Genomic DNA, 144,179 nt, shown 5'->3' with positions numbered 1-144,179 from the left:
TTTAGTATGTAGGGGGTTTCGGGGGCGATAAATCGATCTAGCTAGGAATCATTTTTAGAAAAAGTAATTTTATTCGTGTTTTATCGAATTACCGAGTAAAGCTCGGTTAAATAGCTAGTTAGTAACTGTAATGATTATTAGACGAACGGCGTACCGCAGGTGTCCTTTTTAAAATAAATAAATCAAATTGTAAGCCATAGACATATCTTGAGAATTTTTGCCTTTGAAATTTATAAAACAAATAGTTTAGCTTTTAGTGCAGCTTCCATGTTTTTATCCTTCTGCGGCACGAGCAGTGTTGTCATGTCTTTCAGCAATTTCCACGACAACTCCAGTTTATTGCCAAAGTTATTCTTTTGTTTCATATGCCCTCTAATTATAGCAGTGCTATATATTTTTCTTTCCAAGTTTTTTTAAACGTATTATTCTTTGTTCTTTGAGTTAATTAGGCTTGTTACTTTAAAGAAGTACTTAAGATTGTTTCTTGACCTTGCGTCTTTGTGAGCGGGCGGCCGTAGCCCGTAGTTTGATATAGAATTATTTTTCTCTCGTATTTTAAGACAACATTCCATTTACTTGTATTATTTTTATATCTCAATGCAGAGAAAATTACATTTATTATTTTTAAAACTTAATATATTGCGGAGACCTACCAATATCTCTTGTTTTTGCTGAAGATCGTTAAGTAAAACATTTCAAGGGTATTTTACAACCATCTTCAAAATATTATGCACTAGACTATTTATTTTATCTATAGGTTTTTGTGTGAGGCTATTATGTATAGTACCAAGCTACATGAGTTAATGATGTATTAAAATTCTCCCACCCAGTCACACTTCTTATTGTAGTATACAAAGTTACAATGTATTTATGTAAAAATATCATTTAAATAAAAAAATAGAAAATGTACTTTGTTGTGCTGAAACTTGAAAGATTTGTAGTTGGTTGTATTTTGTATGGATTGTATCAACTAGCTAGATAGTACCTGCACTAGCTTAGCATTTTCTCAAAAGAAACGCGACAGAAATACTGACAGACTTTAGGGACAGAATAGCGTTCCTTTATCAATTTCTCTCCTTGTCTAATTCTTCCATAGAAAGAAGATATTTCTATTAGTGCGTGCTGTAAAAATCCTACAAGTATTTTCTAGACTAAATCATGTCCACATGAGGACCACCTCAAGTTTGAAAATCGAATTTTTGTGGCGCGTCTCAGTTCGTCTGGGGGTAGTCTACAAATCTACGGTAGTAATTGTAGTATAAACTCACTGGGGAGGACAGACACGTTCGGAATTCAAAAGTATCCGGTGAGTAAGTGAATATTTGATCTGCTTTGACCGCTTCATTGCACCTGATTTTTTTATTTGAGGATTTCCTTAATTCTTAATGGCCACGGCCATGGATACTGTTATTCTTTTATTACCGCTGGGATAATGGTTAAATGAAAGTATATAGAAGAGGAATAGACGTTCTTCGCGATACATAAAATCCTCCTCCATCCTATCCTAATCCAATCTCTCTCCGTAGGGCTGCGGGAAGAGATTTCTATTAGGAATAACTATAAGCAAGGGATCCTTTGTGTCGTCTTACTGTGCGTAAATATTATTTGTAAGTAAATGTTTCTTGTGCACAATAAATGATTAAATAAATAAATAAAATCCTACAGAAATGTTCCGGATTTCCGGGATAGAAAGGAGCCTATCTTCTTAGTCCTTATACAGAATGTAACAAAACTAAATGATAATACTTTGGGGTGTGTATGGGTCCTCTGGATAGAGTGTGCTGTGGATGTGGTAGCGCTGAATGATTTTATTTTTTTTGGGATTTGTATGCGTGGGGCGCTTGAATGGCGTCATGAATTTTCCTATCCAAAAGTATAAAAAGAAGCTCTCTCCTGCTATTTTGACAGTGAATAATTATTATTCTATACCCATAGGCCATACACACCCTTAAGTATGTAATACTTTTGGATTATCACTTGTTTTGTTGCACCTTGTATAAGAACAGATATTTTAATTTTTTTATTTAACCAATATTTAGTTTTTACCAATACATACTATTGGTATATCACAAATACATAGCTTTCTGACATGCAATTTCAATATCATACTCTAGAATCCAAATTCTAAGTTATTGCATGATGAAATTAATTTAGTTTAGTGTGTAAAATCACGTTCAGTGTTACCCAACGTAGCGCAAGTCACACAAAACTTATTATAATTAAGAAATGTCCAGTACAAAAGCACACCAACTCAGTTTAACGTGAAATTATTCCCCACTATCTACCGTAGAAAACACTCTAGAGAGTTGGTGTTATCTTTGCCGGCATAATTTCAAACACCTTGCATATTATTTTAAGAGCTGCAATAAGATTTTTTACGAAATAAAATACTAAAATGATGGAAAACTAGTTACTACGAAGAACTCATATAATTCCTATATAATGGAAGAAACCTTTAAAAATCAAATTATTTATCAGGTACACGGCAAAGCGGCAAAACAAGTGTCTATTATTATATTATTGTAAAAGTAACCATGGGTCTCGGAAAAAGACTAAGGGCCTATTTCATCACTTTCGATAACTGCCGGATAGGCTATCAACAACTTATCTAAAAGATAGAGTATGGAGCTTTTTCCTGGAAAAATGTTCGGTTCCCGTGCGTTCAACGGAATTAATTACGTTGCTACTAAATTTCTTATTTTCTTTATTTATCGATTCTCTCATTTAAGAATTAACTTAGGGCCTGTTTCACCACTTCCTGATAAGGCTATCCACCAATTAACTTGACGGATCAAGTATGGAGAATCTGTCAAAAAATTGTGAATAGCCTATTAGGCACTTTATCAGAAAGTGGTGAAACAGGCCCATAATGAACGATTAACTTTACATTTGTGAAATTAGCACAACAGTTAACTAGTGCATCTGACACTCGATTCTAGGCGGAGGCATCATGTTACCAGGTGTCGAGTTCTATGCACTATTTATAAAGCCTACCGTATTGCTTACAATATCGTATTATTGGATATACGTAGGAAACGTACTGTCAAATAGAAAATTCAATTTATACGTGAATAAGCTCAGGCGCTGAACTGTTTGTCATAATGTAAATGGCATTCAGTAGAGATCTTTGGTTTTGGTTTTGGAGTTTTCTAAAATCACACTTACTACGTAATAAAGAGAAATAATATTACGACTAGATATATATTACACCTATAACCTACTCACATAAATAAAAACTTTATTAATATAACTTTCTTTTTCTATCTTTTCCATTTTGACTGTTCTCTCTGTCATTTGATTTAAACCATCTATGTATAAAGGAAATAGACGCCGCATGTAGATTTTTTTTCTATCTATGCGGATCTTTTATTAAATACAGCATAACAAAGATAGGAAAAAAAAGTTTGCGATGTAGAGCATAAATTATGCTTTACTTTCGACTGAAATAAAATTCCAAAACACCGTAGTTTTACTTTTTTTTATAAATATTAGCGAGATTACTGCGTAGGTAATTTCTTAGAAAACGTTGTTGGTGTGAAGTTAATTACATAAGGAGCTAATAGGGAAAGCCTTGTGATAATAACTCTCTAATTAACGACAGACAGACGTCGTTAATCGATGTTACCGCCACGTGACGTTAAGTAATTACTTTATACACACTAGCTTTTGCTCACTACTGTATGTGGAAGTATTATACAGGGTGTAACAAAACTATGTGATAATACTTTAGGGTGTGTACGTGTTCCTCGTAGAGAGTTCACTGTGAAAGTAGCAGCGCTAAAAGACCAAAATTGTTTTCCTCTTTTGTATGGGCAAGGGCCCGAGCGTCACGAGTTTCCCCATCCTAAAGTATTATCACTTATTTTTGTTACACACTGTATAAAAGTGAAAAAAAACTTGGTCTATCAACGCTGCTACTTTCACAGTGAACTCTCTACAATGAACACAGGAACAGTTTTCTTATACCCTGTATATTTATTAACAGACTTAAAAAAAGGAGGCGGTTTTATATTTAACCGTATACGAGTATACAGGGTGTAACAAAACTAAGTGATAATCCTTTAGGGTGTGTATGGGTCCCCTATATAGAGTTTGCTGTAAAAGAAGCAGCGCTGAAAGAGTAACTTTTTTTATTTTTGTACGAGAAAATTCATGACTCTGGGGCGCTTGCCCATACAAATAAAAAAGAGTTTTTTGATCGCTGCTGAAAGAGTATTTTTTCACCGCTACTTTTTTGTATGTTCAACGATTACTCCGTTGTTTGTAGGCCGATTTCCAAAATTCTCTTTTTGTTGTAAAGACTTCACTTTAAAATTGGTCCTGTTGTCGCTAAAATCAAGTCGTCTAACGGCCGTTCCCAATATTCAATCTATCTCTGGTTTGACATACAACCGATAGCAGCTAACATTGAATTGACATAAAATATATGTCTCTAATGCCTAATGTGAGTTATTCCTATCTCTAGTAGGGCAAAACCAGAGATAGATCAAATATTGGGAACGGCCATAAGGCATTACATAATCAGAAGACCACGTCTTTAGACTGCATTATCTATTTATTTATTCATCTAAGCTTCTATCAGCATTACGACTTTTTGGGCTCTTCTCTAGAATTTATTTACACAAAAACAAAGCTGAAAGGGCATTTTCGCGGTTAAACGGCAGACAATTCCTCTCAATTCCCTTTTGTTACATTTTTTCGACGAGATCCTGTCCAATCCGCCTTAAGTATTGTGAGGTCGTTTGTTTCATCTTGTCTTTTCGGAAATCATTATTTTCTATTGGAGTTGTAGCTTGGGATACAAAAGATATATTCATATTGTAAAGAATGTATATTGTATAGTATAGGTCTACAAGAATCTGATGACAAAAAGTGAGAAAGTAAATTGACTCTATCAATACCGGGGTAATTGGAATAAAACATTCTGATCTTTATTTTTCTTATAGCGGCTGATTCTGTGTGTGAAACATGCAAATATATAAAGGGGTATGAAGATTTTTATATGGAGCCTGGTCGACCTACTGTCCGCCATTGTGTTTTTCCGCGTTTAGCTTTGGCAGCTCAAATGTTCAAAACACAATATGTGTGTAACAACACTTTACGCTGTTTTGTCAAAGATTATTAATTTTTGTTTGTATTAATGTTATCTACCTATTTTTGAAAAAAATATTCGTGAACGCGAAAAAACATAATAGCGGACAGTAGGTCGGCCAAAATCTTCATACCCCTTTATCCAGGATATTTTTTGAACATCTGCTGTCTAAATTTGCCATCAGATTCTGGTAGACCTATATCTATCTAACTGTCTTATTAATGTCATATAGTATAGGTGACGCCTGCAACTCCGTTGCGCCAAAATTAGTTTATCCCACGGGGACCGTATATTTTTCCGGGATAACAAGTATCCTGGGTCTTTTCCCGGGACTTAAAGTAAGTATCTTCATACCGAATTTCAGCAAAATCGATTCAGTGGTTTGGGCGTGAAGAGGACGTAACAGACATTCACACACTTTCGCATTTAAAATATTAAAATGAAAATGAAAAAAAGGTTTATTCAATAAACAGTTACAGCTATCATACATTTTTTTATCTGCCAAATTGTACAACAGTTTGTAGTCAGATTTCGCTCACAACAATTAATTATATGTAGCTATTACATTTATTTACATATTAGTACATATTAGTATTACTTTACGTATGGATAAGATAAATTATTACAGGTTCACTTTTTCTTAAAAATTCTGTAACTATAATGGTACATATTATCTATTATGTTCGCTAGATTAAATAAGTCGTCTAAACTTTAATTCAAACTAACGACATCGCGGATAAAAGCAAACTAAAATAATTGTTATTTCCAAAGTCACATTTCTTCGTGTCACCCCATCGATCGTGGAATAACGAGACACAATAGCTTATCTATTGTTATCGCGGCCGGATGCGGCCGCTTAGGGCTTCATGAATTAATTAATGGGTTAAGAAAGTTCTAGAGAATAGAGAGACAAATAAGTAATCACATGAATGTAATATTATTTAATGTTTAAGGGACTGTAATTTTACATCGATTTTTCATTGTTTTTATGATTTCTTATTCAATGACAAGCTAAAAATCAAATCGCATTTTTTATTTTCTAGAACGAATAACTAATAACTTAATAAATGACTAGACCTACCATGTAACTTGTAAGCGAAGACGAAATAGAGAAACAAGCTAACTAAAATCTCATTAGGCATCGAAGCCGATAAAAATAAGATTACCTTGACCGAAAAACCTGCCCCTAATTTGCAGAAAATAAAAATAATTTAACTCCAAATCAAAGGGAACGAATCTCCGGAATCCAATTACATTATTGACTCGAGCGATGGAAAGGGGAATATTCTGTCGGAATTCTGAACCCCTCCTAATTTTAGTTCTTGACTCTAATGCCTTTATTACACCTACCGAGTAGTCGCGAGACAGTGGCGAGATAGTGCCCTCGGCCAAGCACTCTGTGCTCTCGGCAATTTGAGCACTATCTCGGTAGGTGACAGGTAATCAAGGCATGATTGGCTGACAGCACTATCTCGCCACTGTCTCGCGAGTCGCGACTCTACTCGGTAGATGTAACAAGGCCCTTTGCGCTGTCTCGCGACTCTACTCGGTAGGTGTAACAAGGCCCTTTGCACTGTCTCGCGACTCTACTCGGTAGGTGTAACAAGGCCCTTTGCACTGTCTCGCGACTCTACTCGGTAGGTGTAACAAGGCCCTTTGCAATCTCTCGCCACTCGACTGGGTAGGTGTAACAAAGCCCTTTGCACTATCTCAATCTCTCACCACTACTCGGTAGGTTTAACAATGCCCTTTTCACTGTCTCGCTACTCTACTAGGTAGGTAGGTGTAACAAGGCCCTTTGCACTCTCTCGCCACTCGACTTGGTAGGTGGAACAAGGCCCTTTGCACTGTAGTCACTCTACTCGGTAGGTGTAACAAGGCCCTTTTCACTGTCTCGCCACTCTACTAGGTAGATAGGTGTAACAAGGCCCTTTGCACTCTCTCGCCACTCGACTTGGTAGGTATAACAAGGCCCTTTGCACTGTCTCAACTCTCATCGCTCTACTCGGTAGGTGTAACAAGGCCCTTTGCACTGTTATAGCCACTCTACTCGGTAGGTGTAACAAGGCCCTTTGCACTGTTTAGCCAATCTACTCGGTAGGTGTAACAAGGCCCTGTGCACAGTCTAGCCAATCTACTCGGTAGGTGTAACAAGGCCCTTTGCACTGTCTAGCCAATCTACTCGGTAGGTGTAACAAGGCCCTGTGTACAGTCTAGCCAATCTACTCGGTAGGTGTAACAAGGCCCTTTTCACTGTCTCACCCCTCTACTCGGTAGTCGGTAGGTGTAGCAGGCCCAAACAGACGCCAGGTGGACATGGCGGTATTCGATAACAATGGTACCACTCGGTGAATATCATTTATCTCCGCCTCTGAAATTACTGTGGGCACTTAATTACTGAGCTAAGAATCTCCCGGAGAATTTTATCACAAAGTTTTCCACTTGAATATTCATCTCGGGCTTAAATTTTTGGCGTCTATTTTGTTGAATAGCGTCACGGATAAATCTATCTCGGGAGAAATTTAATATGACTTTGTAGTTAGTACAATGAGGACGATAAGCCCGTAATTTTGTGATACTTAGGGCCTGTTTCACCAGTACCGGATAGGCTATCCATTACTTAAATGACAGATACTCTGTCATATTTACTGATTATTATTATTTTATGTATCTTGATAAGTGTCATAATAACTTGATAGGTAACTTATAATATTAGTCTTACTAGCTATTTGACCGAGCTTTGCTCGTTAAGAATTGCTCGTTTATTTAAACGTAACAAACATTGAATTCTACTTTAAATAAAATGAACTTTTAGTTCATCATCATCATAATATCAGCCTATAGTCGTCTGCTGGACATAGGACTTTATTCACACGTAAGACAAAAAGTATTACCTAATGTATTAGACAATCTCGTTTCATGTTATATTAGGTATTTTTATCACGTTTTTGCCGGAAGTAGGTCAAAATAAGTAGTAAGCCGATAATCTCCTTTAACTTCGCTGAAGGTGTTTTATCCTTGCTTCAGAGAATTCCACCTTGTGTCTGCAAGTGTGAATAAACTCTGTTATAGGTAAGGCAATCTAATACTAGCTAAAAGCCGAGCTTTGTGAGGGCTCGCGTGGTTTTTCTGGTAATAATTTTTAAGACAGTTTTTTTTTATATTTTAATAGTAACCAAACCTTGACTTACCGATGATAACACATCTACATACAGGCTGCAATTAAAGCTTCCAGCCAAATTTTTTCCAGGGCTTAGGTATCATTAGGAGAGTCCATTTGACGAAAAAAAATTGGGTGTTATTTTTTTTGATGATATATTTTATCCCATTTAAAATCGTTGCAGAACGGTATATCGTGGCGGTGGGTATGATCGGGGGTGACGTGGGGGGAGGCGCGCGCGCGGTAGCACGTGAACGCGCGGGCGACGAGTAGTGTCCATTAATTGTAGTATTTTTTAGGATAACTTTCAGAAGCTATTTTTCAACATTTAGTACTGAGTGCTTATAAAAGAAAAAATACGTGTATTTTTATTTTTTACAAGGATCAATATATTAAAATTTGGCAGGAAGGCTTAATTGCACCCTGTATAAATAAAAATTACTATGTTAAAGCACAATATATTATGTACTTTCGCTCGCCCTGATAATAATAATATTATTTTTGTGCCTAAAGTGACTTAAATATACCTACATACTTTATAATTATTTGCAATCCTGATATTATAGGAATAGGCAAAGTGAAATTAATAATTCAACTAATAAACGCTTTAAGAAAACGTATATTGTTATAACTTCACTTCTTACTTTCTTCCATAATAATTTTGAAAATCGTTTGGCGAAATGAAAAATGGCGAAGACTTTAAACCCATATTTAGCATTCAATTTTATTCAGAACATGACCCGTCGGCCATTACTCGTCATTTGGGGCCATTTCACGAGTCTCGACGAGTTGGGTTAGCGTGATGGATTTTCCTAAAGAGATAGTTGACACGAGATGGCAATCTTTTATTGCCATCTCAGTCGCATAAAAAAGAGACTTTTTCATAGCATTTTAAAGATTATGTCGATGTAATTTAATTAATAACGGCCCTAAAGACCTCTTCACATTGAGTAATGAATAAAATAGAGCTACGCCTTGATAATTTGGCTGTAGCGATATCGATTTTTCTCAGCAATGACTAAAGCTAAGAAATTAAAGCTTAAATCAGATGCCGCGAATGTTGACTGGAGTCCACTTATAACTGCTACCTGCATCGATGATAAAGTCCAAGTTTTTAACAATATCATTCATGCTCTTTATAACGTCCATGCACCTATTAGGAAAGTTAAAATAAAAAGCGCTCCAGCGCCTTGGTTGACTGCCGAAATAAAAGTAGCGATGAGACTTAGGGACTGTGCCTTTCGTAAGTTTAGAAGGAACCGAAGTGATAGTAATTGGATGGAATTTAAAACAGCCAGGAACCGATGTAATCAAATGGTCAGAAATGCTAAACGTCGACATATTTTTCTTAACATAAGTAATTCATCATCATCAGCTAACCTATGGAAGTTTCTAGGTACCATAGGCGTAGGTAAATCTCATCACGCGGAACTGCCGAGTACTATTAGTTTGAATGACTTCAACGCCCATTTCTCTTCTATCACAACACTAGACGCAAGCACTAAGTCTTCAACTATTACTTATGTCAATGGATTATCACGTGCTAGTCAACATTTGTTTCAGTTTGAACCGGTTTCTTCAGACGAGATCAAAACGATTATAAAATCTTTGAGCTCCAAGGCTGTTGGCTGCGACGAAATCAGTCGTCAAATGATTATCGCCATTGTTGATAGTCTTTTGCCAGCAATCGAACATATTATTAATTTTTCCCTCGTATCCTCTACCTATCCCGATCTTTGGCGTAAGGCCTACGTCTGTCCCATACCAAAAGTTAAAAATCCCGCACAACCCTCCCACTACCGTCCCATTTCAATACTTCCTTTCATCTCCAAAGTAATCGAGGCGTGTGTTCACAAACAATTGTCTAGGTTTGTATTCGACAACAATCTTCTCTCTCCACTACAGTCTGGTTTCAAGCCTGGACATAGTACCACCACGGCCTTATTAAAAATTATCAGTGACATTAGGGTAGGCATGGAGGAATCAAAAGTTACTGTGCTAGTGCTGATTGATTTTTCAAATGCTTTTAACAACGTGAACCACGATATCCTCTTGTCCATCCTATCCCACCTCAATATCTCGCCTGAAGTAATAAACTGGTTTTCTTCCTACCTTAAGGGGCGCCAGCAACGCGTACGTGCCGACGGGTCCTTCTCTGACTGGGTCCTTCTTGAGGATGGGGTCCCTCAAGGTGGTATACTATCTCCCCTTTTATTTTCAATATTTATTAATTTATTAGTTTATGTAATAAGCAGTGTGCATCATTTATATGCTGACGACTTTCAGCTCTATAGACAGGAAACAATTGAAAATCTCTCCACTGCCATCGATGCTGTGAACCGGGATCTTGATGCAATAAACACCTGGTCTGCTAATTTCGGACTGTCAGTAAATGCGGCTAAGTGTCAGGCCATTTTAATAGGAAGTCCGAGAATTCTAAGAAGAGTCGACACTAGATCTATTCCGCCTTTACTGTTTGACGGCAGTATTATACCCTATAGCTCTTGTGTTAAAGATCTCGGTTTACACATCGACGCTAACTTAGATTGGCACGCGCAAATTGCTAGCGTTAGTAGTAAAGTCACATATTCCTTGCGAACGTTATACCGACTCAAAAATTTCTTACCATCTAATATAAAACTAATGCTAGTTCAGACTCTCATTCTCCCAATAATTGATTACTGTGACATTTGCTATCTTGACCTTAACGCAGACCTCCTTAACAAACTAGATCGGCTTCTTAATAGCTGCATAAGATTCGTTTTCGGCCTCCGCAAGTACGATCACGTCTCTTCCTACCGCTCAAAATTACGCTGGCTCCCAGTTCGCCAACGCCGATCCCAGCGGGCAGTGTGCACGCTCTACTCCATACTTTACTCCCCCACCGCTCCCAGCTATCTAACTCCTCATTTCAACTATCTATGCAGTAATCATGACAGAAATCTCCGTTCCACCAATAATTTGCGCCTCCAATGTCCTCCCCATAGTTCCACTCTCGTCCACTCTTCCTTTCATGTTCAATCAATTCTCCTTTGGAATTCACTGCCAAAAGAAATTAGGATGTCCGAGACCAAACAATTGTTCAAACGCAAAGTTCATGAACACTATCTCAAATCGTTGACTAAATGAGACAACAAAATTTATAATAATTAGTTATTTTATCTATATAGTATTATGTAATATGTACCTATATATTTATTTTATATTAATTATTACTTATATAATATGTAATATTGTATATAATATATGTATATTATATTGTATATAATGTGTTTATTTTACTTTGAATTGTATATATGATTATGAATATATATCTATAATTGTATTATTAATTTTAAGGTATTTTTAATCACTTGTCCTCTAAGGGTTTGCATCTACCTCACATTCTCTGCAACACCCTAAGGTTTGGCTGGAAGATAATGCCACGAGGCATTAAGCCCGCCTTTGTACAGAAACGTGCAAAAGTTTTAAATAAAAAAAAAAAAAAAAAATTGTCAACGTGCGGCACGTGCCGACCGGACGTCAAAAAAAGAGTGCTGCTGTCATGTATCACACTTTTACCACGCAGTGATACTGATAGTGACATATCTCTTGCTCAGGCCTTTGTTTCTCTATTCCGCTAGGTATATTAACTTTATGAGTAAACCGAACGATTATGAACGCATTGTGGGACGGACATATTTGTCAATTTTTTCGCCGTAAATAGGGGACTTTTTGTTTACTGCCTATGCTGATACTGCATTCTTGAGACGCCGGCCCGGCCTCTCAAGAAAACAAGCAATCTAAAACATATCCAACACGGTTTTTTACTTTAACGCGGCGTCACCTTTACCATGGTTGTACTGCTTTCTACATTATTACGTACCTACAATATTACTGCAATGTTTTCACGCTAGATGCAGTATCAGCATAGGCAGTAAACAAAAAGTCCCCTATTTACGGCGAAAAAATTGACAAATATGTCCGTCCCACAATGCGTTCATAATCGTTCGGTTTACTCATAAAGTTAATATACCTAGCGGAATAGAGAAACAAAGGCCTGAGCAAGAGAGATGTCACTATCAGTATCACTGCGTGGTAAAAGTGTGATACATGACAGCAGCACTCTTTTTTTGACGTCCGGTCGGCACGTGCCGCACGTTGACAATTTAATCTCATAGAAATCAATAAAACGTAGTGATTATATTTTCTTTGATAGAAATCATGTTCAATCATCCTTGTGTGTATACGTACACATATTTTTCACACAGATGAAACCAATTTCGGTTTCGTATGACAGCTCGAGATTGTTGCTCTATTCCGGTAGGTATATTAACTTTATGGTTTTACTATCATGGATCAACGTGAGGAGGTCACTAAATATAATAAATACTAATATCTATATCCATACCTCCATATTATATAATATGCGAAAGTGTGTCTATCTGTCTGTCTGTTACCTCTTCACGTCCAAACCGCTGAAACGATATTGTTGAAAATTGGTAAGTATAGAGATACTTTCGGTCCCGGGGAAGGCTACTTTTTGTCCCGGAAAAATATACGGTTCCCGCGCGATAAACGAGCTTTGGTGCAACGGAGTTGCTGGGGTCGACATCTAGTATTATTAAGCTGAAGAGTTTGTTTGAACGCGCTGTTCTCAGTTAACTAAAAGAAAATATAAGTACATCACAAACATTACTTTCCAACTTATTTACAAAACATTACGTAATAACATTCAAAAACATAAAGCGACAGAAACGAGAGCTATAAAGGGTAACTAACTTGCATATTTTACTTACTTGTACTTTCACGAGGGTTTTCACTTTAAATTCTCACAAACGGCCACGGAATGACCACGGCGTTCCCAGAGCTGAAACTGTACATTGACGCAGTGGCGGATTTACTTCAGTAGGTTACTCAATTTTTGCCACCCCAGAACCCAGAAGGAACATACCTATGAAATACGCTAGTTTAGTTTACGATCATACATTTGTTAAAAATAATAATATGGATTTTATGTATAGCCAGATGATGAAGAAGGTAAGTTACAGGGTTTGTTCAAATTATAAGGAAGAAAATAGTTGTCCTTATGTTAAAAAATGTATAGTTAGCCATATCATCCACTTACGTCTTCAATAGGCTTGATGACTATTTTTTTTTTCTTATTGGTAATTAAAAGACCCTTAAAAAATAAAAGAAATCGCTGAAAGAATGACTCTGATAGCTTAAAAATTCACCAAGATATGACAATTCAAACATCTCATAAAATAGAGCTGCCCGAAACGCTCCATACAAAATGCTACGGAAGATTGACGTCACTCTTTCGTAGTTTGTATGCATCAGGAGAGAACTTTGTTCAATAGGTATATTAAATATTGCGTTTATGAAAGTCGTTTCATAACAAAAGTTGCTTTTAATTGCATAAGTTATCGATTGGTATACAAACATTAAGACATTTAATTGAAAAAAAAATCGACTTGATTGTCTAACTTTGAAGAGGCATAACAAAAAAAATAAAAATGCTATCGAGCTGTAATTTTGCGAACACTTATTTTTCACCGTTATTTCTTTATTTTATTAACAAAATTCGCTAATCTTTGACCTTGCCATCATCCCTGTTGTTTTTTTTTCTGTAAGGTAAAATAATGGGCAAAATTTTGCCGCCACTAAAATCTACCGCTCTAGGCTCCTAAGTTCGGAGCCTACTCAGTACTCACCCTTTTGGTAAATCCGTCACTGTATTGACGCCATCTTGAAATTTAAATAATATTCGGGTTTTTTTAATCTGATAAAGCAACCCGTTTGAGGGGTCGAAAATTGAAAGGGGCTAGGGTCGCCAATGTTCCCAATAGATTGAATAGTAATGAGGGAATGTCGTCAGTTCGCCGTAATTATTATTTTAGCCGAAAATATTATTTTGGCCGAAAATATTATTTTGGCCGGAATTATTATTTTAGGTTGATAAATGATATAGCTACGGAACGGTAAATTCATGTCGTATGAAAGTTGAAACACAAAATAAACGTGTCATTATTCTTATACAAATTATAGGGACAAAAGTTGTTCTATGTGCTTTACCAGAAAAAAGTATATTCATGCCAAATTTTATCAAAATCGGCGCAGCGGTTTACGCGTGAAGAAATAGACTTTGACCAGGATAAAACTGTCCATCATTTTCTGGGACACACAGTATACCAATTATTATCAAATCAGGCCATTTAGCCGAAACTTTTCGTTTTCGCTTCGTTATAGAAAATCGCCGATCAAAATGTATGGAATGGACATAAGACGAGTCGAACGTCAAAGTCATATTATCGAACGCTTATGTCAATTCCATACATTTTCATCGGCGATTCTATAACGAAGCGAAAACGAAAAGATTTTGGCTCACCCCCCAGTTTACCTAAGCGATGAGGAGGTAAAAGATAAACACTTTCGCATTTATAATGTTAGTGCACAATATACATAACTACCAGTACGACTGCAAAGAAACGGACAGGTTTCAATATCTGTCAAATTCGTCGGGTTTCACTAGGATTATGAACGGAATGTGCCTCGCGCTGGCTGATATAATTTATTTTTAAATATTTAAAATAAAGACTCCAAAGTTGGATTATGACAATTTTAACCGCATGTGCCAAAACACAAACAACAATACGACCAAAGAGGAACACGTCCATCAAATATGTCATAGTTTTAAATTCGTAGGTAACAAGTTAACAACCCTAGCGACGACTTTGTCATAATACGTCAAATTTAAAAATTTCAACATCAGTTTTAAGTCGGTATACTCTATAATTCTGTCTACTCTGGTTAGTGTAGGTAAAAACCTAGTTAAATATCTACCTTTTTAACATAAACAGAAACATTCAGCATAGTGTTAAGTAGGTAAGTGTGAACTTTCCAACCCCTATCGACTTACGAACGCACACCCCGTAAATGCATACAGTTGTAAACGTGTACAGTAATATAGTCACTATTCTCTTGAAATACGGGTTATTTTGGGTTGTAACATTATGCACGCGTTAGCCAGTGTGTGACCCAGTAAAATAGGCCTGCAATATTATAAGAACACTCGTATTTACACATAAATTACTAACCAGCGTTTATGTTCGAGTTATGCTAATCTAGCGTCGTGGAGCCGGCCCGACGGCGGTCGTTACATTTTTTATAATGTTTTACTGTTTGTTTTAATAGTACAATACTTTTTTATGACTAATCATTTTAATGTGACGCTACATCTATAGATACTACAACAATAAGTAGGTAGGTACTGGCCACTGGCTATAGCCCGTTTACCGAACACGAAGAAATTCGGCCATTGATCTATCACTACTTGTGTTTTAGGGTGCCGTACCCAAAGGGTAAAAACGGGAACCTATTAAGTACTAAGACTTCAATGTCTGTCCGTCTGTCGTTAACTACCCTGTTCATATAAGTAGACAGGGACAACGACAAGTCAGCGAGTAAAAGAAAAGAAACTGTCCAAATTATTACATGTTAGGCCACAGAATATATATTAGTAGTACCAAGTTAGGCTAGCTTTTTGCGATACAACATATTAAAAGAATGACAGAGTTTTCTTTATCTTAAACAGAGCCATTTATTCATTCAAGAGAATAACAATAATTAAAATACACACATAAATAAATAATAATAATAATCAATACAATGTAGTGTAGTGGAAAATTACCGTGCCGAAGAATTGAGTCTTGTTTATAATTTCTTGTCCTTGTCAATCTGTAAAAGAAAGAAATAATAGATAAAAACTTATTGGTTATATTACAAATCTTAGGGCTCACTATTATTATATTATAAAATTAAAAAGTTTGTTTCAACGCGCTAATCTCACGTACTACTGGACCGATTTTAATGAAATTTGTTACATATCATGTAGAGACCACGGAGATAGACATAGTATGTTACTTTTTGCGGGAAAATATACTGTTTCCGCAGCATTCTTATTTACACTGGCGCCCGGAAACTCTTGTAGTATTTACTATAATACATTTCATAGTGAACAACGCAGAATACGCTTTACCCAAACAACTATAATGCTTATTTATAGTTCGGAAATAAATTCTATACAAACGATGTCGCGCGCTGCGCTAGTGGTGAATAAAAATAGCACGTTACGACACAAGCTCTTAGCTCGATAAAATGTTTTTATTAAAACGAGTACGGGCCGTTCGGATTTATTTTACCTCGACGTTAACTTTAATGCCAGCGGCATAGGGTTTAAATTTCAAACTAAACTCTTGGTGGAAACTCCGAGGTAAGCGGAACATACAGCCGTTTAGGTACTCTATCTATTTTTCAACATCACGATCTTGGAAAATCAGAGGTTCATGTGAATTTGTATATTGAGTATTGACCCACCACCACGCTGTTTCAAGGGGCGCAAATTTCCCACTAAAGTGATAGAACCCGTCATTATTGGTAATAGACGATAGCTCATTCAGAGGACCTACGGCACCACCAAATTTTCACAAGGTTTTTTAACCGACTTATAAAAAGGTTGAGGCGTTATGGTAAGTAATAAACTGCGTGAAAATTTAATAGTTGTTTTCCCGCAGTAAAATGATTCAATCTTAGTGTTACAATAGATTTGTGAAGTTATTTTTATTCATATCTATATAATATATAAAACTCAAAGGTGACTGACTGATTGACATAGTGATCTATCAACGCACAGCCCAAACTGGACAGATAGGGCTGGAATTTGGCCTGCAGGTAGATGTTATAACGTAGGCATCCGCTAAGAAAGGATTTTGATAAATTCCAACCCCAAGAGGTTCAAATAGGGGATGAAAGTTTGTATATAATAATACTTCTTAACGCGAGCGAAGCCGCGGGCAAAAGCTCGTCAAATAAAATCGGCATAAAGTTGGCATACAGTCAGTCCGGGTAACTTTGATCCACTAGGGTAACATTATACCACATTCTAAAAAAATTTTACCTTTTTTTTTTCTTAACGACCATACCCCCTAAACAATATGTTAAACGTTAGGTCTAAAACGCCAAGAGTACAAGCCAAAAAAAAAACAAATGTCATATTACAAGCTGACATCTGTCAAACAAAAAAATAAATTTGCTTGTGGTACCGCACTGTGCGCGCGTAAGAGTGGTGTTTTCAATTTAACATTAAACAGTGTCTAAAAGTGGTAATCAAGTAAGTAATATGAATTTTTGTTATTTTGCATTCTTTTCTTACTGATAACAGTTGATTTCAAGTGATTTTCTCATAAATTCAAGTGTAATAGATGCAAAATAAAATTTGACTCCACTAAATGTGGATTCCTGGGGTAACTTTGAGCCGGTCAAAGTTACCCAATATTTTTAATTAGCCATCGATTTAAAGCAGGTTAACATTGTTCCATGTAGGCAGCATAAAGTGATTTACATTTGGGGGCACGGCAGTGCCCCCAGCCAAGTCTATACATATTTCTACTTCAAGCTTTTACTCCCTATATAATGTTTATGTATATGTCGTAGGATAATAGGAAAGTTAGAATCTTTGTGATAATCCTATTTTAAACAATTAATTGTAATTTAGTTTTGATTTGTTTCAGTACTATTATGAGCACATGCGCAAAATGCCTCGAAAATCAAAAGTGAAAAAGCCTGGAGTACGAAGGTATGGCACCTTATCTAATTATTCTTCTGAAAAGTTGGAAGAAGTCTTAGAAAAAATTAAATCTGGTGCATTAACCCAAAGGGAAGCAGCCAAAACTTACAAGATTCCAAGAAGTACTCTACGCAATAAACTCAACAAGAAGCATGTTAAACCCATTGGACGACCTACATGTCTAACAATGGAAGTAGAAATTACTTTTAGAGATCATTTGCTTGCCTTGAGCGATGCCGGTATACCAGTGGGTTTAAACGACTTGAAAATTCTTGTCAAACGTTACTTGGATTCCATCAATAAAGTTCAGCCAGTGTTCACCGACAACACCCCGGGTTACGAGTGGGCCAAGCTCTATCTAGAGAGACATCCAGCTTTGAAAGAGAAAATAGCTCATAACATTTCCCGGAAGAGAGCTCAGGTAAACAGAGAGATGTTCAATGAGTTTTTTGACCATTTTACATCTGAAGCTGATGGTGTATGTCCAGAAAACATATACAACATGGATGAATCCGGCTTCCACGACGATCCTGGAAAACAGAAGCTCTTGTTCCGGCGTGCTAATCGTCATCCAGACATCATCAGAAATGCTACAAAATCGTGCTTTACTGTTGTTTTTTGTGGAAATGCCATAGGGGAACTTATTCCCTTCTTTATTCTTTATATTCAAAGGAAAACACTGCTGGTCTGACTGGTTGCACAATGCTCCAAAGCTTTCTAAAATGGCTGTGTCAAAATCTGGATGGATTGACACAGATATTTTTGAAGAATGGCTGGAAAAGCATTTTATTCCAATAGTGGACAAAAAAGAAGGGAAGAAGATTCTTCTTTGTGATAATCTTAGTTCTCATATAAGTGTTAAGGCACTAAAGCTTTGCGAGGAGCATCATATAAAATTTATATGCCTTGTACCAAACTCGACACATCTTTTGCAGCCCTTGGATGTGGGGTACTTTGCCTCTCTTAAAACAGCCTGGAGGTCAGTGTTGAGAAAGTGGCGGCAAACTCAAAGAGGACGGAAAGCCATTTCTTTGCCAAAGAATCTTTTCGCTCAGCTAGTAAAACTAGCCTTGGAACAATCCCAATCAACTGCAGGACTAAATCTGATGACTGGATTCCGCAAATGTGGATTATATCCACTTTCACGCACAGAAGTTCTTCAAACCTTACCTGAATATGCAACTACAGATGTTCAGGCAGCTGTCAGTGAGACCTTCAAGGAATATTTAAATAGTATCAGGGAATCTGACCTAAATATCAAGACAACTAGAAAATTTCAGTTACCTGTTGTAGCGGGGAAGGCAATATCAGCGGAAGAAGTTGAAATGTTTCAAAAAAATAAAGAAGATGGACAAAAAAAGAAAAAACAGTCTGTAAAGAGAGGCAGGCCAAAAGGGTCAAAAAACGTAACGGCAAAAAGAAGAAAAACAGCAGAAAAGGAAAATGATAAGCCTACAGAAGAAAATGATCTGACGATACCAGAATATGTAAACAGTGACAAAGAAAGTGGTGTAGAACTGACGCACGATAGCCCAAAAACCAAAGAAACTGTGCTTGATAGCACAGAAAAACATAAGTCTTATATTGACAAAGATTATCAATCAGACGCAGAGGATCCAATCATTTCTACAGAGGCAGTGAGTGTACATTCGCCTAAGAAGAAAAAATCACAAAATAAAACTTTACCACAAAGAAAGAAAAATGCGAAAACCTTTGAAGGAACAAAAAATAAAGAAATCGTTTCTTCTTTTTCTTTGCTGCGGAATGAAGTAGACGCGGCCTGCATTGAAAACCCGGAATTAGAAAAAGGTAAAATGCTAAATGATGAAACTGAACCTATTTTAGACATTACTATTGAACCCGAAAAGGCATTGGAGGATTTAGTTGGTTACGAAGAAGATATCACAGGTGAATTCTTAGTCGCTGATCATGGAGAAGAACTTGTGCAAATACACGAACAAGAAGAAGTATTTGAGGTAAACAAGTTTTGTGTATTCAAAGATGAAGGCACCTTATTCCCTGGTCGAATAATAAATATCAGTGGATCTCCGCCTATTATACATGTAAGCTGTCTGACTAAGAACTTTGGTGGAGGGTGGATGTGGCCAGATAAGGCAGATGTTACTGTAATCTCGGATTTGACAATGATTATTAAAGTGTTGAGAGACAACAAAATATCTAAAAAAGGCAAGATCATCTATATTGATGACCCTTTCTTGTACATGGAGTGGGGAGAATAGATGCAAAGCAGTGAAGCCTTACTAATAGTGTGTGAATAATAAAACAACGCATGTTCGTACCTAAGTGTAACAAACAAAATTATCTCATAAGTAAATTTTCAAGATTTTTAATGCATACTCTTGTTTTATTTCAATCTCATTTTCAGTATAAATTCATACATACGTAAATATGTAATAAAATCGTTTTTAAATTGCGATAAACCTTACTTACTGTGAAAATATGTGTAATGGGAAGACATATTTTTTACTATCTACCTGTATTTTACTCATTACTGTTTGAAACTAATCAAAAAAAAAGGTATGTAACGAAAGCTAAGAAAACGTATTATTTTATTGTATTTAGTTTTTAAGTATTATTTAACAACTAAATATATAAAAAAACATCTAAATCCCAAAAATCTGATTCTAACCTACATACATGCTGTGACTTGGCGCTTTTTTTCTTAATGCGTTTTGTTTTACCTGAACAATGCATGGTACAATGAATGCATTGAACGACGTTTTTTTTAATTTAATGTGGTGCAATGTTACCATGTGCCTCTAAAATAACGTAAAACATCAATTTTCTTCAAAAAATGCATGATGGCTTAAAGTTACCCCAAAGTCAATGTAACATTGAACCACCCAGAAATCAGCCATTATTCGGGCGTTCTCTGTAGATTTTTTAAATTCTTTAATTTGATTTATGTTGACGAACTAGACAGATCACAGAAGAAACTGTTTAGTAATCCATTTAACTAGGCTCCTTACAGGTTATAACAGAAAATATTCAAAAAGTGGCCCAAAGTTACCCGGACTGACTGTAGTGCGTCATACAAAATATTTTTTATTTTCAAAAAATAACTTGGATGATTCAATAGTACGGTACTACTAATAGGTAAATCGTGCTGCGGGAAAACAACCACTTAAATGTCACGTTGTATATAGTTTTTAATAGCAGAAGTAGCAATTGTATAAAACTCTACATTTAAGTACTGAGTATGAAAAGCCAAGCGTCTCCTACTCCAAGCTACTTTCTCTTTATACTTTAACTAATCATAACAGGCGAGTGTTTCTGAAGTTGTGTGAGCGAGCTTATTATAACAGATTTCATTAAAGATAGCTCACCTTGGGGATGAAGTGGACCCGAGAAGCCAGCAAAGAACCTTCATTACTTTAATCATAACTTATTGCTTTTGTAAAAAATCTTTTGAAAAAAAAGAGTTTATAATATCTAACAGCGCAAAAAGCGTGCAAAGATCTGGCAGGTAGAGGAATGTAGATGATAAAGCTCTAAGGTAGAGGAATGTAGTTGATAAAATAATACCAAAAATTTAACTAAATTTATGCGATAACACCAAACTGATTCAGCCGTTAAGCTTAGAGTTCTCATTCAATGCAAAGACAAAAACAAGTGATATCAAAAGGGGTCAGTTAGCACAGAAGCGTAGCGTGTCTTGGCGGGGCCCCGTATAAAATAATTTTTGGAGCTCCTTAGGAAAGTTAAAACTTCTCACAAAAGAAAAAAAATCGCATAGGGTCGCCAACTTTTGATCTCACGCTTTACGCGGGTAAGAAAGGAATTGTTTTTTTTTTTAACTTTGTCATTTTTCATTAAAAATATTTGGAAAGGTTATAATAATTTTTGCGTGCGCATGTTGGGGGCCTTAAACGCCCCGTATAATAGATACGGCAGATACGGCGATAGCTACGCCACTGGGTCGGCATCTATTTAGTGTTAGAACTTTCGCTACATAGTGTTTTCACTCAATTTTGGTAGCTGACAGTCAGTTTGGTGTAAACGCAGCCTTAAGTTTAAAAATCTAACGGCCTGTTTCACCACTTCCTGATAAGTGACGAATAGGCTATCCACCAATTATCTTGACAGATCAAGTATGGAGAATCTGTCAAAAAGTTGTGAATAGCCTATACGGAACTTTATCAGGAAGTGGTGAAATAGGCCCTTATTATAATTTAACCGTAGTCAATGAATGTAAATTCATAAAATTAACTGTATGTAAATTATCATCTGAATACAGAGGCTAATAATAATAATTTATAATTATAGTAGTCATGGTATTGGGCGGATTGAGGCAACGACTTTACGAGTTTCACTGGATATAGGACCTACGACAGCTTTACGACATGTTTGCGAATTTCGGATAACCGCACCATATCCCCGGATATAAATTCATATTTATTTTATGCCAATGTTAACCATTGGTGCCATTAAATACAATTTACGACTTGTTTCGTATCTTAAAATGTATAAACAAAATAAACGGTTTAAGAAGCTGTAGGAGTAGTCTAGTAGAGGTTAGCTTTTTTTTTTTTGATGCGCAGGGGAAAGAAGAGGTTAGCTAAGCTATACAAGTAGTACTCGTAGACTTTGTAGAGACTTGTACAGAATGTAACAAAACTAAGTGATAATACTTTAGGGTGTGTACGTGTTCCTTGTAGAGAGTCCACTGTGAAAGTAGCAGCGCTGAAAGACCAAATTTTTTTTCACTTTTGTATGGGGAAACTCGTGAGTCGTGACGCTAAGGCGCTTGCCCATACAAAAGTGAAAAAAAATTTGGTCCTTTAGCGCTGCTACTTTTACAGTGCACTCTCTACAAGGAACACATACACACCCTAAAGTATTATCACTTAGCTTTGTTACACTCTGCATAGAAGTAGAGTGGCGAGACATCAGACAGTGCTCTCGCCCAAGTTGATTGGTCGAGAGCACTCTCTCGCCAGTCGCCACTCTACTCGCTAGGTGTAACAAGGCCCTTACTAGAGTCACTAGAGATGTAGGGCCTTACAGCGGATACTGCCAAATCAGATACACTTAGGGCCTGGTTCACCACTTCCTGATAAGTGTTAGATAGGCTATCAATAACCCAAAACTCATTTTTTTTTTTATTCAGAATAAATTGTTGCAAATATTCTCTGAACGTCGCGTCTACACGCACTGGTGCCTACCACCGGTTCGGGAACTAACCCGGCGAAAAGAACCGTCGCGTCGTAAGATCCTATCAAAAACTCAAAACTCAAAATTTGAAACTCAAAAGTCTTCAAACAAAACTCTTTAAACAAAACAAAACAAAACTCTTCAAACTCAAAACTCAATTTTTTTTATGCAGAATAATTTTTTGCAAAATATATTCTCTGAACGTCGCGTCTACACGCACTGGTGCCTACCACCGGTTCGGGAACTAACCCGGCGAGAAGAACCGGCGTAAGATCAACAACTTCACAGAATATAGAGTATAGAGTATCTGTCAAATAAGTTGTGGAAAGCCTATCTCTATCCGACACTTTATCAGGAAGTGGTGAAACAGGCCCTTAGAATTTCAAACTTTGTACTCTTTCGAATGCAACTTAAATAAAGGCCCAAGGCCTTGCGACTTACTAGTCTGGTAGTGGAAATTAGAAATTTAAAAATGTACTTACTTATCGTTAACAATCTCGACAAACGTGTCTTGATTGGTTATAGATAACCAATAATCTTGGGTAACAGATATTAAGGTACGGGTACCCAAATATAATGTATATCTAACTAAGATTTATTTCGTCCTAGACCCTAGTCATAATACGTAATTTTATGACCCTAGTCATAACAGTTGCCATGAGTTTTATCGTTCCTGACCCAAGCGGGTACTGGAAGTCGATGGGGTTTTAGTGTACCCACTAAAACCCCATCGTGTTCGTCTCTACATGGTGAAGGCATACCTGCCTGGAAAGAACATATTATATCCCCGGCCGATTGAGAACATCAGCCGGAGATGCGCAAAATCCCCATGAAAAAAGCACATGATAACAAATAAGTGCGGGGACTCAAATGATAAGATGCGCAGTTGTATATAAATAGATATGCAATTGTTGAATCGATTCCAATCGACAATTATTATCGGTCGAGGCTACCAGTTATTTGCTTATTCAACTCAATGTTATTTTAATTACACTTTGACACTGTTTGTAGTCGCAAAACTGTGGTCATTTCAATATGTTTTGCCACATTTTTGTATTAGCTACCTCATAAGAGTGCATAAAAGCGTTTTAAGTGAATGAAGCAAAGAAAACAGTGAATTTAAAAACAAATTTCAGTTGCAATTAAATAATTTTTATTCTTCTGAATGTAGTAATTATTAACTATTATAATTATATTTGATTGGTAAGAAATATCGTGAAAACAATCAAGAAATATCTATTAGATTTTTGTAATGAGTAAAATTGATTTTCATTTTCAACATTGTTTTATTTTGCAATCATGGTCACTCAGCACCCTATAACTTAAGTAGGAGTACAATGCGGCTAAACGTGGGCCGCATTATTGAAGAACGTATCGAAATTAACAATCCGGCTAAACGTCGACACGCCGCATTACAAAACGGCGCCGTTTTTTAAAACAGCTAGCCGTAATGTAATACGGCTAAATATACCATCCGCCTGCGACATCTATACGACGTATGAATCATCTTTCTTAAGGACATAGGGTGAAATGACCAGTGATTGGACAGTTAATCTGTACTAGTCATTGTACAGAGCACAAAAACACAATATTAAATAAATTTACTTTAAAAACTACCTGTTTTTCTGTAAAATCAGGTGTTCTATTAATTTAAAAACAGGTCGTTTTTAAAGCAACCTAAAATATATTGTGTTTTAGTGCTTTTTCCAATGACTGGTACTGTCCAATCACTAGTCATTTACCTTACTTTGAGTTCCGTAGAAGGTTATAGGATACAAGAAAAATATAACAAGATAAACGATTATTTCAATGCAAGTCGCGAGCAAAACCTAGTCACGAATAAATCGCGAATACACTACGAATGATTATTTTAAAGCGGTTAAAAGTGAAATATCACAGTGACATCGAAAATTTTAATTCGTGAAGGACCGCCTGAAGAATACTTTATAAACATTTTTCCATTTCAGCGCACGTAGCGAGCGCGCCGAGCAAAAAGAGCGAAACTGAAAATTCGCACGTAGTAGTTGCTACGCCGCTTTTTGTATGCGTTAAAGGTAGTTACGATGTGACGAGCAACGATCAATTTTTTTTAACACAGTCCAGAATAAAAAAATTATGATCAGTTCTATAAATAATTTATTATGCTTGAAAAAATCATGATGAAAGTCTACAAAGTTATTATTTTGTAGACCTTCTGAGTTCTGACATAGAATTTATCGTTTCATTTTTGAAATTTATTAGTATTTTAAAAGGTAGCTTTTTTAAGTCAGAAAGCAGATATTAATATATTATCTCCTAATAATGAGCAGCAAGCTTTTTGAAGGCGTTCATAAATCTGCTAAAAACGAAACTTACTACACCATTGTAATATAATGTAACCACACGTAATAAGTAAAATTCACACGTAGATCCCCTCAATACTATTTACCGATAACAGGTTTTTCATTACACCTTTTAAGTATTATTTAATAGTTCAGTTCGTCTGAAAACTTTGCGAAAGACGCTTTGACCGGTAACCCTTTTTTGGACCTTCTCATTAAACTCTCTTATAATACGTTCACATCCATACAAACTTACCATAGGTCCATAACACGGGTTATTTCACTCTTACAATTCGTGATGAGATCTGTAAGTAACAAGTTACGATAACTTTTTATGTAGTAACCTAAATAGAACTGAATAGTTAAAACTTAAAGTACATAATGTTACACTCATAGCTTCGTATTCTAAGTACATAATTATTGTTGTTTCCTGTAATAAAATCTCTGCATAGCTGTAACACAACTTATTGATAACACTTAAGGGCTTAGGCTTTAGGCCTTAGGGTATGTCATACAATGTGTCACTTTTATAGAGTTCACTGTGAAAGTGCAGCGCTGAAAAATCCATTTTTTGTGATTTGTATGGGCTTAAAATTCATGACCCGGCGTCATGAATTTTCCCATACAAAAGTTTAAAAAATACTCTTTCAGGGCTGCTAATTTCACAGCGAAGTCAATGCAGGGGATCTATTCACACCCTATGACAAAGTAATTATTATCACTTAGTTTTGTTACACCCTATATTATATTATATTGTAGCCTATTCATGGATTAACGCATTATTGACTATTACAAGCGATTACGAATGTGCATTCGCTTGATAGTCCTTGCTCGACGCCATAATAATATTAATTATTATGTGTCAGTATAGTTTCAGCTCAGCACTGCCGCAGAAGTCACGTCCAAATTGGTTCTGGAATGCATTGAGACGTTAAACATGCTGGGAAGGAACAACAAAATCCGCCTAGTGGGTCCCGGGCCACAGTAACCTCCCCGGCAATGAAACCGCTGACGAACTGGCTAGGCTTGGTGCCGAGGGTCTCATATATGGCCAAGAACCGGTCTGTGGTATACCTCCCAGTACCACAAAGCAAGTGCTCAAGGAATGGGGTCAAAGACTAAGCAGGAAGCAATGGGCTGAGACCCCTGGCCCTGAACACTCCAAGGCACTAATTCCTGGCTTCAACAAGAAACTATCAGAATAAGTGCTCCAAGGTGAGCACTAATTCTGATAGTTTCTTATTTGTTTCTTAGTTATCTTGTAGGAACCAGTTAAGAATCCTTACCAGAAGCCTAACTGGGCACTGCAAGCTCATCAAACACCTAAGCAGGATGGGTTTTTGTAGCATAACGACTTGCAGATATTGCAGACGCCTATTTACCTTCTCCTCGACTGTCCTGCTCTACTACAGAGCAGGAACAGGCACCTTGGGTCGCTACGAATACTCATCCACAGAAGAAATTCGTGGATGAGTATTCGTAGCGACCCAACCCCAACCATATCGTTCAATTTATGAGCAGTATTGGGTTGGGGATGATACTCTAGTGCGAAGGAGTCACAAAGATCCTTATAGGTCGCAGTGACGTCAGAACTACAGCGACCTGCCTTCTTTAACACAAAAAAAATAGTTTCAGCTATTCATCACACCCCAACGCTAAGAACCTTCACAAAAACAAAAAATAGCAATCATTAATTACAAAGACTTAACCGCCGTTAAATATGGTTTGCGATGAAATAATTTTATGAATATCAGCTTAATAACTCGTACTTTACAGCCTCTCGGTAAGTTAATATTCAGACGGTGTGACGATCGTTACTCATCCAATCCAACAGTCATTTCGTGAAATAGCGGAGGTACTTATGTCTGTTACGACCGGGGTAGGGGGAAGTTATAGCGCAAAAACAGCTATCACATTCATTTATTACTGAGATAGTTGAGAGCGCTCCTATTACATGGCAGATTATAAATTCGCTTACTTGTTCAACGCTTAGGACATGTTTCACCACTTCCTGATAAGTGCCGGATAGGCTATCCACAATTATTTATTTGACAAAATCTCCATACTCTATAGTCTTTACTCTATATGTCAGATAGGTTGAAGTGGTGAAACATTTCCTCGCCTCTTACGGCGGCTGTACACACTCGTCGAGACACCTCGAGTCAGGCCGAGAGCGAGTGTGTACAGGGCGCTCTCGTTCTCGTTTAGTTGGCTTTCTCGAGGAAAACCAGAGCTAGCGTGTACGGCCGAGGATCTCGGCGAGAGGCTATCGTCGAGTGTGTACAGCCGCCATTAGAGATTTATTTTATCGGCACACCAGCCATAACGGCGCAACCAGACGCCTCTACCAACGAAATAAATAGGAAAACGGAACTAAAATATGGACACTAAGTGAGTAACGTTCTATGTAGAGCTGTATACATTTTGTTGGTCATGGCGCCTGGTTGCAGCGTCCCCGTGAAATATAGACCTATAAACTAAAACGGTAACTAAAATATAGATCTATAAACGAATGGTAGACGGGAGTGTCACCTTTGGCAACCACTGTATATGGGGAACTACGAGTATGTTATGAGTTATGAAGAACGCAACTCCATTGCGCCAAAATTGGTTTATCGCGCGGGATCAGACAACAGTTTTTTTTCCGGGATAAAATAGTATTTGTTCTTTCCCGGGGGACCGGGACTCAAAGTATCTCTGTACCAAATTTCAGAAAAATCCATTCAGCGGTTAGGACGTGAAGAGGTAACAGACAGACAGATAGACACACTTTCGCATTTATAATGTTAGTATGGATTCCTTTAAGAAACTTGCTCTGCAACAACTTAAGTCAACTAAGTATCAAACAAATGATTCAAAGCATTAACATCAGTGTTTACTGCCATAAGTTAGAAGTACAAATGGCCATAAATTGGCCAGGGAAAACAGAAGGAACAAACACCGGGGCGGGCGATACATCATGGCGCGGTTACATTCAATGTTACAACTTGTTTGGTGACCTCACTGGAAGAAACATGATGTATGAGTACAGTATATTCAGCTATAATATCCAACGTTAATATAGGTTGGATACGGTTTCGATGCAGCATACGGTCTATCAGAGAACTTAAAATTCTAAGGGCCTGTTTCACCATTCCCTGATAAGTGATTAGTGCCGAATAGGCTATCTATCACTTAACTGGACAGAGTATGGAGAATCTGTCAAAAAAGTTATGGATAGCCTATCCGGCACTTTATCAGGAAGTGGTGAAACAGGTCCTAAATATTATAAATGCGAAAGTGTGTCTGTCTATCTGTTACCTCTTCACGCCCATGCGGCTGAACCGATTTTGCTGATTGCTAAAGAGATACTTTGAGTCCCGGAAAAGGACATAGGATACTTTTTATCCCGGAAAAATGTACGGTTCTCGCGCGATAAACGAATTTTGGTGCAACGAAGTTGCGGGCGTCGACTAGTTGAGAATAAGTAGAAGCAGTTTATTTTAATGGTGAAAATGCGTGTCACTTCCATTCTTGACGCCAGCAGCCAGTACTGCAAAAAAGTATTCTTATAAAATGTCAAACAAAAAACTCGTTCTGATTGGTGACTCCAAGGCATCGTTTGATAGGATCCGCACAGGATCGAACGAGGATAGAAGCTGCATCAATGTTTGATTAAGAGGAGTCCACACCGCCCTTTTTTTCCATACAAACGTTGTCTCCTGTTTCCTCCCTGGATATTGCTAGTAGAGTTATAATTTTTTTCCTGAATATACCACTAATAAAATGTCCCTATGTTTTTTTTTTTACATAATTTAATTATTAAAAAAGATATGAACGCTGTGTTCAAACATCCAGAAAACAGATTTGGCTAGATTATACAAAAAAATAAAACATAGGAACACATTCCTTAATTTTTAATGAAAAAAGTACTTAAATCGGTTAAGTTTTTGAGAAGGAATCAGGAGACAACGAATCGTTGATTTTCTGCAGTTGTCTCTATCGCGTTCTGCAGTATAGGCTTGAGGTAAGGGATGGTAAGCTATAGATATTACACGTATTTTTTTTTTCATAGCCCCTGGTGTATCCTCTTAACGCTGTAGTATAGTATTTTCCTCACGATTTTCCTTCCATGCTCGATATTATAATTGACGACGTGAGTGAAGAAAGTAAAGTGAAGAATCGAACAAGTAACATTTTGTAACATACGGACAATAACTCATATTTTCCCTTAAGAGGGCGACTAACTCCAAAAATCAAACATCGTCCTTCTCTCTTCACACTCACGCCCGTCTTTCATATGCCAGGTGAAAAAGAACGACGCGGATTCATCGCCAAATTAGTTTTTTCTCAATAACTCGATAAATATACAACATTTTAAAAATCCGCTAGGTCGATCTCTCAATGATAGAATTTTATGCAATGTGTTAAAATATTAACTTAGTTCAATGCACGGTTATGGCAATAAATGAAAAATTCGTGAAAATTAGATGCATCTTTGTAATTTTTTTCTATCGAGAAAATTTTAAGATATCGTGTTTAGATCGAATTCTTGGAATTATAATGTAGTATCTAATTTTAAAAAATGAAACCATTCGGGGCTTATTTACAAGTATAAAAATGAATTATAAAATCGACACTTTAGGGTTAGTTATTATATTCATAAAACTTGTAACTTATTTCTGGCTACACATATATTCCACAGTTTTCCTATTTCAAATTTAAAATTTGATTATTTTTTCCGGCCCTAAAGCCTCCATTTAAGCAAAAAAAAAAACGGGAAGTTTTTTCATGTTACTTATCCTATTCTTCCACTCACGTCTTGAATAAATTGTGAAAGTGTTTCTTCCTGTTACTTCTACACGTTTGAACCGCTGAGCCGATTTTAAGTGTATGTAAAAGACTATTGAGACTCGAGTCCTAGTAAAGGATATAGAACAGTTGAGGAGCTGGCGAATGAAACCGGACAAGTCCACCAGAGTGCGAAAGTATATTTTTTTTCGAATCGTCTTCTCTTAACCCATCCGCGTCCATCCCTGTTAATATTTTCAATCAAAACCGGTTAAGAAGGCTTTAAAAAGTCAATTTTCAAACAAAACCGGATTAGTTCAGTAGTAGTAAATAGTAGAAGTTGATACGGTACTATTGTTTTTTAGCCACTGTATAAAAAAAATTCTCGTGGACTAATCCGGTTCTGTTCGCCAGCTCCTCAGTTTATTTCATTGAGAAATGTACGGTTCCTGCGATAAACGAACGAGCGAACGAATCACAGGCACATTCTAGCTAATCCGTCGTCAGGATAATTAAAGATTGCAATACTAATTAGTAGAGCTCAAAAATTCCTTGTGAGCGAAAAATAGGTATCACAAAGAAAAAAGATAGCTTCGTACAATTTTATTTGAAAACTTACTTCTTAACTTGCCGCAATGAGAAATAGCCTCTAAAGAAGATTTTATGGCACAATTTTTAGTACTTTTAAGCTTCCTTAATATAAATTGTAGAGAAATTTTCTAATTTATCATTCGACTCTTGTAGAGTTGTAGCGTAAAGTTAAGCTTTTAAATGTCCGATATAATATGAAAAATAATATTTCAAAGGCATATCGGTAAATAATCGGAGAAATTGTGGTTTAAAGCGTTCCAACATAATTTATGATATAGTGCTCTTACAATAATAACGTAATAATTTGATGATAACCATCAGCGTTTTCAGTTATCGTTAATGAAGTTGTAAAATTTAGCTGAATATCAGGCACATTGTTAATAATATCAAATTTCATATTAAAACAGAACATACTCTTATAATAATAATGACCCTACATGAATGAGGCTCTATTGATAATCTACACCGAAAGCGACTGCAAGTGCCTAAACACACTAGGCCGAAAATACGCGGTCGAAGTTCGGCATGATTACGCCAGCAATTAGCAATGCACTACGCATACAATATAACGCGACGTAATTTCGGCATGATATTATTGTGTCATCACTAATTTAAAATACATTGCAAGCGTACCTAATCATGCCGAACTTTGGCCGCGTTTTTTCGGCCTAATGTGTTTAGACACAAAAACTAAAGAAAATGTAAAGAAGTTACAAAATTAAACAGATCTACCAAAATTAAACCTTAAATCCATACTTCCATACTAATATTATAAAGGCGAAAGTGTGTCTGTCTGTCTGTTACCTCTTCACGCGCACCGCTGAACCGATTTTGCTGAAATTTGGCATGGAGATACTTTGAGTCCCGGGAAAGGACATAGGATACTTTTTATCCCGGAAAAATGTACGGTTCCCGGGTGATAAACGAATTTTGGCGTAACGGTGTTGCGGGCGTCATCTAGTAGATACTAATAAATCCAGTAAACAATCACTTTTTAAACTCTAGAATTGTACAGTGTACTTAAATTCTCAATTCGCGCCCTTTCATTAGATAACGGAAAGAACCCGATTATCTTTAAATTAGATGTTAAAAGCGAATCTTTTCTTGATATTTTTACGTTCAGCGAAACCGAAAATTGGAGGATTTGCTGATTGTCCGATAAGGTTTTGCGGATTAAACGCCTAGCTACGCCCTTAATTACAGATCTATGGACGCTATCGGGGATTGGACGAAATATTTTATTCAGAAGGCAATACCACATTGTGTACCTGGTAGGATTATAGGAAGCTTTGCCCTAACGTAATCAATCGAAAACAGATCTACCGATTTCATTGGAATAATGTAATAGGAAAATGTTTTTCAATTAGTAACATCGATCGTACATAGTGTCATTACAGTCTGTCAAGAAAGTGAAGAAATTAAAAAGTGGCAACATCCCTTTCAAATCAATCTACGAAAAAAGGGATGACACTACGATGTTGCCACTTTTAATTTCTTCACTTTCTTGACGGACTATAAATTACACAAGTTGTAAAATTGAACGTTACTTCATTTAATCAATTTTTAAGTTTCCGAGGTATTTTGACAGCTGTTTATCTTTTAACTATCGAATGCCGATTGCGTGAGGTTAAACACGTTGACCAATCACACCGTTATTGAAAAGATATCCTCATGTCAAAACCCACAAAAACTGGGCATAAAATTACAATTTTTATTGCTAACATAGTCTAAAATACTGTTATTTCTGACTTATAATTATTCTTGTTTCTAGATTTTCACAATAATTCTGAACAAAATAAATGAATACATCACGATTCACGAGGGTAGGTAGTTGACGAAACGCCGCACAACGGCTATAACGACAGTTATTATCTGATTAGGAAACTTTTGATCCACAATCAGACGTCTCCCCCGAGGTCTAGATATATTTTGTCCTTTTCACTCTTAGGGGGATCTACATTCGTCTCTATTCGTGGCGTTAAATCAGGGCGTACGACAATTGTCTGGCAGAACCGCTGGAATATTGTTTGTATAAGCGGGGTAGCTGAAGAAAACAGGTCGATTGTTTCAGCCCATTACTATTTATTACGTGATACATACATCTCTCGGTATAATACGATTAAATTACTTATTCATGAGTTTCAGGACACAGTATATTCTTTATATTAAGTTATTCTATATTATTGATTTTTTTGTAGTAATGATAAGTAATATCAAAACATGGTATACTTTGATACTTACATCAATATTATTGTTTAAGAGTTAGTAAATTAAAAAGCAATAACTATTATTAGTACGTAGGATTACGAATCATAGTTATTGCTTTTTAATTTTCAGACTATCTATAGGGATATTGCAACATTCTGCGGCAAAAGACACAAAAACCATGAAGTACATGATTGCCATTACGACTGTCAAGCTGTCTACACTTGCATACTGTTATCTACAAATATACAGCGATCGTGGGCAATTGAAGCCCGTTTAATAGTCCGTATTTGTCCACGATGTGCCTTCGTGGAAACAGTTGGCAGTATATTATATTCTAATATTTCATTCCGACCTTTAATAACCTTCAACACGTTGATTAAATCGTGACTGGGAGCCTACTTGGAACACAAACCACAACTGACACAACCGCTGCCCTATTTGCACAATTGTATTCCAATACTACGAGATGAAACCATAATGAAACTCAATTACGAAAGCTAAACGCAAATTCTGCACTAGCGCCTGAGCTGCGGTCTGTCAAAGGCAGCTCACCATCCCCTTGCATCTTTTGCTGCAAACTAAACTTATTTATTCGCCATCATAATAATTAGGAACATTAATGACCTGCGGGGCTAAAATGGTCGCTTAGAAGAATCATAATTATTATCTTATATCGATATACGAGCAATTCTTGTATATATAGTCTGCTTGCAATTCATGTCTAGTAATTCGTACTAATTTGACATATTTTGTCAGTTTGACAGTTTTGACAATTCATTTGCTGAATTGATTGAGAGGAATTGCTAAATGTGACCATTTTAGCCCCGCTGATGTTCCAAATATTATAAATATTTATGAAATCAGTTTAGGATAAAAGGTAACGGAATCGGCTCCAACGATTTTCATAAAATTTATTATATAGGGGGTTTCGGGGGCGATAAATCGATCTAGCTAGGAATCATTTTCAGAAAATGTCTTTTTATTCGTTTTCTATCGATAAGCGATAAACTGAAAAATATGACTCTTCCTGACATCTATTGGCAAATAATAATACTATTTTGTTGGCAACTAATTGTTTAACGACCAGCAGATGGCGTTATTAAGTAACACGAAGTCAATGAGTGTTTGCTATACCGAGCAAAGCTCGGTCATCCAGGTGCTACTATGTTAACGCGGATGAAGTCGCGGGCAACAGCTAGTGATAATATAACCAGAGACTTCTATTTAATAGAAGTCTTTGAATATAACATTCACACGTCCCAAAATCATAAACCTCCACTGTAGGAAAATGAACGTAGGCTGAAAATCTGAGATTAGTAACTCGAGGCTGTAATCTAAATAGTATACGCGCGTGGAAAGCCAATCAAAATCCCTTTAAAGGTTGTACGTGCGGGGGAGACGGTATAATCACTATAGACAACTAACTAGTAAGCCGACTTCAAACAAACTGACAAATCGGCGCGGGTACGGGCCTGTACGTCTACATCTCCACGTCACGTGTCGTCTACGTGGAACGGTGCGGTGACATGCAAATTTACATAAACGTAACGTAAAATGCACATTGCACGTAGATGCATTTCTAAAGTATGGATTTGACAGATTTCAATTGCGTTGACGTCTTGCAAATCTGTCAAATCCATATAAATTTAGAAATGCATGAACGCGTCGCATTGTAGTCTGAATTAACCCTAAGTCGGCCTACTGGTTCATTCTGTCTATTGTAGCATAATTGTGCCATCAGATGTTCATGCTCAAAGGCTACACTCAGCTGTCAATATCAATGTGGCATTAATATTCGTCCTATTTACACCTTCACATATACCCGACTCTACAATATTGAAAAATCGGCCAAGCGCGAGTCCGACTCGCGCACGAAGGGTTCAGTACCGTTATTGAGCGAAAGTTGACAAAAAAATGTGTTTTTTGTATGTTTTTTTTTTACCCTTTGGGTACGGAACCCTAAAAACGCTAAAAAGAACAAAAATCCTGCAAAAAGGCGTTGGTGCTTGCTGACCCAAAAGTCTTTCTATAAGAGGTGATATTATCTTACATTCAGTTTTCGATTTTTTTCGATTGTTATTTCTATATAACGTTATATTGATAAGTAATTTATGGGTAAAGTTGTATAATTGGAAGGCTAAATAAGCTTAAAAATTTGGCATAAAATATAAAGTATAATTTTAAAAATTTAAATATTATGTGCACACTGCACAGCTGTTTTGATTTAAGGGGTACCAGGGTTTTTTTTTATAAAAGCTTTTGACACCAATTTTGTTGACATCGCGCGCTATAAACTGAAGTCCACGCGGACGAAGTCGCGGGCAACAGCTAGTGTTTTTATAAAGACTCGCGAAAAATCCAGTTGTAGGTAAGTCTGATTGAGCCAGTTCCATATATTTATGCAAATGCCTCGACTCCGGAATCCCAGCTTTCAACCTTTACGTAGCTAGTAGCTACCGACTTCCGAAGCTATCGATATTCAAAAGATTAAGCCCGGCCGCACATTGTCCGAATTCTGATCAGAAACAGTTGAATTTTGCCGGACTGCCACCCCGCACACTATCCGAAATATCCTTCCGGCGAGTTCGAGCTCACTCGGCTCAGTACAAAATGTAAGAGACAGCGCGGACGTGCAACTGTTTCGTATCAGAAATTTCGGACAATGTGCGGCCGGGCTAAAGGTTTTACAGGCTACAGCGCACACTAGTATTTTGAAGTTAGGGGGCGTCCATAAATTACGTGAGGTGTTTAAGGGGGGAGGGGGTCGAGTCAAATCTCATCTAATCTCACGTTGGGGAGAGTCTCGGCAAATCTCACGTATTTTTTTTCTCATTGTTAAACATGAAAAATTATCCTATTTTGGTCCATTTCATCCAGATTGTACGTATGCTTAAGAGGAGTCCACACCACCCTTTTTTCCATACAAACGTTGTCCCCTGTTTCCTCCCTGGATAATGCTAGTAGAGTTATAATTTTTTTCCTGAATATCTACGGCCACTAATACGATGTCCCTATGTTTTCTTTTTTTTTCATAATTTAATTATTAAATAAGATATGAACGTTTTAAAACCCAAAAAAATGGCCAGATTTTCCGCTGTGTTCAAACGTCCAGAAAACAGATTTGGCTAGATTATACAAAAAAGCAAAACATAGGAACACAGCTCAAGCCTTTCTTAAATCTTCAATGAAAAAAGTACTTAAATCGGTTAAGTTTTGGAGAAGGAATCAGGGGACAACAAATCGTTGATTTTCTGGATTTTCTGCAGTTGTCTCTATCGCGTTCTGCGGTATAGGCTTGAGGTAAGGGAGACAGCTATAGATATTACGCGTGCTTTTTTTTCATTTCTCTAGCCCCTGGTGTATCCTCTTAAGATTTAATCGTAAGCATAATCGTAATACGATTAAGATCATTCACTAATTCGTTCGAACGAAACTGTACTTTGACGTTATAACTTATAACATCTACTGACTGTCAAACAATCCAAAGCGGTTACGTAAGAAACCCACATTTAGAAAAATCTCACGTGAGATTGGGGGTCGGGGGAGGGGGTTGAATAAAATCTCACGAAATCTCACTACGGGGGAGGGAAGGGCGGAAAATGTAAAAGTAGTAGCAGTAGTAGTTTGTGGATGCCCTCTTACATAATTATTGTACCTACTGATATTGCTTGTGTCTGTTGCGACCTCCTTAGTCCTTAGTCCTTACACAAAGTGCTGAATAATTTAAATGGGTATGTTTCATGGAATTTGAACATCGAAAATGGAATAATAAAGCTCTTAGTTCTCGTTGCGGAAAGCATCATACAATACGGAGACATATTTTGTTTTTTTTTTCTTTATTTAATCCCACTTCTTTTTTTTTAACAAACTCTCAGCTGGTTGTTAAATATGGATCATCCAGGCTATAAACTTATACGAGAGTAATAGAATAATAAAAATTTATCTTATTTCATCTACGAATAATAAAAACTATTTCATACACCTAAATAATAATATGAGAGACAATATTCTAACTACAATATTGTAACATTTACATGAGAATAGTTAACTGCGATGGTCGGTAAATTATTACAGAGCACCTAGTTAGTGCAATTCTAATTACGCTCAGATTAATTGATGGTAATTTCCGCCATCTTTATTACTGCTGGGGAATTTCGGGGCTTATTACCATAATCTTTGATGGCATCGTCCCCAATATTGAAACGATTATAGGGTAGTTATTTACGTAAATACCGGACAAAAAGGTTGCCGTTTCCAGTAAATATTGCGCTCATACCTAACGTATTCTGCGCGGTATTCATTAGTGGTATTTACTTTGTATCGTCCGTGTATGTGACAGAATACACATGCCGTTGAATTTTCACGTTCATTTGACTGATTCACGCTCTGTTGTGATACAGACACTCCAGCATGGCAATTTATTATTGCCAATAATAGTACTTAGTAGCCTGTAAACTATAACTATTATTGATAACATTTTCTGAGATGTTTAACAGGAGTTTATGTTGTTATACTGCTGTTATTGATGATCATGTTCAAGTTGGTTAATTAAAAGTGATACTGAAAAGATAAACTACGGACAAAAAACTCAGAGATGGGTCAGCACTTACCATGCGGCGAAGTGCGTTTTTCGTAGATATCGATTATCGACAAAAGAACACAAATAGTTGTAGGTAAGACCGTTTCTCAAATTCGTTTGATATGTACTTAAAACAAGCAAAACAAGCATAAAATATGATTTTATAAGTATATTCATTTCAGTGTATCAGTTTTAGTGCAATTTAAAATAAGTAGGAACTAGACATTATTTTCACTTTTACAGCATCACTACACGAATTCAGAATTATTATTATAGATTTTATGGTAGCCGCGAGACAGCAAGTTGATGTACTATGCCGTAAAATGAAATTGGTCATAAAACTGGAATAGCCTTCCAAAAATGTATAAAGTATTGAATATTGTCGCCTAGGCTAAAACACGCGCATGTAATATAACTGTCTGAAAGTATGAATATGTATAGACATTCATTATAAGTCGTAGGTAGGTACTCGAAATATTTTGTAGGATCCAGGACCAATGACGCAAATATTTTCGCAATGAAAAAAAATAAGGCCAAAAAAATGGGTACAGGTTCATAACACAACTTAATAATGAAATAGAAACATTTGACATACTAACAAGAAATTCTTGTGCTGAAATTTGTTCATGAAGAACTTTATTAGGATTAGTTTTAAGGGACAACAATGCAAAGGGTGAAAGGACACATAACCAACAAAATTATATTATGCGGCCAGACAAAATAACAAAAGACGTAACCTTTTAGCTAATTATAAGCGTAATGAGTTCAAAAAAGGCATTCATACAGACATACAGCACATAAAATATCAATTACAAAGTAGTGCAGCATAAAATATACTTTCATACAGTACCTGGAGGAGTTTAATAAAGTTTTATGAGTTAACTTACTCGCGCGGCGCCGAGAGATGTATGTATATACCTACCTCTTGTATAGAGACCGTGCAGAGCGATGACACTGCCACTAGTGACGAGTAGCCGAAACTTTTACGAAAATTTTATTGTCAAGCTCAAGTCAAGCTACGGAAAATTAAAGGAATACTTGAGAAATTTGAGTATTTTGAAGTATTGAAATGCTTTGTTGTATTCCCGGATGTTCTAATACATACAAGAAAAATTAAGGCAAATCGAACAATGTAAAATTTTACTATTTTCTGCCAAAAGTGAAAAACGAAAGAAATGGATAAAAGCCGGTAAAAACATACGTAGGCATTTAAAAAGTTTCATGAATTTTATGTGTAGACTCGTAAAAACACTGAATTTTGTAGATTATAAACATAAATTCATTTTTGATGAACACAATATGAACCTAACCTATAACCGTTGCTTCTTTCAGTAAACATCCAAACTGGCTTCCATCTAAATTGATATACTTACAAAATTAAGGATAATTTGGAGAAGTCCTGCCAGAAATTCACTACTGAGGATAGTATTGAACTTGAACCATCTTGTCAAAATGTTGGTTCTCAAAAGGATGATTTTTCAAGTAGGAAAAAGAATAATAGTGCAGTCTTTGGGTGTTATTTAAAGAATACTTATAATTTATGGTGTTTGCACTGATGAGGTCCAGACTGAAATTAGTTAAAAATAGTGACAAACAAAATTTGTGAAGATGATAACGAGCGAATCGCAGAAGGTTGATGAAATAAAAGCATATTAGTGAACTTGTTTAATTTTATTAATCCACAGGCATTTTCAGTAATTATTATAAGTATTTTTGCATTTTCATTTATTTTTGGCAATATTTATCAAGTTTTTACTTTCTATGCTGATGGATGCTACTATTTACATTTTCACAATGATGTTCTACTTTTTCATACAATATCATTGCTTTTCAGATATTTTCTTAGATAAATAGTTACTAGATAAGCTTTGTACATTTTTATTCACGCTTTCGTTTTTTGTTTACGGTTAGAAACTCATCCATACTCAATATTATAAATGCGAAAGTGTGTCTGTCTGTTAGCACTTCACGCACAAACCGCTGAACCAATTTTGCTGAGATTTGGTATGGATTTACTTTGAGCCCCGAGAAAGGACATAGGATACTTTTTATCCCGGGAAAATGTACGGTTCTCGCGCGATAAATGTTTTATGGCGCAACGGAGTTGCGGGCGTTATCTAGTCTTTTACTTTAATCCTTCGATCGCAGATTCTTGGAAATCTGTTGTTCTCGCGGCCGCATGTGGCAACTTGGGAGTGTAAGTATTAAATCATTTTATAGTCTAAAAAATAAAAAAAATCACTTATAAACTAGCCGGGGTCAAAGAGAATACGAAGCCAAAGTCACTCACAAGTTACTTCTTTTACTCGCATCGTGTCGCTGCTGTCGAATTACGACGCCCTCTATAGTTTCTGCACGGTCCCTATAGTAAGCCGCACGCCTTTTCTTTGCACAAAATGTATATATTTATCATTAATGAACAAGCAAAAAAAAACCCTGGTACCCCTTAAATCAATACAGCTGTGCAGTGTGCAATAAAGTTAATATTTTTTTGCAAAATATAGGTAGTAGTCCTAATGTCGTTATAGCTAAGGTCGAATTTCGACCATTGGGCGATCTCTAGTTATTATTTATATTTCCTAAAACAAATATAATGTGACTGACGTCATCGACTTCAAAAAAATCTCGGATGAAAAAATAACGAGTCATTTGCAATGTAAATAATGTGACTTCAAAGCAAATTGCTGTCTGTGTATCTCGACACGAATCAAACCAATTTACAATATTTTATTGAACATGCCTCCTACTTTTTTCGAATCGGGATTCGGGAACGGGAATTAGCACGAGTGTGACTGAGGGCCGATTTTCAAGCCTCGAATTTCTTTGCATCGCAGGTAGTCCCACTCTTGTCACAGTTGTGTATCCCGTGTATCCCGTGGCTCTACCAGCGAAAAAGTAGGAACACAGTTGGGGTTTTAACGGGTCTGCCCAGGCCTACACCCGTCTCCGGGTAGTCCCACATACCTCGGTGGCCCTCCCCAGACTGCCGTAGATGCGTAAGCGCAATTCTCCAAAGAAAAAAAGGCAGTCAAAAAAGGCGTCAGACTGCACGCGAGTGAGATGCCAGCGATTGAAACGCCATTAGACGCTTGAAAATCGGCCCTCAGGTCTCAATTATTCTCAAACGTATAGTTACAAATTCTCAGAGCCAACAGAAGTTAAAATTAAGCAATGAAATTAATATAAAAGTACGGCTTCGTACCGGATTGCAATTCATAGATCTGATTAATGCGAACATCAATATTCATGACGTCACGGCTCGTTCAACATTGTTCAATTTATTCTGAAATATAATTTTTATGATACAGGATAGCTTATTGATTTCCTTATTTCATTTCTGCGCGAAATCGTGAAGGCCTATTTTGTGTTTTTAAGAAGCCTTAGCTCCAAATTATTGTATTCTTAGTCCACACTTATCACAACCACACCACGTCGCCACAATAGACATAACTACGTCGCGTCGCAACGACAAAATGCCGTCAAGCAGTCGTTAAGTGAATGGTGTCGCTGGAGCTTTTTGTAGTTGCGTTGTGGTACCGACAGAATATCGACGTGGTTGCGTCAGAGTAGACAGAATGATAGAGTATGCCGACTTAGAACTGATGTTGAAATTTTTAAATTTGACGTATTATGACGAAAATCGTCGCTAGGGTTGTTATCTTGTTACATACGAATTTAAAACTATGACATATTCGCTGGACGTGTTCCTCTTTGGTTGTTTTGTTATTTGTGTTTTATCACATGCGATTAAAATTGTCAGAATCCAATTTTGAAAACTTTATTTTTAATATTTAAAAAATTATTATATCAGCCAGCGCGAGGCACATTCCGTTCATAATCCTAGTGAAACCCGACGAATTTGACAGCTATTGAAACCTGTCCGTCTCTTTGCAGTCGAACTACTGGTCGTTATGTCTATTGTGGTTGCGTTGTCGCCAATGAAACGTCGACGTCGTTGTCAATGAAAAGGAGGGGGGAAGAGCGCGGGCCGTGTGCGCGCACTGTTTTTTTTTTTCGCACATTGCATCGACGCAACGTTGTGGTTGCGATGTGGTCGGCCACTAGTTCGCTTATAGTTGCGATGTGGTCGGTACCACACAAGTATGCAGATAACATATTATATTTGGTTAAAACCAGTAAAGCCGTTTCGGAGGTGTACGCGGCCTAACATTGTGACACGAGAATTTTATATATAAGATTAGGTTAGGTTAGGTTTGTACTAGTACAGCTCCTAACGCAATTTACTGAGTAATGTACTGAATGTGTTTACCATATTATGTAAAACTCTTGTAAAATCCTTGTAAAATAATACGGACGCTCGTACGGTGAAGGAAAACATCGTGAGGAAACCCGCACATAGTTGGTCCCAGACGTATTGACTAGTTCTTTCCTCTGGACTAGGCCGACTATGATGCGAGAATGCCGTATGCGCTTGGGCAACCATACGGACATTTAAAAATCTTGTCCCAGTCACTACAGTATTTGAGGAGTGGTTACTTAATACTTCGCTCTGAAAAATACTGTATAAATCATCCATAACGGATGTAAGGGTAAGTAACAAGTAGGTTTTGTAAAACCGATTTAATTAAAAAATATATATTTATTTATTTATTTAATAGTAAATTACCTAACCTGATCCCCATCGGAGGCAAAGGATCTAAACGAGTCTAGAAACACGAGGCGTGCAATTTTCTGCTTCAATTATTTTGTTCCTAGGTCGACTGTTACGACATTTCCAGCACAAGCGGGGAATATTTTATAAGTTAGACATTCCTAGCGTGTACATGTTGTATAATGTTGCTGAGTTTTAGTTTAAATGAAAATCTATTTAAAACTGTGGTAGTGACGGGTATTATGCGCCTCTGCGTTGACCTATGACGAACCAGTATTTATACGTGGGAGAGCTTCGGCACGAATGGGCCGGCTCGACCGGAGAAATACCACGTTCTCACAGAAAGCGGGCGTGAACAGCTCTTGCGCTGTGTTTCGCCGAGTGAGTGAGCTTACCGGAGGCCCAATCCCCTACCCTATTCCTTTTGCTACCCTCCCCTATTTCCTTCCCTTCCCTACCATCCCCTATTACCCTATTCCCTCTTAAAAGGCCGGCAACGCACTTGCAGCTCTTCTGATGCTGCAAGTGTCCATGGGCGACGGAAGTTGCTTTCCATCAGGTGACCCGTTTGCTCGTTTTCCCCCTTATTTCATACAAGACATAAAAACTTGTATTGAGCTTGTTCGTCTATGCCCATGATCGATGTTAATTAATTGTTCTTCGCAATCATGGTGGCAATCACTGTTACCCATCAAGACTTAACGTGTAGATGAATCCTTATACACGAAATAAAATAAGCCATTTTGGCGCATACAAATTTTGCGGGGTGTGGGATGACGTTCCGATATAAATTCACTGTGTAGCAATGCGTCACCGTAAGCAGCTTAGTTTTCATCCAATATTCACACCTTTTCCTCGGTTCCATTTAGAGTTTAGACAATTCGAGGAATAGGGGAGATGTGTCATCTGCACACGTAACAGACTCCCAAACGCAACAATAACTGGAGGCTTCATTATCAGAAGAGAAATGATAATGCTGTCCCCGGTTGCGACTGATGAATAATCAACAATAGAAGTCCAACCCCCAGGCTGGAGCTATTCTCAGCAGGCCTGTCATTGACCCACTTCTACTTGGGAAATGACGTGCGAGGTCGCAACTTAGCTCGGTCCTTATAATTAATTTTAAAACGGTATCATTTGCGATGCAAAGGAACGGTACACGAATGCCTCAAACGGAACCTTTGTCGAGCGATTTCAGGCGGCTAACCGGAACATTTAAATTCTTCGTTCAACTGCCAAGGTGTTTATGGGTCTAATTAACATAGAGTTTGTAAACAATCAGCATAATCTTCACAATTTAAATTTACAGACTATTGATTTTGATTTTCGTAAAATTAAGGAACCATCTTAAAAATACCCAACCGACATGTTGTCTCATGGTCTGATATGTTAATCGTTGGATTTAAGCTACTCTTCCAATACTGTAAATCTACAACAGCAATGCTATTAAGGTGTAGTCCGCAATATTTCAGGCCAGTCCAGTGACGGCAACGCGTATATGGAATCTATGCCTTCACACAACGATCTATAGTGTTGAGTCCAGGTATACCATAAAAATATGTAACGCCGTGTTGAGGGTTAAAACCCTCACCCGCAGTCGGGTATATTTTAAAAAATATACCCGACTGCGACATTCGTTTTGGGTATAGTATAAAAATATTTACAGTCGTGTTAAGGATTTCAAAATATACCCGACCGCAACATTGGTTTGGGGTAAAGGGACGTTTATATTTTATGGGTTAGGAATTGAGATAACAAAAGTGGATAAAAACGTTTATTAGTTACTATAAAAATAAGTATATGTCGCAGCCGACTGGTTTAAATAGCCGTTCAATCAAACAGCTAGCCCTTCTGTCTGAACAACGCCATTCAATCACACGGCTATACGTCGTTTAGCAGACGACGCTTAGCCTACTGGTTTCATGGCAAATTAACTAGGGCGACCATTAGCTTAATGTGTAACTTGGGAGAATAGGAAAACTTTTTGTATTTTATTGAAAGATTATTCTCGGATTAAGTTTAAGGGGTGACTAAAAGTTTTTTATTTTTACTTATTGCATTACAATAAGTAAAAATAAAAAATTCTGAGGCGTGTTTTGTGACACACAGTCATAGTTCTAACCTAACCTACTTTTGGACTTTCTGGATTGAGTTTGTTTTTGTTTTATTTCGAGCCCCCCTTTTATTTGACGACGGTCGCCGGCTACTGCCGCAGCACGCTCGCTGCGCTCGCTCGGCTCCCTCTGTGTTGTGGTGTAAGTTCTAACCTAACCTAACCAATTTTTGGACTTTCTGGATTGTGTTTGTTTTTGTTTTTGAACCCTCCATTTCGGGGGGGCTGCGTCCATCAATTTCAACAAATATTCGAGGAGAACTTACGTTCTCCTCGAATATTTGTTGAAATTTTGATTCACTCGTATGTGCCTCCACAATTTTTGTCTCTTTAATAACAGTTGTAACGTTTATTAACAACTTTCTTTCCGAAAAACAACCACAAACACCTGCTAAATGACGCCATATTGTAAATAAAACGCACCTAGCGCCGCAGCGGTGCGCGCTGAACTACTTCAATAAGACGGCGGCTTTTGAATCAGCTGTAGTGTTGATCGTATTGAGCGACTAAAATATTCAATCTAAAAGCTAGACGTGCGATTGAATGGCGTTGTTCAGTCAAAGGGCTAGCTGTTTGATTGAACGGCTTCTTAAACCAGTCGGCTGCGTCATACCTATACATAGAAATAGTTGAGATTTAGACAAATTCTGAAAAAGGCACTATTAAAGAGGAGTTATTTAATATTTTTTAGTTCATATTACTATTATTTTTACCTTGGAAGTCGGTTTAAATTTTTTTGTTAAAAATAATAATTTCAATCATATTTGTGAATTTTCCTACTGCTCTTAGATTTTGGACAGTGGGGGGCGAAAAGGATAGAATGATTGGAAAAGTAACGTGCCAAAAGAGTACCGAACGATTGCATTGTTGGGGTCAGGTATGTTTTAAAATACTTACGGGGGCGTATACTAAATATGAATGTATACCCGATATCAACACGCGCAAGTGACGTCACAAATGTTAGGTAAAGGTACGCTTTATTGAATTGATTTTTGTTTACTGGATTTGAAAATATACCTGACGGCAACGCGGTTTCTAACGTCATGAGCGTTGAGTGAAGGTATAGATTCCATATACGCGACCGCAACACGGACGCCGCTATTAATTCAACGACTGCGAATGACACATTCAAATCGTTTAATGCGTCATAAACATGTCTTCACACTACAACTTTCATTCAGCCTGTGGAAATGTTATATGGGTTTTCAAGAATTTTCTTTATGAAACGCTTCATTCGACATTGCGTCGGCAAGTAATGTCTACACTAAATTATGTTCGTCTAGAAATTCCCATTTATTTTCTGTAGCTTTTCTCTCTCTTGGTTTTTTGTGGAATCATAAAAGATTTGAAAGCCCTTTTTCACATTATATTTTAAGGACTGAATAAGGCTCTTCGTGGCTCTCGCCTGCGTCATAATAGGAATTTACAATACAGTACAATATTTAGGGGTGTTTGTTAAAGTATCTCTAATGTAAAATCTTCATTACTTAGAATCTTGCGACTTTTGACGTCAACTTTGCAGTCTCTGTAAGCAGCTTTAAGTGTTTTAACTTGTGGTCACAAACAGTCTCCGCTATGGCTTTAGCGTCTATTGGAAATCAGGGCACATTGCGGTTTTGGCCCGCGTTGGCGAACCGAGCACTGCCATTTCCAGCTAATTTTATTTTAATAGCTAAATTTCACAGGATAATTTTTCGAAGTTAAAACTTTAGCACATCAACACCTGCCCCAATTTTTTATTGATAAGATTGCGTTTCCAGGACATCTTAATAACACGTTGTCTTTAAGAACCGATAGGATCGCTTAATTTCCCTGACATATTAGATCTTAAAAACACATTCCGCAGCTCCGGTGGAAATGAGGCTTAATGTGTAATTTGAAATATTAGATTTCTTTAATTACCTTTTTAAAATGGCTGATGGTGATCATTTAGCTAACGAGGCCTTACATTAATTACAGTGAGGTGATTACATAAAATTGATTAAAACACCGCCGAGAATTGTGTAGGACTGAATAATTACTTTGAACATGAGCCTTATCAATGCTGAATAATATTAATTGGTAATTACTGATCGGGTACCGCTATAATATGCTTAAACCTATTACGAAGTCTACACAAAATGTGTTGTTATGCAATATGGTATTCGCCATATTGGAGCTTTGAGGAATATAGGATTAGTTGAAAATGATAAACGATAGGTGATCACTGATCAGACATAATATAATAATGTGTGATTGGAGACATAGGAAACTTGAAGAAACCTAAAACATACTCGAGACAATTTTGCAAATATTTTGCGTTTATTTGGCCTACAATAATTAGTTAAAATCTAGTGTTTAATATAACTTACCTAGCAGTTAAACTCTAACAAAATAGAAACACGGAATGACAAATGTGTAGAATTGTGCACTATAGATCAAATTCTATTACTCTAATCTCATACATTTATCGTTGTATTCCAGTTCTTTTTTAAATTTGTTTTACTTTCAGAAAACCAATATCGCTCCAATGCGATTCGTAAAAATGATTACGAAATTACAAAAGCAAGGCGGTGCCAACATTTTTGCAATCAATTGACTAAAGAATGTCTTTAAAATATCCTCACAAAATTGCTTGTTAAATTATAAAGAAAACTCGCCATAACAACTCCTCAAAGTTATCAGGTAAATCGTTTAAGAGACACTTCACCCCATTTTCATGACCTTTATGTTTTTAAAGATTGTTAAAAGTGGCGATAATAAACAACTCGGAAGGTAAAAAAACTCACTTTGGGACGGGGCTCGTGGCGCGGCCGATAGCGAACTTTGGCGTTCGTTTAAAATTAAAATTCCTCCATGTTTTCAGCGCTGCGAAAATTGAAATCAAATACTATTTTCGTCTTTCCAAACCTTTTAACGTCCGGCTTCATTACGACGCCTGTTAACCCCATTAATTGGACGCCCTTTTACGTACAATTTAATGATATTCACGCTCCTTTTTATGTAAAGGTGGCACGAGCTTAGTCAGCATTAAATTATTACCGACGAGTTTGCAATGTGATCAGCAAAGCAATCTTCGGCTAGTATTTTTTTATTTTCCATTTTCGGGACCATGGATAGTACGAAGACCTAAAGCATCTGAGGGCATTTTCAAAAAAATGTGTACCCCTGGTTTTTACCTTGTCCCTTGACTTCGCTACAGATTATTTGTAAAAAATTACATACTAACATTTTGTAATTTTAATGTAGGAGCATAAACAAGTTTTCTTTTATTAAAATACATTCACGTTTGTATATAATTTTATTTAGTATGAGATTTATAAGGGTTTTTAAGTACCGAAACCTATTAAATTCACCTGTCCCCTTCCCAGAAGTTGTAACAAAATCTTTAATAACTATTTTTTTTCTTAAAGTAAGTTACTTAAAAAACATATGTTAGATTCTTAAATACTTAATGTATCAATTGAATGTCTTGTTATTGAAAAATCTAACATAATTTAACTACAAATTAATTAAAATTATAATCATGAAAAAACAACCCGGCCGGAATGTTCGGTTTAGTGACCGTTTTTTTTAGTTTTATAAACATACTACAAAAATATTTTCGGCACTAAATGATAGCACTATATTTCATTGTACATCGAGAAACTTCAATTTAAATTTAGTAGTTAAAAATCTGCTACAAGACGCGGACGCAGGTTGGATGGTTCTTCAGGAACGGTTTATTTGTTCAGATAAGTGACCATATTTTGTAAGCATTATTATACTTTCTCCAACTGTTTTTACTGTTGACACGTTGCAAAATTAGTTTAGTATTTAGTATAAAAAATGAAATTGTGATAACTATTATCGGTTATTTACAAACACTTTAAAAGTAAAAGAAAGTAATATTACGTGACTTCCGACTTGTGACTTTTCGTATGGTCACATATAATGGAACGGACAAGTCACAACAGGCGGAAAGCATAAGGCTTAGTTCACATTTTAAATTAATTATTTTTTTATTCACAATTTTATTAAGAAAATTGGAGATTTTTAAACTGGTACGATTAACGTACAAATATATTTTTTATTACTTATGTGTTAAGGTGACGCCGCGTTAAAGTAAAAAACCGTTTTGGATATGTTTTAGATTGCTAGTTTTCTATGAAAGGCCGGCCCGGCCTCTCACAGAAAACAAGCAATGGAACAGCAAAAAATGGAAAGGGCGTAAGCGACAAAATAGTTTTGTCGCGTAATTTAAAAACCATAAATACATTTCATATAAGCTATGGGCAAATTAAAGTGTATGCTTGAACCAATCCATGTACATTTTTGGAAGCTTAAATCACTCTCCTCTGTAGGGAAAAATAGGAATCCTTTTTTTTTACACAGGTCTATTTGATTGATTATTCTGTGTTATAAAAGTTGACCAATCGTGTTATGCTATGGGTAAATCAAAGACAAAGACATGATAAATACTGCCAATGAACTTTAATTTCTTAGCTTTAGTTATTGCTGAGAAAAATCGATATCGCTACAGCCAAATCATAAAGGCGTCGACTTTACTTAACAATAACAAATATACTATTTAAAATTTAAGTACCTAAAAGTTTTATGTTTTTTAAAAATTTTGATTTTATTTCCACTACTTTTCTATCAGTAAAGTTGAAAATCATTTTGTGTCGTTGATATTTGCAGATTTATAATAACTAGACATCAGATTATATGCATTTGCATACTTGCATATGCAAATGCATATAATGTCACTTTTTAGGCGATAGTGCATATTTTGGCAATTTTTCGTTGATAGTGCATATTTCGGTAGTTTAACTTCCATGGGCATTAAGATTGCAATCGGAAAATGTTGGTAGAAAATTATTATTGGCGTATAATAAATAAATAAAAAGTCTTTATTTCAAGAAATTAAAAATCCTGGATTTTATGAAATTATAAAAATTGGCGCTTTTATTAATGTCACTACCGGAAAAGTCTTCAAAAAAATAATAAATTTTAATATTAAGTGACTTTTGATTGTGCATATTTTGTGCATATTTCGACCATTTTTCGTGCATATTTGCATGGATATTTCGGCACTTTGATCGTGCATATAATCCGATGTCATTAATAACTTAGGAATTCGTAGACATGTGAACACATCTTTATGATTATGAGATGTTCGTCCCTCTAATTATTGAAGTTAAATCTATGAAATCAAAGAATTTTTTACTTTTATAAGTAGTGCAACAATAAAAATGTTTAAATAAAAGGTTTTTGTGTTATAAAAACTCCTTTAAATATGTTAAATATTACTTACTCATGTAAAAAAATGAAAAATAACGTAGTGGTTGGGTCACATAGTCACACTATGGATTAAAAATAATTGCTACTCTTGTTGATCCTTGAAATTATCTAAATTTTTTTTAATAAACAATTAAATATGCATTTCACTAGATTAAATTAACGAAGAAATCCATTTATTGCTGTATTTTTTTGTATTAAATTATATTTTACATTTAGTCGCACAACGGAATCTGTTTCGTCGAAAATTCGATTTTGTTTCAATAATATCAGAATAATATAACGTTTTCAGCGTTCTTTTTAACTTATTCCATTAGTTCAATATTTTTCCTTGTATATGACATTCAAAAAAAGGTAAATAAATGACCTTAAAAAATATAGACATATTTTTGCAAGGGTACACGTTTTTTTGAAAATGCCCCTGAGCTTATTCAACTCAAACTGTTCACCAATCAACAACGCTAGTGAAATCTCAAAAACTTGGCATAATATGTGAGTGCATCCAAAAAACGAGCAAAACTTGACAGCTTTGCTCGTCTTTTTGGATTCGCTAAAGATAAGTTATGTGTAGAGCTAGGCAGCCGGAGGCACCTGCCAAACTTTTGCCGCTTTTTTCACCGCCGCGTGCGCCACCGGTGGCCCACCGCGCTACCCCGCCAACGTTGTTTCACAGAATTATATCTGTTGTTAAAAGACTTGGAGGCGCCCCTTGTCTCGGGGCAATCATAGAATTTTATTTAAGTACCAATTGAAAACGCACATTTTGCTTGGAGGGCGGCAAATTGGGATTCTGCTCCCCCCTTTTTAAAACGTAGATCCGGGCCCGGAGAAACCTTTGTCGAGTCGCGCCTTAACTTCAATCTGTTCATGGCGATATGGATGATAACTAAAATACGGTTGCAAGCCGTGAATAGGTACTTACCAATTCTGAATTCTGTTTATTGATACACAGGAAATATCGTGTTATTAATATCAGATGTAAATATGCTTTCTTCTTGGAATCGAGAGATCTTGTGGAGTTTATGGTTCACCAGACTTATTAATTTATGAAGGTAGTTACTAAATTTTAGGGTTTACATCTAAACTTTATCTTCCCTTCTGACGAAAATATGTATATAATGGATAGCTGTAGTAAGTTGCTGTTTTTGTCAGTCAAGCGATTTTTCAACGTACTAGACAAGGACAGACATTTGAAGATATCCGAACACACAAACAATAATTTCCGCTTTCAAATATTTAATAGGAAGATTTAAAGAATAGATTAATACTTGAATTTAAAGGACACAAAAACTGAATATTGCTATCGTTTAATATTTTCTGTCTTTGAAATTATAAGTCGTTTATTTAATAAAGTATGCTAATGGGGAGTATATAGGTCAAACGCGGGTCAGTTTGAACGCGACGGCACATCCTAAACACACAAACTTGTAAAGGCCTGTCTTTACCTACAGGGAAGCCTGGGTAGGGATAAATATTAAGGAGGACCTAAATATTGAAATCTTTACATGAGTTAAGAGAACAGCCTTTATTGTACAGTATTGAGCATCATATCTAAGGTAATATTATATCAATACGCGAGCAAAAAACTTTGGACCCCTTTTACGAAAAATGCGTAGACGAGGTGCATTAATTTTGCACAGGTATAGTTTATATTAAATGGAGAAGGAGTGCACCGAGCTAATATTGTTTTAAAACTATGCTTTTATCATATTTTTTTTATACATAAAACATTATATACACTACTGTGTGCACACACGATTCACGAATTACAGTTTTTTGTTTATGGTCGAAATCTGTTGTCAGATTAAAAATGTATTGGTTTTTTTTATTAAATCTGAAATAGTCAACACTTTAAACGCGGAACCAAAAGAAGAAGATAATTAATTTTAAGGTCAAATTTCGACCATTGGGCGATCTCTAGTACCAGTAAAATATCTGTAAACGTATAAAAGTTCCGTAAAAGCGACAAAATCTCGGACGAAATGTAAATCGAAACCTCATAAAGCATTGTTAGTTTTTTATCAATAGGATCAATAGGACGTTACTAAGAAAATAAATTGCGCAGTAGGTATAGGCGCAAAATATATTGCGACGGCTTTTACGTATTCATCAGCAGAAGCATCGCTGAAAGCTTTTTCGATTTAGGCTGCGAGTTATATAGTCTGGCGACGCTATTCATTTTTGTTCTGTTATCATTTCACGTATAATCCCATTTTGTGTGGGCATTCAAAAATTACTTTATTGTCCCGTTCGGAGTGTAGGCGTTTTTCACTTTTCGGCTTTGGAACACTGATACTCTCGGATGAAGTAGCCCTAGGCGGCCGGAAATTAATTATTGGTAGTTATCGATTACGTCGGCCGCTACCTTTATTACAAAGATTGCTTTTTATTCGGCTTCAACGCGACTTAAATGGCAATGTCCCCACATCATAATATATGTTGTGGGTCCTCCCCAGGAGGAGAAGCTGACCAATCCGGTCGGACAGACCGCAGGCCGAACTGATCGGGCTTATTTGCATTACCGTGTGTGAATGAATCCGTCCAGATTGGCCTGCGATCAGGTCGGCAGGATCAGTCGGGCTTCTCAATTGAAAATTGAAAGAAAAAAATTAATCCTCTGGAAGGTACATTTTTGGCTTCGAGTCTCTTATATATCCTTAAGCTCATCGTCTTCTTAGCAGCACAAAACCATAAAACAGTAAGCCTGCTAGACTATTTTGCTATCGATCTCGGTCGTAATAAAACTCGAAGCACGTCGGAGAGTATTTCATAGCGAGTGTTTCTTATTAAATAACTTTTATAGACGCAGCCGACTTCGCGCGGCTCGAGAACTTCGTAGATAAGCCTAGCTCGCCTAGTATTTATATTAAACGTTATTACAATGTCATACTTCACGCTATCGCTATACCGCTCACAAACTTTTGTTTTATGTATGAGTTTTCTTATATCTTCTATTCTTATACATTTTTAGATGGAAGAACCTTCGTGAGAACAAGATATTCTGAACATGTTTTGAACTAACAAGTTGACATCTACCCATAACTGATAGGCATTTCGTTATTATTCACTTACTTTGAATACATTTCAAAATTGAAAAGTTTTAGATTTATTTAAGTACAATTCAGTAAGTATCATTAGGAACCCAACTTCTGTTTTATTACTTCATACATTATGTAAGGACATCAAGGAATCCTGAAGACCCAAATGAATACTTAACCTAGATTTTCAAGAAAATTCCTAAGTAGTAACACAACTACGACGTAACTGAAGCGACCTGGAGAGACCAAAAATGTTCATTTTCCACAGAATGTCTCGGGAGTCGGGACAAAGTCACTATTTCATTTTAATACCGGATGAGCAATAAATTCACTAGCTCCATCATGGTTGCCAGAATTCCTTTTCGCGAGCCCTTTTCCTTTACCCGAAAATATAAATGCTATCACGAAATATAAGTTTTAAGGAATACTTTTAGCTTAATATTGTTTATATTCAAATATTTTAGATCTAGATAAGAAGGTGCACGAACTGTATTTATAGGGGTTCTGTTAGTTTAATAGTTATAACAGGTTGACTGTATAGATAAATACTTTTAAAACTTTTATAAACAGTTCAAAGTGTTAAGCAGTAAAAACTTTAAGCTACATTTTACAAGAATATACACAAAAGGCAAGTCGTTACAGACGATTAGCGAATGAAATTAGCAACGCAAACCTTTTTCATGAAAACTGTTGTGTTTAAAGCGTTTCAGCTTTACTAGAATACGCTTGTTCAGATAAGGATTTTTAACGACAGAAAAATGTTAATTATGAAACAAAAAACTAGATAATATTACCTTCTAACTTTTAAAACTCGGTTGTTATTTGAAAGGTTAACTCGTATAATTTTTCAGTTAACTACAAAGTTGTAGGTATAATTTCATATGAGCACACCAGAAATTATTTATCTAGGATGGAAAAGGTTTGGGACCTATTGCATAATTTGGTGGGAAATCACTCATGGCAACTGCCTACTAAACAATACACAATATGGCGCAGTTTGCAGGATAATTAAAACCATCTGAAATATTAACTCCAACCGTAAAGAAGAAAGGCGCGAGTCTAATCAAGTAAATAGCTTTTGTCAAGACAACGAAAAGTTTCATAAGCGTAGGTTTATTATATTCACGGTCGTGACTCGTGACTGTAGCATGACCCTGCAGAAATAACGATATCCCTCCCTGACTCGGCCGCTCCATGTAGATACTGCAACAATATTTGCGTTGTGCAATTTTTAATTATGCGATAGCGCCTTACGAGATTAGTTTGTGCCGAAATTTGCGCAGGTTAATTATGTTTGGGGTTTGCGCAGATTACCTTTCTTGCCATTAGGTTTTTCCATTTGCCGCTACGACTGTATGAAAACATATTGGGCAATTTCCCATGTTGAAACTGCGGCCGTAAAGAAAATCATATGTAACAAAATATTATATACTATCTTATAGATAATATATTATATTAGAGTAGTTGGTAGATAATACGATGTATCATGTAGCGTTGTTAAACTAGTAGTCAATCTATTTGTTCTGCTTCCACCTTACTAAAGCAGATTGTGTATGGAACAAGGGAAAAAATATTAAAAGATTTTTTAAAGGCTGGTTTTATCGCTAAGCGTAAACGCGCTCCAACGGCGCTGCTGAAACGCTTAGCGATAAAACCAGCATAAACACAAGCTAACACAAAATCATCACAAGCTGCTGAAAATCCTAAAAGCTAATAAGCTAATAATTTTATCTTATTTTATTTTATTGCTATCTAGTTTATTTTATTTTATTACTATCTAGTACTAGCTCTCTCAACAGATTTGAGGATATCTCTAGTCATTAGGTACCATTAACCATAAGATTTTTTTTAATCACGAGCTAACACAAAACCATGACAAGCTGCTGAAAATCCCGAAAGCTTGCCTTACACATGCTAATAATAATTTTCTAGTAGCTCTCTCAACAGATTTGAGGATATCTCTAGTTATTAGTTACCACTAACCAGCAGAACCTTTTTTTTCATTACATATTTACCTACACCTAAACATAAAGCAGTCGTAGTCGTTGTCAAAAATGATGAAAAAAGCAACTTAGTTATCGCGTAGCAAAGTTGATGTTACAGCAATTCAAGTGTAATCAAGCGTCTATTGTAAAATCAACCCTAAATTCAACATGAAGGGAGTGGGACATGTATGAATTGTATGATGGTAACCTAAATAAGAAATTCACAATTTTCCTTTTACTTGGAAATGACTGCTACATAAAAAGTAATTTCGTATAATAAATTTCCCAAAAGAGAAACTATTGGAGATTGATAAATTCATACTTCCAAAGCCATATAATATCAAAAACATAGCTGCCAAGTGCCAGCTAAACAAAAGAGGATATGTTGATGATAGTCGGCATTTATAAAAATGGAAACTCACACACGACGCAAATACTGCTTTTTTAATTATACCCAACCGCGCATTGTTTTAATACCGTAATGGCTTCTGTTTTATAAATCTAAGTACTTAATATACTAAACGAGCGTGGCTAAGCCCCTGTTATCCGCGTTAACCGTGGACAGTTAAAAGATACAACCTTTATAAAACGCTTTTACTGGCATATGTTTTTCAATTACTCTCTCAACGCTGATAAAGGTAAATCCTATTGTTCTAACTAAAACTACTGGACCAAATATTATTGACTACCCACAATTCCCAAGAGAGCAAAGATCTGATCCATATTTTTACTCTTCACCAATAGACTCTTAAGTATTGTTTAAAGAATCTTATCACTCTCTACCTAATAGCATCTTGAACATTAACTGTGTAGGTATATTCTAAAAGCCTTCTTGTGTTTATCAGTTTACCTAAGTATATTGCTGTGATGCTTTTATGTATTTTTCATGTTTCTAGTGCATTTAATTCAAAGAGCTACATGACATTTAGATACCCTGATGGGCGATGGTAAAATTTTATACTTTTCTCGTGGAATAATATTATACTTCTCTCAAACATTGAACTAATATTACTACGTATAGAAACGACACAGCGAACTTGTTTTTTGCGCTGTGAGTTGACGCTGACTGACATCAACTTAAAATGTCACTTCATGTAAAAGTGTCGCATCTGTCACGGCGATATCGTATTCTATGAGTTATGACTAGTAGTTGGGGCATAGATTTTGTTCGCGCTGTCTTTTCTATACTTACGTAGTAATAATAGTTCAATGCTCTCAAATAACATTATTTTTCACAATTTATAATGGCTAGAAGCTTCTCGAGTATAAACATCAAAACGGCTAGAACAAAACACGCATTTTTCCTGAAAACAAGTCAGGTAGCATGGCTGCCGATGCCCTCTTTTCCATAAAAAAGTCATCAATATGCGAATGAAGTTTCATTGGCGTCACTTCGTCTCCTACGCCCGCGCCTGTGACGCTTTCCGTAATTTATTTCACCTAACACTAATTCTAACTATAAATTCACTAGGAGCCATTCAAGTAGATAATAATCTACCTACTAATGCTGCCAGATATAACCTTTAAAAAGCTATACATTACACAATCTGCAAAACTAACACTTTTAATGTATGCACAATAGATTTCACAGTAGGTGCAAGCGATAAACTAAAAGAAGTCGACAAAAATAATTTTATGTAGATTATACAGACGAATAATAAAAACTATACTTAGTAAAAATTATAAGAAAATAGTTGAATAAATAATGCACGTTTACGTTTGATCCAACATAATATCTCAATTGAAATATTCCGAAAGTCATAAGTAGGGCCGGGAGAACTCTTCAACCCTATCGATTAGCGATCATAGGGTTGACTTAATATTCCAACCGAGTTATTGGTATTTCGAACTTTATTAGCTTTACGATTTTGCAAAGAGCCAATTAGTCACGTCTACCTTCATCTGAAACCTAATTTCTACTCAGAAAACTAATTATCTTCTCATAACCGTCCCTTACCGATCGAACTTTGATTAAAACCTACTTTGGAATAATTGCAGCCAGCGAATACCCAGAATCGTTACGCTGTGAAGACATCGGAAGACTTTAATTTGAACCGAGAAATGCATGCTTTACATTTTAAAATGTAGTTAGAATTTCAACGTAAAGCGCTATTTACAAATGTACAAAAAATATACCAACGAATGTGGCAGCTAACAGACTACGCGAAAATATAAAAACACAAAAATTATTGAAGACGTTGGTGGAGTAGCTTATTAAAGTAAACTGTATTACAATCCATACCAATATTATAAATGCGAAAGTGTGTCTGTCTGTTAATACCTCTTCACGGCCAAACCGCTGAACCGATTTTGTTGAAATTTGGCGTGGAGATAATTTGAGTCCCGGGTAAGGACATAGGATACTTTTTGTCCCGGAAAAAATGTACAGTTCCCGCGCGATAAACGAGTTTTGGCGCAACAGAGTTGCGGGCGTCATCTAGTTAACAACTGGTAACTTTGGTAACTTTAGGGCGGTTACTTTTTACAATTCATAGTTTCGATTCATCGCAAATCCTATGAACTGGTTTATAATGGAGGTTTTTCTAATATTTGCTTTTTAAGATACAAGTTTAATTTAGAACAAAAAATTAACGATCGCAAACAAGATGCCGCCCTTATACTAGTTAGAAGTGCTAACCCACACTACAACATCTTATCAACAATAGTTATGTGGACAGTGTGTCAGACAACACAATACACTATTATATTGTAGAGCACGTTTGCTGCGGAACTCTCACGTAGAACTATTATTTCGCACAAACATCCGATGAGAAGGATTTTATGTCATTGCACAAATATTAGGATTCGTTTGTCGTTTATTGCTTTTTAATAAACGAGAAACACTAACGATTTATCCGTATATTTTTCGTGATGACTATGACAATATCTGAAGATCGAGTTTCTACCGTCGCGTAGTAAAGTCTACTAATATATATTCTGTAGTAAAGTGACTATAGAAATCGACAAATCGTCTACTCAAAGGTTGTAACGCCAAAAACGCTATTTTTCAGGAGAGCGAGATTTAGCTGTGCTGTGTGCATAATATTATATGCAACGGTTGATCTCGTAATCAAACGTAAAAATATCGTGTTACAATAATTATAACTTTATGAATATGTTGTTCTTAAAATTAACATTTCAATCGTCAAAGCCCCAATTTTCCTAAAGAAACGAGTCACGAGTTTTGGGTGGTCGCTGTCAATATCCAATAGCATTAGGTACTACCTACATCAGAAATCCTATTAGCTATTAGGCTAGTAAGGTTCGAACTTCGAGTATCATCGAGCTCGTGATGAATGGTAGGCGGAGAATAGAACCCATTACCACTCGATCCCCACAAATTCTGACGTTTCACGTTACGCTCATATAATGTTATACATCCATTTTGCATGTTAATTATCTCAAAAGTGCCGTCTCCAGCGTCTTTAATATTAAATACTTAAAATATTCTGAACATATATTTCCATCTCGCGTTACATTTTATATTGCATGTTATTAATATTGTACATACTTCGTTATTTTACTAACCTACTACACTATGTTTGTTTCAGTTTCAAGTAAAACAAATGTTATGCAATTGAAATGCGGATTTTTAATACACAAAGTATTTGAAACAGATGAAAAATTATTCCTTTAATCAAAATTACTTACTTACAAGTTGTATTCAAGCTCTAAAGTCGGTCTAGTTGAATGTTGAAGTTCATAGAAAATTACACGAAAGCACAAATATTTTTTACTAGCGGTTAGCCTTGGTCTTAACATTGGATATTTAGCGATATCGATTTCAGTTAGGCACAGCTTGACCTTGTTATAATTAAGGCACAATATATAGATGAACCTAGCAGCACCTTGACATTAGGTAAGTATGGTCAGCAGAAATAACTTTATCGAATATCTCAAGGATAAAATTCTATTTCAAGAATTTTAATAGCAATAATATTTGGAGAAGGGATGAATAGAAATGAAGTAATAAGAAAACGTGTAAACAAAACAAGAAAGACAAATAAGAAGAGAAACAGGAATAAATTCATTAATGATCCAGCCAAAAGGTCATCTAAATAAAAATCAACAAACTAAGACAATATGTTTTTAAAATAATGTAATACCTACTAGCGACCCGCCCTGGCTTCGCACGGGTATAAAATATAATATAATATATAGCCTATGTCACTCACTGAAAAAATGATTACAATAATTGATTCAGTAAGTAGTTTTGATTTACTTATATTCATTACTACCCGTGGCCCGCATTAAACTTTTTACTACAAATTAGCCATTATTTGTAGTAAAAAGTATATGACAAAAAATATTATTGTGGGATATCCATGTCGCAGCCTACTGGCTTAAATAGCCGTTCAATAAAACAGCTAGCCCTTTGACTGAACAACGCCATTCAATCACACGGCTATACGTCGTTTAGCCGACTTGTTGACTACAACGTTCAACACTACAGCTAGACGACGCTTAGCCAACTGGTTTAATGACAAATTTACTACGGCGACCATTAGCGTAATATGTAATTTGGGAGAATAGGAAAACTTTTTGTATTTTATTGAAAGATTATTCTCGGATTATGTTTAAGGGGTGATCAAAAGTTTAATGCAATAAGATGATCATATTAAGTAAATACTACTACATAATTATGTAGTGAAGTTTCTATCTTTAATATACGAAGTACCTACACTACACCTCACCGCCAATTAATATTGCCCATAGCAATTTCAGAGCTTCCGGAAAGATCGAGCGGACCTCGGTTAGGCCGCCATTTTGTCTATCTCCGACAACCACGTATATAAACGAAACTAGATAATATAGGAATTTGTTTATTTAGATAATGCATAGAGTATATTTTTACAGATAAGATAAATCCATTATGTTATTGACATCAAGTGGTGGGTAAATACTAAAACGAGCAACAAAATAAAATTGGTAAAGGTTATAAAGCCATGCAGAATATGATATCTGTTAAAAGTTTTCTCATACCTTTAGATAGTTATCAGTAGGAGATTGCTACGCCCAGCGCCTGTAGAAAGCGAGCTCGACCGGAGCACATAAAAAGGGGTTAGATAATATTGTTATAGCAGTCATGGATAGAAATTGAGAGAAAACTAATTTCTGTCTAGTAATTCTACGAATGAGGATGATTTCTACCTTACGTCTTATACTCTGATATATTTTGCCAGTAACATTTTTGATCACCAATTGAAAACACCAGATTTGTAAGTGATAGAAGATTATGATAATGAAAATTATGATGGAAGTGGAATAGATGGAGAAACAGGGCGAAAATCGAAAATCGCATCCAAAAAAGTCTACGTTGCCTTTTACCGTACTCTTTAGAAATGAATCTTGTTAGTACATTACTCATGAAACGGTCAACAAATTGTTAGTGTAAGCAAAAAATAGAAGTGAACATCAAAGAGAGCGCGCGAGTATGATCAGCTTAACCGTAACAAATTGATACTCGGCCCGATAAAAAACGTTAACTAAATTTTTCCACCTAAAAGTAAGCAACGCATGAAAGCTGCTCTTCACTCTATGATACTGAATGTTGGATTCGAAAATATTTTCCATCAAAAATTGTTCGCCATCACGAATTCGCTGATCATTTTCCGTTTTCCGCCCTCATTTTAACGTACGATTTTAAGACGTGAATTTCGAAAGTAAAGCCTTTTAACGTAGGAATGTCCAAATAAGTTTTACTGAAACACGTATTGCGCACGCAGAGAAGGCCATTTCATATTTAAAGAAGGTGGAAAATTAGGAACACAAAATAATAATTAAATTAACAGTCCCCAGGTAAAAATAATTAATTACCGAATGGCCCTACCGCACAGCGTTACTTCATAAATGTAAGAAATAGGTAATAATTAATTATTATTTGTGCAACCCAAGGATTGCGTGTAACCAAATACAGCTGTATCCGATAACAAACCTCGATTCTCGTACATAATAAATGAAATTTATAGAGCTTGATTAATTTGATCTACCGTATTAACTGTCGTCATTATCAACCGCTAGCATTTAATAGTTATACCCAATTCCAAGACAACAATCATTTTCAACGTCTCTACTCTACGTTCAAATAAGTAGGTATTGTATAAGCCCTTTGAAGATAGCGGACATGAAATCAGTTAGGTAATTGAAAGATTTTTTTTTCCACTGCGGCGCTAGTAGTCACTCAAACAAGTATGGCGTCAAACAACTCGCACAGCTGATAGTACTGTGTTGATATTTTGTCAATTACATTAAGTTTAAAGTGATTTATTTGTAATAAAATAATATGACAGCGTGGATTTAGCCATAACTACCCCATCAACGGCTACTTAAAAAAATTATAGCATCATATTTAACGACTTCATTATATTATGACGTTTAGTCAGGACGTTAAACGTCACAGTCAACGTCTTGACAAGTTGTCCTTTAGTCATTCAATTGAATGATGTCATTCAATAAATGCGCTACATTAAATCGAATCGCAGATTTAACCAGATGACTGCGACATAATATATATTGTTTCAAAAAGGTGTTATTAAAAGTGGAAGGAGTAACCGCAATTTTCATAGCCCCTCAATAGGCTACTTGACCTAATTTTTTTCTTCATGCTTATCGCTTCTTAATCATTCATTTTCACAAAAAAAACTAATATTTTAATATTAATATAATATAACACAATAGAAACCCATAAATATGTTGATTGAAAAATATGCCTTAAATATGGCGCCGAAAACACTGTCCGCCATAGTGTGACGTCATACGTTTTGTATTTTAAACTCTTTTTATTGAACATTTTTTTATGTGCTAAATGTGGGTACGAGTCTAAAAGTGCCCAAAAATTATAAAATATTTAAATAAGAAATTAGAAACGATTTGTAATGCTGAAAACTTTTGGAGAAAATTTTGGCCATTTCATTTCCCGTCTACAATAAATGGAGATAAAATATAAAACTGATGTTTTATGCGAATTATTCAAGAAAATATATTTTAGTAATCTTTCTAGGCTTATTCTTATTATTTATGTACAAATAAACTTACATACAACGAGCGCGATAAATAAAAGATATTAAATTAGGAGTCTGATGACGTCACATCCAAATCTGAAGTACCGCAAAAGCGGTTTCGTCAGTACAAATCCTATTTTCATAAAATCATATTTTCAAATCGACTTTATTTATCAATCATAAGCTTTTATTTGGGTGATGATAAGGGTGAAATACGGTTTCCTAGGCCAAGTTCTACTAGAAATATGCATTTGTTCAATGAAATTTAATATAGGTCAAGTAGCCTATTGCTTAAAAGGGTTTCGACAACATTGTTAAAAGACAATTATTGCAGTAAAAACTGAAAATCTATTTTCTTTAACGTATTTAAAAAGATTTTCCTGACGTATATAATCGGTACCGCACGATATAGGTTAATACGTAGCAAGCCTCTAGCGATCCTTATCATGATAAATTCTCTAGTCAACGCCAATAGAGAGATAAATCTGGTATTCAATCCGACACGGCATAATGGGAAAAATGGCATCATACATCGGGCTTAAATTAAGATCCATTCATAAAGAAACTTGACGATCCTTGTTGGCAGAATTAGCATTTATATTGGCCAGGCCGTTGCGAGTATAGCCGTATGTCACCTAGTATAACATGACTTGTAGGCCACATGTCTCGTCGGGTTCGCTGGAAACGGGGTTATTATGGCCTACTTAATGCAGCTTGTATTTTCTTTTATGGCTCCATAACTTCCGTACGTCCTTGATTATCAACAGCTACAATCTTTGCTCTCTTTGAGGCACAAAGGTCGTATTATGTGTATGTCACATTTTTCATACCATTTTCCTCGTAACAAAAATTACGCTACATTATTGGTATCATACGTTAATTATTAATATCATTATTTATAGTTTAAGTGATGCTTTCCAAGCGTATCGTTGTAGGTATAAAAGACAAATATAAGTTGTATAAAAGAATAATCATAGATTAGAAGTAAGTACTTATCTAAAGTAATAATTAAACTTGATATTAAGATCACTAATCATAATTTTGCTGAATAAACCTGACTCTGAATACAGTTTGTTATTTTAGTAGAGAAAATTAAATCATAAAATTAATGCAAAGTTGTATGAACAATTCAATATTGAAACAGTTTATAGATTAAAATCGTCCTAAGCGATACTATCCTGGGGGATTCTAAAAACGTTTGCGAATGACGTCAAAGCTAGATCCACCCGCCTACCTAAGGGTCTACTCAAACTAGGTGAATAGCAACAGAAACTGAGCCCATACAACAAGCTAAACAATATTTTGATTACTAACATACATAACATTATAATCATTAATCAGTTTTATCATTTATGATTAATGATTCTAACCTTATTTTCTATTTGCATTTTCTTTAGTAACACCATGAATTGATTGTTATACATAAATACATAATGATTACTAGTATTAGTTATATAGATTTAACGTTGCAGTTAAACATGTTTCTACTTGAGTTTTAATTTAAGTAATTAAAATCGAATTGGAGCAAAATTTTATTTCCTCTCACCTAACGCGCTGGGTGTGTCGCAATCCTAAGTCACGTGGCACTTTTTTTTTACCCCAATGTATGCCAATGTTAACACAATTTATGAAAAACGTGAACACACTCAGAATTCTAAGCGGGGCTGGAATAGTCCGCATCGTTATTTCCTTACTTTATAGTTTAGATTTATACAAACTAATTGGATCGTGTTTCCTCGACGTAACACCCAAAAGCTATATAGCTACACTAAGTATGTGTTGTTTTATATTTTAGCATCATCCAATTAAGAAAATATATTCAGACGCAATTTTACTGGAAAAAATCATTTTAAAGATTACTTAGGAGTTAGGACTAATGCAAAGTTCTGTTTAAAGCAAAGCCCTAGTAGACTTACAAACGTCTTAAGATTTAAGAAGCAACCAACAATAAACAAATATTTAGCCCTGAAATTTCACTAAAAGCTTCTTGCGAATTTACATTTCGATCAACTTTAAACTTATTTGAAAGTGTAAATTCGGCTCTTTTGTAAATAAGGAAAAGGAAATATGAATAAAGCGAGGATTTCGACCTTATGAAAAAGAGGAGAAATAAGAGCAAAAATTGCTGCTTGACGCACTTTGCCTTTGAATTTTGAAAAATTGTGTTGATAGATTGCTTCACTAACGGCCGTTCCCAATATTTGATCTATCTCTGGTTTTACCCTACTAGAGATAGGAATAGCTCACATTAGACACTAGAGACTTACTTCTAAAATCTGTGCTAGAGACATATATTTTATGTCAATTCAATGTTAGCTGCGATCGGTCGTATGTCAAACCAGAGATAGATTGAATATTGGGAACGGCCGTAAAAGAACTTGAAAATAACACAATTCACGAACGATGTCAAAAATTTTGTCCGTGTGACTTTTACTTCAACAAAAGTAAAAAATATTATTTTGAATGGACATTAGAAATCTAATCATCCATGGTAAGAGAAAAATGTATTTGACCACAAAAACAACGGGAGAATTATAAAAGTAGTCCACATAATAAATAACTTTGTATTTACGAAAAGAAATAACGCAAAGGCTTTAACAACACAGACACAAAACAAAACCATTTGGAAGGTTATAGGAAGGAGAATTAAATAGGCGAATGGGGTGACCTAAAACCATTTTAGGTATCGAGGGGCGGCAAGCTCATTTTATATTCAAAATAGTGCGAAAATGTTCGTACTTTTAGACCTAAAAGGCTTTCCTTATGGAAATAATAGAAATACACGAAATTGGATACAATTGCTTACGTATGTGTGTGTAGTGATCATCCTTCTGAATTTAGTCATCAGTATCTAAATTCTAGATTCCAGAGGGATGATAAGGTTTGATAATATTTATGTACGTGTATTGTCTATCATTACGGCGGTATGGGATGGTAACTTCCAAAATTGTTTTTTTTTTTTGTTTGAATGGCGATGATTTAATTAACTTCATTTATTATCACCAGCTGATGGTTCTATAATGTCAATACATTATAACTCAATGTTAAAAGAATAGGCTAGTTAAGATTAGTATCAGGTTAGGGAGTACTAATTTTATGGTTATTTTGAATAGATTATAGAGGGAATAAAATTAATATAGATACCTACTGGCCTTAACATATTTTGTAAGGAATAATTTTAAAGGCTATTATATTTAACTGTTAATAATGATTAATGACTAATATCAAATCCTCTAATTATGTAAAAATTGAGCGTGTAGACTGTAGACATGTAGTCCGTCAAGAAAGTGAAGAAATTAAAAAGTGGCAACATCGTAGTGTCATCCCTTTTTCCTTAGATTGCAATTGATTTGAAAGGGATGACACTGCGATGTTGCCACTTTTTTATTTCTTCACTTTCTTGACAGACTATAATTAAAGTACTTATTTCGGCCATTTCCACCACAAAACATTCGCGTAACACTACACCCCACGTGAATATCAGGCTTAATCGATATTCATTAAATTCTCTTTTTTATTATATTAAACACGTCATATTCATAATTCAATAGGTACACATTCATAACCCAGGAACTTTGAAAACTTTTTGTTCCGTCGGCGGGATTTGAACTCGCGACCCCCTGCTTGAGCTACCAACGCGCTCACCACTGAGCCACAGAGGTCGTCAAATTCATTGATCCAGTATAATTAGTCTTGTTCAAATTGTTCGTGTTAATATTTAGCGTTGCAAGTTTTTTGTAGTACTTAGTTGTTCTTTATGATTCAACGCTTATAATATGGTTAGGCGACCGCCGCAAGTCGCAACTCCGTTGCGCCTAAATTCTTTTGGGATAAAAAGTATCCTACGTCCTTTCTCGGGACTTGAAGTATCTCAAGCAAAATCGGTTCAGCCGCTTGAGCGAGAAGAGGTAACAGACAGACAGACGGACAGACAGACACACTATCCCATTTATTTTATTTTCATATTTATTTAAGTATGATTTTTTATATTAACTAAATATTTCCATGATGTCCCAAATTGTGAGTCGCTACAGTCGCGGTGGTCACGCAATATTCGCTTGCAATGAACGTCGGCTCTCGCGAGATCGATATATTGATGTTTCGTTAAAATTTTAAGCGTCCTTGTAGGTCTCTAATCTTTGTTTTGAACGTAACGGATTACAGCGAAAAGTTCAACCTGGATAGTCTATTTCGATTAATATTTTAGATCAGTTTCAATTGAATTCAGTTAAATGTGAGTGAAAATCCACAAATTAATTATTTTTAATAACTGCGGAAGCTGAATTAAAAAACTTCAGTTACTTATCCTCTGCATTAATTACAGAAAAGATTCATCAATCATTTTAAAGTTGTCACTTTCCCGAAATCTAAACTTTCGGAATACATAAACAAAAAGCTATACAAACTCACCTTTATAGATTCATCCGAATGCAGCATGGCGTCTAATCTCCCGCCAAAATGCGAGCACCGAACACTCGGAACCCGGCGAGGTTCGCCGTCCGCGATCGATACGCCCGCTCACCGTACAGCGGTGCGGACGCTCGGAACCTACCACACGTATTACTCCCAAGTTATTATTTTACAAACACGTCCACTCATGAGAAAAGCAACCCGAGACGACCGCAGCATTCGAAACCTTAATACTTCCCTTCGTCGCGAATATTGGGTGACAAGACCTGATCGAATACCTGAGCGCTATTCGCACAACTAGACACACCGACACACGAGAAGAACGACTACCGAAACTACGGAACGCGTGACACGGGCTTCTCTATAAAAATAATTCAAACAATGTGGGGATAGAAACGGGAGTCCCCGTAATAATAAGAGAAGTGGCGTGGGGATGGTACGGAGGGTGCATTGTGCACCGGCGAATTTTGGAAGGGCCCGCTCCTGAGCCCTCGTGTAGCCCCTTACACTTGCGCAAGATGCGAACCAGTTTAGATTTCGTAAATGAAACCGTACGCTGGGGATGTTACCGTTACAATACAATGTGTTTGTGCAACCAACTTCATATTAAAAAAGATTTAATAAATATTATTTCAAGGTTTCCAAGTTTCTGTTTGCTTTAAATTGTAATTCGGAATTCGACATACTGCTAAGTTAGAACTTATGAATATAGTATTTGCAAAAGGTTTTTGTTTAATTTTTTATTATTTCGAGTCTCCAAACGAAATGTTTCCGTTTAATAGATCAAACAAAATGGAAATTATAAAGAGAATCATTAGGCTTTATATAGGTAATTTGAAATTATCTACATAATTCAGTAGAAATACGACAATAATAATATTGTAATCATGAGTATTTAGCACTCCTCGTATTGATGATGTATCTCTTCTTGACCGTGACCGGCTCGACTCAATCTTGGTCAGTTTTATTTTGAAAAAAAAAAATGATAAAAGTAGATTTCCCCATCTGCTTTTAACCCTTAATTTCTCTCATTTTTATATCAATTGATAAAAGACACATAAGCTATGAACTATCTTACCTGAAATATTAGAAGTATTCAAGACAATCTGCTGGCTGAAAGTAAAAGAAATGATTTTATTCCACAGGGATACGTACTTACAGATAGAGATAGGATAAGAATATCTACTTTCTTGAGAACAAATCCATTCATGGAATCGAAATCTACATGAAAAACCCTAAAAATGTTATTCCACAAAAAATTGTTTACAAAGAGGTCTTGCGGCTAAATTTAGGTAGACCTAAAATTAATATTTAGCATACTTTGATGGTTTAATAATTTTAATATGCAAGTAGGTGACTATCAAGTTATCTTGTCATACATAATCTTCTGACTATCTTCGACTGTACCTACTCCAGAGGATCTTACACCTCACTTCCTGACCCTAAGTAACGGATACTTTTAATCATCAACTGTGAATTCTGCAACATTCCTATCTTACTACATATTAGGTTGGGGAAAAAGTTTCTTCGCATTTTATATAAAAACTAGCTGTTTGTAGCGGCAAACGTTTCTTTGCCATATAAAGTATTTCGCCCGTATTATTTTATTGAAGTGACTAAATAAGTATGTCACCATGGCAACGTCCATCGCTATCCCATCGCACAAACAATGGTCGCCGTCAGTCTCAAGTTGTAATAATTTACTATTATTTATTCAACAAATGCACTTATCAGTATAAAAAGTACCCAGTAGCCGATTCTCAGACCCACTGAATATGCATATAAAATTTGGTTAAAATCAGTAAAGCCGTTTCGGAGGTGTACGCTATTCTTACATTGTGACACGAGAATTTTATATACCTAATATTAGTTTTTGTTCGATAACTTTTTGCCATCTTGTTGGTAAGGAGTTAAGGACATGATCCCATTGCTATAAAAATTCCTCAGTCAGCAGTCCTCTTGTGATGTCAACTTGACACTGCCTAAGGAATTCTGCAGCGACCGAAACAGGTGGAAACCTGAAGGTGCAAGGTCAGGACTATACGGCCGTAATTTTTGCTGAGTGGCTAAAGATGTGTGAGGTCTAGCGTTATCATGGTGAAAAACCACACCCCTTCTGTTGATTAATTCCGGCCGCTTTCTGTCAAGTTCTTGCTTTGATCTCATCAGTTGGTCGCAGTACAGTTCAGAATCGATGGTCCTGCGTGGATTGGCGGTAACAGCTCATAGTAGACCGGGAGATGGTGACACAAAATTCTTGGTCATTTGTACCAGTATGGCAGTTCTTCAGAGGTCTAATTACCTAAAGGCAAAAAGGAAAATGATGGTCATAGCACTCGCACTGGCAGCCCAAACGCGAACGATTTGTTCCACAAAAATGCTTGTATTTTCAGATAGTCGAAAAAAAGAAGTAGGCGGTAGCGTAATGCCATACTACAAATGACCAAGAATTTTGTGTCACCATCTCCCAGTCTATAATGAATAATGCCCTTCCAATCCTACCACACACACAGCATCACCTTGTTGCGAGTTAACCCGGATTTCGCCACAGTCTGTGAAGCCTGACCGGCCTTTGACTACGATCTTTTTCGCACGTTTTGTCGTACGTGATCAACTTTTCATCACCTTATTCAAAAATGGTTCGGTTTCATTACGTCTAAAGAATCACAAATGAGTGTGGTTCATTAGGTTTCTTTCAGTGAGCTCATGAGGCACCCAAATATCGACCTTTTTTGTGTACCCAGCTTTTTTCAAATGCGCCAAAACCATTTTGTGGTCAATCCCCAGTTCTTCAGCTACATCGTAAGTTCTACTAATATGCCGATTTTGCTCCACTTTTTCAAAAATGGCATCTGTTTTGTCCGTAACAGGGCGACCAGAGCGACGTCCATCTTTGATATCAAAATTTCTGGATTGAAAACGCTTAAACCAAATTTGCGCTACTCTCACAGATACTGCATTAGCTCCATAAACATCACAAATTTTTTTCGAGGTTTGTGTTCAATTTTTATCTTTTTTGTAATAAAATTTTAAAATGTATCGAATTTCTACATTAGAATCACTCATTTTAACAATAAGAAAAACAAATGAAAATCTCACATTTACCTAATTTGAATTTGGAATTATCTTCTGTAAAATTAAAACTTTTTAATGATACCAAAATCAGCCAGATACAATTGGTATAGCCCAAGAGATTTTATGACAAGTTCATACATATACTTTAATGCGAAAAGACTTTTTCCCCACATATTAGGTTGGGGAAAGTCTTTTCACAAAAATATAATATAAAATGCGAAGATAAATTTTCCTGAACCTAATATTATTATCTAACTTTGGCAGAGTATGGCAGCCGGCAGGATACCCTTAAAGCCGACCACGGGGAAGAACATAATATTTATTTTGGTTGCACATAATTATATAGGCAATTTTTTGGTGTGGCAGAATATAATATTATGGTCTAACGTGTTTTGTGCATAAGTATCGCACAAAACGTCTATCGTATCGTCTGTAAATATTTCGTTAAAACCGCTAAGACATTACGGGGTTTCTCGTGAGATATTTTATGCGTAGGCATATTGACTAAACACTACCTTATACTTACGTAGTAACTACCTATTTAGTAATCTGTGACCTTACCAAGACTCAAGGAGCTGAAGGTCAACAAAACGAATCATAAAGTGGCAAAAGTAATAAAACCGATTTATTGTGGTAAATACAATGATAGTTCTAAATGAGCTAAATCCTTCGACAATTTTCAACACAAAATACCTGTAAACTTAAAAGGTTCAGCGCAATTGCTTACTTATTCATCACTTCACAAAATACCTATAATGATACTGTACATAAATACAAAATTCCTGTGAACGAAAGTAATTTTCAATGTTATAGAAATAGATGTCTACCGAATTTTAACTTTCGGCTGTACCTAAAATACCTTTTAAAAACTAACTTTGTGCGGAAAGCATTTCTGCGGTAACAAGTTGAAAATACTATAACGTTTTCCGGAAGAATTTTGCGAGCCGGAAAATTTTAAAGATATTCCTTTCAACTCTGTTAAGTTAGGTTATGGTAATATCAAATTATTCTAAAATAACAAAAATTTTACCGTTAGCTGTACTTAATTATATACTATGCTGAATAATAAAGAATGGATTAATATGCCAAAAATATTTATTTATTATTTTTATTTCCTCTGACGAAAATACTAGATGTTTCGTCCAGTATAATATTTCACAGAACGAAAATGTAGGCTTACACTGAACCCAAGATAAAAACTTTGTAAAATTACTCTCCAACGAAGCATTTATAACTTATCAATGATTCACAAATTAATTATCTAGGAATGGTCGGAAATTACACTGCCAAAAGCATAATGTTATGCCATACCCATGTCAGTCTTAGGTATATTACTCTTTTGGCTAAAATAAAAATGGCACAAATTAAAATAAAAACAATAAAACATTTCTCAACTCTAAATTGCTTTATCAAATTCAAAATTAATTCATAAATAGAATTAACACTAAGCTTAGGTTGCTATGATAATTTAAACGAGAGGCGGGAAAAATGTTAACACAAATAGGTACGTCAGATGGCGCTGTAGCGAAGCAATCAGTATATTCTCTCTGGTTTGGCGCTGCGCTGGTATATCGATTTGTATGTGGACTTAACAGTATTGCTACAAGACAAAAATGCGTGAAATATAAAATTAAAAATCGCGTTTATTTTCATATACTTTAAAGATCTGTTATTCCGAATAATCATAACCACTAATAAGGAAAACGTTAGTGTGTACTGATACGGATATAACAATTTATCGGAGTTAGCGATAAAAGCGGGCAGCCGGACGATGGCAACACCAGTTACGTCTATGAATTTGACCCCGAAGCCTGTGTCCCGTGTAGAAGAGTGTGGTGTAGGGCCCGGCCCTTAGTTTTTGATCTTCATCTCGTTAATCTCGCGTAAAATGGGCACATAATAGGTAAATACGGTTTTATAAATCGAAATAGATACATTGACACATGTCGTACATTTTTGACCGAAAAATACACGATAAAATTACTCCGACCGAATTGTGTGACTTAGTACGGCTAAGAATATCATCGAAAGTTGCGCACACCACATCTTATTACTATATTATAAATTAATGTCTAAATTATCAAAATCGAAATAGATGTGACCTCTTTTCACCTCGTTGTGTTCTCATTCGCAATTTTAATTTCGTCCAGTGGTGTTTCAATAAAACAACACGGATATTTTGTGAGTGTGTTGAGACAATGGTGTATCGATTATTTTGCGCTAACGAAATGTCATCCCGGTGCCGTAGTGTTAATATTAGAAGTCTATGTTTGTGATCATTGAGAAGTATTATCTAGGCATCTACGCGTCTCTGATTGAGCTAGTTTTTTATAGCATTGGTGACTGAAATTGTGACAAAATAAGAATAATACAGAAAATGTTTTTTTTTATTCAATCAAACATGTTTCACATCGCGAGGAAATTATGCAAAATTTATTTTAGTAACATAAAATTTTAAGGTGATTTTCAATTGTTTTCCTTTATTTGCGTATCAAGTGCCAGTGCATGTAGTGTTGTTAAATATTGAAGGACATTTTTATAAAGTGTTCGGACAAATGATTAAAATATGAAAATAGAATAGTTCGTAGAGCGATTTAAAAATTAGAATGGAAATAATGTAAAAATATTTGTTTCAGTTACCAAATACAACAAGAAAACTCGCGCTCGGTGACACGAAGTGAAGTGACTTTTCGAAGCAGGTGGAAAAAATAAAGAAATAAAAATGGCCAACCCAAACCGTGAAAGTGTAAGTACAAGATTTTCCGATAATTACGAACTGAAGGAAGAGCTAGGCAAAGGGGCTTTTTCAATAGTGAGACGTGCCGTTCAAAAATCTACGGGATATGAATTCGCAGCCAAAATTATCAATACCAAAAAACTGTCGGCGAGGGATTTTCAAAAATTAGAACGTGAGGCAAGAATTTGTCGGAAACTTCAGCACCCTAATATCGTTCGACTTCATGATTCAATTCAAGAAGAGCATTTTCACTACCTTGTGTTTGACTTAGTTACTGGTGGAGAATTATTCGAAGACATTGTAGCCCGAGAATTCTATTCTGAAGCGGATGCATCTCATTGTATTCAACAAATATTAGAATCAGTCCACCACTGCCATCACAATGGAGTCGTCCATAGAGACTTAAAACCAGAGAATCTTCTGCTCGCGAGTAAAGCTAAAGGTGCTGCCGTAAAATTAGCTGATTTTGGATTAGCAATTGAAGTACAGGGCGACCAACAGGCTTGGTTTGGATTCGCAGGGACACCAGGGTATTTGTCACCAGAAGTCTTAAAAAAGGAACCGTACGGAAAGCCGGTAGATATTTGGGCATGCGGTGTGATTTTATATATTTTGTTAGTTGGATACCCCCCCTTTTGGGACGAAGACCAGCATCGGTTATATGGCCAAATTAAAGCTGGTGCTTATGATTATCCCTCTCCTGAATGGGATACAGTTACACCAGAGGCTAAAAGCCTGATCAATCAGATGCTGACAGTCAATCCTAGCAAAAGGATAACCGCTTCCGAAGCCTTGACGCACCCCTGGATCTGCCACCGCGAGCGTGTGGCATCTATGATGCATCGACAGGAAACGGTGGATTGCTTGAAGAAATTCAACGCGCGCCGCAAGTTGAAGGGTGCTATTTTAACAACTATGCTTGCAACGCGCAACTTCTCTGGAAAATCTATGGTTAATAAGAAGGGCGATGGATCTCAAGTAAAAGAGTCGACTGATAGTAGTACAACTTTGGAGGACGAGGATCTAGATAAGGATAAGAAAGGAGTAGATAGAGCGTGTACAGTAATATCTAAAGAGCACGACGAAGAGGGTCTCACAAAAGCCGATTCATTCGGGAAAGCTCGCAACGATAGCAACGCCTCACTGCGTCGCGCTGAAGTTATAAAAATGACAGAATTACTGATCGATTCGATCAATAACGGCGATTACGAGACGTATTCCAAGTTATGTGATCCTAATGTGACCGCTTTCGATCCCGACGCTCTGGGAAATCTAGTTGAAGGTGTGGAATTTCACAAATTCTTCATTTACAACACGCCTACTCACGTGAAGACGAATACTACGATCCTAAATCCTAGAGTACACTTGCTCGGAGACGACGTGGCTGTCATCGCGTACGTATGTATCACGCAGAGTGTGGATGCTGGGGGCCGACGATCTACTCATCAGTCGCAAGAGACTCGCATTTGGCACAAACGTTACAACAAGTGGATAGCGGTTCATTTTCATCGTTCCTAACTAGTCTCTTATTTAAATAACTGCATACCGCCGAAGGATATTGGTCTTATAAATACAGATTTATATAATGGTAGTGCTATCGATTCCATTATAACTTCTCACAACTAAATAATGACCAAGATTCAGAAAATCCCATGGCTGGAAGAGATTTTATTGTATAATCCAGTTCTGCTAAAACTTACACGAATTTTATTAGTGATTCTTTGTAATCTCAAGGAAGAAAACTTCTCAATATAAGTAATCCATCAAATACCTACTTTTAAGAAATTTAATGCTATTTCTTATGCTGTATTAGTGAAGGTCCTATAAAAGTGTGGCTGAAATGTGATACCGTTGAAATATCCAATGCTTATGCTAGTTATAGTAGTGTAATATTATTATAACAAAACTGATCTCTGCCACAATCGAAAGTCGTCAACGAAAGGAAGAATTTGCCGTTGGTTATCAACGAGTCTAGATAATTCCAAAGAATATCAGATCTGATCCTAATGAATCTTACCAATGTAATTAACTACCTATTTAATAACAACAAAAAGTTTGAGATTTAGAATTATTAGCACACTTCTCAAAAAGTCTCTCTACATTTTTAAATATTGAATGTTTTGTCGTGCTTAAAATGGTGTTCTATTTGTTATTGAATACCTAGCTAATAAGATTAAGTAACTAATGCAGTTATTGGCACTACGTACCTATCTAACCCAATGAGAAAATATTTGTTGTTATTAAAGTACAATTATTTCATATTTTATACCATAAATGTCTACTTCCTTACTGACCTAGTAGTCTAATGTGAATTCATCTTTACTTTTTAAGTGGATTATATCAATTTCGTCAATTTTAGATTTAAATGTTGTTAAATAACTATATATTTGCTTAAATTAATACTTTACAATATTTGTTAGTAATAATTAAAGTAATTGATGTTTAAATACTTAAGTTGCGTTAATTCAAGTTACCTATTTTCAATGTTTACTATGTATTTCTATGAACTAAATAATAATTGAATGTTTATGTAACATTATTTGTTAAGGCCACAAGATACGGGTAATTAGTTATATTATACCTGATCAAAATTTTAAACATGTTCATACTCATAAATTATACTAAATGTACTTACATGTAATTTCAATTTAATTAAGAAGTTACCATTGTATGTGTGCTAAAACTCATTTTAACCGACTTCCGAAAACGAGGAGGTTATACGTTCGTGTAGGTAATTTTTCATTTTAAAAAATTACCTAGGGGAGAGGGGGGCACCTTTGAACACTTTTTAGTTATTAAATTATATTTCTCATATGGTGTTATAAATCAAGATGTATTATATTTTATAAATAATTATGGGGTTTATACTAAATAATAAAAATTATATTTATTTATTTTGATCCATCAAACTAACGTAATTTCCATTTTTTAAAAACCATATTTTGTTCAAATCCGCCCCATCTGCGGGGCACATTTGAAACCCCTAGGGGCAGTATTGAAAAACCAGGATAAAATAAAAACCACGTCACTTAGAATTTAATCAACACTATATTTATGTTATTTGCATCTTATATTATCATTGAACATAGCCATATATACCTACACTAGTTATTACTTAAATAAATTGTATAAAACTCTATACAGTCTGGGGCAGTCTTGATCAAGATTTAACTAACTTACAAGTTATAAAAGAGATCAATATGAATATTGCAAAACAATCTTGATTTATACGTGGGAGAGCCATGCTTCGGCACGAATGGGCCGGCTCGACCGGATAAATACCACGTTCTCACAGAAAACCGGCGTGAAACAGCGCTTGCGCTGTGTTTCGCCGAGTGAGTGAGTTTACCGGAGGCCCAATCCCCTAACTCCTACCCTATTCCCTTCCCTACCCTCAACTATTCCCTTCCCTTCCCTTCCCTACCTTCCCGTATTACCCTATTCCCTCTTAAAAGGCCGGCAACGCAATTGCAGCTCTTCTGATGCTGCGAGTGTCCATGGGCGACGGAAGTTGCTTTCCATCAGGTGACCCGTTTGCTCGTTTGCCCCCTTATTTCATAAAAAAAAAAAAAAAAAAAAAAAAAAAAAAAAAATCTTATAAAATATCTACCTTTGTGATACCTATCTTAAAAATATGACTTATGAGTCTTAGGAACGTACTTTAAAAGCTTTAAATTATAAAATAAACAATCAAAATAGCCTTAAAGGCCAGTAAGAAAAAACATAAAAATTAAAAAGAAACAAATTAAAACATTGGAAGATAAATCTTATCCTAGCCTAAATTTACTAAAGTTAAATTTGAAGGTTAAAAGGGCAGCTGTTCGTGAAGTTCCGGCAGTAGGACATGGTTTTGGAAGTTTCTTCACAATATCCGTAATAGGAATAAATGATTGATCTTCTTTGTCAGGGAACAAAAATTTATAACCAAACTTCTTTTTCATAAAAGAAACTAAAAACATCCTTTCGTCTTTTCTTTTAATAATAGCCACAAAATACATTTGTGCATCATTTTTGATAGAGTGACATTTTACCAACACATAATCATTTTCATTTAAATCCTCATATCTCAAATATTGAAATGATTCTCCCTCGGCAACTTGAGCATCAAACTCAGAACTACTTAGACTGTCACTTGCCTCCATATCAGAATCATCATGCAAAGATATGTTTCCATCTGATTCTGAGTTTGATTGATCACCTCGCGAAGTTTTCTTCCTCTTGGATTTTGTAGAAGTATTTTTAGCCATAGATTTACCTCGTTTTGATAAAGGAACAATTGAAGGTTTGCGTTTAAGACGGTCTAGATATGCTGCTTCTATTGCTTGTTTTTCTGGAGTGTCAGTTAAAATACGTGAGGAACCTTTCTTTCTTCCTTTTCTTCCAGTACGAGGAGCCGCTTTTGGATAAGGTCTTATTGCTTCAGGAGTTATTAACCCTATTGGAGCTTTATCTGTTGTCTCAGTGGTTGTTGCAAGTTCATCTACTTTATGGTTAAGTTCACGGGGAGGTTGAGATGTAGGGTTTGTGATTGTGAGTTGACTCATATTCTCAAAATTAGCAACAACCGGACCTATATCAATAGCCTTGGTGGGTGTAATTACAGGTTGATCAACTTCTATATCTTCGGCATCAGTGGCGTCACTGTCGATTGCGGATGGTGCAGGAACAACAATTTGAGATACTTCAATGGCCTGAGTGACTGTTATTACAGGTTGATCCACATCAAGATCTGCAGTATAAGGGGCATCATTGTTATCGCTATGAGGCACAGAAGCACTAACCTGAAGTAACATCTCATCAGTTTGATCAATCGCTACATTTTCTGATGCAACAATCAAAGGTGCTTGTTGCGCAGGAACTGGCCTATTAGTCACTTCTGAACATTCAAAGTCATCATCTGTGAATTTGTTTCTCGAAAATGGATATATCCCTGCCGCAGAAAATCCCGATGTGATGTTATTGATAGTGTGTGAAGCATTATATGCAGGAGTAACAATACTCGCCAGATCGTGAATAGTGATGGTTCTACCCGGATGATTAAGCAACCAATCATTTTGAGCGACTGCAAGCTTTGCTTTAAAAGGACTGTTTACTGCAACGTCAAGTGGCTGCAATTTATGAGTGCAGTGAGGAGGGAATGTTAATAATACCATGCCATTATCTCTCGAAAAATTTATAGCGTCTATTGTGCAGTGGCTCTCGTGATTGTCAAGTAATATTAGTATTTGGTCATCTTTCGTGCATCTAACGGTTTCTTGTATATGTTGAAGAACTTTGAGAAATAAAGGCCCTGTCATCCAACCACTAGACGGACTGTTAGCAAATCCAACGCTTCCTACAGGAGCTCCATTAAGCATCGAGTCATGGAATCGGGCCCTTGGAAAAATAAATACTGGGGGAATGGTATTCCCCACAGCATTAACAATGGCACACATAGTGATAAGTTGGCCTCGTTCGGCTGAAACTCCTTGTCCTACTTGTTTTTGTCCTGTTTTAGCTATTACATTAGGCGCTTGTACAACCGTCATTATGTTAGTTTCATCCAAGTTATAAATGCGAGCTGGAGTAAAATTTCCTCGTTGTAATACTTTTTCATAGTTATTATAAAACATCATAACATTATGTCTGTTAAAACTAGTAGATCTAGAAAGGCTTGTATTTTCGGGTTTTCGTAATGATAAAATAGGATGCCTCTTCATGAACCCTTTCATCCATTCAATACCCGCCATCTTATTGCATATCCACTTCTCAGGACACTTGTGTAATGCATTAGCATATTGGTAAGCCAATTCTCTCCCTTGCACGTAGGTCAGGCCGTAGTTCATTTTAGACATTCTTAAGAAATACTTTTCGAGCATATATTCCTCATCGTTTGTAAAAACTTGACAAACTGTGTGTTTGCTACTATATTCTTTAGATTTGGGAGTAATATTCTCTTTAAAATTTTTAACTCTATAGTATAAGGTAGTTGGTTTTATGTTATATATAGCAGCAGCAGTTCTCAGCTTCATACCATTGTTGACAACACACAATACAGCTCTTTCCGCATCGTCTTCATTTACAGAATTTTCTTTTTTCTTTTTGTAATTTCTTACCATGATGACTGAAACAAGAAACCAATAAAAAATTAAAAATCTTATGATGGATTCGTATTAACTTGGTTAGGTACAAATAGGGGCACTTTTGAACATTTTATTCAAAAGTGCCCCAACAATTTTGTTCAAATCTGCCCCAACACCATCTTGCTTAAATAAACATCTCGGGACGAAAAACTTACTTATGTTCAAATTAATTTTCATTTGTAATACTCGGCATACACTTTAAACAACACAATAAAATAATAATAACTTGAAAATAATACTTACCTTGTAATTAATTTGATTACAAATAAAAAAATATTTATTTACTATGGCCTTCGTAAACAAACCGGCGAATGATTTTCAAAATGACATTGACATTGACGTTAGTTGGGTACTGACAGACGTTTAGGACGGTGTTACCAGTATTAAAATGGTTTCAGAGCTTAGGAATGGTAAAGGATTCGTTCATAAAACAAAGAATTCAAAACTGCCTCTGTTCTAAACTGCCCCCCTCTCCCCTACAAAATGCATATTTTATAGGACAGTGGGCCCCATCTTACCCCACTGTTAATTACTTATTACTAGACCTACCTAATTACTTGAAATGATACTTACATGTTTTTACAATTTTATAAAATATTTAAGAATAGTTAGCAATTGGAATTGTATATTATTATGATTGAAATACAGTATTATATTAAATCATCTATAAAACCATAACCTACAAGTAACTACTTAAATGTATAATGTTATGTAGTTGTGCCATTATTTGACTTTAGTGCCAATAACTGTAAAGTATAAAATGTATTCTAGTCTTTTATTGTTACACATATTTAGTGTTTAATCAATGTTTTAAAAATAATTTGGAAAGCTAATTCTGACTGTAGGTATCTAAGTGGTCTAACCCACATTTTTGCAATCATATCTCTTGATCTACTTAATGGTTTAAGATGACGCCGCGTTAAAGTAAAAAATCGTTTTGGATATGTTTTAGATCGCTTGTTTTCTATGAGACTGAAAACAAGAAATGGAAAGGGCGTAAGCGACAAAATGGCTTTTGTCGCGTAATTTAAAAACCATAAATATATTTCATATAAACTATGGGCAAGTTATAGTGTATGCTTGAACTAATCTATGTACAAATTTTGGAAGCTTAAATCACTCTCCTCTGTTGGCTAAATTAGAATCCCTTTTTATAGAGTTATTTTTGATTAATTGTCATGCTATGTGTAATTCAAAGATAAAGACATGATGAATACTGACAATTAATCTTAATTTCTTAACTTTAGTCATTGTTGAGAAAAATCGATATCGGTGCAGTCAAATTATCAAGGCGTCATCTTAAGCGTAATCATATTACAGTATGACCTAGGTCTCGTTCTGAAATTATGAAGACAAGAATTTCAGGTAAGTAAATTATAGGTATTTGAAGGCAGGCAATACTTGCATTACTCTAATTTGAAATTTATAAAATTGTGGGTTAGGAAGCTTTTACCTTACAGCCTAATATAAGTGTACATAAACTTATTATGTACATATGCATTCGTTTCCACATTGCATGTTGAGTGTGTCAAAAGCTATCCCTGTTTGAAAATAATAAGTATAATATAATAATAATTATGATCTGTTATGTTTCTTTCTCACATTTTTTGTTACGCTTATTTTATAAAACAATAAAGAAAGTGATTCTATTATCAAAAGCTGTTTAACATAATCAAATTATGAAAATAGTTGGCTCTTTAATCTTTACATCACACATATTTGTATTTTTGAATTTTGGGTTGGGATATTTTTTATTGTTGATAAATTATTTTTAAATAGGTATAAAAATAAATATAAAAGTTAATAAATTAGTGATGAAATCATTATTTTCGTTTATGCTTTGAGTTGGCTCATTAATTGCAATTTAATATTATTTATATAATTATATCCATGTTACTTTCGTATAGCACAAATCATCTAAACAATACTGTGTATTGTCTTCTTCCAATAGTTTTCCAAAACATTTCAAACATTTACTATGGTATGGTACGAATCTATATAAAAATTTAAATATTTTAAAACTTAAAAGACAGCTATCTATTTGTTATCTAGCACATTTTGCTGATTGTGCACTAACCTGGCTTTTACATTTAAGAAGGCTTTTTTCAATAAAATTAAAATGTTTGTCTATAGGCTGAGTCTATCATAACTTTTAAAGGGTTTAATATAAGTTATGGAAATGTACTTACTGTTCGATAACTCAGTTGCCATTTATATGCACTTAACTTTATTGTAAGTGTAATGCACTTTTTAATACAATGTCCTCGAATTTCTGGTGTTAGATAATATGTTATGTGGGTACAGTGCAATATGATATATTATCTTTGTCAAAGTACTATTAATACAAACTATGTATTGTCCATCAATAAAGGTAGTTATCGTTTTGCCTCTTTAATTCTATCAGCTAGGCTTTATATAAAAAAACATAAAATATGCAGTTTTAAGTTTTTTACTGATTTACTAATTAGGATGTACTTAAATTGAGTGAATAGTTATGTTTAGTTTTATATTATTGCACTTTCTCAGAAATTGTTGTAACAAGTTTTCTTTTGGTGCACCAATTAATTAAAATATTACCTTTATTATGAATGTAAACGTTGTAGCATAATTTGAAATAATGTGAAGTGTAGGTGTATTAAAATTTGTCAGTATATTTCTATTTGACATAATTTCTTGATTCTCTGCATTGCCGATTATCATGTAAAATTCTCTAAAATAAAGTTCTTTTGATCTAATTAGTTTTTTCTTTAATAACAGCCAACCATCTAAGATGATATAGGCACTAAATTCATTTGTATATGGAATACACATACTTGTATTACATAATCTAACTACATCTACTTTACTATCTAAAAAATAATACTACAAGGGCTACTTTATAACAAACTTTAATAAATTCCAGAGTCCGTACCTTAACTATATCACATTTAAGTATTTTGTCTTTTGGTGCACACCTTTGCAGCCATCTCTTTCAACATCAAAATTCTTCATCATTTTGGTTAAGTCAGTCTCATTAATATTTTCTTTTAGTTCATACTGTATACACTTCTTCAAGCTATCTTTAGTCAATGGTCCAAATTTAACGAATTTCTTTGCAGCGTCAATATTAGTAAATTTTGATTCCAATTCTGGTAGAAAATCATTTGGGCAATTTGGTGTAAGGTGCTTGTCAAAATTGGCACAGTTGTATATTAATATGATGGTTATATTTTTATTTAAATTTGAGCTTCTTGCAATTAACTCTTCAACATATTTTCCTATCTCATTGTCAAGTGTTATATCATCAATTATCATTACAGATGTTTGACATAATGTTACTCCAAACATTGATTCCGCAGTGAATGCTTTTTCTAAGTTCGTCATAGAGTAATGATAGATATTGGTATGATTAAAAAAATCTTCAAATATCAGAGAAACCATGAATGTCTTGCCAACCCCTGTTCCTCCATAAAGCACAAGAACTTTAGATCTGTGTTGTAAATCTAGAAACTCTATCACATTTTCAATTGCAACTGTCTGGCCATATAACCTTGTATACAATCTTTGACTAATCGATTTGGATCTAAAGTCTTCAAAACATTTATAAGAAAAAATATGATATGATCCTATTGATAACAAACATACAATAATTATTATAAACAAGCTTCTATAAGAATTATATGTTTTTTCTTCCTTAAGCTCTAATATTTGTGTGTTCTGGGAAGATATGTGGTCATTATTTTCAGGTTGTGTTTCTGTCATGAATCTTATATTCGGGATCGGACTTCTACTGCAGTTCATCTGTGAGATGTCTGGAAGTTCCGTGTATGATATATCCATAGCACTAGTGGAGTTAGCGCTTATATCCACATCCATAGGCTCAAAACTTGTTTCATATTCATCCATCTTAATATTTTTTCATAACCATTTAAAGATGTGTGTTGTAGGCTTGTTAATACACCACACTGACACAGAAAATATAATAATATGAATGTTACTAAAACATTGCTTCAGTTTTTACCATTTTTTCACAAAAATTGTGTAAATTAACCCAAATAATCGTTTTGAAATTATCATTTTCAACGGCGGCGGGCGGCGGCCAATGTCAAGTGTCAACTGTCAAGTGTCAAATCTCAAAGACTCAATTGTCATGATTAGACAGTTTTTTTTTACAATGGAAGGTTTTTTTTTTACAATAGCCGTGTTCGTTTCATTTTTTCGCAGTTTGGCAGCTGACTGTCAACTTCATAATGGACTGTCATGTTTTAACTTCTAACAATTTCTGTCATATTTTAGAACATGACACTCATACTGACACTAATTTTTAACTTTCCGCATGCGCAATGTACATTAAAAAAGCGAAACGAACGCGACTAGTAAGAAAAAAAAGAAGAAGAAGAAGAGTAACGATGGTACTGTCTGTCAAAAAAGTGAAGAAATAAAAAAGTGGCAACATTGTAGTGTCATCCCTTTCAAATCAATGTAAGAAAAAAGGGATGACACTACGATGTTGCCACTTTTGATTTTCTTCACTTTTTTTGACAGACTATAGTTGTCTATACTCTATAGTCTATGGGGGGGCATGATAATGTTGCCAAAATATATATGGATTTTTCCGAATTTTAAATATGGACATAAACGTTTGTTTACAGGATAACATAATATGTGATTTAAGTAACTGACCTCTATAATTTTAAGTAGAAAGAAGCGATCGACAAACAAATAAGGTTTATTAATTCAGTGATGATCAGATACATTTTCATTACGTCATACGTGAGACATCTCTTGCAAATCTGGAAAATCCATACTTTACATACGAGCGATACATTGGTAAAATTGGAGCTAAAATATTAAAATTTAGTCAACCAGCAAGGGTATTTCGTGAAATACAGGAGATACTGTTTACCTACCTACTTTAATTATTGTATAAATTATGACTTACAATCGTTTAGACTTTAGTGTTTACTATTTTAAATATTATTATACTTAATAGTTAATAGACGTCATACATATTTTTATCTGTACAAATTGTACAGCTGTTGGTACAATTATCGTTAAAGTAATAGTAAACACAAGTAAACACAGTAACTAGATAATGACACGTCCTCACTTGAAATTTTCTCAGGAATGATATTATGCATTTTTTCTCTAGTAATTACTGTTATCAATACCAACCATTGAAGTTTGAACCAAAATAATAAATTAATAATATAATCAAATGCATCAGTTAATAAAGTTATAAAGTGAAATAAAGATGAGATTACAAGGACTATTTAATTGTTGAAACTTTTATATATAAAAAAAAATATTATAATATTTAATTGCTCCTTTACATGAGTAACCAGCGCAGCGATCGAATGGCGCATGCGATGGCTATGCAATGGTCGCAACGCCTCTACATTATGGCCGTGTTCAGTTGTGATCTAAACGTCGTTCAAGATGGACATTAGCCATTGCGGCAATGCAAAACGTGCATTTTTAATAATTTATGACTTCACCAGATGACCCGGTGAACTTCGTATGACCTCCCTCCTAATATGAACCTTCTCTTGAATTCTACGAATAATTATTTCGAGCCTAAAATTAAAATAATGGTTTATGATAGTGATGATGATAATAATGATTTTAATAATTATATGCTTAGTATGTTTTCCGTTCTTAAAACACAGCCGAAACTCCCAAACTTGTATCTTTAAAAAGTCAGGATTATTGTATTTAAGCTATTATTATTGTAAGTAAATTTTCATTAGCTATTTGACCGAGCTTTGCTCGGTTTCGATAAAACACGAATAAAATGACATTTTCTAAAAAATATTCCTAGCTAGATCGTCACTGGCACCATCGGCCATCCTACGCCCGCGCCACTACGTCCTCCCCACGCGGGCCCATCATGTAGAGCCGCTATAATAAATAAAGGAGCTCTACCCGGGACAAAATTTGTCTTGCACCTGGCAACACTGCCTATTGGTTATCGTGAGTCGTGACCTTATACCTATACAGGGTTACCTCGTAAGTCGACCTAGATCCTTTAAGGGGCTATAATTTAGATCATTTCTGACTGATTTGACTATGAAACACCCTATCCTAAATCCAATGGTTTTCGAGATAAACTAATTTTAAGTATTTTTCATAAAAAGTCCATTTTTTGCCTTTTGTTGTATCTCCTTTTTGTAATCTGAGGCTCTGGTATGTTTGTTTATACGTTTTATTTTAGAAGATAAATTGCTTTATCCATTACAATAAAAAAAAAATACAATTGCAGAATAAAATGAGTCGTAAAAGATGGAGAAAAGTGAAAAATCAAACAAGAAAAAAACCTAAGATGTGTCTTTCTTTAAGCGATACTTAAAAAAAATCTATGGAAGTCTGTTTGCAGATGAGCTTAAAAACATCTCCGTTTTGTCAGCTATCCAAAAAGGCATAACATTATAGGGTAATAGCAGTTTTTATTACAAAAAACTCAGATGATAGCCTCCCCGGGCATTGAAATAAAAATATTAGTTAGTTCTAAAAATTAAACAAAAAAATGTAAACAGTAAATATTTATTAAATTTTGTTTTTACAGTTCATTTTCTACGTGTCCGCCTCTGTTTCGGACACAAATTCGCATTCTTTTTCTCAAAGCACTTTTAACTACTCCAGTTGTTAGTGTAGTTCGCATTTTATCGGCTGCATCAATAATCTTTTGGCGTAAAACTTCTACACTCGTTATGGGATTGGGGTCGTCATACACCAAAGTCTTCATGTGTCCCCATACGTAATAGTCCATGGGGGTTAAGTCGGGACTTCTGGCTGGCCATGGTGTAGGTCCACCTCTCCCAATCCACTTATTGGGATACGTCGTATCTAGCAATGGGCATTGTCCAAAAAAAAATCACATGTCCTTTTTATATTTTTTTTCGTTAAAATAGGGTATTTTAAGAATATAAATTAAATAATTTTGAAATTCATTGGCTAGTTTTTTCTCAATAAATTTTTAAAGTTTAGCTCTGACGTCATCATCGGCCGCCATTTGACCTCTGCATATGTTTTAAATTTCCTTACAATCTTATTTATAATGGCTGGTTCGTCAAATGCAAGTTCTCATTGTGTGAAAGCTGATACGAGAAGCTTAAAAAAAGTTCGAAACGTAATGTTGGTCGAATTTATTGCTAATTTAACGCCATTGAAGGTCAAACAAAGGTTAAACGTATTTGTTCAAAAATATAAGTAACTAATGGGTATTTTTTTCGTTTATATACAGAAAAACGATCACTGACCTTATTCCTCGAAATGTTTTTGTAATGAGCAAAATTAAAAAAAAATGGACAATCCCCATTGTCGGACTGATCTTCGGTAATGTGCAGGACAACCGTCGTGTTGAAACCACATATTTTGGGTGATTTCCGCCGGTAAGTCCTGCAATAGTTGTGGTAATTCTTCAGTCAAAAAGTTTTCATATGTTTCTCCATTTAAATTTTCGGGTAGAAAATATGGGCCAATTAAATGGTTACAAACTATACCCATCCACACATTCAAACTAAATCGCCTCTGGGATCCCTTTGCTCTTTTCTTTTTTGGATTTCCGTCTGCCTTTGAGGCCCAATAGTGAGCATTGTGGTAATTTGTTACACCATCTTTGTCAAATTTGGACTCATCAGTCCACAAAATGCGTTTAAAAAAATTTGGGTCTTCTAAATCGGCATGCAGCATAAATCTGCAGAAATCCAATCTCACAGGATCGCCTTCTTCGATGACTTGTACGGGCGTGTAATGGTATGGGTATAAGCCAGCTGTATGGACGGTGGACCACACTTTCCACTGCGAGCATCCAAGATCTCGGGCAACAACACTCGTTGTTGTAGTTGGATCTGATCTAAATCGTTGTACTATATCGTTATCTTGTTCGTCGTCATCATTAACACGTGGACGACCCAGGTCAGACCGTCGTCTTGAAACTGAACCAGTCTCTCTAATTCGTCGGTAAACTCCATCAAACACACTGACATCTGGGGCGCGGCGGTTAGGAAACCGTCGTGTGTATTCGGCACGAGCTCTTGATGATACACCATCGCAATATCCGTAACACAATAACATGTCAGCATATTCCTCGTTCGTATAGGCCGCCATTTTCAACAGTTCCAAATCAGAAGCACAAAACAAAGTCCACAAAGCAAGCACAGGTAGTCACGAAGATAAAACGGGATCAGTCCAGAAATACAAGCCGAGTCAAAAAACAGAGAGAGCACAGAGCAAGAATCGCATCTACCACGGACGAATCGCATGAGCAGACTAAGCTAAATCTTTTGTTTAGTCATCCAAACTCCAAAGTAACTCAAACTATCTTTTTTCTCACTCCCACATACACAAAACGTATCTCATCTCGCTCGCACGTATCCTATTTCAAACAAGGATACTTAACAAAAGACCGGAATTTTTGCTACCTGTGGGCCTTTTAACAAAGTTTTTTTTATGAGGTTTTGATGTTACCCTATAATGTTATACCTTTTTGGATAGCTGACAAAATGGAGATGTTTTTAAGCTTATCTGTAAACAGACTTCCATAGATTTTTTTTAAGTATCGCTTAAAGAAAGACACATCTTAGGTTTTATTTTTGTTTGATTTTTCACTTTTCACCATCTTTTACGACTCATTTTATTCTGAAATTGTATTTTTTTTTATTGTTATGGATAGAGCAATTCATTTTCTAAAATAAAACGTATAAACAAACATACCAGAGGCTCAGAATAAAAAAAGGAGATACAACAAAAGGCAAAAAATAGACTGTTTATGAAAAATACTTAAAATTAGATTATCTCGAAAACCATTGGATTTAGGATAGGGTGTTTCATAGTCAAATCAGTCAGAAATTATCTTAACTATAGCCCCTTAAAGGATCTAGGTCGACTTACGAGGTAACCCTGTATATATTAAGTCTATGGTCGTGACTGAGATTCGTGAGTAGGTACCGTAATTTGTATTCTGTGGTTATGTTTGACGGACGACGGTGGTTTGACGTTGGTTGTGATGAAATATTTTCGACGTTATTTTCGAAATGAGTTTTAAAAATGATAATTTTAGTGATATTTACAATAAATCAACTCCTCCTCCTAAGGTGAAAGTGAGAAACCCTTTCGATAGAGCTTTAATCGAAAGGTTACACAAGCCAATATGCAGGTATTTATATGTTTTTATTTCGAAGTAATCTATTGCGAGTATGTTTTGAAATCGATTTTGTGACCTGTATTTAATCTTTGCAGTCCAGGAATGTGCAAAATATATAAAAAGAAGAATAGGGGATCATTTCGATGGGAGATAGACCAGACTTGTACGTTGGTACCTGCAGATATCGTGGTCTGCAGTAGTCAATTTGAACCATCCCCAGACCCTGCCTTAGAAAAAATTGCCGAAGAGGCTAACGAAAAGTGAGTCACTGCAATGTTTTTATTATATTTTTAGTGCAGTCCTTAAAGTAGCATTCAATAATAACATAGTGATACAGTTTATTTTTTTATTTTTATTGCTGAAGGCAGGTCAAGTAGCCCTGATGTTACTGCGACCCTTAAGGATCTATTGTGACTCCTTCGCATAAGAGTACCGTCCCCAACCCAATGCTGCTCATAAATTGAATGATGTGGTTGGGGTATAATGATACAGTACATAAATGCAAAGTGTATCTGACCGACTGTAACTTCTTCACGTTTGAAACGCTGATCCGATTTTGATAAAATTTGTTATAGAGATACTATGATAACATAGAACTGATATCGTATAGTTTTTATCACAAAGCAAGTAATGGTTCCATTTCAACAAATTAATTTCTGCTTGAACATTTTGTAGGCAGCATTTAGTTAGTAAATAATATTCAAACTGAAACTTAAAAGGATATTACAGTTTAAAGGAACTTTTTACCTATACATATAAACAGGAAATACATATTCATAGTCAATTTGAAATTTTGTGCTATAAATATAAATGTAATTGTAAACTGCAGCAGTCATCAATAAAAATATATCATTTGATTAGAAACATTTTGAAGATTTTGACATACTTTTCTTACTTAATTTTTAAGTACTACCATGATAATGTGGTATATGTACATTGTTGCTACACTGTGTCTGTGTGCTATGTAAGATGTATATTTTACAGGTTTTTTTCTCAAGAGATGGTGATGCCTAGCCCACTAGAATCATCCAAAAAAGTAAAACCATTGATAGCATCCTTTGAAAGCAGTGTACAAACAACTACTAGCATTGAAAGTGTACATACCAAAGAAACTAAAGATGGTAAGGTCTTATCAATATATTACAATCTTTTAACTTTGCTCGTGTAAAATAGGGTGAATCCAGGAACACAATTTTGTTTCCCTCTTTAATGCCTTCTGGTGTGAAATTTAAAAAAATACAAATTGCACTATTATATTAACTACCATTCGCATGACTAACTGCTAAGGGCTCTCACACATAACTGCGAATTAGTGTGAATTCACATTGCAATGTAATTTTTATTATAAGTTTTGTCAAAGATATTTATGATGCAAAGCAAATTCTTAGTTTTGTGTGGAAGCCCTAAGAGGTTGATTTCTTAAGATAAATAATTATTTACAAACCTCTACCAAATCATTTAGAATTAATTTAGAATTAAAATTTCTTACTTCAAAAACATAGGACTTTTTACAGACTTCAATACCCATTTATCTTCTTATGGGTACAGTTTTGTTAAATCTGTTATTATAAAATAAATGATTAAGATAACAAAAAAAAAACACCAAATCAACTGTAAAATTTGTTGGAATATTTATTCTAAAATGCTGTTATTTTTTTACTTATCATTTGAATTATTGTTTGTTTTTTTTTTACTTAATGTTAGTACTTAATATGTTATAGCTTTATATCCTTTTTGACTATTATAATGTTGTTTCTTAAAATTATTTTTCACGCCACATACAAGGCAGAAGGTTGGATCCATGTAAACCAAATTATGATTTTGACCGATTGACATTAAGACCTTTATAAACACAACAAGCTTATAAAAGCTGACAGTAAAGATATAGACATACATATCGACGCCCCCACCGAATAACCGGACAATCGCAAAACTGAAAATGTTCAGGAGAGCCGACAAACTGATTTTTGTTAATAACTCTGTCAAAAAAAAAGCATCAAAGACTTTTTATATCTCAAATGAAAGCTATTTTTTTTGCCTATCTTGCCATCTTAACAATATTTAATTACCACCGAAGGTTTTTTTTAAATAAAGCAAAACGCAACTTATCGTTCTGGAGTAGGTCAAGCTCTAAACATTATTGTCTATTGCATGATTATTCGGGTAATTTTGCGTTTCGACTGCAATAAAATGCACATAATATAATATCTCATTGCAATATTATTCGGGGAAATTGTTTGGGATAAGAATATTGGTAAACATCTATTACTTTACTATTGGTGATTAAAAAATGATTTTCTACTTTAGGTAAAATAAAAATAGTATGTATTTTTGTTATAATACATTCATTATTTGATGACATAAATGACATTCTTGCAATCGAAACAGCTCTAGGTTAAAAAAATACACTCTGGAGACTGGCTCTATGATTTTAATAGTATAAAATGGTATAAAATGTTAATCATAACCTTCATCGCCACGGGTCACCAGAGTTGGTGTCACAATAATCAATATCATATTATGTTCTAATAAAATGAATGATAATGGCAAGAAATTGCTTTAGACAGTCTTCCGAGAGCATCGTAGTCCTTTCTTATATGAAGGTGCTTTAATCGTCGACTTCTACAGTACACGACAGTTCAATGTAATCAGGATCAAAACTATCTTAAAAACTTCTCAACTTACAATACAATACAATATTCACACAACACACTATAACAGCACATCTTATAGTAGCTAGCAATCGCATTCCTAATTAAATACTGAATTGGGTTCCATTAGGACCTCCAGGACAACTTCCACGAATAATGTTTGACTGTCTGACAGCTGCTTGCAGGCGTGAAACTGCAACAAGTGCTGTCGTGACAATTTTAAGTACTTTTTAGGAGTCTTTACGAAAGAAAAAAATATCTAAATATGTTCTCGTTAGTTTGTAACAGATCTCGCTGCTTATCGGTCACGATTAGTTAAATTTGTAGCAAGTATTGCCCAATGACCATACATCCTTATTTGTGAGAAAACCCGCACGTGGATTACAAAAATCGAAACAGAATATGATTATAATTATATCCTGAAAACTGAAGAAGACGGATTCCTACAATAACCGTAAAGCATAAAATAAAAATATGAGCAACGTACATAATTTAAAGAATGTAAAGGACTTTACCACTTGATGTCTTCCAAAACGACCCCTGGTCGTTCTTACGTCTATGACGACTTAAGACACCCAAAAAAGCTAGCCAGGGACAGTCAGACATTCTTATTCTTTTTAATGAAGAAAGTATGACTATTCCTGACTCTTGGGTCCTGTGTAAACCTCTGCGATGACTGATCTGATGCTGGTCTGAGACTACTGGAGGCTGGAGGTAAGTGGACTGAGATGATCACCGCGATATGACGGTCGTCCGACTCAGATTCTACAAGTTGTCCAAAATAAAACCCAACCAATATGCCTTTATGCTCCAAAGGTGCACCAAAGATGCCCTCTATAGGTTAGTGAACCACATCAGAAAGAAGAGAGAGAAGGAAAAAAATTCTGTTGTGGTATCGCTGGACATAAAGAGGGCCTTCGACAATGCTTGGTGGCCAGCTGTAAAGGTTCGGTTAGCTGAAGTTAGGTGTCTGGGGAACCTGAGGCGGGTGATCACTGACCAGCGGCTACCTGAGTGGAAGTAGTGTGAAAGTGAGATGTGCTGGAGTGGAAGTGTGCAGTAGGCAGCAATTTATGGGTCTGTTGCCTGAATTAAATGATTATTTATTTTTATTTATTTAATGTATTTACCCGAATAATCATGCAATAGTCGTTTATCGTCAAATCGTTTGGACATATTTTTTCGCATTAGCCTATTGTCCAGTTTTTGGTGTAAAATACAATTTTAAGTATTGTTATGGAATAAACACATAATTTTTTATATTTTTGTAAATATCCACAGAAAAAATCTGAAAAAAATTCACATGATGTATTTTGACATCTAGATGCCAAAAATCGCATAACAGCAAAAACCCCACAATAGCACATTGTCTGATTTCTCTCTTGTAATTCAAATATTAGTCATATTTGTTGTTTAATATCATTTAAAAGTATAATAATTTGTCACTCAATTTGTAATGATATGTACGCCCATAACTGGTACATATATCAGATCTTTACTTTGCATAATTATTTTCTATGTGTACCTATGTACTGTTGGTGTACCTTACTAAAGTAAATAAAGTAAAACCACATTTCATGCAATAAATATTATTCTATTCTATAAATGCATGTGACAGTGTCTGGTTTTTAGTCAACTTTGCTGATGATGATCTAAATGCACTATCTCCTTCCAAGAATAATTTATATTCTTTTTAATTAGATGATAGACAAAGTATAATACCATGTGATATTTAGTTTCAGCCCAAACAATGTTAACCTTTCCACCAATACTCCCACCGGAAATTGAAAAAATTCTAGAACCGTACTGCAATTATACAGAGGTAACTATTATTAAGGTTTATTTAATACAAATGATTAACTCTGTAAAAATTTCATGAATATTTTAAAATATCTATCATAATAAAATACTTAAATAGGCATGTTTTTCTGGCATGCCTCGAAGGTTACACATTTAATAGCATGTACGCACCAAAAGGCGCATTTTAGAATTTGTTGTATGAAATGACGTGAAACCTCGCACATTCGTCCGCACCGTACGCGCCGCCTTTCGTATAAACGTACGCGCACAGTTTGTCGGCGCGTGCCGGGGCGGATCGGGGCTCAGCGCAGCGCAAAATGCGCTATAGCACACTATATTGCCGGGCCGGGTCGCATCGCATTGACGGATTTTGAGTACTTTGGATAGCTCCAGTGTGACCACTCTTAAATCACTCGTGACTCGATATGTCAAAAACGTTGCTATATTCTACTAAAATCTACTAGACTGTGTTTTAGCTTCTACCGAAAATCTACCTTTATTAATCAATGTATTCTACGTTTTTTTTTTTATGAAATAAGGGGGCAAACGAGTAAACGGGTCACCTGATGGAAAGCAACTTCCGTCGCCCATGGACACTCGCAGCATCAGAAGAGCTGCAAGTGCGTTGTCGGCCTTTTAAGAGGGAATAGGGTAATAGGGTGAGGGTAGGGATGGGAAGGGAAGGGAATAGGGGAGGGTAGGGAAGGTAATAGGGTAGGGGATTGGGCCTCCGGTAAACTCACTCACTTGGCGAAACACAGCGCAAGCGCTGTTTCAAGCCGGTTTTCACTACGTGGTTGAAACTAAAATAAAACTAAAATGTTTATATGGACTGTCTTCATTATGCATTTTAATTTTTTATATTATATAATATCGATCTTCTATTAAAATTTACAAAAAATTTTGGACTACTAAATCGTCATTCATTTGACCTCAAATCTTCCAAAAAGTGTAAGTGTGGTCACACTGTTGCCGGGGCGCAGCGGGTTTGTCGGGCCTTGTCGCATTGTCGGAAATCCGCTGCGCCTCGACACAGTGTGCGTTACGCGCATCCGCTTCCATACAAATTGTATGGAGGCGGATTTTTGCGATAAGCCCCGGCACGCTCAGCCCCGGCATGGCCCGTCTCAATGTGCTCAACGCGTACGATGCTGTCAAATGTGCCATCAACTCTAAACCTGTTTAATTATACCAATTCTCTCTCTCTCTCAGTTTGTCAATATTTGCTATTCGTTAACTTTCTCTAATGTCTCATTTACTAAAAAAATAATTAAATAAAGGCATTAATTGAAACAATGAATTAAAACTCCAAAATTGTTTTCAGGAGAATGACATTTTTGGAGAATACGAGATAACAGCAAATGGATCTCTACGACGTAAGCTGTTTTTTGAAGAACAGAGCGACAAGGATTATTATGATTCTGAACAGACAGATGACGAGATTCACGTAGAACAGCGACCACCGTCAAATTGCGAGTCACACACCCCTGTTGTGTTTAGCCCTGATGAATTAGTAAGTTGTTTTTTTAGGGTTCTGTATCCAAAGGGTAAAACGGGACCCTATTACTAAAACTTCAATGTCTGTCCGTCCGTCTGTCTGTCTGTCACCAGGCTGTAACTCAAGAACGGTAATAGCTAGAGAGTTAAAATTTTCACAGATTCTGTATATCTATTGCCGCTATAACAACAAAATTAAATTAATATTTAAGGGGGTTCCCATACAACAAACGTCATTATTTTGGCCTTCAATGTTTCACAAAATCTTTAATTTTATGTGTACTTTAATATTTAATAATAATATTCATGTTAAATAAAAAATAAGAGGGGCTCCCATACAAAAAAAACACAAATTTTGGCCTAATTTTGCTCCATAATGGTACGGAACCCTTCATGCGCGAGTCCGACTAGCACTTGGCCGATTATTTTTATTTGTACGCGCTAATCTCTCGACATACTACTAGACGGTTTTTATGTAATTTGGCCCAGATAAGGAGTAGACCATGGGGAAGGACATAGGTGTTTTTACTTTTTTTTGCAAGAAAGTGTATGGTTCTTGTGAAATTTTTATTTTAGAAAATATATAATAAGATTTAATAAAAAAAATATAATAAAGGGGAATTACAGTAATGCCTCCTGTCTTTCATGCTGTGCTTGTGCTTTCTACCTAAATCTAATATATAAAAATAAGTCGGGTTTTCCTTCCTGACGCTATAACTCCAGAACGCTCGAACCAATTTCCACGGTTTTGCATTCGTTGGAAAGGTCTCGGGCTCCATGTGGTTTACAGAAAAAAAATCAGAAAAAACTTCAAGAGAAGAGCAGGAAAACAGGGAAAATCATTTAATGGCAAAACAATGTTTGCCAGGACAGCTAGTCACTAATAGAATGCTATGTCAACATTTTTTATTTATTAAAAACAAAAAACAATTTTACAACAGCCAAAATTTTAATATTACAGAGCAATGATTTTGTATCTAGAGGAATGAAGCGCACTTTCGGAACTCCCCTTCAAAACCGCCAGTCAAGGAATAAGCCGAGGAACAAAATTCTGGACGTAGTGGACTTTGGCGAGCCTTGTTTCAGCCCGATCGAGTTTCAGACCCCCAAGCGATGTGAGAACTCAACCACTTCGTCCTCTCTCGCATCCGCGTCCATTTCTCCTGTAACAAAAGCGATATCCAGTGATGAAGAGGTTTGTTATTTGCTTTAATTTTTAGTTGCAGTGTACCATAAGAGAAATTGTATTTTAGACAAGATGGAACTAAGGCCGGTATAAATAGTCAGTACTCAAGATGCATCTCGGTCTCAAGACACGGTTCGGCTCTATGATTGGTCCAAATTTTGACAACCAACCAATCACAGAGCCTGAATCGTGTCTTGACCGAGAAGCATCTTGAGTACTGACTATTTGTACCGGCCTAAGAGACCTATCAGACATAGAGCGGACAGTAACAGAAAGAACGCATTTTTGGGTTGTATTATGTTACATAGACATTATATACTCACACAGGGAGCGTTCTGACCGCGTCAGAATTGCTCCTATGTGACTGGACCACCCGAAAGTAGAATGCGAACGCAGAACACTAGAGCGCGTGACCGCTTTCTGTCTGATAGGTCCCTATGTTTCTTGTTTGGCTTATGTCAATATCAATGTGTAGTGGCAAACCATAAAATGACGTTTCTGCGGCGCCGCATCGGATGACAATGGATCAAAATATAACATTGTGGCTTTTCTCTCACATTGACTTAAATTAATTCTACCAAAATAACATAGGTCTGTCGTATTTAGTCAGATATTTCTAGTCTATTTACAAAATTCTGATACGGACCATCCTCTGCATTTAGCGTTGCCAGGCGTCCGGATAAAGCCGGACCTAGTCAGGCTTTTCACTTGCGTGTCCGGCTAAAATTAAAGGGAGTCCGGCTTTTGTAAAGTCTAGAATTCATAACTTTATATAAAGCCTTACAAATTTTAGAGGGTTGATGGACACCTAATGAGATGTAAAATTGTAGAGCTATTAAATGTTAAATTGTTTTAATAAAACAAAATCTGTACACGCTACCGAATGTATTGCTATACTAAAAGTTTTGATTCTAAGTACTCGATAGCAAGGTTCCGGCGTGTTTTGTATGTTCGGCCAAGCTGACCGCTTTGTCCGGCTTTTCGGTCTAGCAACCTGACAACCCCATCTGCATTACGTTACGATATTACGTTATCCATGGACACCAGAAAATGCCCATCAATATAGAAGTATTCAGGGCAATGCTGCCAGTAGCCCGAAGTTAGTGGCAGTGGCTGAATCTAAACGTCTCCATAAGGTTCGCTCGAGTCCCACTACTGCTAATTTAATTCAAATCCCTTATTCATCGTCAAAATGTAATACAAAAATGTGTTAAATTATGAATCCTCTTATGTTTCAGAAAAACAACCTAACTTCCCCCGAGTGTGAAGCTATGGCCACATGTTTGGATTGCTTTGATTCTGAGGCTACCGGGGATAAGAAGTGCTTCTGTAAATCCACACCAAATAAATCGTCTTTGATGCGAAGTACTTCCCTCAAAGATTCGCCACACAAAAGTCGAAGGGGCTCGCTGCTGAGAGAGAAACGTAGCCTCAGCATGTCGAGTTTGCACCGAAGTCGATCTGTTCAGAAGTTGGACTTCAGCATGGATATGAGCATAGATGTGTCCATGCACAATAGTTTTCATAGTAAGTATGACTAGTTGTCGTATTTTTAGTGTTCTTTGGTTATTTATTAAATTCAATTAAAATTTTCGTATTGACTTTAAAATGATTATTATCAATTATTAAACATTTAATAAACTGGTTGATTTTGGACCAATCTAAGGCAACTAGTCTTTTAAATCTTACAAAATGTTTCTTGAAACATTTATTTAAACTTATCTAATATTGTGTGTTGAAACATTACAGCTAATTCTGAAAGCAGTCCACTTGAAAAGGAGTCCAGGACGTGGTCTATAGAAGAAGATCCAAGCATTCAACATCTAGTCAAGATAGAGTCACTTAAGAATAAGTCCGACGTTCAGTCTTCCACTAAAATACACAATATTTACACTCTCGACGAAACGCCGATAAAGGGAAGCAAAAGAAACAACGTCCTAGCTCACGAGATAAGCAAGATGCGTAACATACGAGTGAGTCCAGAAAAAATGTCTCTAGATAGTAGCTTAGATAATTTCGATATACCCCCTACTATGGAGGATAGAAAGATAGACTTCAATAAGGTTGATCTCAAATTTTTGACTGAAAATATTTCGCAAGTAGAGTATAATTGTACTAAAGTGACAAACGATACAACAACAAGCTTTAAAAGAGTCGATAGCGGTTTTAATGAGAACACATTCAATGTTAATGCCTCTAGTTACTACGAAAGTGCCATAAAACCTTCCGAGCTAACTGTTACGAATGCGTCAAAGTGTGAAACTAAGACAGCGCTACGGGAGATTTCAAATGTGAATTGGATGAGAGTGGACAGCGGATTCAAGGATGACACTTCCGGTGACAGCATGCAGTTTTATCCAGAAACTTCCGCGAGAAAAGTGATCAGTGAATTTCAGAAGTTTCATGATAAAGAGAATATGGAAGATTTCGATAAGTTGTTCCAAGCGCCGATAAGGGCTGAAACGATGTCCATGTCAGACATTTTCAACGATGACATGACATTTAACTGTAACTTCTCTTCGACGCCGTCTAAGAATAAAAACCGTAAGGCGACTTCATGATAGTAAAGTAATGAAGCAGTGACACCTGCAGCCTTACCCCCGAAACCGATACGATTATTATTTACTGATTAGTTCCAAATTGAGCCGCAGCACGATCGTGCGCTAGTATAGCTGTCAAGAGTGGGAAGAGACGAGACCGAATTAGTTCCAAATTGAGCCGCAGCACGATTTTGCGCTAGTATAATATGTATATGTCGGAAGTAGCAAAAGCTGTTATTCGTATAATTTTCTTAATTCTCGATTCTGTTTCTGTCGGGAGTAAGGCAGCTGGTATCAAAAGTTTTTAAGGGGCCCCAGATCCAAAATAATTTTAAGGAGGGGCGCAATAATAGCCCGGGGCCTAATATAATACAACACCAACTACGCCAATGTAACGAAGTTTAATGAATTTTAGAAGGTAAATTGACTTTAGTATAATTTTTGACAGGAGGCCATTCATATGGAACCTCATTAGATATTCAAAACAAAAATATTTCATTGATATACTCTGATTTATAATTTCAGCCAGTAAGTTTACTTTTTTGCATTTCATTTCTTCTTACTTCTTTTGTACAGTAATTTTTGACTGTCATCCTGCTGGGTGTGAAAATAATTCCGAGTATACATACAGTATTTAAATTGAAGATTTCATGGTAACACTTGTGCCAACAGCGATAAATTTGGGTGTGTCCATAAGAACATTTGCTCTCTATGGGCAAATAGGCAATTATAATAGCTATTTTATAGTGGCTCAAAAACCAAACCATATTATTTCATATTAAATTTAAATTAATTTAAGACATTTTTTAAATATTATAACTTTCAAATTCCCATTTGAAACAAAATTAATATTGTTGGAAAAATACTCAAGGAACCCACCGCTATTTTTATGCTTAAAATTTTAAACAAAAGGATACCTAAAATTAAAACTTTCTTTCTTAGCTTTTAATCGCACATGTAACAGAGATTGAATACAAAGTTCTAAGCGGAATTTTATAAGTCTATATAAACGCTAATTATGTTACATTATTATAATTTATAAGACTTTTAGAACAATTATTAGATTCGTATTATAAGATTTTACTTGTATGCCACTTGTTTTTAATGTTTTACACCAGTAAATTGCATTTAATAAAGTTATAAGACTGAGCAGATTTTGTTTAGTAAATTACCTCAAAATATAAATTAAAATGTTGTAGGCTCATATTAATTGAGTTAATTGATATTTTTTAATAAAATTTTAATCAATTTTAATAATAAACTTTTGTTTACAGCCATAACTTATTTTTATTACATGTTTTAATGAGAAGAGAAGATATACAATATGATTTCTTAGGCTGAGTAGTTGCAAAGTTCACATAAAAGTAACCATGTTTTCGGAGGTTTTATTTATTTATTGCGTTTATTTTCCAAGCTCGATTCCGCATTTAAGTCACTTGTGCATTGCGCATTAAACTTTTAATCATTGTAATGGACTAACCTTGTAAACAATGATATGTTTTAAATTCTACTTAAGAAATCTAAAATGTTATTAGATGACGCCCGCAACTCAGATGCACCAAAATTCGTTTATTGCGCGGGAGCCGTACATTTTTCCGGGATGAAAAGTATCATATGTCCTTTTCTGGGTCTAAAAGTATCTGCATACCAAATTTCAGAAAAATCGGTTTAGAAGTTTGGGTGTGAAAAGCAGTGGCGGATTTACCAATAGGCTAAGTAGGCTGGAGCCTAGGGCGGCAGATTTAGAAGGGCGGCAAATTTTGCTCCATTTTTTATCTTACAGAAATAAAAAATTCCACCAAAACATTTCTTGTAAAATATTGCCGAGACGACCACTTATGGTTTACGGTTTACCCTGTGTCCTGTGAAAAAGATATGAGGTATCATGAAGAGCCAAGCTTCTGAATCTACACGGCCTTACTTTAACCCTAAATTAAACAAATTCTACATACCAAGAAATATGTATGGCTTCGCCGTTTGGCTACCGCACAGGGTGAAACCTTGTGTGGTCGTGTCAGCAAAAATTTTCAAAAAATGTTTTTGGTGGTATATGATTGTGAACTAAACTAACGTATTGAATTTCAAAGGTCAGTTATAGAAGAATAGTCTACAGGCGGCAAATTTGTAAATCCGCCACTGGTGAAGAGGTAACACATTTCGCATTTAGCTTTGAGCATGTCAAAGTTTCTAGGCTGTTCTAGAAGTCTTAACCTGAATATGGCCATCATACAGTATAAAACATTGCTCCCACCGCTTTGTTGACAGTCAGCTGTCAACTCCCAATTAGTATGGTCAGCGTCGATCATTATTAAAGTAAACACGAGATAATCAGTGGTGACCTTTTTAATTAAAATTACAGTGTTTACGCCTCGTCTTTAGAGCCAAGATAAATGGTGTAAAGTCCGTTTATATATTTTTCGCACTTCGACTTATTTGACACAAAAATAGATTTATCTGTTGATTGGTTGAGAAGCTAATATTTGACCACCCACCCAGGGACCCAGGGTGGTAATAAGGCCATGGGCAATCAATATAATAATTGCCCATCGCCTTATCACTATTACTAAACGAAACATGATGGATTGATTTTGATGTTGCCTACATCATATGCAAATAAATACTTTTGTCGAAAACAACAATACTCTTCCGAGAGCAGGCCTGTACCACTCGCGCCTTTAGGTATCGAAATGTAAGTACCCCTTTAAAGGGGCAGATCACAAGGGACTCACAAGCGAGCGGTGACGTGCGCGCAAGATTTTGCGTCGCATATATCTACGTACTGATTTAACCGCTGTGTTTAACAGAATCATTAATAATGACACGTAGTGCCATCTAGCGACAAACCAGCAAAACTTACCGGAACACAGGCAACATAAATCCCCTACTCAATACTAGATGGCGTTAGGTCCGCTAGTACATACTCGAATAGACTGTGCTCGAACTTTCTAGAAGTGTCTTGTTTACGTGTTTATCGGTTTATTTTGTTTACGTGTTTAGTTGTTTATGTTTATTGTGGTACATGCTCGAGCCTCCTAGAAAGTTCAGACACTTGCTTACTTGTTTACGTGTATCGGGAACTTTCTGGAATTCGTCTCGCCATATAAAAAGCCGCAGGTAGACGGCGCGGCAGCTAAGTTCAATCTGAGCGATCTTCGAGGCGACAACAAGTGATCAATAGTGAGTGAACCAGTGAAACCTGCGACTTGGCTACGACCTAGGACAGTGATAGTGCTTAGTGATTGGTCCTAGTGATTAGTGTTTGGACTTAGTGCTAAGTGTTGTGACCTAGTGTTTAGTGCAGTGTTAATAAAGTCTTCAAGAGAGTCACCAGATCTTTCTCTCCAAATCCTCGAACCCTAGCACGTAACAATATGAACAATTGAAAAAAGTCAAAGAAATATTTCAATAAAGTAATTTAAGACTTTAAAATACAAAAAAAGATAAAAAAATACACAAACATAGCAAATAAACCAATTTGTTACAAACAAACCGCATACTTACTACACATAAATAAACAATATACGTTGGGTTACTAAAATTTGATTATTACTATAAAAAAGTTTGCTATTAGTAGCTATAGTAATTAAAAAAAATATATTTTATTTTCTAAAAGATGACAATCTTGATTTCGTCAGAAAGGGTACCTCTTACGCGATAGAAAAAAAAACGCACATGTAGGCAAATATAATTGTAGGCACCTAGCACTGCGCGGTCGGAATTTGAACTTTATAGTATCGCAGCAAGAGTTGTTATTTTTTAAACGGGTTTCACGAGTTGGACTTCTGTTGGTACTACTAATATATATTCTGTGCCGAGAGTCTCAAAATATATCTCCCCACCAAAAATCATTAAATGAGATGAAGAGTTGAAGACACTTAGGCCTCAGCCTCAAGGCGGCGGCGCGGGAAGCCGTCTAGTAAGCGTAACGCCACGCGCCGCTGCCTTCGAGGCCAGTTTCATATAAATAATATAATATATTATGTCACAGTCATCTGGTTTAATCTGCGATTCGATTGAACGACTAGCGCGTTCGTTGAATGACACCATTTAATGACTGCGACATATTTATTGGAACGCGCCACTTTCGCGTCGCCGCCGCCGCCACCGCCGCTCCGCTGCTCGCTGATTTCGAGACTGAGGTCTCATTACCTTGTATACTTTTTAATATCAGAGATTTACCTTAATGCATATTGATACCAGATTAATGTAATAAGTGTAGATAGTTTACTCCGTACCCTAAGCAACTTTTTAATAGTTGGCCACGTTAAAGTTGTTACTATTAAGTTTTCGCGAGAGTTCCATTTCAACTCAAGCTTGGAGTCTAGACATGCGCCAGATTTGTAACTAATATAAAATCAATCGCCAACAAGTCTACAATAGATCAACTGATAATCGTTTGTTATGATAAACAGGCCGGAGTTACGAACCAGCGGCCCTTTGAGAAGAAACATTTGTTTGGTAGTATAGTAACGATTGGTAAAAAAATTGATTGACACTCAATTTTTTATTTAACTGTCTTAATTTTTTTTATTAATTTTAATATTATTATAATTATGTGAAGATGTCTATTGACCATCCGTTTGCCTTTCTAACCGATGTTAGACAAAAGTCCCGGGAAGGACAGGTAGCTTTTTATCGCGGCAAAACGTACGGCGTTGCGGTGATTTTTAAATCGGAATTGGCTGTATAGTATTGCGAGAAACTATTTCTAGATTTTCTAGGTATAAAATGCACATGCGCTAATGGGCCATGCAATACAAAAAACTACCAGGATGGTCTTCTGATTGGAGGCTGGTGAATGGTGATACCATAATTATTAAACATACTTAATTTTCAAAGCTCTTTCAGTTACGTTGTAACTATTTACTATTTAGTCATCTGTGATGTTAGTTTCTTTTATTAACGTAACCCGTATTTATGTACTTGCAAGGTAATTTAATTGCCCTAAAACCCGGAGCTTTCGCACAAAAGATTATGAAATCCTGATAATTAATTAATTAACTTTAACTAAGTACCAGTCTCGTGCGTCATTCGTTAACAAATAACTCGGCGATAACGCGTGCCCCCTTTATCATCCCGGAACGTCTGCGAACCTAGCGCTACCACGTTCAGAGCCATTCTACCTCCACAGAACCTTTATCCCGTCAGCACAAGGTCTATTATTAAATGTTCAGAGGTGAATTAAAACTGAACGGTATCGACAATTGCATATAAACTAAATAGTAAATACGTCTTGGCGGCTACTCGTTATAGTGACAGCGAGCGTTTAACACGTGTTTAAAATTGTGAGTGAAAATGAGGAACGGTACGAGTGCTACGCTGATGCTGCAGACGATTATGGTGCTTATGGAGAAGCAGAATACGACACATGTCACCAACTTCCCGACGGGATTCGAGGGTTAGTTTTTTTTTTGGTTTTGTTGGCTATTTTTTTGGATTAAGTACTTATATTTAATACAATTATATTTTTTTTTTTTTTAAATAAGTATTTAAATTTTAACAGGCTGCCTTTACAGTCTCAGTTAATTTTTATACAGAATGTCTAAGTTTTGTATAAATTTAGTTAAGTACAGGAATATTTTTTATAGTCTTTATTTCTTTAGTCTTAATAAAAATTTTTTCTTATAATGTCCACATTTAATATTTACAACTATTTTTCTATTAGTATTTACTAAAGTACATACTTACATAGTTGATAAAATTTAGAAAGTTCAACATTACTTTCCGTAAACAAGCAAAAAGTTGCACGGTTTAAGTTGCACGCTCTAAGTTGCACTTGCTTTGCCAATTTTTACCTACCTGTATTGTTTTTAACAGCTAAGCAGTGGGTTTGTATATTATATATTATTTTTGTTAAAATCATAATATTATTATTTTGACAATTTTAACTTTTAATATAATCACTACAATTGATCAAAAATTATTTTTTATGTAAGTACCTACCCAATGACCCAAAAAATTTTTCCTACCCTCATTTTTTTTGCTTCTATAGAATGCTGCTTATGGCGGCTCTCGACATAGGCGAACGCGTTGGCCAACGCGTCTGCAGACGCGTTGGCCCAATGTGTAGAACGGGCGTTCGCCTGCATGTCGAGAGCCGCCAATATGGCGGCTCTCGACATAGGCGAACGCGTTGGCCAACGCGTCTGCAGACGCGTTGGCCCAATGTGTAGAACGGGCGTTCGCGCGTTGGCCGTAGGTATTTAGACGTTGGCCAACGCGCGAACGCCCGTTCTACACATTGGGCCAACGCGTCTGCAGACGCGTTAGCAGTGCGCTTGCAACGGCGTTTGTGAGTAATCCACACATAGGCAGGTCGTTCAGTATGCTTTGGATCGCGCCAATGTGCAGACGGATTCAAAATGGATGTTGAGTCGCTAACAGCTGCAGCTGTATATTTATTCACAGCTTATAATTACTGTGTAAATGTGGACAAGAAAAAGTTTTTAAAGGGTATTCTCGAAATAAATAAATAAAAGGCGAGAAAACGTAACAAACAAAGAAATAAACTCACTTTTACATAATATTTTATAATATTAAAATAATATAAGTAATTATTTTATTACCTACTTATTATTTATTAAATTATTACATATAAAAATGATTACATATTATTATAATTATCATAACTATAACTCCGGGCGAACTGATCGCGCGGCCTATGTGTGGATGGAGCGCAAAGCTTGCGGTTGCGACAAATGTCCTTTGATCTTTTGCCGACATTTCCGACCCGCGCGGCAACCTCGCAGACGCGTCGGCCAACGTCTAAATACCTACGGCCAACGCGCCAACGCCCGTTCTACACATTGGGCCAACGCGTCTGCAGACGCGTTGGCCAACGCGTTCGCCTATATCAAGAGCCGGCATATGTCGAGTGCCGGCATGAGGCTCAATTCACACCGGAATTGCAGAGGCGAGGCGAGCAGTATTAGTGTCATATGATTTTAAACTTTATCTTCATTATTGTAATACGTAGTATCGCTTGAGAAATTTAAGCCTCGCCTCTGCCATTCCGGGGTGAATTGAGCCTTAAGCTTATTATACTTATATTACGATATTTATATTATTATAATATTTGTTTTCAGATGCGGAGTTGGAGCGATGCTACGGCATCTACGGTTGTTTCTCCAAAGCCTACCCGTGGACGGAGCATAGACCTGACAACTACTTTCCAGTCTCACCAGAGTCTTTGGGTGTGAGGTGAGTTTTTTTCCTTTATCTCTTCTTCCTCTCTAAATAATTACGCGCGTGAGCTCCGAGAAATCGGGCACTAAAGAGTAGACGGATGCGGGACTGCGCTCGACTATTATTATTATAGAAAATTCCTCTCTCGATGGTAATTTTCCCTAATTTCCGTGGAGCTGGCGAAGAGGCCTACTGCGAAATTCTTCCTTGTTTAAATTGCGTACAGACAGACACACTTTCAGACAGACAATATTAGTGTGGAGTATCTGACGCTGGCAAATATGGAAAATACTAAGTTAATATAAGTATAACAAGGGAACCCTAAAATATCTATGCATATCAATAACCAACAGGCCAGCAGATGGCAATTTTAACCTGCCTAAAACAGATCATGTAATCAATATCATGAATGTTTTTCTGTTCGCAATTTGAAAACTGGTGAATTAAATAACTAGAACTAAATAGAAAACCGAACACACTTACTTTGTAATTTAGGAAAGGAATAAAGTTGGAATGGAGATAGTTTTAAACCCAATTCCATCAAAGAATAATAATTAAATAAAATCACCGTTTCATTGCGGAAGGATTGCAAGATACTTAATAGCTGGTAAATATACTAAGCTAGGCTTGTTATTTATGGGGCTCCGGGAGAGGATGGGAATCTCCCCGGCTTAGCCAGTTCCGACGCCGAGGGGAACGCTTCAGTTTGCCGAAGCGTTCCCTAACTTTGGTGGAAGTCCGGTCCTTTCTAAGGTAGACCAGCCGTTCGTGGAGGGAGTCCTGTGTTTGTTAGATCCGGGACTCACTACTACTACTCACTAACACCACCTGCGGTTCGCCTTCAGCTGTATAAAGGAGGGACATCCCTCCTTTATACGGCTGAAGGCGAACCGCAGGTGGTGTTAGTGAGTATCTAGTACTTAGCCTGTAAACTACTAAAACTTAAACAGCGATATTTCCATGTCTATCAGGAATTTAATTTATTTAGCATGGTTTTACCATTCTAATCCAAGTGACGAACGCCGCACAAGTAGACAACTCGCAAATAAGATTAGCCAATTTTTTTTTAATGAAATAAGGGGGCAAACGAGCAAACGGGTCACCTGATGGAAAGCAACTTCCGTCGCCCATGGACACTTGCAGCATCAGAAGAGCTGCAGGTGCGTTGCCGGCCTTTTAAGAGGGAATAGGGTAATAGGGGAGGGTAGGGAAGGGAATAGGGTAGGGGATTGGGCCTCCGGTAAACTCACTCACTTGGCGTGAAACAGCGCAAACCGGTTTTCTGTGAGAACGTGGTATTTCTCCGGTCGAGCCGGCCCATTCGTGCCGAAGCATGGCTCTCCCACGTATAATAAGTCCCAAAATCCCAAATCCCAAAATAAGAAAATCGTAATTGATTTGGGATTTCAGGACAAGATAATACAAAACTTTCAATGGTAGATACTTATAGCTGAGTTATAGCCACGCGCTGCGAAATCAACCTTTGTTGTAACTAATTGCCCTAAGTAGAGGTCATAGGCTGTAACCTATTGTAAACATATTGCTAAATCACAGCGTAGCAACTTATTAAACATAGAAACTATTAATAGACTATAGAGATAAGATTGGTCTAAACTTGTAGAATAGGCAATTACTTAATGGAGGTGTGGCACTCTGCCTCGTTAATCTTAAAATGTCGAGATAAGAACTGTTTATAAAATTGTCAAGATAATGAGTTATTAATTGGGTGCTCCATGCTTTTTGTCGTAATAATCCGATGCAGTTGAAATCTTTTTCGGTGTTCTGTTATTCAGCTATACTGGACACGTCTAGTAAGTAGTATACCACAAAGACAAACCTAAAGGTAAGTCTTTGTGGTGTTATTAAAAATATTTGTTTCCTTAGGGCAAAATAATATCTTTATTTTATAATTTATTACTCCTACTGCGCTTAATTTTCGTGCTTAGTACTTTGGTACTGTAACTAAGCACATTATATTGACCTATCGACTGTACTATAGTCCAGTGGTCGTCACACTTTACTGGCCAAGAGCCCAGGCGCGGTCGCAGTTTGATCGGGTTTGGCATAAAGCGCTGCTATCAAAGCTTCCATCATACGGGCTGTCCGAGTGCAATATGCAAGTGGGTCACACGTTTCTTAGCAGATAGAAGCATAAAGGTCGTAGTTGACGGCAAATGCTCAGAAACTCAGTCTGTTGATGCTGGTGTCCCTCAGGGCTGTGTGCTATCGCCTACCCTATTCATACTGCATATCAATGACATGTTACAGACAAACGGCATTCATTGCTATGCGGATGATAGTACAGGTGATGCTGTATATACCGGCTCACCCAATATTTCTCGACTAAATGTCATTGAGAGTCGAAATGAACTTGTGTCTAAAATAGAGAATTCATTGTAGAAAGTCTCTGAATGGGGTAGAAGTAATTTAGTCCAATGTCCCCTTATTTCATAAAGAATAAACGATAACCGGCCAGAATTGGCCGTTATGTTTATCATTAAATATGGCGTAATTTTAATCATTGTGTTGTATAGTTGAACATTCAAAAAAATTACTTTGTGGCGGGCCGCACAGATAACGGCCACGGGTCGCAATTTGACCACGGGTATAGTCGAACCCTAGAAGAACATGAAGCCCTGTAAAAATAAGATAATTAAAAATGAATCATTGTTGTAACTGAAGTTACTGAAGCCACCTAATATACTCGCTTACCTACGCACACAAACATAAAACTACGCTACTTCGCGTTGCTGTTCAATAATCAATTATTGTTATTCGTCGACAGGCGATTCAATAGCGTAGTTATCGCACATGAAGGGAAAAGCAGCGTCACTTTGTTGTTCCTATTCAACTGTCTATAATTTTTATTTCATCGGAGATTGCGCCACAGCCCACAAGTCTCAACCATTGGTTTTTTAAAGGTCTAATTTATTTATTTAAAATTATTTATTTTCCATACTTTTTCCCAGCATTACAGGTTTTCCCTATATGCGAGCTAATAGCTAATTAACAAACAGTATCTACACTAGGTATAGGTATTGTACCATCGCGGAAATCGATTCCTAGGCAGTTGGCAGACCAACGTCATATGGTCGGATCATGTCAATTCAATGTTAACTGTGATCTGTCGGCTGGGTTTGACGTAACGAGACCAAACTACGTAGGTCCCCCATCCGCCTAGGAATCAACTTCTCAGATAGTACTTTCCCTAACAAGATAAACAACATTTTCCTGGTATTTTACAAGTGGTAATTAGATGATAAAGTTGGGGGCTCGTCCATGACATAGGTCGTCAATAAGATCAAACAAATATTTACACTGCATTGTGACGTTATCGAGTGAAACATTAAGTGCAATGTATGCGATACGACTTGTACTTTGACCGGCGCGGCAGATTATAAACAAAAGTCGATAGGCGATGCTCCAACTCGATACATTGGTTAAATGCAGACCAAGTAAGTTTTGAAAAATTTAGGACAAAATCTTTATATGGGCAAGTTGACGTTTGATGGGCGTCGCCCTTGCTTGAGATGATATTTCGGCCCAGACATTATTTGCCATTTAGGATGCGTTTCTATCAGAGATGTGTTGCGAGGAATGTGTTTCTAAGATCCAATAGCATCGCCGCGCTGAGCGATATCATGGCAAGCTCACGTCAATGAAGCGATTCTATTGGTTCTCAAAAACTCATTCCTCGCAACATATCTCTGGTGGAAACGCAGCCTTAAGCAGGTACTTTAGGTTAACGTACTCGTAAGCAATAGGCCATAGCCTCAAAAGAAGTCTCAAAAGAAGAAACACAAAACTGACAATTTGTATACCTAAGGCAAGCATGGTAGGTAGGCTACAACTTTTACCATTGATAAGGGATTATTATATCTTTGTTTCAGATATGCAGTGTTTACGAGACGAAATAGACACATACCGCTGTTACTACAAGCGGAAGACACGGAGAAAATCAGAAATGCCAATATAGACCCAAGAGGACCGTTTTATTTTATATCACATGGATTCCTAGAAGGCGGACACAAAATTTGGGTAGGTCAAATCGTACTAATATTATATAAATGCAATTATTATTTATCTGCTTGTCTGTCTACCTGTCAATGATTGCTGATTGCGATGAATATGGAGATTCTTAAGTCACGAGAAAGGCCTGAAAAATAGTACAGTTTCCCGGGATAAACGTATTTCGGCGCTACAAAGTTATAGAAAATACCTCGTCAAAAGCAACAAAAGAATATTTTTTGCTGTGTTGTCTCTTTTTTTGCCATATACCTGCGCCAAAAAGTCACAATATGCAAAATCTGTATTTTTTTTTATTCCAGGTGCAACACATGACCGACGCGCTACTGAATCTTGAAGGCAATGCCGCGGCGACAGTCACCGTGGTGGATTGGCGGCGCGGCTCGCAGCCACCATACGGACAGGCCGTGGCCAATATACGACTTGTGGGCGTTATGACTGCACATCTTATACATAATATACATGTGAGTATTCTTATATATCACACAACAACCTGTGCGATGCGTTCCTGTGTGAGTGCCACAGTTGTTATTCAAAATTCAAAGATGACGCATCGTGAGTTTCTACAACGCGACGTCGTGCCGTGTATCGTGGCACGTTACGATGTCGCGACGTAGTTTTTTACGATGCTCGTCGTAAATTCCCACGACGCGACCTCGCATCGTGAAACGACGCCTCATCGTGGTACGACACGACGTCGTATCGTATTTATGTGTCCCGGCCCTAAGGCTGCGTTTCCACCAGAGATGTGTTGCGAGGAATGTGTTTTTGAGAACCAATAGAATCGCTTCATTGAAGTGATTTTGCCATGACATGGCAATGGCGATACTATTTAATCTTAAAGACACAATATACCTCGCAACACATCTCTGGTGGAAACGCAGCCTTATAAGCCTCATTAAAACATCGCAAAAGAGTGTTTGTTAAAATTGTTGCTTTGCACACTGACGCTGCACGCTGCAAATCGCGAAAAAAGGACGGAAAAGCGAATTGTGATGGATGTCTATAATGTCCATTAATGCCAAAACTTGCTCCATTTAATCACAATTTGCTACAATATTGGCCGCCTTAACGTATGGAGCCGCCTCAACACGTTAGGTTTTGCTATTCCATTTTCAATCACGGCTAAGGTTGCGGTTTGTGGCCATGTGGTTTGAGGTTTGCCTGACATCATTGTACAGGAATCGATCACAGTCTCTGCACAAAAAACTTGCAGGCTTAGCATAACAACAGTAGAAATGGAAAATAATTGACAGATTTTAGTGACAAAATGGCGGATTTCCTTTGTGTAACTGTCACTTTGTCTATTCTTCCGTAAAAAGAAACCGCTTCTATGGTGACCTGCATGCTAAGCCTGTTGGTAATATCGCTCATGTCATACAATATGTTATTTATTCTCAAACCTTATTTCCAGGATGCTCTTGGATTAAACAATTTGAATAATTTTCACTTCATTGGGCACTCGCTGGGCGCGCATCTAGGTGGATATTGTGGACACGCGTTGCAAAAGGTATGTTAAAACTTAAAAATAGAAGATCTTTGTAAAATTTCAATAGGTTGTTTGTAATAATGATAACTAGCTGTTTGACCGAGCTTTGCTCGGTATCCGATGAAAATGACATTTTCTAGAAATGATTCCTAGCTAGATCGATTTATCGCACCCGAAACCCCCTATATACTCACGGGAAAACAACCATTAAAATGTTACGCTGTTTACCAAATCGCATTTTAAACGTTGTTATCTAACTAGCATATTGGGAAGATTGTTTGCACCTTGCTACATCAACAAATTAGACCTACTAACGAAGAAATCGATCCCTAGATAGATGGCGGACCTGCGTTATTCAGTCGGATTGCTGGCTGGGTTTGACATGACGCGACCAAATTACGTAGGTCCGCCATTTGCCTATGATCAACCTATCTGATCGTACTTCCCTTTTACTTTAGTACCTTACATAAGTATTTATCTTTTGCCACCAGAAATTCAACCTCAAGCTCGGCCGTATAACGGGGTTGGATCCAGCGGCGCCGTACTTCAGCAACACGGTGACGCTGGTGCGGCTGGACCGTTCCGACGCCGAGTACGTCGACATCGTGCACAGTAACGCCATGCCTCTGTACTTCTCAGGTGTGTTATACATGGATATAAAGCTGTGCTCACCCTCAAGCTCGGCCGCATCACCGGGTTGGATCCAGCGGCGCCGTACATCAGCAACACGGTGACGCTGGTGCGCCTGGACCGCTCCGACGCCGAGTACGTCGACATCGTGCATAGCATCGCCATGCCGCTGTTCTTCTCAGGTGTGCTATACATTGTTGGATTACGCTTAGTGGTAGAACAAAGGAACAAAGGAAGATCTTCCGACCGAGCGAGATAGCATGCTCGCTGCTCGGTCAGGCCGAAGCGCCACTGACGTCATTTCAGACATTGTATATTATATATTTTCGAACACAGAAACTTTAACAGTGCGATGCAGGGTGCACTAATTGTACCGCTACGATATCTTTAATGGTAGTAAACTTCATAATATTGACACACTATGAAGATACCATGCCGTGCCAGGGATCTACATAGGTCTCGCTGTTTTGAATAAAGCTCGGCCATAGGTGGACCAGCCGACCCTGACTTAATGCATATATTTACAGCCAATCAAAAGCGCTAGCATATAGATAAACTTCAGTTAAAAACACCTCAGATACCGGACATAAAAGTAACATTACCAACCAACTTTCAGGTTTCGGTATAACCGAGCCCATCGGTCACGTGGATTTCTACCCGAACGGCGGTTCCACGCAACCCGGTTGCCGGAATGAACCCGGTTACGTCGGCGGTGAGATGTACCACCAGCTCATGCGGCTTGTCAGCTGCAACCACGAGAGAAGCATCGAGCTGTTCACCGAGAGCATAGCCCCGCCTTGCCCTATGCTCGCCGTGCAGTGCCATTCCTTTGAGGTGAGTTATAGTATCTAATGTGCCATCGTTCTTCATTTTTCACTAGCAATTACTATACAAGGTGTAACAAAACTAAGTGATAATACTTTAGGATGTGTATGTGTTCCTTGTAGAGAGTTCACTGTGAAAGTAGCAGCGCTAAAAGACCAACATTTTTTATCACTTTTGATAGGGAATCTCGTGACGCTAGGACGCTCGCCCATACAAAAGTGAAAAAAAAAATTATCTTTCAGTGCCGTACTTTCACAGCGAACTCTCTACGAGGAAAACATACACACCATAGAGTATTATCACTTAGTTTTGTTACAACCTGTATATTATATTACAAGGTTTAAACACCGGCGTCCAATTTATTGAAGTTCTTCAACTACCCGAAGATTCATCAATTTTTGTTTGCGTTCCGATCGTTCTGCGTAGATCGGAACGCAAACAAAAATTGAAAAAAAAAAATTATGAATCTTCGGGTAGTTGAAGAACTTCAATAAATTGGACGCCTGTCACCTCAGTCCACCCGTGACCACGGCCTCTGTAAAGCAGCCGAAACGTCGGGATTAATAAAAGTGCTCCGCGACAAAATCCTTAAGTGTTTAAACCTTGTAATATAATGAGTGATACTCGCGTAAACCCAAGAAATCATTATAATTTGAACCTGTATATTGCTATTTAGTTTCCACAATTTTCTCGTGCGAGTGAAAGAGATAACTAATAGGTTGATTACACAATTCTGAATCGGGCTATCACAGTTTCTTAAATTCCTCTTGCGCAGATCCAGGTTAAAGTTAATACCGGGTTAAATAGTGTGTTATCTCTTACATTCTTCATATATTTTACGAAACAGATAACGTTTAATCCGGGGCTAAATTTAACCCAGATCTGCGCAAGTGGACCTAAGTCGGCAATATATTTGAGCCTGACCGAGCAACGCATTTTCCATTGCTGCTTGCCGCTTGCCAGCATATTTTACAAGTCTATATTTGCTGTATCCAGTGTACCCATATACGAGACACATATTATATCTCATCTAAATCGGCTTGTATTTAAATAAGTTGTTGACTAAACGTGTCTAAGAAAAAAAAATGCGTTAGCTGTCCCCGAAATTAGCTTAAATCTAAGAATAATAAAAACTAAGGAAGAGTAACTGTGTCAAAAGTTGTGTCTCGCCGCGAGATGGGCATTTACCCGGTAAAAACCCGAGGCTCGGGTAAATACCCATTTATACCTATTTTTACCCACCCATTTTCATTTTATACCGGGTATAAATTAAAATCAGTTTATATCTCTAAAATATTAGCTAAAACAGATAATGTGACCCTTCTGATAAATAAAAATGACTGTTAAAAATGGCGTTTACGCTAAATACACCGACAATCACGAGCGGCCATTGCTTACGTAGTCGATGTTGAGGAAATACACTGCTCGTGATTGGTGGATTCAAGTGGTGTCCTATACAACTTAAATAAGTACACAATAATTATTGGTTTGATTAAGTTCTTTTTTTAATTAAATTATGAAGACTAGATATTATATGTATGCTGTACACGAGTATGCGTAAATTTTATTTTTTATACCTGCATTATTATCTAGATTATTACTTGGAAGCGAAATTCAAAATCATTGTTATAGTAAATATTCACATACTATATATTTTTGTTATTATTTATATGTACTAAATCTTGTATATAGCGATTAAAAAAGTGTTACATAATAATATATAAGTAAATCGTGCACGACAAGAGTTGTAAAAATTATAATAATAATTATAATGATTAAATTTTTTCTTTATTGTGCCTTTTTTTAATCTGTTGTATGTTATTTTTAATATTAAATTAAAATTTTGAGTTTTATAACTCAAAATTTTACATAGTAAATCGCAATATTGAGGGTTTAGCCAATAAAGTAATGTTTTACATATATTTAAAGACTCGTCAATATTTACCCGGTATTTTTAATTTAAATACTGGTAAGAATGGGTATTTTTTAATTTTTACCTATTCCACCCATTTTTACCAATTTTTACCTACCCGATTTTTACCCACCCGCCCATCTTTAGTCTCGCGGACACAATTTTTGACACAGTAATGGGTACAAAATGTGATCCGAATACATGCATATTTTATGCATGTATTCGGTACACAATTTTGTGTATATTATATTATAGAAGTGACAATTATTATCAACGGCTTTCTTTCGTGAGTGTTAGTGTTTAGTACATATTTTAGTGTGCGAAAAGGAACCAAATTCAAAACGGTTGAAGTATGGGAGTTACGTTTCCTTAGTTTTTGTAGGCTTAAATAGAATCTTGCGGTAACAGAACAGGTTATAATATACTTTCAATATATTTTCAGGACTTCTCAGCGGGTAAATGTACGACGTGCGACAAGAAGCACCTGTGCGTGCCGATGGGCTACCACTCGTTCAGCACTTACAAACAGCTCCAAGTCAACGGCCTGGTTGAACCCAAGTCCCATATGTCGCTGTATTCACTCACTGGGAGTAACAAGCCTTATTGCCGTGAGTATCTTTCGTATATTATGTTGGATGTTGAAAGATACTAAGGGGCTTTTTCACCACTTCCTGATAAGTTACGGATAGGCTATCTGTCAGATAAGTTGGAGGTAGGCAGGTAGCCTCTCCGAACTTATCAGGAAGTGGTGAAACAAGCCCTTAGATTAACTAAACGAGATGGGTTTCTTGTTAAGAATAGGTACCCATAGTCTTTTTTATTCGGGAATAAAACGTTTCCTCCAAAGGAAAGGATAAACAGTCACTGGAATGCACTAGAATGCAATTCAGTGCATTCCAGTATCCGTTTACGTTATTCCAGTAGCAATCCAATCCAGGCCATTGTAAATCTTCTTATATATAAAATTCTCGTATCACAATGTTAGGCCGCGTACTCCTCCGAAACGGGTTTACTGATTTTAACTAAATTTTATATGCATATTCAGTGGGTCTGAGAATCGGCTACCGGGTACTTTTCATATTGATAAGTGCATTTGTTGAATAAATAATAGTAAATTATTACAAATCGAGACTGATGGCGACCATTGTTTGTGCGACGGGATAGCGATGGATGTTGCCAATTGCCAGGGTGCCAAACTTATTTAGTTACTTCAATAAAATAATATGGACGAAATTACGAAATACTTTATATAGCAAAACAACATTATTGTCGGGTCAGCTAGTAATATTAAAATATTCCAAATTTTCAGGCGTCCACTACGAAGTGACACTAAAAGTGTCAAACTCTTCGGTAAGCAGAGTCCATGGTCCGGAGTTGGGCAAAGTATCCATCACGCTGGAAGACAGAAACGGCAACAGAAGTGATCAGAAGTTCATGACTGATGAACAGTAAGTAACATGTTTCGTTATGAATTAAAAAAAAAACAAGAGTCGACTAAAATAACAAGAAAAAAAAGATTTTGCGTTGCAATAATGTGTTATCAGTGTAATTTTTAGGGTTCCGTACCCAAAGGGTAAAAACGGGAGGGACTCTATTACTAAAACTTCGATGTCTGTCTGTCTGTCCGTCTGTCTGTCTGTCTGTCCGTCTGTCTGTCTGCGTGTCTCCATGCTGTAACTCAAGAACCTCTATAGCTAGACTTCTGAAATTTTCACAGATTGTGTATATTTGTTGCCGCCCCCTTGATTATTTCATTTACTTATATATTATTACAAATAATTAAATTACAAATAAAACTGCGCATTTTGTGAAAATTTCAAGTGCCTATCTATTGCCGTCTGATATCGAGCAAAAAATAGCAAAAAAAACACGTTTGCTGTTTTCCCCTTAAATATTTAATTTATTTTGTTTTTAGTATTTGTTGTTATAGCGGCAACAGATATGAAATAAGTCTAGCGGTTCTTGAGTTACACCCTGGAGACAGACAGACAGACGGACAGACATCGAAGTGTTAGTTTTTTTTTAATGAAATAAGGGGGCAAACGGGTCACCTGATGGCAACTTCCATCGCCCATGGACATTCGCAGCATCAGAAGAGCTGCAGGTGCGTTGCCGGCCTTTTAAAAGGGAATATGGTAATAGGGGAGAGTAGGGAAGGGAATAGGGTAGGGATTGGGCCTCCGGTAAACTCACTCGGCGAAACACAGCGCAAGCGCTTTTACACGCCGGATTTCTGTGAGAACGTGATATTTCTCTGGTCGAGCCGGCCCAGTCGTGCCGAAGCATGGCTCTCCCACGTCTAAAAGTAATATTGTCCCGTTTTTACCCTTTCAGTACGGAACCCTAATAAATGATGTTTCGTTGGACGAATAGTTCGTAGCCGAGCTTAGATTTTTTCAAAAAATATTGTTCTTCTAACACAAATCTTCGGAAATCTCTGATAACACAAATCTTCGGAACTATTTATCTAACTTGTCTAGCATCTTACATAGATGATATAGCATAGATATAGCATCTACGCAACTTTGCAATGCTCTCACAGGCCACAGCACTACTAACATTTGACCCGTAGGTATATTAAATTGTTTAGTTAAAGATAACTCGCCCACTAGATAATACCCGGAACTTGAGATGTTTAATAAACAATAATTTCGTCAGAGATTATGAAAATAAACAACAATATCGAATAAAACGTCATTCGTTATGAAAACACTGCGTTGGTTTTGGTTATGCAATCAATCGCTTTTAAGAGGATACTGTATAACACATTTTTGGGCGCCTGTATAACTCGACACTCGTACTAGTCACAATAGATCCTTAAGGGTCGCAGTGACTTCAGCTCTACTTGACCTGCCTTCATCACAAAAAAAAATACTTGTACTATGATTTAAAAAAAAACAATATAGTACAATACAGTAATAACTAATAATTTCCAACAGCCACTTCGTTTGACGCCACTTCGTTGAAAGCAGACTAGCTATTTTTTGTATATTCTTTTATTAAGTCACAAGAGTACGATGTAGTCATATATCCTTATATTATATTACGAGCTTTTGCCCGCGGCTTCGCTCGCGTTAAGAAGTTTTATTAAATACAAACTTTCATCCCTTATTTTAACCCCTTGGAGGTGGAATTTTTCAAAATCCTTTCTTAGCGGATGCCTACGTCATAATATCTACCTGCATGCCAAATTTCAGCCCGATCGGTCCAGTGGTTTGGGCTGTGCGTTGATAGATCACCATGTCAGTCAGTCACCTTTGAGTTTTATATATATAGTAGTTATAGTATATGGATATATGGCTACTTTTTATTGCAGCAAAATAAATGGTTAACTTGTGATTTGTACTACTATTCTTCTATTCTTAACTAACATTTATTTCGCTTCCTTACAGAAAATACTACCGACCCGACGAGATCGAGACCAAGCTAATGGCGTTTAAGGACACCGGCCTCCCGCCTCTGTCCGTCGTAGTGGAGTGGAAGTACGAAGCCAGCATCATCAACCCCATGACGTGGCGGTTGCTCAAGTCGCCCAGCATCTACATAGAGTACCTCAAGATCTCGTCCATAGAGTATAACACTGTGTAAGTCATAGACTAGTATAATATATATATATTATTTAGCAAGTGTAAGTTACCATAGACCAGTGGTTCTTAACCTTTTAGTCATGAGGGACCATTTTACCAAATGTTCTACTCAACTGCTTGCTGTGTCTTTCGAAATGAAACTAAGTTGATAAGCCTAATACCTAATTTAATTTTTATTTTTATTACAGAATCACAGTATGCCCGAAAACGAAAAAGCCCGTCGTAGCAAACATGCCCACTGTCATGAAAACAAAGTATTGTGGATTTTGATAGTTTGTAATTTCATTGTGCTTGTTATCTTCTAGATGTGCCAAAAATGTTATTTATAACTTTGAAGTTCTAGTGTGGTGACTGAGACCAGAAGCTCTAAAATAGCTGCTTTTGCAATACTTGTTACGCCTCTAGTCCACCGACGCTGCGAACTGCGAAACCAATGCGAAACAGCAATAGAGCGAGATGCAATATTAACGCATTGTCGTGTGGCGCATGAGACAGTAAATCGGTCCGCCGCTGTTTCGCAGTTCGCAGCGTCGGTGGACTAGAGGCGTAACAAGTATTGCAAAAGCAGCTATTTTAAAGGTGCTGGTTAATGTTAATAATATTATTGTTGTCAAAAATATTTTTATGGAATTTTAATTTCATAGGTAAAACAAATTTAAAATGCCGATAGAGGCGATTTTAGACTCCCCAATCAACCTTAGTGGAATGAAAAAAGCACAAGTTAAAAGTATTGCTTTAAAGTATTGTATTATTTAATTATAAGTTTTAGTTGTTATGTTAAAATTTCGTTGTTACAAAGATAACCAAAAATGTAAATTATATTAATTGCATAGCTATAACTAATGTAAATATTATTTTATGATTATTACATTATATAGTGATTATCTTTAAATAGATTATTTTGTTACTTAATCTTTAGTTTTCTTTTGAATAAAAATCATAATTAATATGATATTTTTATTTTGGATTGTACGTACATTATGGTTCTCCATCATCGGGAGCATTCGCTTGTAATGTAACGTTACAGTCAAGATTTTTTTAAAATGAAATAAGGGGGTAAACGAGCAAACGGGTCACCTGATGGAAAGCAACTTCCGCAAGCGCTGTTTCACGCCGGTTTTCTGTGAGAACTTGGTATTTCTCCGGTCGAGCCGGCCCATTCGTGCCGAAGAAAGCTCTCCCACGTATAAAAATTACACCAGTGAGGGAGGAGAGCCGAGCATTACAATGCGCACCTTGTATTGATACAGTGTGTTATCTTGATACAACTTGTAACATCAACTAGCTACGGAATGCTCGTCAGTCAGGGAGGTAGTATTGTAAGTTGTAACTTGTAATGTAATGCTCAAAGTCGAATCTTTTATGTTACGTCATTACACGTGCATGCTCCCGGTGAGGGAGCAGTAGCATCTTTAGAATGGATTATGAATGCATTCTAACATCCAACGAAACTTCTAAATTATGCAACAAAAATAGTCGAAGGACCTACTAATAAATTATAATTTTTTTCTATTCTTTAGAATATCTTCCTTAACACAAAAAGCTGAATTCAAGTATGTATCAGCTGCAATGATGATTACGAAAAAAAGCACTTATGTCATTTATCGACTGTCAGACGTCAATGTCAAATGCCACATTGACATTAGTAAGGGCGTATTTGCGTACTATGTTGTCCAGACTTTGATTGTATGATTTCATAATTCAATTCACGTAATAATTGTTATATCATACCCACGTATTTTAATTATTACAAAGACAAGTCACATTCACTAGCTCCAGAAGTTATTTAGTGTAAAGACACAATGGGAGACAACAGGCGAAAGAATAAGTTCTACTTTCGCAAACGCAGAAACAAATATTTTTTAGAACCCGGCTTTCGCGGTTTCTTTTGCACATGCAACTTCAGGGAAAAAGACTGTGTGAAGGAAATGTACAACATACTGAACGAATACGCCGGCAAACTGTATTCTGATGAAGCTACAGAGGAGCCGCCAACTGTGGAGCCAGAAGAGCGATCTGATAGTGAATCTGACAATGAGACTGATATTTCGGACATGCTGAAGCGTGAAGTTGAGGATATAAAAAAAGACTCACAAAAGTCACTTAAGCACAAAAGATTTCAAGTCGTGGAGACAGGAGCTACCAACTGCATCTTCATAAAGACCAATTTACCTTGCCCGGAGGAGCTGACTACGGCTATCATCAAAGACATTTCTACAACAAAAGTCCAGAAGACTAGGTATGTCCTTCGTCTCCTACCTATAATGGCAACTTGCAAAGCAAATTTACCAGATATCATGGAGTGCGCAGGTAAATTGTTTGATAAATATTTCTTAAAAGAGCCGTCTACATTCGCCATTGTATTCAACAAGAGATTCAACAGCAGTGCATCTCGGGATTTGATTATAAAGGAGCTTGCAGATTTGATAGTTTTAAAAAATGGTGACAACAAGGCAGATTTGAAGAATCCGGGACGGTGCATTATTGTGGAAATTATAAAAGGAATCTGTCTGCTGAGCGTCGTGGACAACTACTACACATACAAAAAGTATAACTTGCACGAACTGTGTAAAGAGGAGTCAAACGATTCTGGAGAAACACAAGCGAAGAAATTCAAGGCTGACATATCCAATGAGAATGAAAGTTCTATAAAGTAATTTAAATGTTGTATTCTGTATGTTCCTCTGTGAATTCCATTTACTAGGTTAAGGCAACCTGGGGCCCCTATACCAATTCTGAAACCAAATCTATTGTCTATTTCTTATCTTTGTAATAAATGTGTCTTTAAATATACAATTATTAATGTCCATAAGCTTTTATTGCTAATGTACAGAACATAAACCTTTAGAATTTTATGATAAATTAATTCATCAAGCCCCATACGGTCACCGGTGACCGAGACACAATAAAAATTCTCTTGTATCTCGTTTTTCCATGATTGACGGGTTAATAAAGCCCTTAATATTACTTTCATTATTATATTATTATAATAATCTAAAGTCCAAATACCGGTGGTAATACCAGTGGTAGGCAACATAGTGTCTTCATTTGACTTTCAAAAAGTGTATCATGATACCCATTTTGAATAAAAAGATATTTTATTATTTTTATTTATTATTATTAAATCAAGTTTTGTATAGCTTTCAAATATGGAGACTTATATCACAATACTTTTGATGGTTGTTTATGTAACAAAGCGTTACATAAACAAAATCCATAAGTTAGTGATGTAACAGTTGGTTGGCATGTTACATAACATCTGTTGAGCTTTGTTGAGGCTTTTCGCAGTCCAAACAATATCCTCGAGAGATTTGAAGACATCTAGTGTTCTATTGTGGAACCATGTTTAGCACACTGCACTGCCATAATTTTTACTACCTGGTACGGTCTGAAGACTGTTCTAACAATTTTATATTTTACGTATATGTGTGAACACTAATCTAGGTACTTATTCAATTTTTTGTTTTTACTCCTGAACTAGTCTTTAATATTGATGATCAAATTGGCCTAGGAATTTTTATGCCAAACTATTTTTTAAAGGGTAATCTTTAAAGCTCCATCTGTGAAAGCTAGAAATAACTAACTAGATTTTTGTACCTTATGTGTACGAGCAGCATAAGAATACCTCAGCAACGCGCTAGATGGCACTTTTGATTTTGTTCTTTGTGATAAAAAAAGGCTTATAATTAACTGATCACCAGAAATAGTAACATTTCACGAACAAAAATAATAAACTATCACCAAAATACAGACCACCATTTTAATGTAAAATGATAACCAAAGATTTAACATCTTAAAACCAAATAGTATTTGACCATTTACTATATTTGGTGATCATTAACTTTATTTGGTGATCATTTACTATATTTGGTGCTCGATTACAATTTGAAGTGTTGTCATGACTAAAATAGCTGGTAGTATTGCAATTTTAGACTTTATTTTTTGGTGTTACTTATCTTATTTATAATTTTTTGTGAGAAGCTTCATTTTGATAAGACGAACAACATTTTTATCTGCGAAAAATATTTTTTGAAAGTGGTAGCTAATAGAAAGAAATAGAAAGGATTTCATAATTTGTTTTGATGATACTAAAATATGGATTGTCCTATTTGTAGGACAATGTTACTCTTAAATTATATGAATATTAAGCTATCAATATACGAAAAATCTGCTTGTTAGGGTTCCGTTTTAGGGTTCAGTAGTCAACCAAGTTTTGTTGATTACAGAACCCTATAACCGAACCCTAACAAGCAGATTTTTTGTATATTAATAGGTTATTAGTTAAGTATATAATTTAAGAGTAACATTGTCCTAAAAATAGAACAATCCATATTTTAGTACCATCACATCAAAGTATGAAATCCTTTCTATCTCTTTGCTTTCTATTTCTGTTAGCTACCACTTTCAAAAATCTTTTTCGCAGATAAAAATGTTGTTCGTCTTATTAAAATGAAGCTACTTACGCACAAAAAATTACTTAGCTTGATAGTAGGTAATAAAAAAAAATTGTTCTAGGGCTCCCGTTATTCTAGGTAAGTAAGTATATTGTTTTTTTTCTCAGTAGAGTTTGTTAAAAAGGCTAGGCGGTGCGGTTACTAAAATGTTCCAATTTTGGTAATCGCACCACTGACTGACCGCACATGCCATTAAGTTCGGAAATCATAATGATGAATATCCAATAAAAAGTTAAAAGGGTTTTCATGGTTGCGGTCGTGGTCACTATGTAAAAACCATTTGTCCGTTGAAAAAACAGTATTAGCAATTCAATTGCGTAATTACTAAGCCTAATCTGGGATAGGAACACCGAATAGGTCTTAATTTGAAAATGAGATCCACATTGAAATATTCATTGACGGAAATGAATGGATGGTTAAGACAAAGGAGTTAATCAAGGGCTGTGTACAGTCGGTCCCTTGATCAATTTGGCGGCGAAATTGAACCTCTAATCATGATTTAATCTAGCCGCTGGTGGTTCACTTACAAATGCAATTTGGGCCTATCTCAACAATATTTAAGTACTAGTAAGCGAGTGTTTTGTATTTAATTACAACCATTTAACCCATCAATCTCCAAGCGGCACGCGGGCACCCGGCTGTCGCATAATTGAAAATCTATTGTGTCTGCGATTCCCACGATCGAGGTATTAAACGAGGTTTTATCATCATGCAGGTATACTGCTAAATTCTGCTTTGGAAGGGTACCCAACATTTTTTTATAGGTTGGGTACCCTTTACCTACTTATAACGGGAATTCTGAGGAATTACCAGAATTGTTGCGATTTTTCCCAATGGGTAAGCAATTTCGACACAGGTTATTGAAATTTGAAAGTAGCGAAACTTAGTTTAGAGCTGAGTTGTAGCAGTAAAGACTGAAGTCTGTAGACTGTAGTGTATCAATCTTCATCTAAGTAGTAACTATTCCTACCTCTGAAACCACCATAGCTTGAAACTTTTCCTCTAAGGCAATCTAAGAAGTTCGTATAGTCTGCTATACAGGGTGTAACAAAAATAAGTGATAATACTTTAGGGTGTGTACGTGTTCCTTGTAGAGAGTTCACTGTGAAAGTAGCAGCGCTGACAGGCCAAAATTTTTTTTCACTTTAGTATGGGGAAACTCGTGACGCTCGGGCCCTTGCCCATATAAAAGTGGAAAAAAATCGTCTTTCAGAGCTGCTACTTTCACAGTTCACTGTGAAAGTAGCAGCTCTGAAAGACGATTTTTTGCAAGGAACACGTACACACCCTAAAGTATTATCACTTATTTTTGTTACACACTGTATAATACTAAACTACAATCCATGCTTCCAAGCTAATATTAAACGACTAATACGAAAACTAACACGAAAGTTTGTATGTCTGTAACCTGTTTACTTTTCTGGAATTTGGTATGGGGATACTTTTCCAGGATAAAAGTATACTGTATAGTATACTTTTACATGGGCGTACCCAGGTTCTGAGTACGCCCATGTAACAAACCATGTAAAAGTATACTATAGTCCAGCTAGGTGTTTACAAAGAATAAAAAAATAATAATTTTTAGTTGCAAAAATATTGTATTGCAAACAAATAGCGAATCGTTTTCTTAATTTTTAATTTTTATAGATAAAAGTACTAGATAATATACTCAGTAGGGACGTCAACATGATCGAGGGGGGGGGGGGGCAACCCTCGATCATGTTGAACTTAACTATACATAATAATAAAATAATAGCTTAAATGGAATTATTTTTAACACTTGCCACAAAAATATTATGTACTATTTTAAAGAAAATTTTAACTTTTATTTTAGTTAGATAAGAAGGCCTACTGAATTTATGCGTATATTCCGAGATAATAGCGATTTTATTTTTATAAGAAATCGTGACAGGAGGACTATTAAGTGTGACAGATTTTAGTATGGGTTGGTACTACTAATATATATTCTGTGGTATGGGAGCCTTTAAATTAACTTTATTAATATTTATGAAAGTACAAATTAAATTAAATATTTTCTGAATATATCACGTGCCTACCTGTAGGCGTTATTAATATCAAGCTAAAAAGAACAAAAAAGCGTTTGTTGCCCTTAAATATTAATTTCATCTGTACAACCCTAAACACAGTCTTTTCGCTTATATAGAGCCTATGTGATATTGTGCTTTTATAGCTATGTAAATCGAAAGATTCAAGACAGAGACTTTGGCAGGGTTTGATTTTGGTCAGATTTCAAAATATGGATTAAACGGATGTAAAAATATTATTATTACTGTGTCCCACTGCTGGGCAAAGGCCTCCCCTCTTTTATTCCATAATTCGCGATCTTTTTTTTTAATATGAAGTGAGGGGGCAAGCGAGCAAACGGGTCACCTGATGGAAAGCAACTTCCGTCGCCCATGGACACTCGCAGCATCAGAAGAGCTGCAGGTGCGTTGCCGGCCTTTTAAGAGGGAATAGGGTAATAGGGGAGGGTAAGAAAGGAAATAGGGTAGGGTTGGGAAGGGAAAAGGGTCAGGGGATTGGGCCTCCGGTAAACTCACTCACTCGGCGAAACACAGCGCAAGCGCTGTTTCACGCCGGTTTTCTGTGAGCCCGTGATATTTCTCCGGTCGAGCCGGCCCATTCGTGCCAAAGCATGGCTCTCCCACGTCAAAAACAGATTGACGAACGATCTTGTACTGGCCACTCTTTGTCGAACGCATCCAATTCGTAGCGCCACCTTTTTTTTGGTCGGCCTCTATTACGCTGACCAGTCGGTAGCCACTCCGAAATTAGACGCGTCCACCTGTCCGGGTGCATACGGGAGACGTGCCCTGCCCAGCTCTACTAAAGTAGAGCTGGGCAGGGCAGCTAGCCTAAAGCCTAGCTGCCTTTCTGCCTACGTCAATGAGCTTCGTTTGGGAACGCAGAGTGGTATTTCGGACGCGATCGATCCTATGCCTGTGATACTGTCAAAGACCACTTACGTCTTTAATTGTGTTGAACTTAGACCTTTATAAATATAATACAGTATGTTTTCATTGACTAAGAATTACTAACAAGACACACCGTTGAATAGGGTATCCGAAGTAAAAAAAGCAGCCAAGTGCGAGTTGGACTCGCCCATGAAGGTTTCCGCAGCAGTAATAAGGCTTAGTTTAATGAAATTAAAAGGTTTTTGATTTATTTTTATATTTCAGTTGATTAAATAAAAATTAATTTAAGGTTTACCATTTATGACGTATAAAAAAAACTACTTGCTAGATCTCGTTCAAACCAATTTTCGTTGGTAGTTTTTATAGTAATGTACATCATATATTATTTTTAGACTTATCATGACTTTCGAAGTTAGAAGGGGGGGGAGTCTCTCTCGCAAACTATTCAGGTTAGAAAAAAATTAAATTAGAAACCTCAATATGATTTTTGAAAACCTATCCATAGATACCCCACTCGTATAGGTTAGATGAAAAAAATTTTTTTTTGTTTCAGTTGTAACTTGTACCTATGGGACCTATGGGACCCCTAAAATTTTTTATAATTTTTCCATTTTTGTATTAAGATCTTATTGCAGTTTACAGTTAGTCTGTAGACTACATCTACTTACCAATTTTCAATAGTATAGCTCTTATAGTTTCGGAGGAAAGTGGCTGTGATATACGGACAGACAGACAAGACGAATCTATAAGGGTTCCGTTTTTTGCCATTTGGCTACGGAACCCTAAAAATGAAGAGCAGCTTAAAGACCGTCCGGGGACGTCATTACAGTCCGTCGTCCGCTCGCATTACTACAGTTAGATCAATCGCTCACTTAATCCTAATTAAGTACCTTAAATGAATAAAACTTTGTTTACCTTTTACCTGTGAGGATATTTACTTGATATTCTGTTAATATAACATTTTACAGCGACATAGCCTTAATCTAGTTTGGATGCTATCCAATAGCAAAGAAGTAATCCTATAGGTACGGCTGATTTTATAGCATACGTTCTATGATATATCTTTTTCTTATGAAATAAGGGGGCAAACGAGCAAACGGATCACCTGATGGAAAGCAACTTCCGTCGCCCATGGACACTTGCAGCATCAGAAGAGCTGCAGCAGGTGCGTCGCCGGCCTTTTAAGAGTGAATAGGGTAATAGGGGAGGGTAGGAAAGGGAATAGGGTAGGGGATTGGGCCTCTGGTAAACTCACTCACTCGGCGAAACACAGCGCAAGCGCTGTGTCACGCCGGTTTTCTGTGAGAACGTGGTATTTCTCCAGTCGCGCCGGCCCATTCGTGCCGAAGCATAGCTCTCCCACGTCTATTCGTTCTTCTATAATTTTATACTAGTTCTAGAAAGCAGATAAATGAAACCACTATAATAATAATCATAATAATATTGATCCAAATAAAATTAAATTAAGAAATTTAAAAAGACCCCCGCCAAACAACTTTAAAAAGTAATGAAATAATATATTTTACTGACTTTAAGTTTCAATAATTCCTAAGTGTAAAGTGATATTTTAGTCCATAATTGTTGTCACGGTGTGTCGGGGGACCGCCAACAGTGTCTTTTGCATTTTGTATCGCCATATCACTGATTTGGTTCGCTGAAAACTGACCCTTAAACTTTAATGTTATGTGAAATCAAACATCTACATTAGCGGTCCCCTGACACACCTTGACAACAATTATGGACTAAAATATCACTTTACACTTAGGAATTATTTAAACTTAAAGTCAGTAAAATATATTATTTCATTACTTTTTAAAGTTGTTTGGCGGGGTTTTTTTAAATTTCTTAATTTAATTTTATTTCATGCTTTTTAAACTTGTGTTGGTTATAGTGCAGAATAATTCCTATCCACAAGATCATATTATATCCCAATGAATACCATCTAGGAATGTCCTTTTAGATGAGTCCGTCAGTATGAGTCCAAACATAAAACCTCCACTTTGGGTTCATATGGAGCTCGGCTCCTATAGAATCCAGGTGATGCTGCAGCAGCAGCATGCCAAAATTTATTGGTTATCTACGTCTTACTAGTTGTCGCAATTAAAATGAGCCCAAACGCGAAACCATTGCTCTAAGTTGGTGAGGAGTTGGGTATCCTATTGATTACCAGGTGATGCTGCAGCACCAGGTCAACTTTCCATTAATGTGTTAATATTCTTAAATGTCACAAACTAGAATGCAATGCAATAAAGCCCACCAAACGACTGCAAGTTGCTAATCGGCCCTTCACGAACCAGATGAACCGCGATTTTTCAGCACGGAGCAGGCTGATGATGATGAACTATAGCTAAAAACACTCTCAATTAAGTCAGCTTTCAAACAAAAAAAAAACTAGATCAAAATCGGTCTACCCATTTGGATGCTACGATGCCACAGACAGACAGAGAGACAACATTTTAAACTTTCGCGTTGCATTATAATTAAACTTTTTAATCGGGATTTTTACCATACATCAAAGGCGTAACGGACAAAATTGGAACAGAGCTGAGGAAATACTCCATTAAGACTGTGTATACTCCGTTACGTAAAATATCACAAGTACTTCGGTCACCAAAGGATTCCTTACCTTTCCAAACTCCTGGGGTTTATAAAATAGATTGTAGCTGTGGTAGTTCGTACATTGGCCAAACGAAACGGACTATTGGCGAAAGAGTGAAAGAGCACATAGCCGCAGTGAAAAATCGCCAGACAAATAAATCCGCGGTAGCAGAACATCTGCTTGATATGGGGACTAATCACTGGATGGAGCTACACGACCCTAAAATCCTCTCTACGGATCGTCATTACCACACGAGAGTAATACGTGAAGCAATTGAAATTAAAAAGTACAAAAATTTCAATCGTGAGGACGGATTTAAATTGTCGCCCGCCTGGAATCCAGTGATCAATAAGTGCAAACCGCGTGTGTCACCTGTGTCTATAAGTGTAAACCCGGATACAGTTAGTGTTGTGTGTCGCAGTGAACCTACTGACTTTCAGTGTATTGGAACACAAATATTGGACAATTCGAGGGTAGTCGTAGAACCGACCGCCCGGTGCAAACGAAGACGTCGCGCTCCTGCAGTCCCCTCGTGACCACGGCCGTTGCAACACGGCCGAAACGTCGAGGGAAAAAAGTATGTACTCGTAGTAGCATTACTACTTAAATAAGTCGCGTTAAGTCCCGATTAAAAAGTTTAATTAGACAGAGAGACAGACAGACAGACAGACAGACAGACAGACAGACAGACAGACAGACAGACAGACCGACAGACAGACACGTCAACTTATAACACCCCTCTTTTTTGTCGGGGGTTAAAAATTAACATGAAGTAAAGAGTAGAGCTAATTAAATTTTATTTTGTGAAATATGAAGAACAACATTGCGAAATAATTTTTACTGAAATTTTATTATACTTATCCAATATTATGTAAAATATTATTTCCAGGAGCTGAAAATTAAAAGTGCACATTGAATATAAAATTCGGGCTTTATCGGAAACCAAGGCTTTATTAAAAGTTCAGCTGAATACGTTATACGAAAATGTTATATCATGTGATTCCTTTTTTAGCATGTAATAATTTCGATTCGGTTATTGCAAATTATGTCCTGTATTCGAATAAGTGAAGCCTAAATAAAAATGTTATAATATTATGTATTATGTTACAGACTGAGGAGTAAGGACCCTGGACCATGTAAGGCCACTCTAACGGGAAAATACGAGGGTACCATGACGTGTCTGTCAACGACCAGGCAGACGCCCGCTGATAGAACTGCGGTGGCCCCACATTTTATTTATTAAATAATTTAATTATAAATAATTTATTAATAAATAATTTATTTATAAATTCTGTATATAAATTATGTATGTAAGTATATTCAGAATCAGCAGAGAAAACTCTATCTTTCTGTCTAGGAAACATGCTCGAATTCCGAAAAAAAATTTTTTGTTCCCTAACATAACATTAAGTAGAAAGCCATAAAATGCCCTTCTATGTTCTGAATCATATAATAAAAAGCCCTAATTTCCAAATTGTGGCTTTTCATACAAGGATGAAAGGGCGTAATTATATTTTTTACGCCTTTTCATACAAGTAATCTGCGACTTACCAGGTGGAAAATGCTTCAAAAAGAAGAAAAAAATATATTTTTGACGATTTTTATGAAGCTTAGCTTAATAAAAAGCTTTATAAGCATAATCATCAAAATACACATAATATAATTAAGGCCTTTGTGAAAATTTCAAGTGTATACCTGTTGCCATTATTGATATCGAGAAAAATGGATACAAAAATCACGTTAGTTGTATGGAAAAAGTCACCCACATCCATTTTTTAGGGTTCCGTACCTAAAGGGTAAAGACGGGGACCCTATTTTTATTTTAAGACTTCGTTATCTGTACGTCCGTCGGTCTGTCTGTCTTAAGGCTGTATCTCAAGAACCGCTATAGCTAGACTTCTGAAATTTCCACAGATTGTGTATATCTGTTGCCGCTATAACAAAAAATATGAAAAATAAAATAAAATAAATATTTAAGGGGCCACCATATAACAAACGTGATTTTTCAGCATTTTTTGCTCGATATCAATAATGGCAACAACCTGAAACTTTCACAAAATCCTCAATTATATGTGTATTTGAGTAATTTATAACAAAATTAAAATAAAAAAATATTTAAAGGGGGCTGCCATACAAAAAACACAATTTTTGGCCTATTTTTGCTTTATAATGGTATGGAACCCGTCGTGTGCGAGTCCGATTCCCACTTGGCCGATGTTTATTTATTTCTTATTACTAAGAATTTGCTTTTTAACTTATTTCATTTCCTTCCTACCTTCATTTCTAATTATAACTGTACCTGTGTGTTTTTGTAAATATTCAGTGAAAAGTGAGATACTCAGTACTAGTAAGTGACATTTTCTCATCATAACCACTAACCAGCTATTTGCCACGCTGAATTTTGAACATTATTTTGATTATTTGAACGAAAATATCCTTATTAAAAAAATACCAGCCTAAATCTTGTTTAAAAATAATGTAATATACACTTATTTAGGTACAACATCCATAGTATGAAAAGCCATAATTTCGGTTTCGAACAAGAAAGGCCCTTACTTCCTTAATTATGGCTTTTCTGTTCAGTATTAACATATTTTTAATATTTTATTTCATAAAGTGAAACAGGAAAGTTGAAATAATTAAATAACCCCTGGAGTATTACAAAAGTAAATATGCAAAAAGAAGGATATATTTTCTTTATACATAATTCAAAAGCAAGTGATATCAAACATTTTAGCCAAATAGTTTGAAATACACTTTTTACTAAAATGTAATTATCTCAAAATCGTATTTGTGGAAGTTACGCCCTTTTATCTTATCGGGGCAATTTTCCCGTGGATCTGTCAGTAGCAGCGCAGAAAGGAACACGGTCGGGTTTTAGTGGGTAGAGCTGCGGCCACTACCATCCATCGGTCGCAGCTAGTCCCACAACCCCGGTTGTCCTCCCCAGCACTGCCGGGGATGCATAATGGCATTTCCCGACCAAAAAAAAGGCCGAGAAGACTCCACCTTGCGGCTCTCCTTAGTCTTGCGACTATTTTAGTTTTCGCTCGCGGGGGAGGTGCGGGGCGACCAGCAACAGTCGCAAAGTTTTGCTGAGTCGCATGTGGACTCGGCGTCGGCGCAACTGGGAGGGGAAGGCGGGCGGGGGCGGCAGCGGTGGTGTTCGTTGACCCATCCGATAATGCTGACAGGCGAGAGGTGGCGTATGCGGCATCAGGTGACCTACATATTAAATTAACACTTTTTAATTGCGATCATAAATAATTAACATCACAACCAACGCGCAACGTCACAACTCAGGAAATGAACGTTTGTTTCTCAGGTGGGCGAAGCTACGGGGCAAAGCTAGTAATATTATAAGTCCGAAAGTGTTCCTGTCCGTTATCTCTTCATACAACATGTTTGGATGAAACTCATACGCGGGAGAGCCATGCTTCGGCACGAATGGGCCGGCTCGACCGGAGAAATACCACGTTCTCACAGAAAACCAGCGTGAAACAGCGCTTGCACTGTGTTTCGCCGAGTGAGTGAATTTACCGGAGGCCCAATCCCCTACCCTATTCCCTTCCCTTCCCATCCCTACCCTCCCCTATTACCCAATTTCCTCTTAAAAGGCCGGCAACGCACCTGCAGCTCTTCTGATGCTGCGAGTGTCCATGGGCGACGGAAGTTGCTTTCCATCAGGTGACCCGTTTGCTCGTTTGCCCCCTTATTTCATAAAAAAAAACTAGATGATGATGTGGGAACCGTACATTTTTTAAGAAGATTACAAAACACTTGCGGTGACTATAAGTTTCGTTAATAAAATCTAACGTCTATAATATGTCCTTTCCCGGGATTACCTTTCAGCAAAATCGGTTTACGTGTACGTTTGTTCAATTAATGAAACCGCTCAACGGTTTGGTTATTTCAACAAACGTACAGTCACCGAAACTTCCTAATCTTTTATAAAAAACTATTCAGACCCAAGAGTAAAATAACTCACGTAGCGACAGTACTCCAAGTGCATCTGAAGAGCCGTATGAGTATCGTTACCGCTTAAGCCGGGCCGCTCGGAATAACAAGCACAGAATGGACAGTGGAAAATCCCGCCGGATCCAGGATTTGTTACAAAGTGCGGCTTATTTCGTCCGTACGTATGACTGTAGCGCAGATGCTAGATTCAATTTTCTTATCGCAAATCCGCGTTGTTAGTGACATTTGTTTAAACTAGTTGGTTCCATACTAAAGGGAATAGTACAGTGATTTTACCACCTTCCCACGGTTATATACCGTTTATTCGTTGACTAATTAGGGGAGAGAGATGCGAAGATTTTTCCCTGCAGTATTTTTATTTTCAAAATATGCTAAAATCTTACTGATACAAAGTGTTTGTTTTCAGAAGAACAAAATCATTCCGCTGGTGCAATCGTCTGAATAGATGTTGCTGGCTGCATTTGCAGGTAATATCTTAATGATAATGTCATTACTCATAAGTTATTCAATGACTTTATGGCCACATTGGACGCTCTTGCCAGATTCAATTTACTTTCATGATATTAATTAACCTCGGAAATCGGAAGCTACTGGTTCGAATTGAAAAAATATGTATGTGTTGGATAGACCATTTATTGAGTAAAGCTTTAAGCTGCATAACTTTACGTATAAGCTTAAAAACTAGGCCTTTTCATCCGTTGTGGATAATTTATACAGTAGGTATTTTCAGAGCGAAGTAACCACTCCTCAAATACTGTAGTGCCTGGGACAATATTTTTAAATGTCCGTATGGTTGCCCAAGCGCATACGGCATTCTCGCATCATAGTCGGCCTAGTCCAGAGGAAAGAACTAGTCAATACGTCTGGGACCAACTATGTGCGGGTTTCCTCACGATGTTTTCCTTCACCGCAGGCAGCCGCAGCGAAGCTTAATATAAGTGAAAAATGGGGAAAATTATGCAGAGTAATTTTAACACTATTAAGTATTAGTATATTGCTATTAGCAAAATAACATTATACACACTATTGACTTGTTCATATTACAGTTGTGCTTGTAATAAATAGATTTTACAATTTTACGATAGTTTAAAATGCAGCAAAATTTTAAAACATATAAAACTTCGAATAACATTAAGATGATAAATGCGATGGTTATTTTAAACAAAGACTGACTTCTGAGATATCCATAAAATGTTTTCGAAGTTTCTCGCGGATTCGAGTGAGGTCGATAACTTGTCTGTATCAGGATTTTGTTCGCGAAGTTCAATTACAAAGTTTTAATTTTTAAATAAACGTCTGACGGTACAAAATGTTTCATTTGAAAGCTTAGGGTCAGGTCGCACTCGACCCTGCATAACCGGCTAAAAAGATGTTTCTCAATTCGGCAGTATTATAATAATTATATTCATATATTGTTATTTTTTTCGTTTCTTCGCGGATAACTCTGAAGTTTGTGAACCGATTTTGATCGGATCGGTTGAACACCTTCACAGGTGGTCCCATGATATGGAAGTACAGTTTGAAGCCAGTTCTGTCATAATGTAATTATTATGGTCCCATGATATGGATTTATGGAAGTACAGTTTGAAGCATAGACATAATATATACTGTTTATGGTTTGAAGTCAGTTTTGTCATAATTATTATTAGCAATACAAAACAAAAGCATTCAGAAGAGATTTTGATAATTATTGTGTGGAGAGCGCAGTCTACTCTGGCGCAGTGCTTCGCAGCCCGGCGCAGTTCGAAATTAAAACTTGTGAATGTGTTAATCTTCGTTAGTAATGACTAAAGTACAATTTTGAATCACTGTCATTGTGCTGTGCTGTGTCATTGTATTACGTCAATATTACTCCACGCCGATTTTTCCGACGTTGGAAAAATCGGGTTAGAAATGCAAATGAACCGAGAAAGCCAAATTTTGGATATTACGCTGGAGATGGCTAGAAAAGCTTAAGTTCAAATTGTCGACCAAAATACCCTTTTAGGTTTTCCGCCATCTTGAAAAAAGGGTTAAATTCAGTTTTTCGGTTCCCCATATAAATACGAATTCCTTTTTTTTATCTCGATGGAACCGAGTTATGGTGAAAAAACTGAATTTAATCCTTTTCTCAAGATGGCGGAAAACCCACAAGGTTATTTTGGTCGACAATTTGAACTTAAGCTTTTCTACCCATCCCCTAAAATCCAAAATTTGGCTTTCTCGGTTCATTTGCAATTCCAAATGTAGGTATAGTCTGGCATCAAAGTGAAGAAATTAAAAAGTGGCAATATCGTAGTGTCATCCCTTTTTTCTTAGATTGATTTGCAAGGGAAGACACTAGGATGTTGCCACTTTTTAATTTCTTCACTTTTGTGCCAGACTATATTATATTATAATGACTGGTGTAAAGGGATACTACGTATAATAAATAAATAAATAATTGGTCATGTCCCGTCTTCAGTGTATATTTATATTTTGTTGTAGAGTCTCGTAGTAACGTGCTACGAGATGCTACGAGATTTATCGTGTTGTTTGTTACAAGGTCTGACAATTTCCAAGGTAATAATCTAATTAAAAGTCACGTTGGGCCTCTTGTCGTATTGTCCAAGATTACTTGGAATCGTAAGTGTCTAAACACACTATGCCGAATTTCCGCGGCGGAAATTCCGCATGATTACGTCAGCAATTTCAAACGCATACAATATATAACTTCCGCCGCGGAAATTCGGCATAGTGTGCTTAGACACTAACGGTCTTACCACAAAAGATTAAACATCTATTGAACAGTTGTTTTGAGACCATTTTGTACTGAATTTTTCTCTAATCAACTGTTCAACAGGTGTTTAAATCTTTTGTAGTAAGACCGTTAATTCAATATTTTGTCATACTTTTCTGTATTACTCGAATTCCATATAAAATGCTGTAAATAAAAAAGCTATTTCACGATCGAGTTATTCGGTTGTAAAAGCACCGCGCCGGTTAATATAAAGAACAAGATATGAACTTTAAAGGCTCATTTTATTCAGCACCGGTCGTATTTAATGGTCTCAATACTCAAAAACATGCCAACGTTCCATTTAAGTTTTACGGGGCGTTAAATCGAACTCCCGATTCTGATTTTGGCGTACGGTCAACAGAAAACCCGGGTTTTATCGGCCGATAAGCGGCAACGAAATTAAATGCTTAAATAAGTTCATGCTCTTATCTCGCAACAGATTTTTATTTTCGTTTGTTGGCTGTCCGAGCGTTCGATAAAATTTCGCACGTTAATAGGTACGCGGGATTCGGCGCGCAATTTATCATGTTCGTAGTTAGCAATTTTTCATGCGATAATATATTCCGATATGACGTTGCGTCACCGGGCGCCAATTATGGGGGAACAATTTGTCCTGTCAGTCGCAGTCAGGGCGGTCTGGTTCTATCAGGTTTTCAGCGGTTTTATCCGGTTTCGAGCGGTTTTGAGCGGTTTGAGCGACATGACGTCAAGCCGGCGACGCTTTCCCGAAAACAATTCCATCACAATCAACTAAATTTCGCCGGATTTACAGAGAGCTGACGTTTTTTAATTACTCTCATGTGCTGATTAAGTCGGATTTAATGATAATTTAAATGCTGTGGTTTAGAAATGAGGTATATTAAAACAAATGAACAATTAAATATAATAACCTTTCATTATTACTATCAACATTAATTTTAGTTTGCAATCAGCAGGCTTTAGATAAATCAAACATAAAACAATAAAATTATGTATTATAAATTAAGGCTCCGTAGTTTTATATCGTGTAGTAGGTACACTGTAGATCTAAAGATCTATCACATCGTTACAATGTACATAATCTATGCTTAAAACGAAAAGGAATTCAATAATACAGGATTATTTTTTGTCGAAATGCATTAGGCCAGCAAAAATCGTTGAAAGCCTTAATTAAACATTGAAGGGTTTTCCCATTCCCATTTTATTTGGGAGAAAGCATTAAGATGGCCATTACGGTAGCGATGCTATCGGGCGCTGCACGGGCGGAATTTGAATGATATTTACTGTGACTTTAATATTTCAATGAATATAATTCTAGAAAACTCTAAGACGGTTTCCCCGTAGTGAGGAAATAAGTTTTCACACTTTAAAATTTCTCTCTTATAATTTTTAAATCCAGTTTTAATTTTAGAATTCTTTATTCGTTTGTTTAAAAAGTTGGTGTGAAATTCTAATTGCTTTTAAAGCGTGTATTTGTTCGTTTGTTTGACTTTGGCCGCAAAATTAATAAAGCAAACGCGTAGTGTTATCAAAATTGATAATGTAAACAGTTTCGGCAAACACGATCCGACGCGACACTACCGTGGGAACAGACCGTGTGTTTCGTTTGTTTCTAGTTGCTGAAAAGTAGAAATAGGACTTATAAATATTCTGGCTTGAGTGACAATGTAATATGGCCTTATTGTTAACCAGACTTGTATACTAGACCAGGGCTTCCCGAACTGTATGTTGCGACACTGTCCCAGGGGCGACGCATGTCAACACAACCAAATCGAATGAGCGCCGCGCGCATTATATCAATCATACATCCCGGGATTCCCGGGCAGTCTCAATCCCCGGTTTCAGAAGCTATGCTCAGAAAAGCAAGCGCAGCCTTCACATTAGCCAGCCTTGTGATTATGAAAGATATTAAAGCAACTAGTGCTTTAATATCTTTCATAAAATATATCTCTTTTAATTTTTATGCTTATGTTTTGATTTGGTCATTATTTCCTAAAAAAATATAAATATCCAAATAGTGTTTATATTATGATAACCTATGTATTAGAAAGTATTTTTGGGGGGTTGAGGGGCGTCGTAAAGAAATGTCAAAGTCCCAAGGGCGTCACAGTACAAATAAGTTTGGGAAGCCCTGTACTAGACTGTATTTTCGTGGATAGTTTGGGAAGCATAAGTTTTTTGTGAGGTAAAAACTATGCATTATATCTCCCGGGACTAAAAAAAACGTTATCAAATGGTTATCCAGCGACTTAAAGCGTCAAGAGGTAAGGTACAGACATAATATAATATAAAATATAATAATATCTAAAAATATCTATGGACGCTTCACATTACGACAGTCTGGCCCCGTGCTAAGTACCTGAAGGACTTGTGTTACGGGTACCAGACAACGGAAATATATTTAATACTTTTATATCATACATATATTTAACATTTTTATTATATTATACACATCCATGACCCAGGAACTTTGAAAACTTTTTGTTCCGTCGGCGGGATTCGAACCCGCGACCCCCGGCTTGAGCTACCAATAGCCCACCAACTGAGCCACAGAGGTCGTCACATACAGACAGACAAAAAGATACACTTTCACATTTTCTATACTTTACAGTATGAATGTCTATATATTTGGCATTTGTGAAAGAAAATATCCTTTTCCATGGTCGTCTATAATAATGGACTATTACCGTCAACTGTTTGTTATTTCCCTGATCTTACTGAACATAAAGGCGGTCATGTATTTATTCTCGATTTATAATGCTATCTGGAAAGGCATAAAAGTGCTGTAATAATAGTTCCCTGTAAGATTTCAAGCTGTATTTTATGTTATGGCTTAGCCGAGGTATTGAAGACTTAAGGAGTGACCTGGTTTCAATATTGTACTAGTAGTATTATTCAATACTTTATTGTAAGTACTTAGCAACTACTCAACTTCTTTTCGACTGATGAGTAAATATGACGTTTTAGCCATTGAAAAAATACATAATATGATTTTTATTTAAAACTAGCTGTTGCCCGCGACTTCGTCCGCGTAAACTGCATACAAAAAAAAAAGTAAAATATATCATCCTCCTTTTCGGAAGTCGGTTAAAAAGTAGCCTAAGTTATTCCTTATCTATCTGCCAAAAAAGTCCCGTCAAAATCGCTCCAGCCATTTCGGAGATTAGCCGGAACAAACAGACAGACAGACAGACATACAGACAAAAATTGTAAAACATGTTGTTTTGGTGTATGTAGCGCATAAACATTCATATGCATGTAGTAAAAAACGGTTCTTTTAATATAACAAACAGACACTCTAATTTTATTTATATGTATGTATGTATGTATAGAATATAGATGTATAGATGTATAGATTATAACTAAAACTGACTACTTTAGACTATAGTTTACTTAACGACATTGAAATCCACTTGTGAACACAAAGTAGATACTTGTATTGTGTCAAATATCAACCCACTAAGTCGGACACATTTACGGCAATATAGGATATAATATTATATTTATCAGTATACATATATTTTTTCATGTTTTATCTGAATGTGTTTTTATTTTTTTTCTACGCAGAAAGCACCTGTGATGTTAGTTTTGTATCTGTTACCACCCAATGCTTGACTGGTAGAAAATGCCATATGGCATTAAGTAGTTTGGTTGCGTTACGTCAAACCCAGCTGCCAGATCACAATTAACATTGAATTGACATATTCGACCAAATAACGTTGGTCTGTCAATTGCATTGGAATCAACTTCCTCGATGGTACATTGTGCAAAAAATGTAATAAATAAAAATAAAAAAAATATTACTGCAATGTTGGCAAGCACCAGCACAGACAGTAAACAAAAAGTTTTGTTCGACGTTTGTCAACGTTTCTGTTTATATTCTGATATGACGGATTTCGGTCTGTATGTGCTGTAATGCCCTCTCTCCGACCTTTACGTAACATTCTCTATTTCGGTACCATCGTTGCTATAAAGGATCATGGGCATTTTGGTATATTGCTCAACAGAGATAAAATATATACCATTAGATAGCTCTTAGTGAGTAGGTAAAAAAGTCTTATGGCGCCCAGCCCCTAGCAACTGTACTTTTTGAAATAATGTACAGTCAACGTACAAGGCCGGCGTTACCGACGTAGTTTTTGTCGTCTATGTGGTAAGATTTATTTGCGCTTAGAAAGGTTACGGATGTCTTGTCTTAGACAGTACACCTTAGATTTACGCTCACAGTAGTAGTTTAACCCCTCACTCATACTGCGGAGCAGGTAACGATGACAGAACAGAAAATATAAATAGAAGATAAGTGTAGACATAAGACTGTATAAGTGTTACATAAATTGTATTAAGAACAGAAATCCCTCAACTCAAAATCAGGGACAAGAGCATTATTAAAAAAAAACCGTTTGATGTGTAGGGTGTAGGGGAGAGGGGGATAGGGGAGGAGTATCATATAAGGGTTCCTTGTTGACTACGGAACCCTAAAAATAATCATGCTATAATGTAACGTGAGTCGTGATGTTATCAGCATGAAATGTATGAGCGCTGATGTCACTTTTAACATGGCTTTTCTCAAAAAGTACAACGAATCTTGACAAGCGCCCTATTGGTCATTAATGTGCATGGGTATACCTTCCTAAAAATATACAATCCATTCCTGTTGAGCCCTATACCATAGCCCATACATTTTTGCCCATCATCATTTCGACTCCCTCTTCCTTATTTCGAGTAAAATTTTCTAATTCCCTTTTCTTTCCATTGAGGAAAAGAACCCTAAAAGTTCAAGAGTACATTCGAGGAATACCTTATACAACCCTAACTTAGTTACGTAGGAGGCACTCAATTTATGTAACAGAAAACCCTAAAGGTCAAACTGAACTTTGACGAAAGTTTCTTATAAGTAATTGACGTATATCTGTGGGGTAACCTCAAGGAGTTTCTACAACATTAAACGTTGTGGAAAACCGCTCATTGTGGCAGCTTGGGGTTCGCTGGGCCATAAACAAGATTGTTACATGTTAACGACGCAACTTATTGCTGATTTCGTATGTATATGTGTGTGTTATTGTCCTTTTATTGCTCACTCAACTAATACCACCCTTTTGAAATTTGCCCAATTGCATCAATTATTGTTAATCTTTGTCAAATTGTCATGATTTTGCGTACAAATGTACTAAGTATACATGGTGTTACAAAAGTAAGTGATCAGTATATTTAGGGTTTGTATGAGGCCCCTAAATAGAGTTTAGTGTGAAAGTAGTAGTGCTGAAACATAGTTTTCGAAACAAACGTAAGTAACTTTTTTAACTTTAGTATGGGTAATGCTAGGGCGCTGGCCCATACTAATCATAAAAAAAATTGCTCTGTCAGCGCTGCTACTTTCACAGTAAACACTATATTAGGGACACATACACATCGCTAACCCTAAAGTTTTATCACTTAGTTTGGTTACACCCTGTATAATATATAATGTACTAAAGCTGACTTCAGTATCGATGACTGGTTTCATAGAGTCAACCCAAGTCATCCAAGTGTGTGTGCTATACGTAGAACAAAAGGGATGAAGGCAATTTTAGTATCAATGGTTATTGGTTATGACCAATAATCAAACTATAGTTACAGCATAATAATTATTATTCTGTGTCCTGGCTTAAACCAAAATTTTGATTTGATTCATCGACTGTCGACAACAGTAACTAAGTAATTACTATAATAGCTAAGCATAATGCACGAGATATTCATTAGCTAAGAGCAGATCCATACATTGCTTAAGCCCTGGTTTCCTCCAAATGCGGCGCCGTCATGCAGCGGCCGCAATACAGCGGTGAATGACGTCACTAGAACGTTGCCATGTAAGCAATAATATGGTGCGATGAACGGTAATTGACACTGTTCAGTGTTCTCTAGGAAACCGTGCTATACCGCCCACATAGACAAACTTAATTTAAACATAAAAACCTAGACAAAATTAAAAAAACATCATTTATAATGAAAAGTTTGTATGTGCCTTGTTTTGACGAAACTCTGTGCATTGTTATTTTCATAATCCTTAGTTCTTATCGCAATAGACATAAAGCTTAGTATTTCAGCGGCAGGTTGTGCTGATACAGAGAAAATCGCTGTACCTACTATTCGAATATTGCTTACACCGCTTGCGCTCACAAAGCAAAATGCATGTTTATAGAAATAATTTCGTTTTAAACATAACTCAAATAACTTTTGTTATTTTAATGTATTTTATAATAATTATAAAATGCATTAAAATACTTAACAAAAGAAATTGAGTTTCGATAAAATGAAATCCTAAATTATTATGGTAAAGTTTGAATGATTATATGTATTTGGAATAGTCTGAGAGCGAGTGTTTGAAAGTTTGAAGTTTGAAATTTGGAATCCAGCAGGGTAATTGTGTGTAAGCGTAGGGAAAAATCAAAAAACAAAAAAAAAGTCGGTCAAGTGCGAGTCGGACAGAGCGAAACTAGGCAAAAATTGTGTCTTTTGTATGGAAACCTTAAATTTTGTATTTTATTTTACAGTTTTCATCAATTCTTTTTCAATTTCAATAAGATTCAATAAGTTTCTTTTTCATTTTCAAGTTCAATAACTTTATGAAATGACTGATGTAATGAAAACTGGCCAAGTTAGATCTAATCTAGTTTAAGATCTCACATTATTTAAATAACATCAATTGTTATAGTAATTCAATAAAGCTAAGAAATAGACTCTATTATTTGTTCATAATGTTATTTGGTTCATATACATACATATTTCAATTTTCCATAGAACTTGGCACTCATTTAGATCTCCATCCTTTTTATGGCGAAGTCCATAGACAAGATTAATATTTGTATGGAACTTGGCTCTCCATTTTTAGGGTTCCGTACCCAAAGGGTAAAGACGGGACCCTAATTACTAAGACTTCGTTGTCTGTCCGTCTGTCTGTCTGTCTGTCTGTCTCTAGGCTGTAACTCAAGAACGGTATTAGTTAGAGAGTTGAAATTTTCACAGATTATGTATATCTGTTGCCGCCGTAACAACAAATACTAAAATCAAAATAAAATTAAAATTTAAGGGGGGCTCCCATACAACAAACGTGATTTTTTTGGCCTTTTTTGCTCGTAATCAATAATGATAACAGGTAGGAACTTGGATTTTTCTCATAGTCCTTAATTATATTATGTGTTCTTTAAGATTTATTAATAATTTTAAAATAAAATAAAAAATTTAGGGGACTCCCATACAAAAAATACAAATTTTGGCCTAATTTTACTCTATAATGGTACGGATCCCTTAGTCCGCGAGTCCGACTCGCACTTGGCCGATTTTTTTATAACATTTATGTTTTTGGTGTGATCTTATGAATAATATGATTACTGCTATCGAGCTCTTATCGCAAACCGTTCGATTTTCCAAGTCCTTTTTTTTAAGACTTTAACAAGTATTTGCGAATAAAGTCACAGAAATACACAGCAATCCTATCCAAGAACTTTTTTACCTGTTAATAAACGTCTTTTTGTTAACAAACTAATGGCGTCGATCTACTTCTCAGAAACTAATTGGCATCCTGTCTTTTTTTCTGAGTTGAAGATCTTTTCTAGTTTTCATTCCATTATTTTCTAGTTTAAAGATCTTTATTTGTTTCCGAAGAAGTGAAATAAATCCGTATCTTGTAACTGTAATTGAATTAAGATCACGTGTAAATCAATTTACACGGGAGGTACAGAGCGAGGTGGCCGGTGGCCGGTGGGGCTTACTAATAAATAACACGTAACTTTTGAGTTAGCCACTATAGATCTGTGAGTTATAGAAGTGTCGAGAGAAAACATACCAGCATCTTAACTAACTCTTGGGATTCTTGGCTATAGTGTGGGTTTAAATTTGCAGTTTCAGATAATATACCAATTAATTTATTATTAAAATATATTTTTTGTACGTTTTTTTTGTCAAAATTGTACGTTTGCGTCACCGGATAGAGGGAATTCGTCCATATTAATATTTTTGTCTTTTATTTTCTTATGTAACAATATTTTAGCGCACATGTAGGCAATCAGCAATGGGCATTGTCCAAAAAAAATCACATGTACTTTTTATATTTTTTTTCGTTAAAATAGGGTATTTTAAGTATATAAATTAAATCATTTTGAAATTCATTGGCTAGTTTTTTCTTAATAAATTTTTAAAGTTTAGCTCTGACGTCATCATCGGCGGCCAATAATTGACCTCTGCAGTATGTTTTTTCCTTTCAATGTTATTTATAATGGCTGGTTCGTCAAATGCAAGTTCTCATTATGTGAAAGCTGCAATACGAGAAGCTTACCAAAAGTTCGAAACGTAATGTTGGTCGAATTTATTGCAAATTTAACGCCATTGAAGGTCAAACAAAGGTTAAACATATTTGTTCAAAAATATAAGTAACTAATGGGTATTTTTTTCGTTTATATACAGAAAAACGATCACTGACCTTATTCCTCGAAATGTTTTTGTAATGAGCAAAATTAAAAAAAAAATGGACAATCCCCATTGCCATTAGCCGCACGTAGGACTTCGTTTATGGGAACATGTATGAATATTTCTTATTTTTTGCAACCAAACCACTGAACGTATAGTTATTTTGAAACACAATATAAACTGCGGCAGAATGTACATCCGGTATTTCTGCGCGAGCACCGGATTATAGTTTTGTACGACCATTATGGCGTTGGAGATTTTGAACAATGAAGCTACATTGAGTTGGTTCGGATTTTCTAAGCTGTGCTGAGCTGCAATGCGAATTAAATTGGAACTATAACTATGAGAAATATACTTTTGTATTCCAAACTAGATGATCCGGTGAACTTCGTATCACTTCCCACCAATCCCACCTAATATAAACCTTCCCTGGACGTTCACGAATATTTCGAGTCTAAAATTAGCGAAATTGGTTAAACCGTTCTCGTGTTTTATCTAGACGCACAACATTTTTAAATTCATCTTTATTTATTTATGAAGAAAGAACATACTAGGATAGTAAAACTCTATTATATAAGAACTATGATGACCCTATTTTTTTTTTATAAAAGGACACCAAATGGTGACAGGCTGTGGACGTAGTCGAAGAGCCTTTATTTTTAAAAAATTACCCGACAGCAGCTTAACGGGGGTAATGTTTTTGGTGTGTTTTTTGATTTTGTTGGTAATTCGTATTCGGCCTAACAATGACACCAGGTAGATTCATATCAGATAAACTGATTTATAGGTAAGGCGGACCTTTATTTTCAACCCGAGGAAATGACGATGGTCCGTCATTTGCCTGGACTCAACTTCTCTGATAATACGAACGAAGAAATTGATTCCTAGGCAGTTGGCGGACCAACTTTAGTTGGTCGGATCATGTCAATTCAATGTTAATTGTGATTTGTCTGCTGGGTTTGACGTAACGCGACCAAACTACTAAAACTTGACCGCTGTAAAGTCGACCCGCGTAGCATACTCGTAGCATACATTTAGTATGCTACGAGTATGCTACGAGGGTCGAATTTACAGCGGTCAAGCTATATAGTATTGGATCCGACCGTAAAATCCTGCAGGAATCGTTTTTTTCGATCAAATAAATTTTAAAATAATCCTTAGAACGTATAGAATGGATTAATGTTGGGTTGCCTTGTCAAAAGTAGCCGCAAATACCTCTAATTAAGTTGAATGTTCATGAGATAAATGCATAATTTGCATGTATATTTTTTTCGGTAAAAATTTTACATCATTTGAAAGAAAATGACGTGAGAAAATAAGGTATAAATGGTTGCCAGCTCTAAGTCGGCCGCAACCTAGGGTTGCCAGCCCGTAAACAGATATAGTTCTTCATCAAAATTGGAGCTTCGATTTTTTATTAATTTTGATACCAAATTAAAGTTTTATGCATTTTGTACATGAATATCCATGGTTGCCACGATAGCCGCAAACTGGGGTTGCCATCACTTTTGTATATGACAAATGTTCAGGCCTACAATTATCATGTCTGGCATTATTTGAGGACGTCGAGAACTCGCAAGATTGCTATTTTTATTTGACAGGCGTTTTTATTTTTATGTGTATTGTCCTGTCATTCCTCAATGTCATTCCTTCTTAATTCTCTTACTTTTCTATTGAATACACGCAAGTTTGTATTACGGGCTTTCATTTTGCTCAATTAGAGGTACTTGCGGCTACTTTTAACAAGGCAACACAACATTAATCCATTATATACGTTCTAAAGATTATTTTAAAATATATTTGATCGAATAAACGATTCATGCAGAATTTTACGGTCGGATCTTACGATATACGTCTGCCTATAGGCAGACAGAATAGATAATAGTACAAGCTAGGAATCAACTTCTCTGATAAGTGATAATAGGTACTATCAGAGAGGTTGATTCCTATGCAAATCGGGGACCTAAGTAGTTTGGTTGCGTTACGTCAAACCCAGCTGACAGATCACAATTAACATTGAATTGACATATTCGACCAAATAACGTTGGTCTGTCAATTGCATAGGAATCAACTTCCTCGATGGTACATCACACCAGCCAAGTTTTCATTTTTTTTTATTTAGGTTAAACTAAACAACGTTGATATAAAAACTCACTCTCAAATGATAATTTAGTGCTGTGCATGCTCTAGAGGCGCCTGCATAAAATGTATTCCTTCCCAAACAAAGACAGACCTTTTATTCTTTTCCGTCGTCAGTGGCTCCAATGTAATTCTCGTCTTTTAACAAATGGAAGACATTATCGCGACGCGGGCTTTTGTAAATTCATGCAGAATAAAAGTTTGCAAAAAAGTTAAAGCGCTTATGTGCCTGCGTTCTACCGTTGCTATCCTTATAACTGCAAAAACGACCCGTTATGAGCTGAATATATTATCTAGGCTTTATTACCGTCATTTTACAGGTTTTTGACAAATGCTTTTAGTACTTACAGTCAAACCTTCTCCAGAACTGTAGAATACACTGAAGTCTCAATCTATCTATGGCCGATACATTTCGCAGGCTCTAAAATACAAATACAAGATACAGTACGTGAGATATTTTTATCCTAGAACAACGGGTCCCATGTGATTTAGTCTATATTTAAATAAGATTGTTGAAACATAGTTTAAAATCCATTACTGCTTTCCATAATTAAAATTAGTGGCGCACCAAACACCGCGATTCGCGT

The 144,179-nt window shown here is 36.2% G+C and overlaps 5 protein-coding genes across 7 annotated transcripts; 4 read left to right on the top strand and 1 right to left on the bottom strand.

The window, feature by feature from the left end:
- Nucleotides 1-70,777: 70,777 nt before the first annotated feature.
- LOC121731252 (calcium/calmodulin-dependent protein kinase type II alpha chain) lies at nt 70,778-73,868 on the top strand. 2 transcript variants are annotated; one of them, XM_042120613.1, is made up of 2 exons: nt 70,778-70,899; nt 71,633-73,868. In XM_042120613.1, exon 2 carries the CDS (start codon nt 71,719-71,721, stop codon nt 73,249-73,251), a length of 1,533 nt encoding a protein of 510 aa, XP_041976547.1. In that variant the 5' UTR covers nt 70,778-70,899; nt 71,633-71,718; the 3' UTR covers nt 73,252-73,868. The 2 variants fall into 2 exon arrangements, with proteins under 2 accessions (XP_041976547.1, XP_041976548.1); XM_042120614.1 differs by lacking the exon at nt 70,778-70,899 and adding an exon at nt 71,089-71,455.
- Nucleotides 73,869-80,727: 6,859 nt separating this feature from the next.
- On the bottom strand, nt 80,728-81,931 carry LOC121731253. Its single transcript, XM_042120615.1, has one exon. It carries the CDS (start codon nt 81,738-81,740, stop codon nt 80,772-80,774), a length of 969 nt encoding a protein of 322 aa, XP_041976549.1. The 5' UTR covers nt 81,741-81,931; the 3' UTR covers nt 80,728-80,771.
- A 4,849-nt stretch (nt 81,932-86,780) lies between these two features.
- Nucleotides 86,781-97,445, top strand: LOC121731250 (protein aurora borealis). 2 transcript variants are annotated; one of them, XM_042120611.1, is made up of 9 exons: nt 86,781-86,991; nt 87,075-87,239; nt 87,964-88,100; nt 91,367-91,452; nt 92,755-92,943; nt 93,889-94,122; nt 95,352-95,640; nt 95,863-96,692; nt 97,056-97,445. In XM_042120611.1, the coding sequence occupies exons 1-8, from the start codon at nt 86,870-86,872 to the stop codon at nt 96,672-96,674; spliced, it is 2,034 nt and encodes a 677-aa protein (XP_041976545.1). In that variant the 5' UTR covers nt 86,781-86,869; the 3' UTR covers nt 96,675-96,692; nt 97,056-97,445. The 2 variants fall into 2 exon arrangements, with proteins under 2 accessions (XP_041976545.1, XP_041976544.1); XM_042120610.1 differs by having other exon boundaries at nt 95,863-97,445.
- Nucleotides 97,446-101,588: 4,143 nt separating this feature from the next.
- Nucleotides 101,589-116,749, top strand: LOC121731251 (pancreatic lipase-related protein 2). Its single transcript, XM_042120612.1, has 11 exons — nt 101,589-102,051; nt 103,739-103,853; nt 107,729-107,876; nt 108,167-108,328; nt 109,279-109,374; nt 109,845-109,992; nt 110,600-110,817; nt 113,163-113,328; nt 114,030-114,168; nt 116,113-116,304; nt 116,496-116,749. The coding sequence occupies exons 1-11, from the start codon at nt 101,949-101,951 to the stop codon at nt 116,575-116,577; spliced, it is 1,569 nt and encodes a 522-aa protein (XP_041976546.1). The 5' UTR covers nt 101,589-101,948; the 3' UTR covers nt 116,578-116,749.
- A 1,083-nt stretch (nt 116,750-117,832) lies between these two features.
- Nucleotides 117,833-119,113, top strand: LOC121731254 (THUMP domain-containing protein 1 homolog). Its single transcript, XM_042120616.1, has one exon. It carries the CDS (start codon nt 118,110-118,112, stop codon nt 118,962-118,964), a length of 855 nt encoding a protein of 284 aa, XP_041976550.1. The 5' UTR covers nt 117,833-118,109; the 3' UTR covers nt 118,965-119,113.
- The last annotated feature ends 25,066 nt before the right edge of the window (nt 119,114-144,179 follow it).

The sequence above is a fragment of the Aricia agestis genome, chromosome 10 (assembly GCF_905147365.1).
Source record: "Aricia agestis chromosome 10, ilAriAges1.1, whole genome shotgun sequence".
NCBI lineage: Eukaryota > Metazoa > Arthropoda > Insecta > Lepidoptera > Lycaenidae > Aricia > Aricia agestis.
This window is presented reverse-complemented; position numbering and strand designations above follow the sequence as displayed.

Coding starts and splice junctions, on each gene's coding strand:
- LOC121731254 (XM_042120616.1), top strand. CDS start 118,110: ATGGGAGACAACAGGCGAAAGAATAAGTTCTACTTTCGCAAACGCAGA.
- LOC121731253 (XM_042120615.1), bottom strand. CDS start 81,740: ATGGATGAATATGAAACAAGTTTTGAGCCTATGGATGTGGATATAAGC.
- LOC121731251 (XM_042120612.1), top strand. CDS start 101,949: ATGAGGAACGGTACGAGTGCTACGCTGATGCTGCAGACGATTATGGTG. Junction 102,052..103,738: donor CTTCCCGACGGGATTCGAGG/GTTAGTTTTTTT, acceptor ATTTGTTTTCAG/ATGCGGAGTTGGAGCGATGC. Junction 109,375..109,844: donor GTGGACACGCGTTGCAAAAG/GTATGTTAAAAC, acceptor TTTTGCCACCAG/AAATTCAACCTCAAGCTCGG.
- LOC121731252 (XM_042120613.1), top strand. CDS start 71,719: ATGGCCAACCCAAACCGTGAAAGTGTAAGTACAAGATTTTCCGATAAT.
- LOC121731250 (XM_042120611.1), top strand. CDS start 86,870: ATGAGTTTTAAAAATGATAATTTTAGTGATATTTACAATAAATCAACT. Junction 87,240..87,963: donor GCCGAAGAGGCTAACGAAAA/GTGAGTCACTGC, acceptor TATATTTTACAG/GTTTTTTTCTCAAGAGATGG. Junction 91,453..92,754: donor CGTACTGCAATTATACAGAG/GTAACTATTATT, acceptor AATTGTTTTCAG/GAGAATGACATTTTTGGAGA.